Genomic DNA, 126,515 nt, shown 5'->3' with positions numbered 1-126,515 from the left:
TTCCTTCCTTCCTTCCTTCCTTCCTTCCTTCCTTCCTTCCTTCCTTCCTTCCTTCCTTTCTTCCTTCCTTTCTTCCTTCCTTCTTTCCTTCCTCCCTCCCTTCCTTCCTTGTTTCTGTTCCTTGTTCTAAGTCATTTTCCTTTCCACTCTAGTTGAGCAAACCATTCTCTATTACTAGCACTTCATTATCTCTACCTATTGACATTGATCTTTTCTTTAAAGCTTTTGAGCCTAAGTAGTAAAGGATATCATTTTTAAAAAAAGATTTAGAATAAGCTAATGTAAGTTTGAATTTCATTCTTGATAGCTGGTACCTACATAACCATGGATAAGTAACTGAATTTCTTTTAACTAATCTTAGGATTACTGTCCTAATAGGTAAAATGCCATGGTTGCACTAGATGGTTTCCAAAGAACTTTCCAGGTACTTTCTAAGGATCATCACTTTCTCTATAAAGTCTTCCAGATATCACAATTTATAAATAGTCCTATCTTTCAATTTCTCTCATATCTTTGTTAATATTCTAATATGTAAGAGAAACTTTGCACAGAAGGGGCTTTTGGAATGTTGCAGAGAAAGAGCGACTGGAAGGACAGGAAAGGCAGTTGAAAGGAACAGAAGAGGTTTCTGGGAAAGGAACTGTAATGGGGGAGTTCATTCTTGGACCCTGAACTGGATGGAGCTCATACCTCATCTCAGGATTCAAATCCCTTGAATACCTGAGGTTTTCCCAACCTTTTCCTTGTACCTTAAACAATTGTGATTGTGCCTGTTCTCCTGGACAACAAACTTAAGAAGTTCTCTCTCTGTGCCAACTATATAAAGACATTGCCATCTATCATTTCTAGATTAAGTTAGCAGCAGACCAGAGCCTTTTGGCTTTGGCTTAGGCCAAAAGAGACTCCACACCTGTTCTTAGATTAAGGCATTCCTGTTTCCACTCTCCAAATCCATTCCTTGATCTGTTCATTAAACCACCCTTTTGATTTGAAGACTTAACACAGTCAGATAATCCTTTGAGAGGGAAAAGGGTTTGAAGGGTGAGGGGTTTTTCTTATGGGGAAGAACTTTCTTAAGCTTCAAGTTCTGTCAAATCTTGGGGTGCCCATCATTTGCTCTTCGTCTAGCAGGGGTTGGCCAGGAGGGACATTTAGGGAAGGTCAGACATAAAGCAAAGTCCTGACCAAAAGCCAAATCCAAATTTCTTCAGTGTCTTTACCTTGGTACAGACTCCTACTTGCCCTTTTATATCCACCACATCCTACCTTCATTGTCATAGTGCAGCCATTGTATCTCTGTCAAGAAGGAGGGGGTTTTCCCTTGAGGTCAGCTAGTCAATCCATCTCGACTAGGGCCAAACAATATCTACTAGGGGACCTCCCTTTCAGTCCCTTTAATACTTGTATACTTCCATTAGAAATCCAATCTTGGAGAAAGAGAAATCATCAGCACTCTGCCCAGATGGGAAGGGAGTTTCCCTGGAGACGTTTGTTCATTAGTCACTCAAACCAACCTACAAACCCATGACTTCAGGGATTCCCTTCAATTCTTTTAACAAATATTTATTGATCATATCCAAAAATCTGTACAAAAACATATTTGTAATGTGACCTTGGATGTTCCCACCTCAGATGTGATCAAGAAAATCATTATACTGGAGAAGTATGTGCCCTTATATGCCTTCTTTGACCCTCCTTCTTTTGGAAGCTTGCCCTGATCTTGGGACTGCTGGAAAATCTGACTTTGAAAAACGTTCCCCTCTCCTTATCCTTTAAGTTTAAAGGATAGAGAAAAGGTTTACAAAGCTTGGAAAATGAATATTGCCAGAGGTGGGCAACCACTATGTGATCACCAGTGCTAGACTCCAGAATGGAGGTTGTTTAGATGAATCACACATAAAGCTTGTGAAAATTCTTTTGGCCTGCGGCTGAAAATTAGTGATTTCTTTCATTTCTTTCTTCCTTTCTGTTTCCTTTCTCTTCCTAGGTCAGTCCATGCTTCAGAGCCTAAGGCCTCTTTCCTTATCTTTGTTATTACAAGCTTGTTTACCTTTATATGTTTAAACAAATTTTGCCTCTTAAGATAGCATATGTGATAAAGGCTATTAAACACATATTGCTGAACTGTGTTGATGATACAAGGTTGGCAAGAAAGGCAATGGTGCAATTGTGAGGGCAGAGGGAGAAAGATTGAAAGTTGTAGTGTTTTTTTTTTTCAGAACATGCCCATTGGTTAAAGGCTTGAACTAGGAAAGGAGTTTTTACTCATGTCTACAACTTTCCAGTACAAAGTGAATATCTTTACTAGGACAGTGATGGTAAAAACTTTTAGAGATCAAGTGCCCAAACTGCAACCCCTACAACACATGTGAGCCTCCCGCCTTACTCCAGATAGGGGAGTGTAACAATAGAGAGAGCCTGTTACCGATGTTTGATAGAGGGAAAATTGAGAGAGGGTTCATGTGGTGAGTCTCTCCTCCAGCACTCCCCTGGGGCCAAATATACTCTGGGAGATTTTGAGGGGGTGTCACCCTGAAACTGGGTGACCTGGATGGTCATGCTGTTCCACAGGAGTTGGGGGTTGAGGCTTCCCTATAAGAAGAGCTATGTGGTACCTCAACCCGATTCTGAATGAGGGTGGGGTTCACACAAGCCTCCCCCAAGGTCAGTCAACTTCATAGCGAGTGGTCTGGCTTCAAGATGGAGGCAGCCAGACCAAGTTGTGGTTCTCATCTCCCTTGCTGTCTCTCAGGCACTCTGGAACTCTATCTGACTAATGAATGGCTTTTATTATTCATAATTCAGGGATTGGGGAAAGGGGTGAAGGGCAGAGGGATTTGGGGTGCCCTCTTCTCTATTTCTATGGGGTCTCTCACTCAGAAGGGAACCTTTGGGGTTCCCACTCCCAAAATTCTTCCCCCACCCCTTCTCCTTCTGTTTCTATATTTTTTCTATAATTGTAAGTTTTGACTGAAAGGGTGTCTCTCAGCAAAGTCAGGTAATGGGAGAAGGAGACTAAGAGATTGCTCCCAAAATGAAGTCCAAAAACTTAGCTCACTCGATGGTTGAAGTCTTGATGGGTGAGATGTGAAGGAATGGCTTTGATTAGGGAATCAGGGTTTCAATTTCCAAACAAAAGGTCTTCAGGAAGCCCCAAGGACTGTATCCGAGCAAGGATGTCCTCCTCCTTTCTCCACCCAGGCCTTTGCCTGAAGCCCTCTCTTATCCTTCCTCCTCGGAGAGAATCTCAGAATTCTCTCTGGTTTCAACTGTCAGTAACTGTCACCAACTGCCTTCTTCTGGCTCCTTTTGTCCCATCTCCCTTGCACAAATCCCATCCTTACAGGAGGGAGGAAGTGCTCTCATTAGGCTGCTGGGCATAGGGGTGGGTGATGTGAGAAATGTTCTCAGGTGCACATGGAGAAGGGGGAGGGAGAAGCTTCTTCTGGCATGAATGCTACATATTTGCCAACACAGTACTAGGATCTTAACTAGGTAGGTTGGCACTGAGATGAGTAAATGTCATATTTACTCCTATGGTTCGATTTGAAATAAAAAAACATTTCTCCAAAGAGGAGGCCCAATGGGAGAAGTGGAAGAAAAAGTCCCACTTCAAGGAAAGGTAGATAGGTGGGAGTCTGGGTGATTAATTGACATCTCAATAGCACCAGCATGGAACTGAACAATTCATCCTCAGTCACTTTATTACCTACTAGACTGCTGGCTCCTTTTCATCTTTATATTTCTAACATCTAGCACAGTGCTCTGTATAGAGAAAACAATTAATATTTATCCCACCCTCATTCTTGTAAGGGTTACCACAAGAATACAATTTGTAGGAAATTCCATTATTTGAGCAGATATTTTTATACATTTTTCCAAACATTTATGACATTGAACTTGAATAGACTTCTACAAAGGAAATTGATCATCTGGAATGATGAGGCAGTAAAAAATGGATGGCAGAGATACAAGAAAGGATGGGAATCTAACCAGACTGGGGACTATAATCTAGGCCACCCAAACAAGGAGCTAAGTGAATTGCGGGTGGTCAACTACAAGCATTTAAAAAGGTAATTGAAATGCTACAGAAATCCAGGATTATGATCTTAAAAGAATCCATTACCTCATAAACTCCTTGAGGGTAGGGACTATATTTTTTTTTGCCTCTTCTTAAATTCCCTGCATTTAGCACAGTGTCTGGCACATAGTTAATAAAGTTTATTGATTGATTAACGATTGATTGGTGATCAAGAAGTTACTATTTTTAGTCAAGCAATAAACATTTATTAAACTCATACTCTGTGCCAGGCACTGCTTCAAGCACTGGGGATTTGTATTTTGGAAACAGAGACTTCATAGTCAGAGTATGACTATATTAGGCCTTTAAAAAGGCATGTTAGGGAAATACAATTATTATTAAGCTTATTTGTGTCTTAGATTCCTCAGAGAAATAATAGTTATAAATGTCATCTCACTTGATCATCATAATAGTCTTGTAAGTTAGATACTATTATTATCCCCATTTTACGGAAAAAAATTGACAGTGAGAAAGGTTAAATGACTTGTTCAAGGACATACAGATAAGAAGTATCTGAGAAAAAAATTTATTAATTTTAAATTGACTGAATACAAAGGAGCACATGAACATTAAAGGTAGTTTATTAGGATAATTGCTAGAAATGGATATAACAGCACAACAGGTCAGATTACATTCAGGAAGCACAGTAGATTACTCTTATCTTCTCATAGAAAGCTCTCATGACATCAAATGCATTGGTGGTAAACAAGCAGTATTGAGGTAAGTTCTTGCTTTAATTCTACAGAGCACATAGAGTAAACATAGGGTGTTCACAAATTAAATTGAAGGGCAACAGCACAAATGGCAGGCATGAATATAGTTCTCATGATTATGGTCTACTAGGTTACTTATTATTCAAGATAGGCATCTCAGTGTTATGCATATTGACATTTAAGCTCTAAAATAATATTCATATATATGACTACTTATCATATGTTTTTTCTTAGAGTTTGCTCACTCAAATAATAAGAGAATATATTTTGAGTTGAAGATATCAACAGGGACAAATTTTAAAAAATTGAACGAATGAAACATGCCAGGGAAATTTGTTTAATTTTTATATAAATTTCAAGAACATAATAATTACTCCTAGAGTTAGAAGCATAGCTCTGACTCTTCTTCTTCCCTCCTGTTCCTCACAAATGGAAGTTAGATAGGATAAAAAATAAAATTTCCAAATGAATCTAGTCAATGAGGGCAGCAAATGAAAAAGAACAGAGAGCTAGTTGTGGGATATTAAACATAATTTCTTTTTTGCTTTCACTGCTTTTAGCACACTGTGCCATTTGCTATTTCTCTCTAATTGTTGTTTCCTAAATTTTTGTTGAAATGAAAAATTATTGTCTTCATCCTCTGCTTCAGAGATAATCTCCATCTTCTGAATGATAAGTCTGACGAGCTCATGCTGTTTTTCCAGAAGTAAAGCAAGATCCTTCAGCCTAAATAGGTACATTTAATTCATGAATTATTTTTCAGTTTAATTCTTTTTTTCAGCATAATACCTGAGCTACAGTATGGCTTGGGACTTCTCTCAAATCTGCCCAAAAGTTCATCTCCCAGTTATCCCTCATCAAGTGCTTATTTCGAAAGGCAAGGAATCTGAGCAAAAGGTAACATATATGACCTGAGGCATCTGAGCATTGGGAAAGGTATGCTAAGCAAAAGTGGATCATTCAAACAAAATTATTTCTGTCTAAATGTTTACACCCAGGAGAGCAAGCTGGGAAGCTGGGTGATTCTTCTTGAGTCATATTTCCAAGCAGCAATTTTTTTTTTATTTGAGTATTCTCAGAAGAGAGATTTATTACACTTTGCCTCTCTTCATGTGGTCAGTTTGAAGTTGTGAGGTTTACAAAGAAGAGACATATAATGCACTTTTGGACCTCCAAAACATGTTTCCTAGAGAAATCACATCACCATGGCATGTGCACCTAAATAAAATGCGGGTGTAAACAACAACTTTTCCTAGGTAATTTCAAGAGAATTCCTTATAATAAGTATAGAAAGTTTGTGTATAGATGAGATCAAAACACTGCTATCAAATACCCAGAAGAGCACTTTTTACTTCCATTTACTATCACACTACTAATATCAATCAATTAAGTGTGACAATAGGATTAACTCTCCCCTTGCCTATTTTTAGCTAATCAAATCAAGAATTCAAAGCACCCCTACTTAACACTAAGTAAGAGAATTCAGAGTCACTTACTAGAGTAAGCTCACACCTCCAAAGGCTACTATCCCCCCAATCCCAGGGCAGTGATAGGCAAATTGAAAGACTGTGATTGATTCCTGTAAAATGGGGAAGGGACAGGAAGTGATGTGGAAAAAGGACTATAAAAAGTCCTGAATTTCCTGTCCAAGGGATTTGTCCTTTCAACTCTCCTTCAGAGTTCCTTTTCTTACACTCTGTGTTGGTGAGCTAGACTGAAGGAGGAGACTCTTTCCCTGGATCCTGCTTTGGCTTGCTAAGTGAGTAGCTGGCCATTCTTTCCTGGCTCCAGGAGAGATTGGTTCCAGAGATTTCTGCCTTGGCTTTGGAGAAGGCTGCTTTGGTGGAACTTTGGCTGAAGATACCACCAGGACCCATGTCTGAAGATTATTGAGCCCTGCTGGGGCTGAGCCAGACACTGGAGCAGTACTTACGGTGGTGGGCTAGACAATTCTCTACCTTCTACTTACATTTTTCCACCTCTTTGTAAATAAAGCTGCTAAAAGTCATTTTGACTTAAGCTATAATATTTTTAAATCAGCAATCTCAATATTACCTTAGAACTTTCACATTTAGCATAAAAACCTAAATTTTAAATTCTTATATAAGCAACACACTTCCTGATACTAATTCACAATAACCCATGAAGTTATTTGACACAGAAGGAGAAATAAAAATAATACCTGTATTTCTGCTTTAAAAGTTCCAATTCTAAAGGGGTATCAGCGCTCTGTATTTCTGGCTTTGTATATCGAGGACAAAAGTAGAATTGAAATATATTCTGTGGGATAAAATATGGCAGTTAAATGATCATTTGCTTAGATCAGGATTTTTTTAAATCTCAGATAATAAATATGTTGGCACTATTTGCCAGTTACTAATTTTCTAAAATTACCTTTACATAATTCTCTTTGGCCTATGGTAAATAGTTTTAGGAAATTGCTCCATAAATGACTATCTGCACTTTCTCGATCAGGTTTAAATAGTGGCAAGAGTGTTGGTTGTTGGGAATTTTTATTGTAAAGGCAGGAAGTGGTTTTTCATTTTGTATGTAAGATGAATGTGCACTGAGAGTAATAAAAAAAATGGTAAAGAATCTGTTATCCTTTATATATTTTAGAGCAGAGTATACAAGGTAGATTTTCTTCAAGTCTTATATAAACTATCAAATTAAGTGAGATAAGTGTATGCGGCTACAGTCTGATATAATTCCAGGGAAAAGTAAACAAGAACTTACTAATTATGGTTCTGTCTGCACTTGTATTTTCAAACCTGTTAATTATTGGAACTTATTTCTTCTACAACCATCACTGATCACCAATGAACTCGACTTAAAAAGATCTCATTATATATAATCTCTAGTGTTTTGCTTTTTTTTTTTTTTTTGCATTAAGGCAGAGGCTTTGATCAAAATCACAAGTTTTTAGTAACAAAGCTGACATTAGAAGCCAGGTCTTGACTCCAGTTTAATATTTATTCAGAGCCAACACTTTTCCCTGTGTGATGCTATACATATTAATATTGACTAACAAATATATGGAAATTACACATTGACAAGTATACTAATTTAAATACTAACTATGTGGATTATTTGCCCTCTCACCTTAAAGTTCATAGTTGTTATATCTGGATGAATGAGCAAGCTCGGAAAGTCATTTGCATTTAGATGATAAAAAAGACCTTTTTTTATCACCTTAGGTTACATTTTTCAGCTATGCTGCAATGACTACTCACTATTATAGGGATAGTGTGAAAATTAATATATTCAGCCCTATCATGCAGAAGGAAGTAAATAACTGAGTTTGGATAGGTTCTTTTAGATTTATTTAAATCACCTCTACTTATCCATTTCATATTATCCTTATGATGAGTTAATGCCTCTTTTTTAAATGGTAATTGTTTCCCACAGACAGGATCAGTCTCAAAGTCCAAAAAATATGTCCTGTGAGATAATACATAACATATAAATGAAAGATTTTATAACTTTAATGTGGTAGCATGCATTTACCATTAATCCAAAGTTCTTCCTCCTGTTAGGATATACAATGACCGTTTCCTGGTCCACCTTATTAAGGAACCAAAATGGAAGTTTTTTCTCTAGACTGGTATGAAGTTTCACCTAACACGCAATACAGCAAAAATATACTCATTAGTGTGAATGTCTTAAAAAAATCTTGCATATAGATTAATGATAAAATTATCTGGATTTCATTATATTATACTATTACTAAAAATCACTTAGGAATATATTCCCTCTTTTTTCTCAGCTCTACTTTATCCCTACGGTGTATGGGTATTTAAGGAGAATTGTTATCTCTGGTGTAAAGGCTTGACATGCCATTTTCCCAGTTGCTCATCCACTTTTGGTGCCCACCTGGATTCAGCTCTTTCATCTGTGGCTCCAAGAAGCTGTAGCATGAACAGCAGCCACACCCTTGTAAACCATCTCAAGAAATGGGCTAACCAGGATGAGGGTAACCAGTGGACCACAAATCCATTGGTGAGTTGAAGGAGGTTGTCTATAGCCAGCATATGAAGAAATGACAGAATGGGTACATGAGAACAATTAGTTTGAATGTCCATAAAGGCAGCTGAAGCAGGTGCTATGAAGCATTTAGAATTTGGTCAGACACTGAAGATGGCGTGGTCACCTACTGCAAGCTGGACCATCACCAGTTGTCCTGACCTTTGTTTTTACCTTGGATTTTAATGACTCTGAAAGAGAGAGTGAGGCTAAAGAATTTGTGCAACTCTGCCTCACTTAAATCCAATCTATATATGTCATGATATCATCTCATGATATCACTGGCCCTCTTCAGAAGCAAAGGACAAATAAGAACAGTTTTACTCTTGCTTCTCTGTTGGGTACCAATCCCACTCTTTTACTTCATCCCATAGTCCCCATAGAGTACCCACCCTCTAGCAGAAATATGGGCTAATAAGGGAGAATAGATGTAGCAGGAAAAATTTACTGTCTCTTTTCCCTCTATACCTCCTCCCTTGAAGGATTCATTCAGTGCTTTAAATATTTTGTCTAAGACAATGATTCCCATGTCTCTCCTTTTCCAAAGTCAGTGGGTCCTTGCTATCTGCTCTGCTACTTTCCCTCCTGAAGTTCTCTGTCTTTTCCACCTGTCATAAATTGGATAAGCACACGAACCCTCATTTATGTGCGACTTTTCCAATTAGAACATGAGCTCCATAAGAAACGAAACTACCTTGATATATCCTTGGCACTTAGAAGAGTTCTTTGCACACAGTAAGCATTTAACAATGCTTTTCCATCTTATTCCCTCTCATGCTGCCCTTTCTTCAGTGCTCCATTGCAGTCACCATAGGACTGCCTACTTATGTATCCCATCATCAACAAAATTTAGCAAGAAACACTAAACTTACCATCTTCCCACCAAACTATCTCAGTAAGATTCAGTGATGGTATAAAAATGACAACAACAACCACCACCAAGGGCCCTGGCCAAAATTACCTCCAATTTTAATGGAAGAGACTACGTGAGGAAAAATAGGTACAATTGAGATATATGGTGTAAATCAGTGGTTCCCAAACTTTTTTGGTCTACTGCCCCCTTTCCAGAAAAAAATATTACTTAGCCCCCTCTTAATAGCAATTAATAGGAAAGATAAATGCACCTGTGGCTATTGCCGCCTCCCTGGATCACTGCAGCACCCACAAGGGGGCGGTGGCGCCCACTTTGGGAATCACTGGTGTAAATGAAAGGTAACCATATAGAGAATGGACTGACATAGTGGAGGATGGAGGAGAAGGATGGGGCATGATAAGCTCCAGCAGAAGGTGGGTCTGGAACTGAAGGAAGACAGAATATGGAAGGGAAGATTCTGGGGATTATCCATCAGCTTCTTTGTTTCCCTCTCAGCATCCCTCCTCCAGACTAATCAGCTGAAATCTCATCATTGGGAAGAATAACTCAGGTTTAGATACTCTATACCTCTTCAATTCACCCTTAGTTGCCTTTCCTATCTAAATGGAAAGCTAGAAAGTGCAACCCTCAAGTCTCCTAAAGCCTCCACGGCTCACAGCCTTCCATTCTTTCAGCCTACACAGCCTTCCATCAGCAGCTCTAATAGGCTTCCACTCCCTATGCTTTCCTCTCCAGCTTCCAACCTCTTTCTTTTTGTTCCTAGCCTTTTCCCAAGTTAGACTGTAAATTCCTTTGAGGGCAGGGATTGTCTCTTTTTTTCTTATTTGTATCCCCAGGGCTTAGCACAGTGCCAGGAATGTAATGGGTGCTCACTAGATGTTTATTGAATTTTATTGAATTGAAGAGGGAGAGAATTCTAAAGATGGGAACAGTCAGTAAAAAGGTATGTTGAATGATTATGAATCATCTAACCATGGAAAAATATTCTAGATAAATAAATAATTTTTTTAGTTACTTTGTAGGAATACAGCTGGATAACTCAGTGGATTGAGAGCCAGGCTTAGGGACTGGAGATCCTAGGTTCAGATCTGGTCTCAGACACTTCCCAGCTGTGTGACCCTGGGCAAGTCACTTAACCCTCATTGTGTAGCCCTTACTGCTCTTCTGCCTTGGAACCAAGACACAGTATTAATTCTAAGGTGGAAGGTAAGGTTTTTTTTTTTTGTTTTTTTTTTTTGTTTTGTTTTTAAAAGTACTTTGCTGAGAGATGGAGTATCCTGTAAGATAAACAGCTAAAAGGCCAGTGTTGCTACATATGTTAGAGGTTAGTAAAAATTAGAAAAGTAGGAAAGGGCTCCCATTTTACTTTCTAATTGCATTTCTATAAGCAGATTCCTAGAGATTTCCTTTCTTTCTCTGCTCTGTATCAGTAAGGTCTAAAAAAAAACAAAAAACATTATGAGGCAGGATGGCTGGATGGCCCAGTAGATAAAGACAGTGGTGGAGACAGGACTTTCTTGGTTCAAATATAATCTCAGACACATCTTAGCTGTGAGACCTTGGGCAAGTCACTGAACACTGAACTCCAATTGCCTAGCCCTTACTATTCCTTCTTTAAAACTGACTCCTAGTATTGATTCTAAGACAGAAGGTAAGGATTTAAAAAAGACATTATGATATTAATCTTTCTTAAAGACCATTTTCAATATTCCATTTCTTTTCACAAGAGCTTAAAATGTCCTACTACTATGTAGTAAGTCAACTTCAGTGTCCTAACGTTAGAATACAAGGTCTTCCATAACCTAGGCTCAATTAAAATTCATGAGCATGAACCTTTTCCTCCTATTAGGATTAAAATAGATTTGGGAGACAGAGTGATGAGACTGCCAGATCACATGGCCTTAAGCCCAGCTTGGAATCTTGGAGAAAGGTTCCTGGCAGAGAATTTTGAGGCCTGCAGGGAATCTTGAGGAGGAGAAGTTGGTTGGTTTTCCAACTGAAACTCACTCCTGGCTTGGAGAAAGCTGAAACTTGGCTCTCTGGAAAACCAGGAAAACCTGAGTGACAGTTTAGAGAAAGGAAGAATTGAAGAGTTTGGAATAGCTGGTGAAGAAGACCAGAAGATATGAAGGAAAGAGAAACTGTTTATCATCTTTGTGGCTCCAGAGCAGAGGCAGGCTCTGAGGCCTACCTAGGCCCAGAAACTTGACTAGGCCCAGAAAGTTGGAGAAGTGAGCCAACAGAATCAAAGGAGAGAGTAACTATATATATATATATATATATATATATATATATATATATATATATAAAGGATAATAACTAGCATAGAGTATTTAGCATAGATTTTGGTGGTTAGTGATAGTTTTAAGGAGTTCAGAGTAAGCTTGGGACTCCGGTCAGAAGTAACCTCAAGAGAGGTCCTAGATTGGAGATTGGGATAAGTTAATATCCTCTTAGAATTAGGGAACCTCTCCTTTACTGTTTTATCTATTCCTACATTTCATAAACCTTATTAATTAGAGGTTTTGTTTGTAAAGTTGTCTCCCAGCATCTGTTACCGTCAACCATTTTTTTGTTAGTCTAAAGCCTGTTACATAGGCCTAAGCGCCACCATAGCTGGCAGCCAACTGCTTCAGCAATAGCAAACAGATACCATAAAGAAGATACAATATAATACCTACCAAAATACTCTCAACACTACAGTTAAGTAGACATTCTCACTGTTCAGGAAACAGAAAATACTAATCTCCACTTTTCTGCCTTTGCTAATTTTTTTGCCTCTATCTAAAATACTGTCTTTCTACCCTTTAAATTCCATTCAACCTTCAAAGTCCAGTTCAAGTACCTTCTCCTCTGTTAAGTCTTTCCTTTCTTCCAGATTTGTCATTTATTATATATTGTTCATTCACTCATCCCATGTATGTTAGTCTTTTCTTTCCAATAAGTTTCAAAATCACTGCAGACCCATGAAGTATAATTTTTGCCCCTCTAATGGCTTCTACTTTCATGTGAGACACATAGTTCTTTCTAGTTGATGAGAGAATTATTGTTTAACTCTCCCCTCTATTAGATTTTTTGAGAGAGAGTGGTGTGTGTGTGTGTGTGTGTGTGTGTGTGTGTGTGTGTGTGTGTGTGTGTATCTGCCAGGCTGGAAGTACAAAAGGTGTTCATAATACTGATCAACCCAGGAACTTTAATGTGTTCCATTTTGCCAACTTGGATTTATTCACTCCCCCTTGGGCAGCCTGATGGTTCTCTGCCTTAAGTATCCTCAAGTAGTTTTTAAGCAATTCAAGGTCCTGCAGAGACCAAGATTTTTATCAACTTTATGACCTCAGAATAACTAATACATTGTTGTATCCATAGCAGATCTTAAAATGAACATTAAAAGACAAAATAATTATGAAAGATTAGAGTCAAGAAGGTCAAATCATATCAAAACTTATTAAACCATAAACATCCATTCTAATATTTAAAGTATGGAACTATCTAGATACAAATGACTAAATATTCAATTCTTTGACCAGGTTTACAACTCATTTTTGAGGAAAAAATACCCATTCTATGTACTGGAACTCCTGCACTCAACCCACATCTCCATGGAAGTGACCCTCTGGCTGGGCAAAACTAAAAATTAGGGTCCTAATAATTTAAAGCAGGATATCAACTCTGTTTCTAGCCCACTCAAAATCTTAAGAATAAAGATCCTTCTTGAATTCATAATTTTGAATATCAGCATTTTAGGTGGTTGGCAGAGAACTCCTGAATTGATGACAATCTGATAGCTTCCAAAGTAAGGCTATCTTGAATAACCAATAGTGTGACAACTTCTTGGGGGAAGGGACCTTTCTCCCCCTCTTTTGTGTCCCCAGAACCTAGCATAGGATCTGGTATAGGTAGATGCTAAATAATTGCTTGCTGAAATGAACTGAAATGCAATAGATATTTGGTAAAGCAAGCTGAAGATATAGTAAATTAGGTTTTCTTCTAGTTCTCTAAATTCCATCCTATATTGATTTAGATAATCACAAAGTAACACACCTGGACCTTATTATCTTAAACTAATAGGAGAAATGATTTCACTGAATTAAGCTTTTTTGTTGTCATTTTTATAGGGGAGCATAAAAAGGTAAATGTGAAAAACATTAGTGTCTTCTGCAAAGCCATATGCATTTGTTACCCAATGTCATTTATATGAGAATATATCTGATAATTTTTTCTTGGAATTCATTGCTAGGAGGATAAGTTTTATTTCTAAATGAGCCAGATAATCAGAATTGTGAAATTCTCTGTCTCCGTCTGTCTCTCCTTGTGTCTTTGTGTCTGTGTCTTTCCATCTCTATCTCTCTGTCTCTCTGTCCCTGTTTGTCTCTTTCCACTGTGACAAATTCACAGGCTCAGGACTGAAAGCTAAAATTCACATCTACAACACAGCCTGAATCCCCTTGTGTCCCCTAGCTGTTTTTTTTTCCTGCTTCAAAGTGAATATAATGAGCAGCTGTCTAGAATGAGAATTATATACCCAATTGAACATGCACCCCTGGATTTAATAACTAGCAGAGTGGTTATATACCAGTGATTTCCAAAGTGGGTACCACCTCCCCCTGGATGGTGCTGCAGTGATCCAGGGGAGCGGTGATGGCCACCGGTGCATTTATCTTTCCTATTAATTGCTATTAAAATAAAAATTAATTTCCAGGGAGCTAAGTAATATTTTTTCTGGGAAGGGGGAGGTAGGCCAAAAAAGTTTGGGGACCATTGTTATATACTGAAAAGTACAGAAAGGTAAGAAAACTCCCTGATATGAATATCTCTTCTAGGTGTTTTTGGGTTTTTTTTTCTGGCTATGGCAAAGAGACCAGACAATGGGAAACTTTAGTCAAGATGTGACTATAATGAAACAATTCCTGGGAATCATTTAAATAATTCTTTTAAAAATACTTTTTAAATAATGGCCTAATAACTCGTTTTCAGTAAATCAACTAGTTGCAAAAAAAAATCATCATTCTAGGTTTAGTCCTAATGTTTTTCTATACATGGTACTTACCTGCATGGCAATCCTTTTCAGAGATGCATTCTTCTGTACCTCGGCAATGTCACCAACTGCCAAACCAATCTATAATGTATTAGCAAATTATTATGAACTTTCTAAGGTTAATTTGTTAATTCTAGCTTAATGTTCTAGACTCTTAATTAATTGTACACATACCTCTTTAGGGGCTAAGATATCCCATTCTATTTTAGCAAGACTATTAGCATCAAAAGGCATTTAGGATATACAAGAACAAACAGGACACTCTGCTAATCACTTTGGGGGAAGTGATCTACATAGGCAAAGATTGTGTCCTATTGTCATGATTGACTGCAATGATCTCAGATAACATCATGAAATCCTCAAACTTGTGACTTAATCTTACTTCAAAAATCTGTGATATTAGTGGAGTGGGTCCCCACTTTCCACCAACACACCATCATTAAATCATTACACTACTTTTTATAGGAAACAGTGTATGCAATTAGACTGAACTGAAGAATTTATCTTCCTTCAGTAAACTTGCTGATGAGCCACTCCAAATTTAGATGGGCTGATCCTCTGAAATTATAGGCCTGGTCTCTTATTTTGGGCCGATATAGCCATCTTGTTTGGTAAAACCTACAGTATACTGGCATAACCTTCAAGGACTAGGATCACACCTTCCAATGGACCATCAGAGTAGAGCTTCATTTAAAAATAAATACAAGCCACATCAATACCATGGGGAGGCCATGAGATTTTAAGAAATTAAAGAAGTAATTACTTACAAGTAAATTCATTAGAACAATTGGAATATACAAGGTGAAGATAATAAGGAATATAAATGATACAAGGGGATATGGCAAATTTTTATCCAGATATGGTCCAAGAAAAGCATCATGATAATTAATATCTCCCAGCATCATGCTAAAGGTCTGAATTATAGAGAGCGTTGGAGTGGAGAATGCACTCTAGAGAGAAAAAAAACAGCAACAATAAAAATAAAGTTCACAAACAATATGTAAGATTACCCTGACTCCAAAAGAAAATTATGAAGAAAAGATACACATGAAAGAAAAAGATGGCATTGAATCTATGAAAACATACAAGAGTTAAAAATGTCTTAAGTGATGATCTTTTGTTTTGAAAATCATAAATACTGGTCAAATCTCTTTCATTCACATCCATTAAACAAGGATTTACCAGGTTAAAAAAGTGCTAAATATGAATTTCAATAGATGATGAATGAAAGACACATACTTATTTTCATTGTTTAGAATACTAATGATAATATAGATGGGCATCATACCTGTGAACCCAGGAGAACATGGAATCCAAGGCCAAAAGCCAGGATTAGGAAAAAAAACACAAAAGTAGTCTTCAGCAAGGTTTTAGTAATTTCTAACAACATTACAACATAGATCCCATAATTTTCAAATCTAGGAAGAAACACAAAAACAAACAAAAATTTTAATTGCAATATTTTAAATTCTATGTTTTGTTCTTCAGATTACTTTGATCCATGCACAGTACTTAGTGTATAGTATGCACTACATTAGTGCTTTTTCATTCATTCATTTGATCTTTATCTAGAATCAATTCATTTTTTTCCAACTCATTAAACCACAAGCTAGCCTCTGCTTGTCAGAGTGTTGAAGTACATTTTAAATAAGGGCAGTAGTGGGTTACCAGATGTGAAGGTAGAAGTGATTTTGTGTATAGACTCTTTTTCTTCTAAAGTCAGTTAACCAATTTGTAGGTTACATGGAAATTTTGTCTTGCCAATTAATAATATCGTGACTGACAATGAAAAGAGAGGCAGTGTGGGGCATTAGCTAGAGGTCTGGCCTTGAAGTGGATCTTCTTATATCTTGCATTTGTGGACAAATAGGCACAAAGAAAAAGCTGGAATTTTCTTCCTTAAAATATGAAGCTATTCACTTTTCTTTGGTTTCTCACACTCCAACAAAACTTCAATGACACAAATGTCTTAAGGGGGCAGCCCCAAGGGAAGCTAGGTGTCTCAGTGGATTGAGAGCCAGACCTAGAGATGGGAGATCCAGGGTCTCAGATACTTCCTAGTTGTGTAGCAGCAAGTCACTTAACCCTGATTGCCTAGCCCTTACCACTCTCCTGTCTTAGAAAAATACACAGCATTGGTTCTGAGATGGAAGGTAAAGGTTTTAAAAAAAGAGTTTAGCCTGTGACCAAGTGGGTGAACAACAGGTTGCTGGAGAACAGCTCTGTCTGCCATTGTCAACTGTCTTCACCTGAAATAATGCTTTAGTTTGACTTTGATCCCTGAAATGATTAACTGGGTGATATTAAGATATTATGAAGGAAATGCCTTGATATAGTTCCAAAAGTTTTCAAGGAATTTTCAAAGACAATTGGCCTGTATTCCTAAAATAAATACAGGTCATCTCAGAGAAGTATATTAGTATTTATAAAAAATGTGAACATACACATGTATTACTATATCTAGTACTATATGTAACAGTAAATATAAACAGCATATGTAAAGGTCAATGCATTTTAAAAATCTATGAAAAAATTAAATATCTCCAAAATATAAAATTTGGTTGTATTTTGGAGTTTTGTTGTTGTTGTTGTTGTTGTTTAAGAATAAGTAGTAACTTGGGGGCAACCAGGTGGCTCAGTGTAGTGAGAGCAAGGCCTAGAGATAAGAGATCCTGGATTCAAACCTAGCCTCAGATACTTCAAAGATGTGTGATTCTGGAAAGCCACTTAGCCCCTATTGTCTAACCCTTACCACATTCTTCTGCCTCAGATCTAATACATGGTATTGATTCTAAGATAGAAGTTAAAGGCTGAGAAAGAAAGATAGAGAGACCAAATAAAAAAGCTTTACCTCTGAAGATACAATAAGAAGTTCATCCAGAACAAGAAAACAGAAATTGCTCCACATTGCAGCTGGATATCAACTGGTATACTGACAAATAAAGGTGACACAAAAACGATGCTAGTTGTATAGATTATCCATTCTATTAGATTAGTGTGATCCAAAAAGTAATTTGTTCTCTGGGATTTAAAAGAAAGGGAAGATTACCATGATATATGAATATGACATGATATTATTGTACTCTCATGAAGAAAGTCAGCCTACACTCCCATGCCATGTAGTTAATATCAATTTTTTCAGATTCTAAAGATCAAGGGGTTCAGAAATGAAAGTGACAACTGATATTATTAAGTATAATTTTTGTCTATTTTCCACCTGAGGAAGTACACAAGGTTGACTTCTCCAAGGTCCAATGCTCAATTCAGGAAGCTTCCTGGGCGTGATTACAATGTGAAATTAGAACTTCGCAGAATATATGTCTGTAACATAAGCATATTCCAAACAAAATTTGGATTCTTAAGGATCTGAACAGATTTCCAAGACCCGACTAACTTTCTAAAAAGAAATTTAATGGTTAGAATTGGCATTTTATTCTCAGCATTTGAATGGAATTTTAGGTCATGGTATCTTAATCAACCATTCCTTGAAACCTTTGAAATTTGTTCTCTAAAAATCTAGATTTTAATTTAGACTATGCCAGGCTTTCCTCTCCTCTACCACAAATACAGATTTCAGGGGTTATGCCCCTTTATGGATATCTCTATTCTTGAAGAATGAAATTACCATTAAGGGACGTCAATAAATTATTAACTTCTCTGCTTCTGGAAGAGAAAGATGTGTAGATAATTGACAATCCCCATGACTACACTGTCATGCCTTCGTGACAAGATTGTGATCTATTTCCGGATTTGTCAACTATTTTCCATTTTGGTTTCAGTGGTTATCTGTTCAAGTGACAATATCACTACTAATAGCCCTCTTCTGATCTTCACTAAAGTACTTTTAACTATGCTTATCTTCCCCAATACTAAGCTTTTTCTCAAATAGAGCTCCTTAATACACGATGCTACTTACTTTCCCTAAATTATTATTTCTTTTCCTTTCAAACCAACTACTATCTGCCAGGGCCTAATGCCAATCATGGGACCCATCACAGGCCTTTCTTATTTCCTTCAATTATTAATGCTTTCCCATGTGTTCTTGCTATTCTTCCCTTCTAACTCCCACAGAAGATTTGCTATTTAAGGGCAGGGGCCTTTTTTTTTCTTTCTTCCTATCCAGAGAGCTCAGCACAATAAGGGAACACAGTGTGTGCTTGACTCACAGTTCTCTCCATTCTAATCTATCTTCCACATAGTCACTACAATAATTTTTTTTATAAACCCTTACCTTCCGTCTTAGAGTCAATATTGTGTATTGACTCCAAGGCAGAAGAGGGGTAAGGGTAGGTAATGGGGATCAAGTGACTTGCCCAGGGTCACACGGCTGGGAAGTGTGAGGCCAACTACAATAATTTTTGTAAAGCACAACTATGACCACATCAAATCAACAAACATTTATTAAATACCTTCTTTGTGCCCAGCACTATCTTACATGGTAGAGATTCAAAGATAGGCAAAAACCGTTTTGTCCCCAAGGAGCTCACAACCTAAATGTTATTCTCCTGCTTGTAGGTGATTTCTTATTTGTTATGTTTTCATGTCATCTCTAGAGCAGGCTTAAGTCTTTGGTTATAGTTGGAAACACTATGAGAGTTCAGTATACACTTGATTTAGCCCAAAATGATTGAGGAATTATATATTTTGTGAAGACAGAATTAACTGGCCCTCTGTCTATTTTTAGTTAATTAAATCAAGAACCTAAAGTACCCCTACTTAGTAGCTAGCTAACCATTAGGTAAGAGAGCTCACAAGTCATTTACTAGTTCATACCCCAAAGGCCACAAGCATTGATCCCTTTGGGCAGCGCTAGGCAAATTGAAAGACTGTAATTGGTTCCTGTGAAGAGGGGGAGAGACAGGAAATGATGTGGAAAAAAGGAGTATAAAAGAAGAGATCAACATGGTCTGGTCTCTTTGCTTTCTTGGTTTTGGAGAGGCTGTTTCCTTGAAGAAATTCTTCCTTTGGATTCTGCATCAGTAAATATAGCTGAAGAGACATGCTTTTCCTTGGAGTCATTCTGCTTTGGTGAAACTCTGGCTGAAGACACCACCTGGACTTCTGGCTGAGGACTACTGGGAAATCCACATGGAGGTCTGGTCTTGGGGAAGCCCCTGCTGGGTGCTAAGTCAGACTTCACTGAACCAGCACTTAGGGATGGTAGGCTAGACCAGGCTTTGTCTCCTTCCTATATTTCCCACTTTCACTAACTCTATCTTCTTGTAAATAAAAGCTGCTTATAGTCATTTTGACTTAGGGGTTGATATTTTAGAAACGATAACCACTTTTATAATTTTCATATTGAGTCAAAACCTAATTTAAATCTTATAAGGTCTTCCTTAGAGGCAAGCTCAACCCAGGGAGTTTCCTGGGAAGGATTGTAATGAGGATTAGAACTTCCTAGAGTGTATCTGTAATATAAGCATATTCCAAGAAAAAACTGGATTCCTGAAGACCTGGACATCCTCTGGAATCATTTAAAGTTTTTTACAATCCAACTTCATAATTTTCAAGTCTCCTTATACATTTGTTTAGGCAATTCAGTCAGTGTCCAATTCCTTCTGACCCCATTTGGGGTTTTCTTGGCAAAGATACTGGAATGGTTTATTATTTCTTTCTCCAGGTCTTTTTGAAGATAACGAAACTGAAGCAAACAGGGTTAATTGACTTGCCCAAAGTCACACAGCTAGGAAGTGTTAAGACTGGGTTTGAGCTCAAGAAGATGAGTCTTCCTGACTCTAGGTCTGATTCTTAATCTGCTGTGCCATGTAGCAGCTGCCTCACAACTCAATGGTCCAGGCAAATTGGCTTACTTGATGTTTCTTGTATAGGGGCATTCATCTCTTTTCCATATGTCTATCCACCTAGTCTAGAATGTTCTCCCTCTTTGACTGTAATGGATAGAGTGCCAGGCCTGGAGTTAGAAAAACTTATCTTCCTGAGATCAAATCAAATCAGATATTTACTAGTTGTGTGACCCTGGACAAGCCACATAACTTTATCTCCATTTCCTTATCTGTAAAGTATCTGCCAAGAAAACCTTAAATGGGGTCACAAAGAGTCAGACATAACTGAACAACAAATATAAAGGCAGAGATTTTATTACTTATTCCTTTATGTCTTTTAAAGGCACAATAGTTGGAAACACAGCTGGACCAGGAACTGAGTGCATGCTGACCAGATTGCATTATATATAGTAAAAGTTTTATTAACAAAATTATTCTCTCAATAATAGCATATGAGTAAAATTTATGGAATGTGATCATTTTGGAAGAACTAAAATGAAAGATTAACACAACGATGCAGTAGTATGTAACCAATGATAATGTGTAAGTAGCATTACTGATGATGAAAAATTAACAAGTGAGGAAAAGAAACAATAATTAGACTGGTCAAATAATATGTAGCCCAGAGAAAATAATGGCTTTATAGAAAAGCCAGTTCATCGGATCCTTTCTAGGGGGAATAAGAAAAAAAACAGAGATACAAGAATCAAGAATCACAAGGGAAAAAGAGAGATACTCAGAAAAGATGGAGGCTTGCAGGACTACCTGTGCAAAAAAAATCATGCCTTTATCAAAGTCACATTCAATACTGTATCATGATAATTTACTTTTCATGAGATTAGAATGAACTTGATTTGAATTTAAAAAGCAAACTAGTTCATGTCAAGGAGAAGATAGTGACAGAACTTAAAGGAGAAGAATGCTCTAATATGATAACTTTTATACCAATAAAATAGTCCATAAGTATTATGTGTTAATTTTTATTAACTTATTTTTTATTTTTTTAATTTTTATATTTTAATTTTAATAATTTTTATTATAATAATTTTTGTTAATTTGATTAATGAAGTGATAATTGAAATAGGCTTGGAAAACAAGATTAAAGTCAAAATATTCACAATTTAATGTGTCTCCCATGCCTAAAAAAAACCCCATCCAAACAGACATAAGGAGAATCATATAGTACCCATTAATTAAGCAATCTAGATTTCTTTGACTCAGATTCATACTGCATAAAACAAATCACATAGAATCCGTTTCTGACCCAATAGAGGAACCAGCAATAAGTACAATTCTTTCCTACAATATTTTAATGTACATGTTGTGAGTTCTAATTAAGAAAGTCATGTTAGCTGCTTCTACCAAAATAAAAATTTTACAATAAGGGTCTTCAGTAGGCAAAATCAATGTCCTTCTTTTTGTCATAGGTGCAATTATAAAGATGGAGAAAATATATTGATTACCTGTTGGTAGATTTGGATCATTTCTTTGCAAAATCCAAATACACTTGACAGAAAAACTAAAATCATGCAAACTTTTGTGAGATATGAATTCTGAAACAGAAAAGCACATAAGATAAGTAGCTTAAAGAAGTGTCAGTGCAAAAGAAGATAATTTGATGTGTTCACACTTATTTGGGGCTAATTTTTTATTTTTATTTTGCTTTCTTTTTATTTTATATTCCTCACTTCTGATTCAAACACAGAGGCCACTCTGAAGACAATGTATTAATTTTATGGAAATGAAGAAATGATGGCAAAAATTATATTTCCTTTTTTCAGAGTTATAGAAAAATATAGCTCTGTACCTCAACGAGAAAGTAAAAACAAGATACACAGTAAGAACAACAAATAGACAAGAAGACCAAATAGCTTCAAATTCTATGCCACTATTTATTGCTCCACTTGTCAAAATGAAACACCAGAGACCATGCCTGAGAGGAGAAAAAAAGTAGGTGACTGTACTGTATTCTCTGAGATCTCATTTCCTCATTCCCTCCCTGCCCCCATCTATTTTCAGTCCTGTCACTATAGTCAACTCTCCTTACATCTTTTTTTTTCTTCTGGGAACTGTAATCAAAGAGCCACTCTATTACCTCTGGAAAAGATATATTGCTGGAATGCTCAGTTCTTACACTCATCATTTCTATGATGACTCACATCATGGCCCTTCCCTGCCAACCTTTCCAATATATGTGCTGTCTCTCGCCCCCAAATCTGTGTCAGGGACTGTTTCAATTTTACATCTGCTTATGGAAGGAAAATATTTAGCACATAGTAACCACTTAAATGCTTTTCATTGAATCATTCATACCATTCTATAAATTAACTATGTTATTTCATACACTACAATTTCAGAATTAATACTCATAGTGCTACCTCACATTGACATAATGTGCTCAAGTTTATAAGGTTTATAAAGTCTTTTTTCAAGACAATTTTGAGAAGCAATTTTAATGTGTTATCTTCCCATTTTGAAGGAAAGGGAACTAGGGCTCAAGGAGGTTAAATGACTTGCCTAAGACAGTATAACTAATAATAATGTTAAAGGCTGGGCTTCAAATCTGTTTTTTCCCACTTCAAATTCTCTTTTACTTTATTTCCTCTTTCTTACTATGAATGAGTAAAAAAAGCATTTATCAAAAATTTACCATGGACCAGACACTGAACTAAGTGCTAGAAATATTAAAGGAGATATATTTTCTGCCCTCAGGGGGCTTCCAAGATGGGTAGATGGAATATAAAGTTCAAGCATGATTTAGTGTCAGGAGTAAAGCCAACAAATAGACTAAGTAGGCTAGTTTTCATTCAGTCATCTACCTATTGGTTTAGAGCAGTGATTCCCAAAGTGAGTGCCACCACCCCCTGGTGGGTGCTTCAGTGATCCAGGGGAGCAGTGATAGCCACAGGTGCATTTGGGGGCGGTGAATAAATGTAAGGGAATGGTGATAGTATGTGACAGAGTGCTCTAAGTAATATTTTTTTTCTGGAAAGGGGGCGGTAGGCCAAAAAAGTTTGGGAACCCCTGGTTTAGAGTCCTAGTTAGGACTATTCAAATGGATGATCATCTAATCATTCATTTCAAAAATAATATCAAAGTTAAGTCAAAGAATGGAAATAAAATGAATATAATACCTGAGGATCTAAGGAGTTTGATCCACCATTGGTACTATTGATGTTTCCCGTTGAATTAAAAGCCACACTTGGCTTCATATTAGAAATGAGAATGGTCATAGGGATAAGGCCAAGACAGTATAATCCAAGGTTCACCATATGGGCTCTAAACCCATAAGCCATCCTAAAAAAAACAACAAAATGTGTAAACAAAATTTATATATTATCAATAAAAGTTTTTTTCCCTTTTGCCATAGAAAGCTTAATATCTACATAAAATAAAATCAATATCTCAGGAATCTAGTCCATTGTCTACCTACAGGTCCTTAGAGGTAAGAATAAATTAGTTATGTCTTCACTGATGTAACATTCTTTGATATGAGGATTTATTTCAGAACTGATCTAACATTCCTTTAGGGAGCCCAAACTAGATAGTATCAAAATTTCCTATGATGACATGGTAGTAATTAAGCAGGTATCTAGGTTAGATTCTAAAATTTTACATGACAAAGGAATTGTTTCTCTTTAGTAATGATATACAAACATACTGTTTGGAAATCAGAATTTAGCAGAAGAAAATAAATACAAATGTCAATAAGAACTAAGCTAGCATGCTTTGACCATTTAAATCTTACCATTTCATAAGTAAATATTCTCTGCAAACAGGATGGTCAAGAAGGTCTCTACGATTATGTAATACCATTGCCTGCAACATATAGTAAAGTAAGAAAAAATTTAAATATTTAAAAAATTCAGTATAAAAGCTCAAAGCTCTATAAATATGTTATGTAATAAAAACACAAAATCTAGCAGTAAACTAATAGTTTAAATAGTAACAGTAAAGTTACAACTTTATAAACTATTACAAAGCAGTTATTGTCAAAAAAACCCACTGATAATAGCTAAGAAATAGAGTAGTGGATCAGTGGAATAAATCAGGTATACAATACCTAGTAATAATTGATTATAGTAACTTAGTGTTTAATAAACCAAAAGATCCAAACTTTTGGCACAAAAACTCACTATTTGACAAAAATTGTTGTGAAAATTGGAAAATGGCAAGGCAGACACTGGAAGTAAACCAACATAATTTAGACATAAAGGTTGAGATAATAAGCAAATTAGAGGTGTATGGAATAACTTATTGCTGAGATCTATGGATAAGGAAAAAATATACCCAAATAAGAGGTAGAGAACAATATAAGCTATAAATGAACCATTTTTATTACATAAAATTAAAAGATCTTTTGCAAAGAAAACCAATGCAGTAGAAAGAAAGTAGAAAGATGGGATTTTTTTTACAGCAAATATTTCTGATAAAAGTCTCATTTTTCAAATATAGAAAGAGCTAAGTCAAATTTATAAAAATGTGTTTCTCCATTTGATAAATGGTCAAAGCATATGAACAGGTAGTTTTCAAATGAAAAAATCAAAGCCATATATAGTCATATTAAAATACTCAAAATCACTCTTGATTAGAAAAATATAAATTAAAAAAAATTCTGAGGTACCAACTCATACTTATCAGATTAGCTAATAGGATGAAAAAAGGCAAATGATCAATGTTAGTGGGGATACAATTGCAATCTGATCCAACCATTCTGAAGAGCAATTTGGAACAACACCCAAAGGGCTCTCAAACTGTGTAAACTCTTTGATCTAGTGATACCACTACTAGGTCTGTTCCTAAAGAGATTTATAAAAAAGAAAAATGGACATATTTTCACAAAAATTTTTTTTAGTTCTTTTTGTGGTAGCAAAGAATTTAAAAGTGGGGATTGTCTATCAATTCTGGAATGGCTTAATTAATTGTAGCATATAGAACATATATTATATACATACTACATAAAATGGAATTGTGCCATAAAAAATGACAAGCAGGATAATTTCAGAAAAATATGGAAACACTTACATAAAACTGATGGAAAGTGAAATGAATAGAATTAGAAAAACACTGAACATAGCTTTGATGAACAATTGTGAATGACCTAAATATTCTCAGCATTGTGGTTATTTAATACAAACCCAGAGACTCATAATAAAAAATGCCATCTGTCCTCCATGAAAGAACTGATGGGGTCTGAATGCAGACTGAAACATATTATATTTCCTCCTTCTCCTCTGCTTCCTCCTCTTCTTTCTCCTCCATGCCTAATTTTTTGTGACCTTTATTTTGGGTTTTCTTGGCAAAGAAATTAGAATAGCCATTTTTTTCTGCAGCTCATTTTACATATGAGGAAACTGAGGCAAGCAGAGTTAAGTGATTTGCCTAGAGTCACACAGCTAGTAAGTGTCTGAGGCTAGATTTGAACCCCAATCTTCCTGACTCAAGACCCAACACTGTACCACTTAACTGCTCATTGATAATAATAGGGAAGTTCAGAATAGAATTGACTGTGGTTTTTTTTTGGGGGGGGGAGATGGATAATGTGTTTTGTTTTGGATATATTGAGTTTGTGACACCTGTAGAATACCAAGTTTGGATAAGCTAATAGGCAATTGGTAAGGCAGGTCTAGCACTCAGGAGAAAGAGCAGAACTGACTGGATATATAGTTTGGGGAGATACCTGAGAGAGATCATCATTGAACATAGTTAGGGGGAGTGAAATGGATAATGATCAATAAAAAGAATGATAGGCAAGGCAGCTAGGAAGAGAATCTACCTACACATTCTCTATAGGTTTTCCAGGGCTATGTACCTAGGTGGTACCCAGAAGTCAGGAAGACACAACTTCCTAAGTTCAAATCTGTTCTCAGACAGTTATCAGCTATGTGACCCTTGGCAAGTAACTTACTGAGTTTTGTCTGTAAAATATGTTTCAGAAGGAAATGGCAAACCGCTCCAGTATCTTTGCTGAGAAAAACCCAAAAAGAATCACAAGGGCAAGGCTGAAAAATGACTGAACAAAAATAATAGGCTCTCCACTAAAAAGTGTTAAGAAAACTCAAAGAGAAAAAGAGTATTTAAAGGAGAAATTGGTCAATAGTACCAAAAGCTGAAAAAATATAAAGGAAAATGGATCCATTCGATTTTACAGATAAAAGATCATTGGGAACTTTTCAGCAAATTCATTTAATTTGACTCATAAGGTTGGAAGCAGATGGGAGGAAGTTAAGAAGAGCCTTGGAGGAAAGGAGTGGTGGCCCTGAGTGTGAGTAGTTTGTAGGGAAAAAGGGAGAAATCAATAGCTAAAGAGAGACAGAAGATTTAGAGGAATGATAATGGGTCAGTTCATTAGGAAAAGTGAGAAGAGATGAAAATGCTTGAAAAATGAAATTTCTTTACCAATACAAATCAGCAACTGTTATTCAATTTGTCAAATTAGAAAGTTATCTATAACAGAATTGTGAGGCAACCTGCTTGGAGTCCCAGAACTGCTATATATCAAAGGTAGGGCATGAACTCAGAATTTCTTGACAGAAACCAGCTCTCTCTTCATAATAATAATCACAACATTTATACAGCTCTTACTATGTGCCGGGTATTGTGCTAAGCATTTTACAATTGTTATCTCATCTGTGCTTCATAACAACACAGGAAGATAGATGCTATTATTATCTCCATTTTATAGAGAGGGAAAGGGAGGCAAACATAGGTTGAGTGACTTTCCCAAGGCCACATAACTATTAAGATTTGAATTTAGCTCTTTGTGACTCCAGAATGGGTGCTCCTTCCATTGTACTACCCAGCTATTCCATTATGCCACAATGCCTTTCATATTCTTTCTCGAGCTTTTAAAAAGTCCCTTCTACTGGGACGATTAGGCCCAGCATCACTTAGCCAGCAGATCTGAAGCTCATTTTTGTGATGGGCCAGATTTTTATCCTCAACTTTTTTTTTCCATTTAAGATATTTCAATAAAAACTTTGTATGAGGAGAAACTTAGAGAAATTTTGTAAACTTAGAAGCAACATATTCATAGGAGCTACTTTATTATTATTTTCAGGTCAAAACAGTGTTGTTTTTAAGCTTCCAGAGGAAATTCATGTGCTCTCTTCAGAAACATATTTTGTCTAGGATTGTACATCATTTAGAGACCAGATAATTTTAATGCTAAGCTGTTGTCATAGCCCAGATATAACTGACCAAAGTCATGTATGTTTGATAATCAATTACACTAGATTGCTTCTCATGCCAGTTTGAGACAAAAAATCTATTTAAAGATAATTTCTGACCATTTTAGTTAAATAAATCTAACAAATATTAGCAAATATTATCTGTGTAAACTAACCACCTGTTAGATTATCTTGGCTTTCCATTCGATAATGTCAGATATGAATAGGATCTATAAATTAACCTTCCACATGATTTATTTAGAATAATATGCTCAACACATATAAATTAGTCAACAATATGCTCTCTTCCTATTATGGTTTAGCAATGACATATGGCTTGATACCCCTAGAACCTTCTGCACTAGAAAGCCTGGTTATGAAAAAAACAATATAGATAAAACATTGGCTGATATGATTTTTAAAAACAGTGAAGAAAACCAAATCACTATTATCAAAAATGAAGTTACTTTATGACTAATGAAGATGAAATCAAAGCAATCAATAGGAGTTATTTTACCCAATTATATGCCAACTAACAATAATTTAAGTGAAATGGATGAATAGTTATAAAAATATAAATTATCTATACTTCCAAAGTAGAAAACAGAATATCTTAATAAGCCTACTTCAGAAAAGGAAATTAAACAGGCAATAAATGAACTCCTAAGGGAAAAAAATCAAACCAGATAGAATTGCAAGTGAATTCTACCCAATATTTAAAGATTAAATAATTACAATATTAAATAATTTTTACAATAGTTGGTAAAAGAGCCCTGCCAAACTCTTTTTGTGAAACAATATGGTGCTGATACCTAAACCAGAAGGAGCAAAAACAGAGAAAGTAAATACAGAACAATTTAATTAATGTATATAGATGCAAAAATCTCAAATAAAATACTAGCCAGGAGACTACAAAAATAATTCACAAAGATTATACATTATGACCAAACAGGATTTACACCAGCTATTTAGGGATAGTTTAGTATAAGGAAAACTTTTAACATATTACATCAATAACCAATGCAGCAAAATCATATGATCATATCAATAAGTACAGAAAATCTTTAGATAAAAACACTTAAAAGCAGAGGTATAAATGGGTTTTTCCTCAGAATAATAAGAACCATATACCTAAAACTACCAACAACCATTATTCCTAAAGGAGATAATTTAGAAACCTTTCCTATAAGATCAGGAGTAAAACAAAAATGCCCATTTTCACCAGTATTGTTTAATATTGTATTAGAAATGTTAACAATAGCAATAAGAGAAGAAAAAGAAATTGAAAAAATCAAAATGAGCAAAGAAATTAAACTATTTCTTTTCACAAATGAGGGTATATATATATGTATATATATATACATATATATATATTATATATATATATATTAAATTCTAGAAATTCAATTAAAAACTAGTTGAAATTGTCAATAATTTTAGCAAAGTAGCAGGATATAAAGTAAACCCACATGATTCATCAGCCTTTCTTTATATCACTAACAAAGCCATGAAAGAAGAGATAGTAAGAGATAGCCATTTAATATAGCCATAGACAGAACAAATTACGTGGGAGTATACCTGCCAAAAACAAACCCAGGAACTATATAAACATAATTATAAAATACTTTTTATACAAAAAAAGTCAAACTTTAATAAATGGAGAAATATTAATTGTTCATGGGTGGGCAGAGCAAATACAATTAAAATCACAGACTTACCTAAACTTATCTACTTATTAAATGCTATCCCAATTAAATTACCAAAAATATGTTATTGAACTAGAACAAACAATAACAAAATCCATCTGGATGAGCAAAAGGTCACAAATATCAAAGGAATTAATGAAAAAATTTAAAGGCAAAAGATGAAGCAATACTAGATTTTAAACTGTGCTATAAAAAAGTAACTATCAAAACTTATCTGTTACTGGCTAAGAAATAGAAAAATATATCATTTGAGTAGAATGGTGTAAAACAAACAATAATAAAAGATTATAGCTACTTTGTGTTTGACAAAAGTAAAGATTCAAGCTTTGGAGATAAGAATTTACTATGTAGTAAAAAAATGTTTGAAAAACTGAGAAGCAGTTCGGCAGGAGATAGACATAGATCAATGTCTATACCTTTTACCAAGATAAAGTCAAAATGGATTCATGATCTAAAATTCATGCAAAGATTCATGCAAAAAGATTTATGCAAATAATATTCATGCAAAAAGCAAAATATCAGAAGCAAATTAGAAAGGCTAGCACTTTTTGTACTTCCTTGAAGCAGGACAGAAAGCTGCTAAATGAGCTCTAAAGAAAAAATATGATATATAAGATGGGATATGTATATTATGCAATATAAATTAATATAGCCATTCTCTGGATTACCAAACTACCAAAGATTATTTATAAAAATAAGAAAAAATAATAAATGGAACTCATATGGAGGAAAAAGGTCAAGAACCTGAAGAGAAGTGAAAAAAAGAAATGGGACCAAAGAAGGCCTAGCAGTACCAGATCTCAAAATACAATACAAAGCAATTTGGTGCTGTTTAAAAAATCGATAGATTTGGCATATAAACATACAGAAGTAAATTCATCAAATACTCTGCTATTTTATAAACATAGTCGTCAGCTGATGACATAAGGCCTCATCATTTTGTATAGTAGAAACAAGATCTGGATTAACACTTCACAATGTTTACCAAGACAAGCTTCAAAAGAATATATAAGATTTAGATATAAATTAGAGAAATAAAGAAAAACTGACCTGGTAGATCTGTAGATAAAAGAACAGTTCATAACCAAAGAAATAATACAAAGGACCAGAGAATATAATAATAAACAATTTTGATTACATAAAATGCAAGTTTTCACACAAACAACTATTAAACATAGGCTAAAGAGAAAACATCTGGGAAAAACATTAGTGGAAAATTTCTCTAAAAAAGTTTAATATTCAAGATATATAAGGAAGTTATTCAAAATTTTGAGAAAAAAGAGCCATTCCCCAGTGGATAAAACACAATACTTGATAGTAAAAAAATCAAGACACTTATAAACATGTGAAACAATACTCTAAATTGCCAATTAGAGAAATAAAAAACTTAAATCAATTATGATATTTCATCTTACTCCTATTAGACTTGCACAAATGACAAAAAATAAAAGTTATAAATGTTAGAGGGGCTGTGGGAAAATGGGTATATTGAAAGGTTATCAATGGGCCTACGAATGGGTACAACCATCGTAGACGCAATTTGTAATTATAGGCAAAAAGATATTTTACAAGTATGTCCTTAAACTCAGATAAATCATTGTTAGGCTTGTATCCAAAAATGATCAAAGAAAGAGGAAAAGGTTAATATAAAAATACTTATTGGGGCAGCTGGGTAGCTTAGTGGATTGAGAGTCAGACCTAGAAACTGGAGGTCCTGGGTTCAAATCCGGCCTCAGGCGCTTCCCAGCTGTGTGACCCTTGGCAAGTCTCTTGACCCCCATTGCCCACCCTTACCACTCTTCCACCAAGGAGCCAATTCACAGAAGTTAAGGGTTTAAAAAAAGTTAGAACAAAAACAGTAAGAATGAGAGTTTCACATACAAACTTGTTGAAATAAATACAGAAGACCTAGACTTAAAAAAAAATACTTATTGCAAGTATTTTTAGTGGTAAAAAATTATCTTGAAAGTATGTTCATTAATGGAGAAATAGATGTGTAAGTTGGATATAGATATGACAGAGTACTACTGCACAATAAGAAATAAGGAAACAGATTTCAAAAAGACATGGAGAGACTTGTATGAAACATTCCAGAATGAAATAAGAACCAGAAGAACAACTTAACTAAACATCAATATTTTAAAAATGAACAATTTCAAAGACTTTCCTAAACTCATGAAGAATGAAATGAGTAGAACTAGGAAAATATAAAGATTAAAAACAACTACTACAACAACTTTGAAACTATGATCTATAGGGCAGCGGGATGGCACAGTGGATAGAACCTTAGGTCTGAAGTCAGGAAGACCTGAATTCAAATCCAACCTCAGATGCTTACTAGCTGATCAATTCACCTTTCTGACTCGGTGTCCTCAACTGCAAAATGGGGATAATCACAGGGTTTTTAATGAGGTTCAAACAAGATAAAAAAATTTAAGTGCTTGACAAACTTCCCAAACTAGGTTCTTAATAAATACTTTTTCCTCTCTCCCCCTATGCAATATAATGACAGTTCATGATTACAAAGACCCAGTGATAATGCATTTTATCTATGACAAAAAGGTGATAGATTCATAGTGTCAAATGATATAAACACACATAACCACTGAGGTAATTTATTTTGCATGACAGTGCATATTTCTTAAAAGAAATATATTTTTCTTTTTTTTAAATGGAATGAGAGAAGGAACTAGATTTCTGTCCATTTTAAAATTTTTTTTAAAATATTCTATGCCTTTTCAGATGAGGTCACTGCATTTTTATTTTATATGATGGTTTTTCTTTGTTACAAAAGACAATTGGTGTGATCTGTAAATGCTTGTAACATAAACACAAAACACATCAATAAAACCTAAAGTTAAAAAAAAAAGAGGGAGGATATCTTTGATCTCTAAAGTTGTGTAGAATAAGTGGGGACATAACTTGAATGATATGCCACAAACCATTCATTTAAAAATATCATATAAAATAATAATAAATTGTTTTAACATGGGATTTCTATCTGTTTGGTATTCAAAAGTTTCGTACTCTCTGAGCATCTGAAGATAAAGAAGCAAAGTAAATTGTATGAAATTTACTCAGCACTTGAAGAATCTGAAAAATCTGCCATTGAAATCTATGACATTGGGAAAGTTCTGCCACTTTATTTACAAACACAAATATCGGCTGGTAGTATAAATGCCAGCAGACTGAAGTATAGGCATCAGGTACACATTGGTTTCAAAATTATATTCAATTTATGCACCATGGTAGTATATTTTTTCAAGTGAACTCCATATCAATGTGCACCAGAAAGGAAATGATGACTCTCTAATTCTATCACTCCCAGTTCCACATTGGTCTGTGTTGGATTTTGTCCAGATGTTTATATTTCTAAAATCGGTAGGGCTATTTCACAGATGCCTTGATATTCTTAAACAAACTCGCCTAACTCAGCTACGGGCATGACAACTTTAAGTTAGATTCTATTAGCTTATTTAAATTGTTTGGAAATGTAAGAGAACACGGTGTGTCTGTGGGAATGGAGGTGGGCAGGGAGGTAGTAGATGAGGGAGAATCCTTGAGATTCTGTGTTGACTTGGTACAAATCCCTAATGATAGACTCTGAGTTGCATGAGTATGATGTTTCTTGTATTCAACTTTTTAGGTTTACTAGGGATATCTAAAGTTTTGAAACCACCCCACGTTCAGGATATTGGCTGATTGCCTGAGTTACTATGAATCCTCACATTTATTGCACAGAACTTTAAAATTCTTCATGCAGATGTCATGAGATACAAAGTGTAAATCTGTGCAACTTAAAATGTCCTCTGAATACATAGTGATTTCTAGGTCGAGGAAAGACATATTAGATACATTGAGAACTACAGTAACTGAGAATAAAAATTCAAAGGTATGAAGCATAGAGGAAAGGATTAATCGATTAATTTCTTCATCTATAATCAAGTATTCTTAATCTTTTATGCATGTGCCATGGGCCCTTTACCAGTCTGGTAAAGCCAGAGGTCTTCTCAAGCCCATTTTTAAATACATAAAATAAAATATAGTGCATTAAAAAATCAATTATCTTGAAATAGCTATTTCTTTTTTAAAATTCATCTGTTTTAAAGACCAAGGTCTTCTAAGACTAAGAAGCTCTGGTTAAATAGTTTTTTGAAGTAATTTCAGTTATAACATCATGGCATGTACCACTGAAAAATAATACTTACATTGAGTGTGGTAAGTGGCCCATAAACTGTGGCATTGACCTCTTTCTCTCTTAGTTCTACTGGACTTTGAAGATACTTAAAATTATACTCAACCTGTAGAATGAATATTAAAATAAAAATAATTCACGACAATAACATTCTCTAGATAAATAAATGAATGAAAATAGGAAAGCCCATAATAAGCAATAATTCAAGTGCATTAATTTATATATTTTATCCTTAATACATAAATATCCTGAAAAACATTATCAGTAAAATAATTGCCATTGTACTTTTAGAACTATTTAGTATTTCAGATGATAGCTAAATATAATCCTTTTTGTTAGGCAGAAACATATTTTCCTAAGAAAATAAAATTCTAAGTGATACAAAGTAATACCAAAATCTAAAAATATCAAAAACAAAAAATAATCTAAAAATCATGCTATCCAGATCTGAACCAGAGAAACAAACAAAAAACCCTTATTAGAAACTAAAAACTTACTGCTGGGTCAAATTTTAAAATAACATATTTTACTAAAATTACAAAAATAAATTAAAATTTTAAAATTTTAATTATCATTTCTACACAAAAATCCACTTGAACATTAATTTATAGATCAATATTCTTTGTTTTGTGAGTACAGGAACTCAACCCACCAAGACTGATTACAATTAATCTATCACTTAGTAGGTAAGACAGCATGGAATTGAGGAAAGAACACTGCCCCTGGAGTCAAAGGACATAAGTTCAAATCTCAATCTCGATACATGCTACTCATGAAACCTGAGACAACTGATCTAACCATCATTTGTCTCAATTTCTTCAGCTGCAAATTGAGGTTAGCTGAACTAGTTGTCATCTATAGCTTTTCTTGGCTCTACATCTATATATCTAGGACAAAATATGAAATAGTTTAATGAGAATTGAGGGCAAGTGACTTGCCTCTGGCAACACAGTCACTAAGTGTAAGAGCCTGGATTTGAAATCTTGCCTTCCTAACCCAGATCCATCACACTATCTTCTATATTCGTGATGGTAAACCTATGGCACAGAGGCCAAAGACGGCATGCAGAGACCTCTTTGTGAGCACTCATGCCATCAGCCACCAGAGTTTAGTTACTGGAAAGGCAGAGGGACTCAGGTGGAGCTGCTACCCTCCCCCTCTTCACGACCTCCCTGCTCCTTTGTCAGTAGTCCAATGGAAGCGCTTATTCCCTCCCCTGAGTGGAGCACTTGAGCCACTCCCCTTCCTTTCTACCTTTCCTGTCTGGGGTAAAGTGGGGCAGCACTTGGTGGGGGGGGGGAGCAGCATGGCATGTGGTCTCTAAAAGGTTCACCATAACTGTTCTAAATTATGCTGCTTCTCCTTTTCACATTACTAAAAAATAGAGATTTAAAAAAAAATTACTTACATGGAAATTTTGGCATGACCTTTCTTCTGAAGACTCCACAATGCAGATATCTAAAAGAGTCTTTGATAGAGAAGAATCAGTTATAATTTTGTTTTATTAGGATCATAAAGGTAAATATACTGCAAGACATAAAAGTACTATTAAAATTAAAGCCTGAAAGATTTTTATTCCTATCATTTTTCTGCTCATTTAGAAAAGTAATTATAATGAAAGAAAAAAGGACATAAGAATCATACTGAAGATCTTAAGTAAGAAATATTCCTTTACTCCTACCAGATTCCTACAGATATTCCTAACAGGGTATTCCAAAAGTCTCAGTGCAGTTTTAAGCTATTGGGATACACTAAATTTCAGGTATGCCTTTCTGGGGTCTCACCTATATAGTTTTGCTGGGAAAAATCATTGAAGAATACATACTTCTGCTCAATAATATAGTCATTCCTTATTGTCTATCATAAAAAATAGCCTATTCCTCTTTGCTTTCAGTCATAATTTGTGATATAGCCAATTTGATCAACTCATCATTTGAGTAAATGAACTGGTAAATCTTTTTTAGGGATCATCTTCTTCCTTAAGGAAGCTTCTACTTTCCTCTCCTTTAATACACATATTATATCTAAAAATGACCAAGTCATCTCCTTCAAAAAACATTTAAAAATTTTTCTACATCCTTTATGAAAATTTCTTCCACCTCCCTTCATATCATCCTTTTGTGCACTATTTTCTCCTATTAAATTGGTTGTCTTTTATTATTATTATCATTTCTACCCCCACTGGCAGTGGCTCAGTAATCATATGTGAAAGCTTTCAATACCAGGGGATATAGTAGACTTGTGTTCCTCTTCCTGACCTTGCTTTCAGAGTCCACCCATTTCTTTTGTAAAGCAAACAACTGCCCTTTTCCTATTTGTGGCAAACATTTTTCTGTCTCTTCAGAATTTCCTTCTTCAAATCTTATCCTTCTCAAGGTGACATTTCCCATAGAAATTTTAGTCATTGGGACTTTATCCTTTCTCTCCTTTTGGAATGTGTCTCCTATGGTATGGATGCACATCGCATCATGAGAAGCTTTTCTCTAATCACAAATTTGAAAAGGAAGTTGTCACTCCCTCCTGACCCCCAAGATTCCCATCATTTCTGTTATTTATGGGTACCACACACCCATTCTCGATGACATTTCTGAGGTCAGATTTGTCTCCTTACATTAGGATTTCTAGTTGACTCTGCTTGCAACCTTTATTTTGTGCGTTTGTATGCAAATGTATTATTTGAGAGATGAGGAAATTAAGGCCTTGAGAAATTAAGTGACTTCCTTAAGCTGACTCAAACCCATATCTATTGATTTAAGAACCAGAATTTTTTTCTAATTCAAAGCTGAATTTCTCACTCATGCTACTTGCCTAGAATTCTTTATTGGTATACTATATTTATCTTCTGAGAGTAGGGGGAAGGAGAATGAATCTTTATTTGAAGTTAAGAATTGTGTTTGGATAAGACTGTGTTATTATATTAAACCAGCCCTGCAGAACGTACTTTCATACAATCAGGGAGGTATTCCACCATCTCCAGCACAGCACATTTATTGGTTACAGAAAGAACATTGAATACTGTCAAACATTCATTCCATCTGTTGAAAAGAAAAATGAAAGCAAACAATTATTTATCATTCTGATTTGATAAGAGCAAAAATACTAGATTAAAACTTGAAATGAGATCTTCCTGCTCAATTATGATTTACAATACTATTGACTTGGTGAAAGTCAGGCTGAATAATGGAAAAAAAATAGTATTTATAGAGTGCCTTAAGTTTGGCAAATCATTTTAAAAATAGTATCTCATGTTATCCCTATAATATCCCTGAGAGGTAAGTTGTACTATGATTCCCATTTTATTGATGAGGAAATTGAGGCAAACAGAGGTTAAGGTTCTTGCCCAGAGTTACACAGGTACTGTCTGAGGCTGGATTTTAACCTTCTGGTCTTTCTGACATCTGATTGGATGGTCTATCCACTGTACCACCTAAGTGAACCAGACTGATTCTCTGGAAGTGATAGGGCCATATTGACAAGTGCTACCAAGATCAATGGAAGGTCACAATGTATCTTGTAGGTGTGGCAACACTGGTTATGATAATCACCTTGCATTTCACAAGGAGCCATTTCTTTTGCTGTTGCCTATTCTAGGTTCAAGTGGCTTTCATAATTTGTCTTTTCCTCTTCCTAAAGATGGATTATGCATGGCAAGAAATTGATGGGTTTGATAACAGTGACAATATCCAATCGGCAATAGCAGAGTGTTGGCTCATAACAGATTAAAAATTTTAAATATTAATTAAGCTATTAATTAAATTATTAATACAATCCAACAGATTTCTTTTTTTGTTCCAACAGATTTCTTAACTATCTTTTATGCACAAGGAAGTAACAGAGACAGAATAGTTCTTTGCCCTTGAACAGCTAAGAAACATTCAAAAGTAGTAAATACAGTGGAACTCAGAGTAATTTCAAGAGAGAACACAGACAATCAAAGGCCTTAAGTAGAAAATTGGTGCCTGAGTTGCTCTAGAAGTTCTGAGGCCAAGAGAAGGTAATGTATCATAGATATAAAAATTAGTACCAATGCAAAGAAATATGGATGGATTCAGAACAGTTACCTGCCCATTTTAGAAGAAATGTAAAATACATGAAAGGATCTAATAGGATAATGAACAGATTGTAGCCATATTGTGGAAGTTTATAAATGCTAGGCTTGACTTTATGTGTTGTATCTCAGAAGATATATGGAGCCACTCATTTTTGTTTTAATTAAAAAAGGATGAAAAGTCATTTATGGATGTCAGGAAATGAAATACAAAGCTCTGTGAAGAAAGGAGCAACTTGGAGGCTATTTTACCTTTAAAATACAATACAAATTCCTTATTTTAGATTTTAAATCCCTGCATAGTCCACTTCTAGCCTAACTTTCTGAGATTATCATATATTACTTTCTTTCACAAAGATGAGAAAATAATTTTCGTATAGCACAATTCTACTCCTTTGTTCTGTAAATTCTAATGGCTTCCTATTACATTTTACATCAAATATAAATTATTTGGTTGTTGTTTAAAGCCCTTTACAATCCTACCTTAAAATGCCTTTGGTACTCTATTATAGATCATGAACCTTCATGTTTCCAGTGACTGAGCCAAACCTACATTTTTACTGTTCCTCACACATAACTATTATCTCCATGAATTTTCACTGGCTATCACCAATACCTAGAAATGTTTCCCCTCCTTATTTTCACCTTTTAGATGTCCTACAAGAAATATTTTCTCATTCCTCCTATTCTTCCCCATTCTCAATCACCTTTTATCTATTTTGTTTATCTATATATGTACACGTATTGTCTCTTTCAATTAAATTGCATCATCTTTGAAGCAAGGTACTATTTCACTTTTGTCTTTGCATCCTCAGCATCAAACATACTACCCCTGACCACTTAGTAAGTGCTACATGATTCAATCATATATTGTATTCCACCAAGACTGCCCTAATTTGTTATTCTCTATACATGAGCAAGATTCAAAAGTTAAGGTCGGATGGAAATACCTAAAGGGTAGAGGGTACAGAGCTAGGACAAATAGTAAAGTCTAGAAGACATAGTGGCAGAGATAATGAAACATTTTAAAATCTTTAGGATGCAATCAAAACAGTCCATCAGGGTAATTTTTATCTGTCTAAACACTTTAATTGACAAAATAAAGAACAGATTAATTAATTGAGCATGCCATTAAATTTTTTAAATTTACAAATTAAAAAACCTCAGTTGTACCCAGTGGCAAGCCATATAGTAAAACCAAGTAATCCTCCATCTCATCTAAATGATTAGAGGTAAAAAGGCCCATCTCATCCAAAACAGGAAGCCAATTCTTGGATATTGTTCTTGTAAGTAACTAACAGTATATTATCTTGTATGTACAATCGCTATACTATTACTACACCATTTCTTAGCTCTCTCCATACCATACCTTCTCTTTCATTCCTTTTTTATTTTTGGAGGTATTTTCCATGTGTTTTGGGAGTGACTGGAAGGACTGAAGTACCCTTAACAGCAATAGGGAAGTTAAGAAGTGAGTTTGAGGGAGGAAATGAGTTTTGCTTCAGATATGATGAGCTTAAGATTTCTACAGGATATCCAGCTTGAGATTAAAAAAAGAAAAGGTTTTTTTTTCTTCTTCCATCTGTAAATTGTATTGTGTATCCTTTATTGAATGTGTCTCAAGTTGTATATATCTGACTGTGACTATTTCAAAATGAAATTATATAATAGGCACAGAGAAAATAGAAGCAAATCCCCCCAAAATTAGTTGGACTGACAAAAATAATGATGGGTCTAACTCAACACTATTTACAGGTACTCTCAAATCCCACAGTTTCTCTAGTAATAGGGCAAGTTCCATTCCATTGAATTAAAATACTTTTAAAGTTAGAATGAACAATATTTATGTTAAGAGAAACTTTACTAAAAACTACATGGAGAGACAGGAGTTTCTAGGTTCAAATCTAACTCCAGACACTTCCTAGTTGTCTGACCTGGGCAAGTCTCTTAACCCCATCTGTATACTCTAACCAGTCTTCTGCCTTGAACCAATATTTTGCATTTATTCTAAAATGGAAGATAAGAGTTAAAAAATATGGACACAATAAAGACTCAAAATCTATATGGAGTTAGAATGAACCCTAAGAAGAAAATACTATTCTTTCATTTTACACATTAGAAAACTGAGGCCCAAGCAAGATAATTAACTGTCCAAAGTCACTAGGATAATGTAGTAGATACGAAATTTGAATCCTGGTCTTCTATCTTCATAGCAATGCTTTTTCTACTATACTATTAAACATCTTGAGTAACCTTTTATTTATCAGCACTCCAATCCTATAACACAATCGGAGGCTCTTTCTGTATAAGATATAATACATGAAGGGGCAGCTAGGTGGTGCAGTGGATGGAGTGCCACTCCAAATCCAGGCTTAGATAGTCCCTAGCATTGAAGCCCTGGCCAAGTAATTTAACTTTTCTGCCTTATTTTCCTCATCTATAAAATGAGCTGGAAAAGGAAATGGCAAATAGCTCTAGTGTCTTTGCAGAGAAAATCCCAAATGGGGTCTTGAAGAGTCAAACACAACCGAAATGATTTAACAATAAAAATAATATGTGAAAGGAATTTGGGGACAATTATAAAGAGTAAAAAATTCATATTTACATTTATGAATCACTGTTTAGTGCCTCATTATGAGGCATGTTGTTCTACGGGTAAGAATTTTACCTTTTGCTTCTAATGGTAGTAATAACCACCTCCTTTCTCCTATTATGAATGGCATCATGCAAAAAGGTAGCTGATTGCTTGTTCATGAGAATTTGAGCATCATAATCCAAAAGTAGGGCAACTGCCTTGGCATGTCCTTCCCGTGCAGCATAGTGAAGGGCAGTGTTCTTTAGAGGAAAAGAGGACATACGTTACAGTCAACTAAAAATAATTAAACATCAAGTAGTTGTTTGCTTATCTTGCTTTTTAATTAAATTGCTTAGTAGCATTAAATTAACAAATGAGAGCTATCAAATATATCAAAATCTATAAATCTAAAACCAGGAAGAGAAATATAATTGGAAATCCAAGCCCTATTTTTTCCTGAACTTCAAGATATTCTGAATATTTTCTTGCTGGCATTAGTGAGCAGTAAGGGGAGGTTAAGAAAGAAAGAGAGATTTCACTTGGAAAACTGTGGCTCATCTTAAAGAATATTCTGTACAGAACCATTTTCCTAAGCTCATTCTTTCTTGTCTAGTTATATCATTTAAACTTCTCCTCTTCCATTATTTCTTTTTTCCTCATCCCCAGATCCCATATTTGACTTTATTTTTTAAAGGAAGAAACCTTGATACAAGCAGCACATATATACAAACCCCTTCTTCATCTACATGATCTGTACATTTCACATTAGTATCAAGAATGATCTTCATGGTCTGAGTGTATCCTCCCATGGAAGCATGATGAAGTGCGGTCCAACCATTGTAATCGCTGTTAAAAAGAATAATATATACATATAAGGACATGAGATTATACATGAATGTGTGTTATGTGTTAATACATATTTCTATGTACGTGAACATATATGTGCTATTACAAAACAAATATTAAAAGTCTTAGAAGGTATCTTACATGTTATACAGATCTTTTATGAAAAAAATTTATGAACTAATTTTGTTTAAAATTATATACGATGAGAAGGCACAGACAGATTGTAATCTTCATCAAGAGGCATACTTGAAATCAATATGATCATGGATCCATTAAAAAAATCCAGCCTCAAATACCAGCTATGTGGTATGGGATAGTCAGAGTCACTTAACCTCTCAGTCTCAGTTTTTTCACTGGCAAGTACAGATAATAGCATCCATTTCCCAGTAATGTAGTGTAAATAAAATGAGGTATCTTGTAACAAGGCATATTGTTGTTGTTAAGTACTGAATTAAACAAATTATTCCCTACAACAAAGTCTTTCTTTACTACCTCATTACTATATGGTAATGGTATGGGTTCCCTAAGTCCTTTCTAGTGGAATGAGAGCTTTGATAGACCCTACTAACTAGATATGCTTTAACTATGATCTTGGAGATTATATGTCTATAGTCTGACCTCCAGCCCAGGAAAATTTGGTGGAATTCATTTTTCCAAAATCAGCCACTAGATAAATGAATTATTTTTCAGCCAAAGAAACTTAATAAGACTGTTTTGTAAGGGATGAAGTATTTGACTTGGTGCAATCTGATGAGATTATAGATTCATTCTGCTAAGCAGAATAATCCATGTACTAGAAAAGGTAGGAAAAACATTAAGAAAAAGGAACTGAAACCAAAGATAAATAAGGAAATAGAAAGGAAAAAAAACTATTTCAGCATGAATGCAAGTAGCTAGATCCAGAAAAACTGTTTCAGATACTTAATAACATTACAAATGTGACCACAGATTCACCATCAGAGTTCTCAGAAAGATCAAAAGTAGAGAAAAAATGTCCCAATTCTCAAAAAAAAAAAAAAAAGAACAACTAAAGATGAAGCCACTAAATGAAAGAAAAATTAGATTGGCTCCAGTACTTATCAAAACGGTCATAGTCTTGTTGTACTCTGTCCTGTTCAGGCCATAATCATGATATGTTCAATTCTGGGCACCACATTTTAGAAAAGATTTTAATGAACGGGAGGGATTCTCCAAAAGAATATCTGGGATGGGGCTGTTGTTCAGTCTTTTAGGTTGGGTCTTCATTACCCCATGGACCATACCAAGCCATGGGTTGTTTTTGTTTGTTTGTTTGTTTTTTTGCTTTTTTGGGGGGGGGGGTTTGGTTTTTTTTTGGCAAGGATACTGTATCAGTTTGCCATTTCCTTCTCCAGTGAATCAAGCAGATCCTTTTGCCAGGAAATCAGAGCTTCAATGACTTGCCCAGGGTCACTCAGCTAGGAATTGTCTGAGGCTAGATTTTAACTTGTGCCTTTCTAACTCCAAGCCCAATATTCTATGCATTAACTAGATATAAGGTCATAGCTAATATGTTGGTAGTCTAACCTCCAGCCCAGAAAAACTTCGTGGAATTCATTATTCCATGTGTGAGTCTGGAATTGAATTCAGATATGACTCCAAGCCTAGTGCTTTAATCACAGAGCCTCAGCTGTCTCCTTCAAGATGGGGAGGTAATAATTTATTATTCCATATGAAAAAACTGGGGACACTTAGCTTGAAGAAAATAAGACTTGAGTGAAATAGGACAACTATCTCTAAAAATCTGGAAGACTGACTTGTGGAAGAATTAGAATAATTTCCATTATCTAGGAAGAATGTATAGACATAAAACAGAGGTAGATTTCAACTTGATCTGTTATTCTGTATTTTCTATTAGGAAATTTATTCAAAAAGTGGAATGAATTGTCTCAAGAAGTAGTAGGTTCTTCTCCCTGGAGGTCTTCAAGTGGAGATCAGCTGACCCCTTGTACAGATACCATAGAGTAGGGATTTTGTATCTGAAGTCTACTTTTAAATGGGTTTTTTTTCAAAAGTGTGTATCAGTATAATTGGTGTCCTTTATATTCCCTTGGATTTGACTTTATGTGCTTAAAAACATTATTCTGAGGAGCTCATGGATTTCACCCAATTGACAAGACGATCCATAAAAAAGAAAAAGTTTAAGAAACCTTGCTCTAGAGGGAATTCACAGGCAGGTGGGCATTTATTGACTTAGCTTCTGAGGTTCCTGGTAGTGCTGTGATTCTGTGAATTTACAAATGAACAATGAGAGACTCACACAGATTATGTACCTTTTTCATGGTCCCACAATCAGTATGTAATGAAGATAACATTTGAATCCTTGCCTTCAAAGGCAGCACTGTTTCCCTAAGCCATGTTTGTTGATTCTTCTAATAGCATTAACAAGATATCTTTTCCCTATTTTCAAGTAAATATGCACCTACATGGAAATTAATTTAAATATTAGACTGAGTGAATATAAGCAGGGTTCTTACATAATTATATAGTAACATAAATCAGTTGATTTTATTGCATTAGTTTTGTGAATTAGTGAGTAAAATGAATCTGTGAAGGGCTCCACCCCTATATTTTTGTTGAACACAGGAAAAAGAGTGAAATGAAAGATTAGTCTAAACCGAGAAAACAGCCCAACAGAGGAAGCTACCATACTATTCTTTAGCCTATGGACTGCAGAACAATTCCTGACTGAAAATGGCAGAGAAAACCAAGATGCACATAAAGTTTTGTTTGTTTTTTTTTCCACAATGTTGGAGGAAAAGGAAAATAAAAGAAGTAGGATAGGATTGCTACCATAATTTGAAGAGTGATAATAACTGATGACAAGGAAAAAAAACAGAAGTACTGTATTATTTTGCTTCTATTTTATTCTCCTAGAGTGAACTTCGCACTGAAAATAGCAGGATAGAACTGACCACTGAGGACTTGATACTCAAGATAAATAAGCTTTCTTAACAGGACCTCATTGTAGGATGTACATCCTCAGGTACTAAAAAACAGGAATCTGTTGAGTCATTGTCAGGGATCTCTGAATGCCTGGAAAGGGTACCTAAGATTGGAAAAGGGCAAATATCACAATTTTTTTAAAAAGGAAAGAGAATGTAGATTAAGTCAGTGGCAGCAACTTTTTATTGCTTGGAAAAGATCTTGAACAGACCAGTGAAGAGCTGGTTTTTGACTATTTAGAAAAATTAGTGGTGATCACCAAGACATAACATACTATGTTAAGAACTAGTCATGCTACCTACGTAGTGCAGTGGAAAGAGTACCAGGCCTGGAGCCAAAATGACCCAATTTCAAATCCATCCTGGGAAAATCAGCTAACTTTTGCTTTCTTCTTTTTCCTCATCTTCAAAATGGAGATAAAAAGAACATCTAACTCCCAGGGTTGTTGTGAGGACCAAATGAGATAATATTCATAAAATGTTTAGCACAGAATCTAGCACATTTTAAGCTTTATTATAAATGTTAGCTATTATTATGGTGTCATACTAAACTTTATTATCTTTTTTTTTGAGAAGTTTAAAGTAAGTCACTAGATCAGGGAAATGTATTGGCAAATATCTGATATGGACTTATGCTATTTTTGTGGAAAAGATAGAGAGATAGAGACTAGAGTTTTATCACTAGACAATCATGTTCATAGATGGCTTCCACTAATTGATTGGCCAGACTCAAAGAGTTTCCACTAATGGTTCAATGTCATTTTGAAATGTGTCCACAACAATGACTCAAGCATCTGTGGACCCTGTGATAACTAACATTCTACTAATCAACATGGCATGTTCATTAGTTTTGAAGATGAGGGGGAGAGCTAAACTGGGAGAGGTAGCTACAACAATATCATATACAGGAATGAAAATGAAGTCAATATGTCAACAAATATTTATTAAGCAATTACTATGTTTCAGGAACTAGGCTAAGAGCTGAGGATATTTTTTTATTTAAAAAAGTCAAAAGAGTCCATTCTTTCAAGGAATTCATTGTCTAGTTGGGGAGATAGCTTGCAAGCCACTATGTACAAAGAAGTCATGTGTAGGTTAAATTGGAAATTATCAACCAAGGAAAGGCATGAGGAATTGAGGAAAGCTTTCCTATAGATCATTCAAAAAATGAACTTCCCAAATGCAGGATAGATGGTAGTTTGAAAAATAGCTGAGTGATTTAGTTGACTCAATATGAGTCAGCAATATACTATGGCAATCAAAATGAAAATGAAAATTCATACTATGGTAAGAGAAGCAAAGTTTCTAGAAAAAAAGAGGTTATGCAAACCACATCTGGAGCACTGTGTTCAGCTTAGATCACCACAGTTTAAGAAGAACATTAACAAATTGAATAGAATCCAAAGAAGGGCAGTCATGATGGAAAGGGGACTTGAGTCTATTTTGTAGGAGGTTAAATTGATGGAACTTGGGGTATTTTAGCCTGAGCAGAGAAGACTCAAGGAGTTTATGACATCCATCTTCAAGTATATGAAGAGCTACCATATAACACAATTAGTGTTGTTCTGCTTGACCCTAGAAACTCTAATCTGATCAATGGGGAAATTGTTGCTTAGTCATTTTCAGTTTTGTCAGACTCTGTGACCCCTGTTGAGGTTTTCTTGGTAGAGATATTGGAATAGTTTGCCATTTTCTTTTCCATATAATTTAATGGATGAAAAAACTGAGTCAAACAGATTAAAGTGATTTGCTCAGGGTCACATAGCTATTACATGTCTGAGATCAGATTTGAACTTAAGTCTTCCTTATTACAGGCGTGGCACTATGACATCTAGCCGGGGAAAATTACAAAAAGATAAATTTAATAATTAGAGCTATTGAAAAGTAAAATGGGCATCCTTGGGTGGTAGTAAATTTCTTCTTTGAAAATCTTGTAGCAAAGTTTGAATGAACACTTCTCAAGTATGTTACAGTGGATATATAATTTAGCTGTAAGTTGGACTACCCATACATTGAGGTTCTTTCTAATTCTGTGATTACAATATATAGTTGTAAATTTAAAGACATACTTAAAAAGGGCAATGCACTAGAATAGAAAGATTACTGGGCTGGAAGTCAAAATACCCAAGTTCTGTTAAGAGCAGCTAAGGGACTCAATGGATAGAGTGCTGGGCCTGGAATCAGGGATACCTGAGTTCAAATCCAGCCTCAAGCACTTATTAGCTATGTTAATTCTGGAAAGTTTCAACTTTATTTGCTTCAATTTCCTTATCTGTAAAATGAAATAGAGAAGGAAATAATAAGCCACTTCAGTATCTTTGCCAAGAAAACACCAGATGGGGTCATGTAGTGTTGGATATGACTGAAAGGACTGAATAACAACATCAAAAGTGCTGTTAAACTGATTCTGTGATCCTAGGAAAGTAAGTGAACTTCAGATTTCCACTCTATAAAACTAGAGACAGTAGTAAATAATGCAACTCTCTCCGTTGTGAGATTAAAAAAAAAAATAAAATATACTATGCCCTAAAGTCATAAGCTCTAAATTACTTTAAATGTCAGCTTTTTGGATAAAGAATACAATTTGTTATCTGGAAAATGCTTTGTTGGTAAGCCAAAAAGAACATTTAAAATTTTCTATTAACATGTTCTGACCTGAGAAATAGGGCACCTTTTTTCAAGAGAAACTTGACTACTTTATCATGTCCATTTTTTGCTGCCAAGTGTAATGGAGTCATTCCATTCTGGTCACCTTCATTCAAAAGTCTTGTATCAGTCATGTCACGAATGAGTCTTTGACAGGTGTTTATACGGCCAAAACTTAAAGGAAAAAAATAATTATTTAGCATAGCTCTTTAGAGGTAAATAGATCATTTAAAGAAAGAAAGAGAAAGAGAGAGAGAGAGAAAGAGAGAGAGAGAAAGAGAGAGAGAGAGAGAGAGAGAAATAGAGAGAGATTAAGATCACAGATTCACACATGTATAAAGACATATCTCAACTGCACATATAAATGTATAAACAAATGTGGGCAGATATGTATATATGCACATATGCTATAACTTACTTGGCTGCAAAATGCAAGGGTGACTTGTTATCTTTGCTTTTGCTACCAATGGAAACATTCAAACAAAGCAAGTTATTTACAGAAAGAGCTACACCTTGTCTGCATGCATAATGGAGAGGAGTACACCCATCAATGTCTTCATCCATTACAAGATTTTCAATATGTTTCATCTGTTGGAAAAGAAATATTTTAAATATCACAACAAAAATTTTTTTACCAATGTTTTTACCTCAAAAAGATGGCAAATCAAAACTGAATCCACTATTTCTTCCTATGTAATTTAAAATACTGAACTTATAATATGTTTTGAAATATTATACTATACCACATTCTCATTTACATATTTCCTTTGAGAAAAGATTTACATTTATTTTCTTGTTTATTATTTCTGAGAATGGGTCTCCCTATGTTACTCAGGTTGGAATTTCAGTGGTCAGTCAGAAATCTGATCCCACTGCTGATCAACACAAAAGCTTGACCTGATCTACTTCGAACCTCGGTCAGTTCATTAGTTTATAATAAACTTAAAGACAACTCAGAGCTCCTCCATCCCCACCTCAAGGACTGAGGATCGATTTAATGTGAATATCCAACTAGCTTAATATATTGCAACTCAGGCGGCAGCTGGGTAGCTCAGTGGAATGAGAGTCAGGCCTAGAGATGGGAGGTCCTAGGTTCAAATCTGGCCTCAGCCACTTCCCAGCTGTGTGACCCTGGGCAAGTCACTTGACCCCCCATTGCCTACCCTTACCACTCTTCTGCCTTGGAGTCAATACACAGTATTGACTCTAAGATGGAAGGTAAGGGTTTATATATATATTTCAGCTCAGCACACCAGAATTCAAGGGCTCCATCAGTTTCAGAACACTCAGTATCAGGGATTGTAGTCAGGTTCCACTATATCCAGTAAAAAATGTGTGTGTGTGTATGTGTGTGTGTGTGTGTGTGTGTGTTGTTGTTGTTGTTGTTGTTGTTGTTGTGAGGAAGGCTATTATTTAGTTATTAGCTTAGTATTAGTATTAGACTTGGCAGGAATGGCTGGAGAATTCCACATGGAATGGGGAAGCAGGAAGTGGCTTGCACTCTCTGTGTAGGACTCCACGGTGGTTGGGACAAGTAGTAACTGATTCCCTGGAAGACCCCAGAACTAGTGGAGTTGCACCCTGACTCCCTGGGATCCTGGAGTGTGGTGAAGGTTGGAAGCAGAGGACATCTATCCTACACAACAGCACTGAGTAGGGAGTGATCTGCGATCTAGTGGACAGCTTGCAGGCTCCTCTCCCTACTGGGCTACTTTGGACCATCAGTTCTGGAGGAGCTGGTTCCTAGCATCCTGAAAACATCTCTGGACTCTACTGTGAGGATTCCCACTCCAGGACTGTTATTCTCTGGGCCCTGCCCGGCTAAGGTCTTAGTTTAGTGTAGATAAATCCCTCCTTTGACCTTGTGGTTTGCCCTTAGCTTGTAAGTATAGAATCCCTTATTCTGATCCTTTATTATTGTTTCTCTCAATTAAACTGTTATAAACCTTGCCTTTACTTGCTGGCTTCCATAGGCCTAGTCTTGATACTGCATAGTGGCAGTTGGGCCCAACTGCCACCTCAGTAGTAGTCACCTCCTTGGCAGTAAAACCTGGTCTCCCTACCTTGTTTTGGTCCTGTCATCTGTCATCTGTCATTCCTGTCTCTCTCACCCCAGTGTGAACCCACAAATAATAATAGTTAACATCCCTGGTAACCCTCCATTACAGTTTGTGTGTTTGTATAAAATAATGATGTGTTGAATTTCACATATAATGATAGGCTATAGATTCCTGAAAGACTATAATCTAAGCTGTTTTTTTTTCTAGTATAATTGATAGATTTGTGCTAATATCCTTGCTGGTTATGTTGATATGTTCATTTTATAACACTTTGCAACAGTTCTATGTGATTACATACAAAAATAAATAAATAAAAGCTTTTGCTATGTACCTGCAGAAACTCTTGTTTCAAATTTTTTAGTCCATAAGGCTGTAAGACAGTTAAATGTAAAAAGTTTCGCCCATAAAGATCCTTTATTTCTACATTTGCTCCTGGATAAACATGAATAAAAACACAAATTATGTTCATTAATTTTAAAATGTAGCAATACTAAAGAAATATCAAAGCACAGTCTTTGCAATTTACCTATATTTATGCAAAGCTAAAAAAAACATTATGGAAAATCCCCAACATGCTGAAAATGCTATGCCATCATCCCCACTCACCTTCCTACTACCCAATAGAGAATATAGGAACACATGTACAAGAATAACCAAGGTAAGAAGACATGGCTATTGTTGATCTACACTGGAAGAAACCAAAAAGTCATCAAAAAGGCTTCAGGTTGATTTCAGAATTATAGGTAGTAAAACTTTTTTTCTTTTCTACTAATAGTTTATCTTTCCAATCTTTATCTTTTTAGAAGGCTCAACCAAACAGATTTAAATAAGATTTACTTGGCATCACATTTGAAAAAAAAGAAAAACAAACAGATCAGGGTAGTTCAAAAGAACCAACCTTGAGAATTTCCTCACTTTACCTTTAGAAAGTAATAAATTCACTACGTTCCATGATGCAGAACTAGTTGCTAGTAGAAGTGGAGAACGACCTTCCAAATCAATACTGTCAATATTTGCTCCCTAAAGCAAAATTTATAGAAATCAACATGTAGTTTACCAATGAAATAATTTACTCTTAAAATATGTAAATAGTAAAGAAGAGTCAGATATATTTAGGAAAAAAAAAGAAAAAGTAGAACAATATAAAACTGTTGGCACTGCAAAAAATTAGTTTCTAAATATGTCCCTTTGTTTTTATGGTAGCAGATGAAACACCAAATCATTATTTCAAAAATTCAGTCAAATAAAATTGCTCTATTTTTTTCTCCTTGAGTTCTGAGCAGATTGCTATTTGTCACTGTTATCCCATATTCTCTATGAGTTTAGCATCAATTTTAATTTCACTTTTCTGAGTCAATCATATCTTGATTAATTATTGATTATAATAATAGCAATGACATTAAATTTTTTTTGTCTTAAAAAGTGCTTTTTCCTCACAAGAATCCTGTGAGGTAAGACAAAATATTATTTTTCCACTTTAATAGATGAAGAGCTTAAAATTAAAAAGTTTAAAAAATTGCTTATAATTAATATCCTTAGTAGCATCCAGGATTCCAACCCAGTATGAGTTGAAATCTAACATACTTTATACTATGCCATGTTTCCTTGCATACGAAAAATGAAATTTTTCTTGACATCTATCTCTAAGGCCAGAGAACACTCACATGAATTTTAGTCATTCTTATACACAGTCTATGGTGGCCATCTTGCTAATTCTCTTACCCCATTCTGTCTCTCATCTTGGTGCCTTTACATAGACTGACTCCTCTGCATTCTTTTCACCCCTTCACTTCTGAGGGTCTAATTTCCATCACAATTTAGCTCAAATAGTATCTATTTTCCTGATACCTCTAGATGTCAGTGCAATTTCTCTGAATTTTTTTTGTATTTCTTGCATAGTTAGTTGTATATATGTTATTTCCTCCAAAAATATATACATTTCTTGAATTCAGAAACTTTTAATTTCATCTCTGGATCTTTCATGCTAAGCTCAATGCCAGGTATATAGCAAGTGTTTAAAGCAGTGATTCCCAAAGTGGGCCCCTGGTGGGTGCTGCAGCAATCCAGGGAGGGGGAGCGGTGATGGCCACAGGTGCATTTATCTTTTCTATTAATTGCTATTAAAATTTAAAAAATAATTTCCAGGGGGCTAAGTAATATTTTTTTCTGTAAAGGGGGTGGTAGGCCAAAAAAGCTTGGGAACCACTGGTTTAAAATCAATATTTTCTATTCTACACTGTGGACACAACATTTGGGATAACAAGATACTGAAGTTCACATTAAAAGTGATACATTTCTGAGTGGTCAAGTATACATTAAATTGCTTGAAATATGGTTATGAATATTTTAATTTCATTTTGACCCAATTTCTTCTTACTCTATCCCCATCTGTTCTCATTCCATTCCCCAGATAGTAAGAAATAGTTGTGCACACAGAGAATGGCAACACTGTCTACCAGAAAAAAGAAACTAGGGGGCAGCTGGGTAGCTCAGTGGAGTGAGAGCCAGGCCTAGAGACGGGAGGTCCTAGGTTCAAAGCTGGCCTCAGCCACTTCCCAGCTGTGTGACCCTGGGCAAGTCACTTGACCCCCATTGCCCACCCTTACCAATCTTCTACCTATGAGACAATACACCGAAGTGCAAGGGTTTAAAAAACAAAAACAAACAAACAAACAAAAAAACAAAAAAGAAACTAATTGAGAAAATTCGTAGGGCCTGAAACTTAAAGATATGAAAGAATTTAAAGACAGTGGCAGTAAGAGTACCATGCCTGGAGTCAGGAAGACTCATTTTCATGAATTCATATACAGCCAAAGACATTTACTAGTTTTATAACACTGGGAAAGTCATTTAATCATGTTTGCCTCAGTTTCCTCATTTGTAAAATGAGCTAGAAAAGAAAATAGCAAACCACTCCAGTACCTTCACCAAGAAAACCCCAAATGGGGACACAAAGAGTTGAACACAACCAAAAAATTATTGAACCACAATTGTGGTGAGGAAAACCTGAGAGAACCCAAGAACTAAGCTCTGGCAGAATTCTCCCAATAAGGATGGAGGGCACCTGAGAGACGCAGAGCATCAATCAACATTTATTAAACACTATGTTCCAGATACTTATGTTAAGCCCTAAGGGTTCAAATAATATGCAACCACAAGTCAATATGTTCAAGATTACATTCTAAAGGAGAAGACAGTGTTAAATATATGGCACATATAAGATGTGAATGAAAAGATGAAAAGCAACCTAAGTGGAGAAGATACTTTAAGCTGAAAGGGCCACCAAAGGCTTCTATCACAGCTATCATCAAACAGTATCAACTCAAGGGGAAATGTCACTGATACAATTCTTCCTCAGAGGGCTCTTGATTTCTGCTTCCAGGCAAGCTTAGTTTTGGATGTACCATTCTTTAAGCCTTATCTGATCTTGGCATAGCTCACCAAACCACTGCTTCATCTGTACCCTTGCTCCCTACTATTCAAAAATTTAATAAGGAACTTGCACCAGATCTGATTTCCCTCTCTTGGTACTAATACACAACTATATGATCAAACAGTCTAAAATTACCTGCCATCAAAAAGCCTATTTCCATTTTTCTTGCACTTGAATGTATGTGTGAATCAAAATTACTACTACCTGTTACTCTAACCGTTCCTTCACTTTAAATGTATTGGAAATTCCTAGGATTTCTACTCATTTAAGCCAAGGTTAACATAAGTCTTTCTTCGAATAAGTTCCTAGTTCAATCCACTCGACAAACATTTGTTAAATATCTACCATGTGCCAGCCATTGTGAGAAGCTACAGGATACAAAGGCAAAAATTAAACAGACTATGTCCTCATGACCTTTCATTCTAGTTGAGAGATATGATGTATGATTGTAGAACTGAACTAAAACAAAGTAAATTACATATACAGCTTAGCTTCAGGAAAGTAACATGGGAACCAATCTTCTAAGGTCAGAGTAGACAAAGGAAAATTATCATATGCAGGAACATCAGGAATATTTGCCTGAAAAATTTCAGCGAGTTTTCTACAAAAATTAGAGCCCTTAAATGTAGCATTTTAGTCTGATAAAAGTAGATACCTTCTAAAAATACTGAGTAAATACATAATAGTTTCTTACCTTTTCTACCATATATGAAAAGCAATGCCAGTTACCTGAAGCTTACTGAAATTTCTTTCTTTGGGAAATTGAAAATAATGTTAAATATATTATTACTGTTGTAATTTGAAATTTAGATGTTTATCTGTAAGTGAATGATAACTATGTAATTTCAATTATTACAAGTAATGATGTACAAACTCAGCAGTTGCATGCTTACCATCGAAATTAAATATTCAGCCAGTTCATGGTGATCAAATAATGCCACTCTATAAAAAGTGAAAAAAAATCATATAGATTATTTTGAAATGCTTAAATTGAATCCTCCATGAAATGGAATTAATTTATCCTCTTGAAGTTTCTAACAAAAATCTTTTTTTTAAACTGTTTCCTTACATTGAAAATGCAGGTTGCAAAAGGAGTAACCACTCAAAGATTCCATTCTAATGCTGCTCATAACAGAAGATTTGATCTGCTCTGTTTTTCTGACCTATTCTAGTTATTCATTCCTCCTTAGGTAGCTTAGCTGGCCTCCATTTCTAGTTGCTCACCAAATTGGCACCAAATTTAGTCTCATCAACCTATTGATTTTAGTCAGATCCACTGAAACCCAGAACTCTCAAAATCACATGGCCCATCAACCTCAGACTCCCTAGGAGTAAGGATTACAAACAAAATCTTATGAAATTAATACATATTGTATAATGTACCCTGTGTGTTAAGGCTTTGGTAAAGGGATTATACTATTTTCATCCTGATTTTAGCCTCATCTAGACACTTTCCAGCTTATCAATATCTTTCTTAAAATATGGTGCCTGAACTGAATACATTAATGGGTATATGATATGACCACAGTAAAGTGGGAATATCAGCTCCTTAGTCTTGGACACCACCTCTTTTTCAGAAAAACTGTTCTCTAGCCACATATATTTCCCATATTATACTTGTGAAATCACTTTTTAAAACCATATCATGGGGAAGTTAGGTGCCTCAGTGGATAGAGAACCAGACCTGGAGATAGAACATCCTGAGTTCAGATCTAGAGTCAGACACTGCCTAGTTGTGTGACTCTGACAAAGTCACTTTAACCCTAATTACCTCGCCCTTACTGCTCTTCTGCCTTGGAACCAATACTTTGTATTGATTCCAAGATGAAAGGTAAAGGTTAAAAAAAAGTATTATACCCTCATATCCCTTATCAACTCCCAATTTGCTAATGAGAACTACAAATTCCCCATTAACCATTTTTGGTTTGTCTTTGCATTTTGAAGACACTCTCCTTTACAGAGTAGACAGAACCTAAATCAGAGTTGTCTTTCTCCACATTCTGAAGCTCAGAAAGGTTATGTTTTATGTTTATGTTCCCCTCAGCTCAGGAGTCTTCTCTCTGAAGTCACCTACAATTTACATATTTCCTGTACATATTTTCTATGTACATAGAGAGAAGGGAGGGAGAGGTGCATTTAGATAGCAGATACTGTGCTAAGTGCTCCATAAGTATAAAATCATTTGACCCTCACAATAATCTTGAGAGGTAAGGGCTATAATTATCCCCATTTTACAGATGAAGAAACTGAGTACAATATAGGTTAAGTGACTTGCCCAGGAGCACATTGCTATTAAGTATCTGAGGCCAGGTTTGTAACTCTAGACCAGTGATTCCCAAAGTGGGCGCCACTGCCCCCATGGGTGCCACAGCGATCCAGGGGTGAGGTGATGGCCACAGGTGCTTTTGGGGGCAGTGAATAACTGTAAGGGGGCAGTGATAGTATGTGACAGGGGGCGCTAAGTAATATTTTTTTCTGGAAAGGGGGCAGTAGGCCAAAAAAGTTTGGGAACCACTGCTCTAGACCCAGTACTTTATCCACTGTGTCACTTAGCTTCCATTGCTGAATATACAGGTATCCCTTCCACATTGAAGGCTGGGTTGTAGCACCCAACAATCTGAAAAATATGTGCAAATATTTTTGGCCCTCCCTTTGTACCAGAGAAGAAGTCTGATTTTTTTTCTCTCTTTTTAAAATGTTTTTGTGAATTACAAAACTTTTTAACTTATCTCTACATGTGTATCCTTTATCATCTGCTAGCTCTCAAATTCTTTTTGCAAATTTTAACTTTTTATGTATTTTAAATTTAAAAACAAAACTGTATATTAATGATATTAAAAGATAAAAATTTTTTACATTATACAATGCTCTACACATATTTATGCATTTTTGAGTTTCTAAACTTTTTCTATGACATCTGCTGGCATTTGCATGTCATCCATAACTACCACAAAACTCCCACAAAATACTCATTTAATTTCTTGTAACAACCCATAGTATATCAAAACTCTGCAATGGGGAAAATCATGATGTGGAAGGAATACTTGTATATTGTCTTCCCCAATGGAAAATAAACCCCCTTAGGAGCAGGTACTATTTTTGCTTTTCTTTGAATGCACAGTGATTAACAAATAAACCACACTTAATAAATGTTTGCTAACTTGACTTAAATAAATTTTCCCACGGCCACATATCACTGAACAGTGTTAGAGGAGAGATTTAAATCCTTGCCTTCCCATCAGGTCCAACTCTCTAACCACTAAGCCATTTTGTCTCTCAACATTACATTTTGTACCATGAAAAATTTAAAAACAAGCACCTAAAGTCATTTATAATGGAAAAGACAAAGGGTCTAGTTTGCTATCAGTAAATGTTAAGTATATCTATACTATCAGGTAGAAAGAAAATAAACACTTATTCAATTTACTTACAATGATCCCCATGATTACCATTTCTGCCATTGAATGTGGGGAAAATTCCCATGAAAGAAAGATCTCCATTATGTGAATGGTTTTAAATTAATAAAGACATTGGGAGATCTGTTAATATTTTATAGTTAAAGAGATGGTACAGGTTAATGGTTGCCTTCTTTTGTGTCTAAGGAATATATAGTTCACCTGAATGCACTCACTAGTGTCAAAATCTCTATGGTTTTTGCCACTAGACTGTCACTAGACTCTTCTCTCTTGTGAAAACCTATTTAACATCCTGCTTTGATTCCAGAGAGAAATAGTAGCTTTAATTGGGTAATTAGGAAGAACCTCAATTCTCCATAGAACTGTTGAACACATGCTGCTTTTGCATAATCTTTTTTGTAATAAGGTGAACCTGAAAAAGCAAAAGTACAAAGACTATGGAACAATAACTCATAGAAGAGGAAAAAATTCTTCTCACCTGTGAAGTAATGTCTCATTATTTCCATCTACTGAATTAATAATGTCATTATTGCCAGAATAAGAGGATATCATCAGTTTAACAATCTCTATTGCTCCTTGAGTGGCAGCAAAATGAAGAGCAGTGCATTTCCCAGTCTATGAACAGGAATGTAAAAAAAAATAAAAGTTTGTTGTAGAAGGCAAGACAATGATTCAAGACCAGTTCAGTGGCCTCCATTTCTAGATCACAACAAGAAATTCATTTGGGCTTAAATCTTAGCTGTGGTTTTTGAGGCACTTGTCCTCAAAGTTGAGGAATTTGCTTTGTGTGGAATGGCCTCAAACTCTCATGAACTGAGACTGTAAAAATTAGAATCTTAGAAAGAAAGGTATAATTCATATCTAGGTTCCCACACAATATAATGGTATTTATTAACATATCCTGCATGATAATCATCCAGAATATACTCAAAAACTTCCATGAGGAGGGACTTCTTATTTAATCAGATAATCCATTCCACTACTGGACATTCCTAATTGGAAACCATTTAATATTGGACTGATATCTGACTCAATATCATCTGCCTACTTTGCTTATCTCTATCTTCAGGATCAAAAGAAAAAAATCTTTTTTTTACATTATGGCAATTGAAATGTTGGAATATCACTATTATATAATTATATTATCATATTTGGATTCTCTTAGTCTTCTATTCTTTAAACTAAACATCCATAGTTCCTTCAAAGATCTCTTTTTTGAAATGTTTTTCAAACCCATCCTAATTCATCTGTCTTTGCATCCACTATTATTTTTCCCCAGATCTGTCATTTTGGTATTGTGTGGATTTCCTGGTGAAAAACATCCTTCCTTCCCTCTTTTCCACCCTCTCAACTTTTCTTATTACCTCAATTACTGTAGATCAGCAACTCTTCTTCCATTTAATCTCAGAACACTCGTCAAGGCACTAGAACATTAAGTAACTGGCCTAAAATGATCTAGTCAGTATTTATCATAGGTAAGACTTGAGCCCAGGCAGTTCTAATTCCAAAGTAAACATTCTATCCATTATACCAGTGATGGCAAACTACAGCCTGAGGGCCAGATGTGGCCCCGGAAATGTTCTATCAGGCTGCAGGACATTATTCCTAATCTGACAAATACAATGAGTAGGATACAATATAATGAAATTTTGAAAGAGTTGCCTTAGAAACAGACTGACAGATGAGCATTTCCTTTCCTTTGGCCCCCTCTTTAACAAGTTTGCCCATCACTGTATTATTATACCATACTATTTCCATTTAAAACCTTCTTAAATTGAGATATCTAGAATAGTACTCGGTACTGTAATTTGGTTTGATTTTGTTTCGAATATTATTTCCCTTGATCTACACATAAAGCTTCAATTAGCACATTCTAAGACATAATTTTTAAAATTATAACAAATATCTTCATTATTCACAATGAAAACAGATTGAACTGACAAGTTTGCTAGAGCCAATTAATTTTGAAATCTCTTTCTACTTTTCTTTGCCACATAACATCATGTCATCCCAACTGTTATATTTCTTCTACTATACCCATTATTTAGAAGCTATTATGTATTTCAAGTGTGTGTTTTTATTATACAAGATAAAAGCTCAACTTTTGACTTTGTTCTGCTTTGCTTATTATCTGTTTAGTGCTGTATCAATTTATTCTTTATTCAATGGTCACGGAGCCATTAAAAACACTTGGGAAAACAATTTATAAATGTATACATATATAAACACACACATACATACATGCATGCACATAAACACACACAACAAACAAATACAACCATGACAAAAAGTATGAAAAATTACCTCCTCTAGATTAATCTCTGCTCCATTATCCAAGCATATTTTAATCATTTCTAAATCACCACTTTGAACAGCAAAATGGAGAGGACTTGAATTTTTATTATTGATGAAATTCATTTGAAATTGCCTGGAAATTCCTTGTTCTTCACCTTCAAAAAAAAGTAAAATGAATATTACTTAAAAGTAGTCTGTAATGTCACAGAACAAGAAACCTGAGAATTAACTCTCACCTAACTGTACCAATAAGTATTGTCAACAAATAATAAGAGTTGAAAAATCCATTAAAGGAAACATAAGTTACTGGTGTCTACTACATAAATGCCTTTACTTACCAAACTTTAAAAGTAATTCTAGGCATTTCTTGGCACCTGAAAATGTAGCTATGTGCACTGGATAACATCCAAATTTGTTTTTTCTACATACTTTTGCCCCATGATGCATCTGAAAAAAATCCAGAATGAGGTCAAATAAGATAATGCCTACTAGGAAAGTAGTGGCAATAGAAGATAATTTTTGCCTGTCCTCTCACAGTGCTTGGTACTTTAGGTTCAAGTGCAATAGCTAGATTCAATGCTAAATGAAAAACATATTAGAAAAATTTCAGGAGACCATATAAAAACAATTAAAGAGATAATTATTAAGGGAAGACATAGTTAGTTGACTCAGTGGATTGAGAGCCAGGCCTAGAGATGCTCCGGAGGTCCTGTGTTCAAATCTGGCCTCAGATATTTGTTACCTGTGTGACCTTGGGCAAATCACTTAATATCCATTGCCTAACCCTAAACATTTTTTCTGCCATAGAACCAATACACACTAAGATGGATAGTAGGGTTTTTTAAAAAAAGACAATTCTGGGAACTAGAGTGGGATCTGGCAGCATTATAATCAATAATCAGAAGAAATAAATAAGATAAAGATAAGAATATCAATTCAGACTTGGAGGGAATAGATCTTGACACTAGCAAAATAAAGTCAACTTCTAATAAAATCATTATTCTGTTTTTTGAAAAAATAAAAACTCTTACCTCAACTCTAAATCTTTCTCATTTTTATACAAAAGAATATTATTCTCAAAGAAGGTCCTAATTCAACATATTTATTAAAAAAATAGAACATTCTAGTCAATAGGCTAGAGTTGTTGACAAGTTACAGAAGTCCTTTCATGGAGAAATCTAACATTTATGCAATCATTTTCATTTACCCCTTTTCCACAATATATTTAACATAGATTATTAGCAAATTAATTTTTTCAATATTATTAACTTCATTTCATAATTTCACTCACCAGTGAGGAAGAATTAATTAGTTTAAAAGTGGTCTTCAGGAGAAAGGAAGAAAGAAACCCTGAGACTAGATTATCCATAGAGTGGCTTTTGTGACCCTGAATATGAAATCAGTCATATCCCAGGCAAGGTAAAGGTAATTTATCAATTTAGGAATTTGTCAATATTTCTTTTAAAATATGACATCTACAAATTTACAAGAATAAGAAACATTCTCCAAAATGAAAAAATATTAAAGAATATGACCATTAATAATTAGAGATATGAAATTCTCACAACTCTGTGGTACCATTTCCTACATATCAGATTGATTTAGATGACAAAAAGGAAAAATGACAATTGTTGAGGTGAAGAATATGGGAAAATAGATTATAATATGACCTAGTCCAACCACTCTGGAAAGCAATTTGGAGCTATTCTTGAAAATCTATTATCTGGTGATAATACCACTAAGTCTTTACCCTAATGAGATCAAAGAAAGAGAGAAAGGACCTAAATGTATAAAATACTTATAGCATCTCTTTTTGTGGTGGCAAAAAAAATGGAAATTAAGGGGATGCCCATCAATTAGGGAATGGCTGGAAAAGTTATGACATTTGGATATAAAAGAATATAATTGTGCTGAAAACAATGATAAAAGATAAAGTCTCAGGAAAACCTGGGAAAACTTGTATTAACTGATGGTAACATGAAGAGAACCAAAACAATGTCTACAATAACAGCAATAGTGTAAAGATAATCAACACTGAGGATTCTGGGAAGATGGAGGCTTAGATAGAGCAAAACCTCAGACCTCCATACCCTTCCTCACCCAGCTAGAAAACAAAGTGGTGCTGTGAGAGGAAAGAAAACCATATCTAACAATAGGATAGAGCTGGGGGATACTACTGCTGGATAGCTCAAGAGGTACACCAAGAAAAAAAGGCCTGAATTCCTGACTGTTGGGTTCAAGGGTAGGGAAGAAGGAGAATCTCAAGACCCCTCCTTAACATATTGTGAGGAGTCTCCAGTGGCTCCTGGAATCTCTGGGTGGGCAAACCCACTAGTCTGGAGAGAAAGCCTTGCTGGCGCTGGGGTCAGGGCATTGAATATAGAAACAGGGAGGCAGCTAGAGGAAAAATGCAGAGAGGCCACCCAAGATGCAGAGAAAACTCTCCATATTGCCTCCCCCCCCCCACCCTTCTCTTGAGGTTTTAGCCTCAGGACACATCAAGCCAAACATATCAATCCCACCCTGGCTTAATCCCATCAGTAAGATAGATAAGAAGTCTATATAAGGCTGGGAAAATCCAACCCCCTCCCCCATAGATTGCAGAAAATATAGATACAAACTACTATTACCAGCTGGGGAAGATCTTACATCAAAACACATTAAAACCATCTGCTTAATTTAATCAGCCAGCAGAGCAGAGAAGGCACAAGAGGGAAAGAAGGAAGAGATATGAGTAAACAACATAAAAAGAAAAAAAGAAATTACAATTGACAGCTTCCTTCCAGGAAATGAACTAACAGCAAATGAAATAGAAGAAGAACAAGGAACCCCAAGGAAAACCAAAGAAACTCCAACAAACTGGACACAGGCTTTGGAAGATCTCAAAATTCGATTAACTCAAGAACTCAAAAAACAATGAAGAGAGGCTGAAGTCAATTGGAAAAAGGAAATACATGAACTAAAACAGGAAAATAGTATCTTGAAATCCAAAACTGACCAGCTTGAAAACAAAACAAAGAAGGTGAAAGATGAACTACAAAGAAAATCAGAGCAGAAGGAGAAGGATGACCAAAAAGCAAGGGATGAAATTCAGTCTTTCAAAAGGAGAATCCAGCAACTAGAAGCAAATGACTTCACAAGGCAGCAAGAATATATAAAGCAAAATAAAAAGAATAAAAGAATTAATGGAAATATGAAACACTTCATTGACACAACCACAGATCTGGAAAACAGATCTTGAAGAAACAATTTAAGAATTATTGGTCTACTGGAACATCATGACAAAAGCAAAATCCTGGACATCATCCTAAAGGAAATTAACCAAGAAAACTTCCCGAACATTCTCGAACAAGAGGGAATAGTGGAAATTGAAAGAATCCACAGATCACCTTCTACATTTAATCCACAATTGACAACTCCCAGGAACATTATACCCAAATTCAAAAATTACCAAACCAAGGAAAAAATATTACAAGTTGCTAAGAAGTGATTCAGATACCAGGGAACTCCAGTTAGGATAACACAGGATCTGGCTGCATCTACATTGAAGGACCAGAAGGCATGGAATATAATATTCCAGAAAGCAAGAAAGCTGGGTCTACAAACAAGAATCAACTATCCAGCAAAACTGACTATATTCTTGCAGAGGAAAATATAGTCATTCAACAAAACTGAAGACTTCCAAGCATTCATAAAGAAAAAATCAGACTTAAACAAAGAATTTGCTGCCCTAACACAGAACTCAAGAGAATCACCAAAAGGTAATTAAGAGAGGGGAAATAAAAACAAAAAACCATAACCTTTTCTTTAAGGGACCGAATAAGTTGAAATGATTTGTATACCTATGAGAAACTCTTAAACTTAAACTCTTAACTCTGACCTAAGAGGTAACTCTTAAAAATTGTTATTATCATCAAGGTAGCTAGAAGAAGTATACTCAGAGGGAACAGTGATAAACAGTATAGGATGAAATGTCAAGATATATATACGTACACTTATAGATATATGTATATGTATATGTACATATATAGAGATATATAGATATATATCTCTATATACGTTTATGTATGTATAAATATATATAAAGCTAGAGGTAAAAAAAAGATAATATTAAGAGAAATGGGAAAAGAGACAAAATGGAGTAAATTTATATTCCATAAATAAACATGTGGGGGGAAACATGGGAGAGGACCAAAAACACTGGAAGGGTAAAGAGCTTGGAGAGAAGAAATAATTACTTCATATGTGCATTATAATCTAAGATCCTGGGCCACCTTCATTAGGCCCATCTTATTCAAGCACCATACCACCCTGTATAACAGCATTGAAATTAACTTAAAGAGGGAAGAACAATCAGATCCATTGGGGCAGAGAATTGATTTGCTATAGAGAAGTAGATTCCAATAGAGAAGTAGAAATGTAAGAAAAAACTGGTGGGGAGGGAAGCAATACTAGGGAGGGAGAGTGTGGGGGTAGTTTTAAAAAGACCCCAAAGAATAATAAGAGAGGAATAAGAAGGGAGAGGGGAGAAAGGGAAGTACAATAAGGGAGAGTACTAGGGGACTGATTAAAAACAAAACATTGGTATAGAAGGAAATAGTGAAAGAAGAAAAGGCAGGACAAGGAGAAAGAATCAAAATGTCTGGGAATACCCAGTTGATAATTGTAACTCTGAATGTGAATGGGATGAACTCACCCATAAAAAGGAAGCAAATAGCAAAGTGCATTAGAAACCAAAATCCTAGGATATGCTATCTACAAGAAACACATAAAGCAGGTAGACATACACAGAGTAAAAATAAAAGGCTGGAGCAAAATCTATTGGGCTTCAACTGAGAAAAAGAAGGCAGGAGTTGCAATCATGATTTGACTTTTAAAAAGCTATAACCACTATGAGATCTCAAAAGTATCTTTCAGTAGTTGGGGAAATGTTAAATTCTGGTCATTACAAGAATTAAAAACATAGTTCTTGCTAAGATGTATACTTTCAAGAAGATTTGGTCACAGCATATATGTATAGTGATAAGGATCAACAGCATACATTAAAATTAAAATGAAGGCCAGTGAAAAAATGAAATCCTTATACAAACCAGGAGTTTTAGTGCTTCACTGTTATCTTTGGAGCAGGCCAGCAACACAGGTGTGCTTCCATTTTCTCCTTTCAAATTGACATCAGTACTACTATGCTCAACCAAAACCTATGTGGAGAAGGGGAAAATAAAAGAGTACAGAATCTAAATTATAACTTAACTAATAAAAGGAAAATTATTAAAAACATTCTAAAAAGATTTATTTAAAAAACAAAGAAGATTTAGAAAGGATTTTTTTCTTACACTTGTGGAGTATCAACCTTTTCTATGGATATCACAGAATCAAAGATACTCAAGTTAGGCAAAGACCTTATAGGTGAGCTGGTCCAAGCATCCTTTCATTAGGAGAGTTTTGAATCAGGAGAAAGGAACAAGTGGCTATGTCATCTTCTCTTCCCAACCTGACTAATTTTTGATCTATTAATAAGAGTCTAAAAGTATAGAGGTAAAATGGGACTAAGATCATGAATCAGCTACTATGTGATCAGTTCTATGATCACAATAAGGATTTGTACCCAGCTGAGAATGTTCCAAGGGTTGTGCTTTAATATGGATCCCTTGGATATGTTTTGGGGTGGATCTAAACATATACTTCCTAGAAATTTGTCTAGCCTCTACCTCTCCTAACTTACAGTCACACATCTCCAAATACCTATTGTACATCTCAAACTAGATATCTCAGACATTTTAAATTCAATATGTCTCAAACACAATTTATTATCTTACCTCCAAAGCTCTCCTTTTTCTTAACTTCTCCATTACTCTCAAAATTACCTCTATGTTCCTAGCCACCCAAAGTTAAAACATAAAGCAGTGATGGCGAACCTATGGCAAGAGGCCAAAGATGGTGTGCAGAATGCTCTCTGTGGGCACTCGGCCACCCTACCCCTGGCCCCCAAGTTTGTTACCAGAAAGGCAGAGAGACTCAAGGGCAGTTGCTCCCTTCCCCCTCTCCACTGTTCCTGGAGACATTTTTTCATATGCCCTGCCCTTCTTCTCAGCAGCCAGATGAGAGTGCACAGGGGGCAAGGTGGATAGCTCACAGGCAGCAGAGCTGGAGAGAACCAGAGTATTCAGGCCACTCCCTTCCCCCTCTCTACACTCATTGATGACATTACTCACTTCACCTGCCCCTCAGCCCAGCAGTCCAATGGGAGCACTTTCTGCCTCCTCTGTGCAGAATGGAGGAGTGGGGGAGGGATACCCAGCATGTAGAGAAGTGGGGCATGGCACTCAGTCTGTGGGATAGGGTGGGGGGGTGGGACCCAGCATTGTATCTCTAAAAGGTTTTGCCATTACTGCCCTAGAGGTACATATTATTCCTAGAGGTTTACAAAGTTCTTCTGTTATGGCAACTTCAAGAGGAAAGTAGTTAAATTTATTATTTTCTTAATTTTAGAAGAAATGAGGCAGGGAGAGAGACAGTATTTTGCCCAGGTTCAGAGTTAGTCATTTCAGACTTGGTACTTGAATGAAGGTTTCTCCTCATTCTATAGCCAGCACTCTTTCATATATAGGACTTTGATATCTGAGATATGGTTAGTGGAGAATGGCAAAGAATGCAATCTTTCCATATTTCTTTTGGAGTAATTTTTGTGCTCATTTTTAAAAAATCCTATGTAGAGGATGCATTTAATGTTGGAGGTCTTCTTGTTCACCTAACATGTCAAGGTACAAAGACATAAGTTCTAATATCCCTCCCTTTGACTATATGACCAATTCATCTTCTTTCCATTATCTCCAAGATCAATTATAAAATCATCTATTTGGCATTCAGAGACATTTATAATCTTTTTTTAATTTGTAATTTGTAAGCTTTTTTGTAATTTTTAAGTTTTTCCTACATCTCATATCTTATCCTTCTACCCAACATACATTACAATTCAGTGAAACTGGCCTGTTTTCCAATCCTTGAATACTGGCACTCCATTTTCCAACTCTGATCTTTTTCACTGGTTGTCTCTCTTCCTGAAATTCTCTCATTTTTCATCTCCATCCCCAACTTTCTTTAATTCCCAGATAAAATTCCAGATTCTATAAGAAGGCACCTACTTTCATGTTATAGCCTTCTCTCAAATGATTAACACCAACTTATCCAGTATATATCTTATTTGTACAAAATTGATTACATATTGTTTTCCCCCATAGACTGAGAAGGTGGACTTTTTTGCCTTGCCTTTTATCCTAAGTGATTTACATAGTGGCTGGCACATAGTAAGCACTTAAATGGTTATTGACTTGGCATGGCTCTTTTAAACTCATGATAAAAGGTACCCATGAAAAAGAAATATATGTCCTATATTCCATGTAATCTTTTCTGTTTTCATGATGATGGTTTGATGCTCTCAAGAGTTGCAGAAAAAAATCTATAACTGCTAAGTTCCAAGAGCATAGAAAACAGTGGCTAATTTCTTTATTATTCAGAGGGTGATAGCTTTAAGTTGTTCAGAAATGATGCTAGTCACACAATTTCTGTTTATTGTTTGTAGGTCAACCTGATTCATCTGCAGACAATCACATTTTGAGAGGAATCCACAAATTGTACATATCCACTCTTCACACAAACTTATACACACAAATATGCAGACTTATTATGGTAACCTTACCTTCACTATTTCGTTATAACAACTTTGAATCGCTAGATGAAGGGGTGCCATCAAGTTGTTGTTGCAAAGGTTTGGATCAGCTCCTCTGCTAAGAAGTAACTTTACATTTTCAACCTGATTTTTTTCAGTGGCCCAGTGCAAAGGAGTATTTCCTGAAATATCCATTATGTTCAGTCCTAGGAGGGAAAAAAGGCAGCATGAAATGCAGGCAATACATTTTCTTCTGGCTATACTGATTTAATAAAAACACAACCAGCTTCAGCCCTCTACCAAGAAATCAACAAGTAGGAGACAGCTGGGTGGCTCAGTGGATTGAGAGCCAGGTCCAGAGATGGGAGGTCCTGGGTTCAAATGTGGCCTCAGACACTTCCTAGCTGTGTGACCCTGGGCAAGTCACTTAACTCTCATTGCCTAGCCCTTACCACTCTTTTGCCTTAGAACCAATACCCAGTATTGATTCTAAGACAGAAGGTAAAGGTTTAAAAAAATAAATCAACAAGTACCTTCTAAATAAGATATTAAACTAAAGAGAGTGACAAACACAAAGGAAAACAAGACCTAGCCCCTGCCAAAGGTAGAAGGACACCTTACTGTTTCCCTGGGAAGTACTTGGATTTTAAATTTTGGATAAACCTTCTCCTTAGAAAACAAATATCTTTATTCACAAAGCTTTCATAAAGTATATTTCACAAAGAAATGTATCTATATATTTTCTATAATTTGTGCATTGTTAATACATGTGTATATCTACATAGAAAGATGGATATAGAGAGAGAAATGATATAATTGGCTGCTGAAAAGATCTGTCATTTTATGGGTGTCTGGATTGCTTAGAGAGTCAGTCTCTTTACCAATACAGACTGGCATTTGCTCTGCATATTATGTTCTTACGCAGTTGACTAAAACAATGACAAGTTAACTGCCTTGCCCATGGCCACCTTGTCAATGTGTTGTCAGAAAAACGATCCGAACTCAAGTTTTCTGAGACCAACTCTGGACATCCTATATATTACTGCCTCCCAACTCATAACATGCACGTATGCAGATATGTTTATATGTGCATGTTACATATATTTAGATACAACAAATATGTGGATCCCTATATGTGTGCATATATGTATGCATGTACATGTACACATATATAATTTATATAATGCATCAATGTGTATAATGAATAGTCTTTCATGTAGGATTCTTTTCAATGTGACTATGACTCCACTGACACTTTAGAACCTAGTAAACCACCAAATCTGGGATTGGATTTGCTCTTCACAATCTATTTACACACATCATGAGTATGCTTAATACCTTTGGTCCATATACATTGCCAAAATGGGTTTATTCCTCCATTCACTCTCTTCGTATTCCTATGTTTGTGCTGTCCTGGGGGGAAATCTGCTTATATGGAATATGAACTGGCTAACATTAAGGTATATCCATGTCATAACCTTGAGTTAGTTACCTTCCGAAGAAGAGTCATCAATAATCATCTCTAGCAATTCAACTTGATCTTGGGCAGCTGCATGATGCAGGGGAGTAGCATTCAGTTCATCATATGTGCATAAACCATCATGGTTCTTCATCATGAAGCTTTGCAATCCCTTTACATTTCCTTCGTGAATCACCTAGTTTTACGTTCAAAAGATTATTTGTGATATACATAAATATTTATTTAAGCATAGTGTTTAAGACAAACATATTAAAAATCTATCCTCTAATTACATCCTAAAGTATATTACTTATTCTCTACATCCTGTAAGAGATAATCATTTTCAACCAAATTATTTATTGTACATTTGGCAATATGATAGGTATATACAATGCAAAGTAATAAGTACAGTTCTAATCTTGCAGTGGTATGAATTACAAATGTATTGGAAATGAAGACAAATAACTAAAAGCTAACGAAAATATTAAATTGATGTTTTAAATTTTGGAAGGATACAGATGTGATTTTATCAGTGTGGGGAAAGATCCCTCTACCATTTAACAGTTGATCTGGGAAGCTGAGAGATTGACTTGCTATAATCATAGGGCTACTGTATAATCAACTCACACATTACTGTAAAGTTAATGGGATAATTTTTTTTTCATTCTACTATTCACTGACTTAATAGCCTAAGAAGGCTCCCCAAAGACTCCTGGACTAAATTCAAATTATTTTGCCTAGCTTTTAAGGCCTTAAATAATATGTTTACATATTACCTTTTCAACCTCATTTCTTGATATTCAACAACATGCAGTCTTTTCTTTTTTCAGACTGCTTTTCTTACTTCCCTTTGAATACAACATATTCACTCTTGCCTCTGTACCTCCATCTTTCCAGTCTATGAACACTCTTTTTACTCCCCAGTTTCTGTCCAAAAGTTAATGATATTGCAAGACTATTTCATACAAAGATGAAACTGATTAATCCATGAAATGTCTCTTGACTACTAGAGATTCAATAAACTATGTTTGTAGCACAAATTTAGCGTTTCTCATTTTAAAAGTCAGTCACAAAACAAAGTAAACTGAAGTACTTCACCATACCATTCTGCTAGTTTCAACATATTCCTATCTGAAAGCTAAAGAAAAGGAAATGAGTTCAATTGATTTCTCAAGTACCTTTCCTTTCTATAAGCACAAATCAATAAATGAAATGAAGTTTTTACGTGCTTAGGATATTACTGTATATATTATAAACATGTGAGTTCTTTTTCCATTCTTCAAAAATCAGATTAAATATTTAAAAAAAATCTTCCTCCCCAAATTATTTCATTTATCTCATAATAACATAAGGAAATTCTTTCACAATGTTTGATTTTACAAAAGGAATATTACATAGTAATTATTCTTAAAACTTATGCCTGTACCAGGCCTATGGACAGGAAGTCCTAGGTTCAAATATGACTTCTTAGTTTTTCAGACATTTCTTAGTTGTGTTTTCTTGGGCAAGTCACTTATCTCCATTCGGTTAACCCCTAACCCTTTTCTGCCTTGGAATTAATCATTATTATTATTAACAATACCAAGCAGGAGGTAACAGTTTTTAAAAAAATATTCTGTAGCATATATTTTCTTTTTTTTTAATTTTTTCAGGCATTTTCAAAATTGACATGTATATAATAATGGACTAATTATGAGATGATATACTTATTATTATATTTTTCTCAATATTTGTCACTCCCAACAAAAATATCACCTCTATCCCCTTTTTGGCTAAATACATTTGGAATTTTTGGCTGTCCTTTTATGTTCTATCACATTTTGTATTCTCTCTGGACAATAGGGAAACCATATCACATCTCATGGAGCAGGAAAAGCAGTTTGTAGAGCCATTCAGTGACCTGATGTCAATAGAAACTTGATTATAGTCTATTAAATGTGAACTGAAATCAGGTGTTAATGGAAATTCTTTGGTAATTCATTAACCAAGAAAAAAAATTCAATGTATAGAGTACTGTGGAACTAAAAGTTCTTATTGGATTACAAATGAAACATCTGTTCATGTAATTCAGTTATGACCTCTTGAAAAAATTACATTGGAGTTGAAAAGGTAATTTGTTTTATTTTTATCTAACATTTTATTTTAGAAAATTAACAAACATTTTATATAAGTTTTTCAATCTTTACTGGTTATTTTCAGGCTCTTCTCTTCTACTCTGGCTCTAATGATAACAAAAGCATAGGGATAATAAAATTACCTTTAAAGAATCATTTTCAAAATCAGGTTCAGTAATGATGGAGTTTGAGTCATGCCTTGGATATTTATTAACTGTGTGAACCTGGATAAGTTATTTAACATTTCAGCTTTAATTTTCTCATCTATAAAACGGGGGTAACAAAAGCACCTACCTTAAATGGTCATGATATAACATTTGTAAAATTCTTTGCAAATCTTAATGTGCTATGTAAAAGTATCCATCACCATTATCATTATTAACAGCATCATCACCATATTATCAAGTATTTCTAATAATTCTTTATGCTCCTTTAGTGTAAGCAAGGAAGGAAAGGAAAATAAAGGATACAATAAGAAGGAAAACTTATTATCAATGAATTAATCAACAAGCTTTTATTAAGAGCCTAGTGGTTGCCAGGCATTATGCCAAACAATGAGGAAAGCCTGACCAAAAAATGAATGAAATAATGAGGAAAAGATAACAATTCTCTCTTTCTTTCTCTCTCTCTCTTTTTCTCTTTCCCCTTCCTTTCTGTCTTAGACTTGATACTAAGTATTGGTTGTAAGGCAGAAAAGTAGTAAAGGCTAGTCAATTAGGGTTAAGTGATTTGTCCAAGGTCACACAGTTAGGCAGCATCTAAGATTTGAATCTAGGTTCTTCCAACTCCAGGCCTGCCTCTCTATCTATTGATCTACCTAGCTATACCACAAATGGAAGTGGGTAAAAATATCATAGGTGAATAAGATTTAAATGAGTCTGTTTTTTAAAAATTTTAAATCACATGGTTTAGTCCTTTGTATTTATTATTAGAGAATATCAAAGTTGTTAGGGACTGTATTGTAAATGGAATTTACAACTTTTTCATGAAGATATCTAGAGTGGGGAAGCTTATTTCTTAAGGGAGCATAATCTATTTTTGTATAGTTTTGTTTAAAAAAGAAATCTTAATCCCAACCCTATAATTAATTATCCTTCTTATGGTCTTCCCCTACTAATCCTAGTTCTAGCCTTTGGGGCTAAACAAAATAAATCTACCCTCTTCTACACAAACAGCCCTAGAAGTATTTATAAACCTTTTTAAAGATAGATGTCATGAACTCAGGTATTCCTTGTTCCATATTTAGTTCTATATCCACTGTGCACCTAGCTGCCAGTTGCTATAAAGGTCAAACAAAATATTATATTTTTACTTACTTTACAACCTCAAAAGAGTAATGTAAATTTCTAGCTTTAGCTATTTTCTACTTGCATAGTACATCAGACTATTGTAAGATGTTCTTTATATATCTAAGATATATCTATCTTTTTATATATATATATATATATATATATATATATATAATGCTGCCTTGGTCCATCAGTCTAGTTATTCCATCAGAAGGAAATGAGTTTAAGGTAGCATGAGTTGCTCTTGAAGAAGCAATACCAGCTTCTTTTAATTACCGTTTCCTTTTCCAAATGTACAATAACTATTCCATATTCAGTGCTCATAGTATGAGTGATAACACCAGCATAAATTCATTATGACTCAGAGCTAACCTGGAAGTTCCTAAAGTTTGGAAATCTGAAGAATTCCTTCATACTTTTTGTCACTGAGAATCTACTAAAAATGGGACAAAATTACTGGTATTTATTTTAGTCTTGGAAAGGTTATTTTGCCATATCAACATATTAATTTCTAGCTTTTAAAAAATGTGAGAAATCAAAAGGCTTCAATTATATTTTTACATATCCACTGGAGCTTATTCCAGTTATACTGTACTGTGTATGGGAGGCAGCTTACTGGATAGAGAGCCAAACCCTGGAGATTGAAGTCTTAGGTTTAAATCTGGCCTCAGACACTTCCTAGCTGTGTGACCATGTGCAAGTCACTCAACCCTAATTATCATCTAATTCTTACCCCTCTTCTACCTTGGCATCAATACTTGGTAATAATTTTAATACAAAAGGTAATGGTTTTATTTTTTAATATTGTGCTACATCGTCAATTTTTTTTTCAGAAAGTATCTGAAAGGGAGAAAATGGCACTATCTTCTACTTATTGCAGAAATAAATTTAATGTAAAAAGGGATGAAAGCTAGTCTTATTGGTAAGCAAAGGAAGTATGATTTTAGGTCAAAACTAATGTTGAAAGCCCCCCAACAAAAATATTGCTTTCATTGGCCTTTCTCCAGTGTCTACAGTTTTTTACATTATTTCTTCCATTAGGCTAAAGAAAAGAAAGTTCCCTTTAAAACACAATATTTTGGAGTTCAAGAGAATTACTCTCTGCTTGCCTTTCTTCTTTCAACAAATATTTATAGCACACCTCCTGTTCAAATGGTATCATGCTAGAGTCTAGGAACTATTCAAAAGTGAATAGGACAAAGCTTCTGCTCTCAAAGAACTTATGTCCTAATAGGACACACAAGTTGGTAGATAGAAAAATATAAAACAGTTCAGGTTTTGACACCTAACAAAACTTTTAGCAAACAGAATATAAGATTTCCTAAACAATTGGAGGGAAGGGAAGGAATTTTTGTCAACTGAGGAAGTTCTTTGGAGGAGACTTGTTCTATGTACTTGACCAAAATAAGAACAGAATTTTGCTCTTTGAGGATGAGATGAGCTAAAGAAAGAAAAGGGAGGAGAGAGACAGACATATAGACAGAGAGAGAGAGAGAGAGAGAGAGAGAGAGAGAGAGAGAGACAGACAGACAGACAGACAGACAGACAGACAGACAGACAGACAGAAAGAAAGAAAGAAAGAGAGACTCCTCAGCACCACATAAAGACAACTTTGCTCATGTGGCATCCAGAAGGCTGTAAGTTACCTTCACATTATATATTTCAAATATTTTAAACACTTTCAGAAGACTTTGCCTAATTTCCAAAACAAAAACAAACAAAAAAGAAAACTGTTTTCTAATGCCTTAGAGTGTTAAAGTTGGAGTCAAGAGGGATCTTCTTTGCAATGCTTCCTGATACTTCCTAATTGTGCGAACAAAACAATTCACTTAATCTGTCATGAAGATTTGAATTCAAGTCTGACATATTTTGACTATGTAATCATGGGCCAGTCCCTTAACCTCTTAGTGTTGTTGGCAACTCTTTAAGTTTCAGAGTAGATGCCCTATATTAGACCTGTGTTCAAATTCTACCTCAATCACTTCTTAGCTATGTGACCTTCAGAAAGTTGTTTCCCTTATCTGTACTTCAGTTTCCTCATCTGCCAAGATATTAGTAGAAGGTGTTTCTTCCTTTGGGAGTTCATTAAACAAATGTGTGCTATAGGAACTGTAATCCCTGTCCCCTACTCTCTCACCTAAATACCATATACTTATTGATACTTCCAAAATAAAGAAAAGCAGATTATTTTTATTTTTGAAAATAGAGTTGAAACTTTTGGAAAAGATCATTGAGTCATTTTTTTTCTCTATTAAAGTCTTATATATCCCTTCTTTTCATCAAACCAATGCCAATTCTCATTATTATATCCCCTTAAAAATATCCAAAGGATTTACCCGATAGAAAGTTTCACTGGAAAAAAGGAAAAAAAGGAGGTTGGCAAACAAGAGTTTTAAAGCATGCAAAGATTCTATGCCATTTTCTGGTCAAGATGCTGTCAGGTTTTACTAACATACTGCTACCACATCCCTCTACTAAGTCAGTTAACACTCATTTATTCCCTTATTCATCATTAGGAGAAAAAAAAAACTGTTCAGGGCAAAGACCTGACTATTCTCCAGACCAGATGAAAAAAAGGGGAATGTGTTGAAAAAGATTTATTTTTAATCCCTGGAGCCTGTGATAAGGGAAATGATTGAAAAAGGGGTGACAAACTCAGATTAGCCTGTCACTGACCCCCTCTTTATATCAGTAACAGGAATCTCTACTGGGATGCTGCATGACACAGTCCACAGAACTCAGAGCCTAGTGTCAGAAATACTCATTTTCCTGAGTTCAAATCAGACCTCATACAGTTACTAGCTATATGACCCTGGGCAAATCACTTAACTTTGCCTCAGTTTCTTCTTTTGTAAAAATGAGCTAGAGAAGGAAATGGAAAATCACTCCTGGATCTTGACAAGAAAACCCTAAATGTCTTAAGGAAGGATCAGACAAGACTGAAATGACAGAAAAAGTGTCATTACATACATACAAAAGATGTAGACTTATACATTTGAAACTATTCTGTATTAGGAATATCGTTTCCTCCACGTCAATCCCTGCCAAAAAACAGTTCCCAGGAGTTTCTGAAATGGACTTCTAATTAAATTGTTTCAGGCAAGAGCTCAATATAGTACTGCCTCCCCTCAATCATACATTTAGAAGCACAAGCTTACATACATAAAAGAAACTTTTGTTTTACCCACAAAGCCACGTATGCATTATGTATTGATGTAAATCCAAAGGAGGTCATAGGATATGGTTTTATAAACTAACAAGCTCGAGTCCTTTCCCTGTTTCTCTATTCAAGTCAGTTTGGGTTGCCAGGGTCTGAGTCCTTGTTTGGATCTTTCCCATTTCTCCCATCCTCAAAAGGCAACACAGAACCTGGGACCTCTGGACTAGGGAGATGGAGGAAAGAACTCGAAAAAGGCCCAGAAATAAAAGCTCTGCTCCTTTCTCCGCGTCCTACCCTTGTATTTTCCAGTTTTGCTGACTAGAGACAGTCAGTGACTAGTGACAGGGGCGCACACGCAGCACCCCTTCCCACCATGCTCAGGCTTCTAAGTTACCTATGAAAACCTCTGAAGGGCCTCGTGGAAGTTTGGTGCAGGTGAGGGAGGAGACCCAAATTTCAAAGCACTTCCCAGCCGCCCCCAGTCCCCTTTACCTTAAACACATTTTCCTCTGAGGCATCCATTTCGTGCTCCACTCCCTCGTAGAGAGCGTCCTGGGGCTCCTTGTTCTCCCCGGAGATGATCAGTACTTTCTTCTTATTGCGCTTCATTGACCCCGCCCCAGGAGCTACCTCCTGGCGTCTGGAGTCTCGAGACGATGTGGGGACCCAAGCGAGAACAGAGTCTGCCCTGGTGAGGTACCTGGGGACCCGGAAGAGAAGAAAGTCAACCCTGAGTAGGGACTTGGGGATTCAAGGACAAGTTAGGGAAAGAGCGCCAAAGGTTTTGCTGAAAGGCGGGAGTCACACCGGGCTCGGAACTTCAACCCTCCTCCCTGAGCTAAGCTCACGTTTGCTGGATTTTAGCAGCTATAGAGATGTTGGCCTGGGAGGAGAAGCCAAATTGGGAGTGGAAGGTTAAGTGGAGCTTTCTAGTTCAGGACACTTATATATAAAAGGCATTGCTATCCTTCTCCTCCCTCTCTTGGCAGAGGAGGAGGAGGAGTTTTCAGGAAATCAGACCCTATTCAGTTTCCAGGAATCAGGCTCTGGACTGCACCAGATATACCTCTTAGCCCACTCTTTGTGTGTATATGTGTATGTGTGTGTGTGTGTGTGTGTGTGTGTATGTATGTGTATGTGTCTGTGTCTGTGTCTGTGTATGTGTGTGTCTGTGTGTATCTATATTTGGGTTTGTATACAATTGCTATCTTTCAGAAAGTTCATGGAGAAATGAAAGTTTGTAACCTTCAGAGAAATCTTTGGGCAGTGCATTGTCATTTCTTCTGTGCCTAATATCTTTGGGTAGGTCCCCAATTTGCTCAGCAATAAAAACGAATATGCTTTTGAATGGAGAGTGCTTCTAAAATCTTGGGAGAAATGATAACTTTATCAATGATGTGAGGGAAAGGTGGAGAGAAAAATTGATGGGGAAACCCTCACTTCCAAATTCTTTACCACTACAAAAAAACTCCTGAAAATATTTTTGTACATAAAGTTCCTTTTCCTCTTTTTCTTTTTTCTTTTTAAATCTCTCTGGGATACAGACCAAATAATGTTATTGCTGGTTCAAAGAGTATAACTTTTTTTTAAAACTCTTTGAGCATAGTTCCAAACTGTTTTCTAGAATGATTGGATCAGTTCACAATTCCTCCAACAGTGCTTTGGTGTTTCAATTTTCCCACATCCCCTCCAATTTTTGTTGTTTTTTTTTCCTTTTCTGTAAAAATAGTCAATTTGATAGATATGGAGTAATATCTCAGAGTTGTTGAATTTCTCTAATAGTAAATTAGAACATTTTTGAATGACTATAGCTATCTTTAATTACTTTATCTGAGAGTTGCCCGTTCATATATTCATAACAAGATATTTGTAAAAAATATTTCCACCATTCCAATTACTGTTACCCTCCATCCTATTTCTGTTCTCTCTCCTTTCATCCTCAAAAGTGTTTTGCTCCTGACCACTCCCTACCTGAATTTGCCCTCTCTTCATTCAACCTCCGCACTCTCTTATCCCCTTCCCCTCCTACTTTCCTGTAGTGTAAGATAGATTTCTATAACCAATTAAATGCATATATTCTTCCCTCTTTGAGCCAAAATTGATTAGAATCAAATGCTGCCCTCCCCAGCTCCATATCCTCCCCTCCACTGTAAAGGATCTTTCATTATTCTTTTATGTGAGATAATTTACCCCATTATAGTTGTCCCTTCTCCTTTCTCCCAAAGCATTCTTCTTTCTCACTCCTTAATTTTTTCAATACCATCCCATCATATGTTATTCATACCATTGCTCTCTGACTATATATACTCCCTCAAACTACCCTAATAGTAATAAAGTTCTTAGGAGTTATAAGAATCATCTTCTCCTGTAGCTATAGAAACAGTTTAACCTTATTGAATGTCTTTTGATTTCTCTTTCCTGTTCCCCTTTTTAATGCTTCCTGAGTCTTATATTTGGGAGTCAGATTTTTCCATACAACTCTAGTCCTTTATCAGGAATGCCTGAAAATCCTCTATGTCATTGAATATCCATTTTTCTCCTGAAATATTATACCCAGTTTTACTGAGTAGGTGGTTCTTGGTTGGAATCCTAGCTCTTTTGCCTTCTGGAATATCATATTCCATAACATATCCTCTGATTCTTTCATGTAGAAGCTGCTAAACTTTGTGTCATCTTGACTGTAGCTTTACAATATTTGAATTTATTTCTTTTTTGCTGCTGGCAATATTTTCTCCTTGATCTGGGAGTTTGGGAATTTGGCTGTGAAATTCTTGAGAGTTTGCATGGGATCTCTTTCAAGAAGTGATGAAAAGATTATTTCAATTTCTATTTTACCCTCTGGTTCTTAAATAGCAGGGCAGTTTTCCTTGATAATTTCTTGAAAGATGATGTTTAAGCTCTTTTCTTGTTTAAATAGAAAGCATCAACAATTTGTTGTCAATTATTTTCCAAGAATTTGCATCTCACAATATCATTTCCCTATTCAACAATTTCTAACAGCTCCCTATTGTTTATAAGTTCCTCTGTTTAATACCTAAAGACCTTTATAGGTGTTTAATATAAAGAACTTTATATATTATATTATATAAAGGCCTGACTCTAACCTACAATTTCAACCTTATTATGCAGTCTCCCTTTGCAATCTCTATTCCCCAGCAAAACTTAGCCTCTTGCTATTCTCCTCATGTGATAATCCATCTCCTATATCCAAGCCTTGAAGTGTGGAATGTACTATATGCTTGGAATATAGCCCTACCACACCTTTGTATCTTAGAATCCTTTTTTGCCTTCAAACTCTTCACAAAAGAGAATTCTTACATGAATTCTTTCCTGGTCTCTCCAGGTTCTAGTGCCCTTCTCTTCATGACATGGCCAAAATATATCTTGTATTTATATTATGTATGTTATTTCTGAACATGCTATTTTCTCAATACAATGTAACTTCCATGAAGGCAAAAAAAATTTGTTTCATTTTTTGCTTTTTTATCCCTAGTTTCTAGCAGAGTTAATGGCATAGAATTGCCATTTAGTACATGCTTGATGTACTTATTGTATTACCTGATTTCCTATCACTCAAGAGCCTTCTGCCATTCCTCCTCCTTTACCCCCTCTGTTTGTTCACATGATCTTTTTCTATCCTGGCTTCTTCAACAGATTGCTCCCTTTGTCACAATGAGAGAGTGTCAACCACTTCATATCTATTGGCTCATTTCCTATTTACTACAAACATAACCACGTCTCTCCCATCCTGAAAAAATCTCTGACTTGACCCTTTTATCTCCATTATCATCCCATATTTCTTTTGTCTTTTTGGCTAAATTACCTAAAAAGGTCACCACCAATACGTGTTGCACTTTCTCTCCTCTCACTCTCCTTTTAAACTTTTATTGTCTAGCTTCTGACCTTACTGGTCCACTGAAACTGCTCACTCCATAATTACTAATTAATTCTTATTTACTCAAAACAATCCTCATTCTTATTGACCTTTCCATAGACTTTGACACTGTCAATCACCCTCTCTTCCTTGATGTTTTCTTTCTTCTAAATTTTTAGGATACCGCACTCACCTGGTTTTCCTTCTACTTTATTTGATCCTTCTTCATCTCCTTAGTCTTCTGGTATGTCTGCCTGTTCTCTAGCCTCTCCTCACTCTAATCCATCTTCAATTCATCCACTTAAATGATTTTCCTAAAGTCCAGGTTTGATCCTGTTGCACATGCACACAAACACACACACACACACACACACACACACACAATAACACTCCTTCTCAATAAACTCTAATGGTTTCCTATTGCCTTTAGTAGCAAATACAAAATATCTTGCTAGGCATTCAAAGCCCTTCAAAACATAGTCCCCTTCTATCTTTCCAGTCTTCTCATACTTTACTTCCTGGTGGATATTCTTCAATCTAGTAACACTGGTTTCCTAACAGTTCAATGATCATGACACTTCATCTCTGTGACCAAGACAGTCACTCTGACTACCACCCATGCCTAGAATGCTCCCCTTCCACCTCCCCAACTACTAACCTCCCTGGCTTCCTTTAAATCCCAACTAAATCCCAACTTCTACAGAAAACCAGCCCCTCTTAATTCTAGTTCCTTCCCTCCACTAAGTATTTACTATTTTTCATGTATATAGCTTGATTTGGTAAATAATAATTTGCATGTTATCTTCCCCATTAGACTATAAGATCCTGGAGGACAGGGGCTCTTTTTGTCCCTTTTTGTATCCTCTAGGCTTAGTGTAGTGCTTGGCACATAGTAGACCCATAATAAGTTTTTATTTATTGATTTATTGAATGAAGCCCTTATATATTACAGACTCTCCTAAAAGACATCTGTAATCACTCAGGTTTTGAACTCTCCAGCCATAAAAAAACACTCAATAGATTAAATGTATATATCTCAGATGTCAGATAAGATTAAAATAAATCAAAGAGATTTATAAAACATATATAAGAAATATAAACAGGAATAAACATAGGATTCAAATTTACCATATGAAACAAAAATAAAAACAATGGTATATAAACTTAATAGCATAACAGTTAAGTTCTTAAAGGCAAAAGTAAATTAAAGTGAAAAGGGGGAAGGGAATAAAACCTTGATAATAAAAAAGCAATAGTAGGTGATGCAAGTACTCATATCTCAGAACTAGACAAATCTAATAAAAAGATAACAAGAATGTATGCAGTTGAATTAATTGTGAGACTATTTTTTTTAATTTGGCTGACTTTATTGACAATTGAATGGGATTATTAAAAGCATGCATATTGCTTTACAGTCAGCCTGTGTCACTTCTGCAATCACCACAACAAAAAATTAGACTTCTGAATTTCAAGATGATAAAGGAATCATATAAATCAGTTGATGCAAAAAAACAGAAATAATAAATGTATCTTTTACATAATAAAGTGAGTAAAGGAAATATTAACTATATATATGATTAAAAACAGTATCTTAAATTAAATAGAGGTTAAAATAAATCATAGAAACAATAACTAATTATGTCAGATAATGATAACAATGATCCAACAGACCAAATTATATGGAATTTATCTAAATAAGTCTTCAGAAAAAACTTTATTTCTCTGAAAATTATGCTCTCAAAATAGAAAAAAAAGACAATTAATAGATACAATTAAAATATTAAAAAAAGAATTAGCAAACTGAAAACAATTTTAGAAGCAAACTATTTGTAAATTTAAAAAACAATTCAGCTTACTCATCAAGCAAAAGAGTAACTCAAATTACTGTTAAAAAGATAACAAAGCATATTCATAAGAAACATAAAATAACTAAGCAAGAAACAGCTATCATGAGATTTCAGAAAAAGTAATTAATAAATCATAAATGAATAGGCAAATGAAAAAGGCCAGACATATTTGCAAGTATATTCTATCATTTATCTAGAGATAAATTAATATCTGTGCTACAAAAACAAAAAGTTCTAAAAATCAAACTGAAGATACACTGTTGAATTATTTCATGACACTAATATATGACCAGGATTTCCAAACTAGAAAAGATAAAGCAATAATAAAAAAAATTTCACTGATAAATTGATTTAAAATGAACATATATACATACATATACATATGCATGTGCATATATATACATATATATATATATACATACACATATATACATAATGATGACCTTAAAAACTAAAGATGAATAACTAGAATATAATCTGGCAATCCTTATGCTTTATTTAATGAAATTACTTTCTTTAAGATAGTCTCAAACAAAAAATGAGAATTCTGAAGGAGAAAGAGATTGAGGCACTTTTCAAATTATGTTTGAAATTATGCCTTCATAAATTTTTGATTGTTCACCATAGTCTGAAGTGATTTAGAATTCTTATAAACCATTTCAATGTCAACAGAATTACATTTAATTCTAGATGAGATAAATGTAACTGATAAATGTAACAACTGGCTCTCTGGGTGAATAAAAAAGTATGCACAATGCATTTTAAATTTTAATCAATATTATTGGCATTTTTACTATCATTATCAAGTGAAAACAAACAGGATAATAAGTTTAGTCCTAATTTATAGCATTTGCTCACAATAAAAATTTAACAACCTCCTCACAATTATCCTAAGCAAGAATCAGTTAGTAAACTTGGAAAACTGCTATTACTTCGAAGTGAGTAGCCATCCAAGTTCAGTATAATAATTACTTTAATGATAATTTAGGGAGTGTATGCATGCAAAATAGGGCAACTTATTTTTTGTAAACAATATCAAGAAAAACATCTTTTAAAAAACTGTTGAACACATAGCATACAAATTAAGTTTTGAGTAGCTCAGCTTCAAAGAAAACTATTGTTACTTGTCTTCTCATGTAAGCTAGAAAGAATTACAAACCAAGCTTCATATAAATATTTCTTCTGCATACAAAAAGAGACTTCCAAAATGGAAGTTGCATTTGTAGCTTTCATAGATAAGTAATAAATGTAATGTTGGTCCAATACTCAGTTTCATCTATACATGTAAAAATTCTTCTATCAATAACACATTAAAACAATGCCCAGTGCCCAAGAGAAATGCCCTCACTTCTGGACTGATCATCTGGCGATCTCTTCTTTGTCTATGTTAATAGGAAAATGAGAAAATGATTCTCAGTGTTCAACTCCCACCAATTCTGCATAGTGGTGGAGTAGTGAGAAAGGGGGCAAAAGATACTAAAATATATTTTTAGACCATCTACAGGTACAAAGTTGTTGGTACTCTAAATGTGAGATTATTTATCCAATGAACAGTTACTGGAGTTACTGAATCATGTCAATCTTTATTTTCTCTCTAGAAATGAAACCATAAGACAAAAGTAAAGTGCAGCTAAATGGAAGAATTACTCAGTCTCCTTGGGGAGAAAAAAAGAAAAGAGTTGACAGAATTGCCAGTGTCATGCATCCAGAAGCAAATAGAAATATCCATAATGGAACACAGGGTCATTTAGGCTGCAATGTTAATGGTCAGCCTTTACAAAAAGACTATTCAGAAAATAATTACATACCAACATCAATTGAAGCAAGTAAGGAACTGGAGAACTTCCAAAAAGAAAAGTCCATCAAAATAAAACGTTTTCCTACATATAAAATTTCTTCCATGTAAACATTGGCCCAAAAGAAGATGAAAGTAATGGGAAAAATGAAAATATAGTTAAGTAGGAAGGAGAAAGGAGAAAGAATTGAACTGGAGACCATACTAAAATCCTTACTAATGTATAATTAGTACTTCTGGGAAAAAATCATGTTATTTGCTGGGGTAAGCATCAAATAAATTATAAAAACATAAAGTGGATTGTATTTTAAATACTAAGAAGTACTTCTTAATCTTATGGTAGTAATTCCTGAGTTATCTTTGTAATTAGTCAAATGAGTTATTAGACCAAAGCTCATAAAAATAATGTACAATAAAAATAAATACAACATACAATAATATGATTGTAGAAATAATAAAAAAGAAAATAAAAGAAAGTAAAAGTGATTAAAAAGATATTATATAATTAAAACAATTCTAATTTCACTTATCTATATAAATCAATAATGAAAAAATATTTGGAATTTGGGAGTGGAAAATTCACAGGTACAAAATACAATAATTTCATATAGAAATTTAAGAGATGTGATTCAAATGCCATAATGCTAAGATAGGCATGATGTCAGCCATAACGCACTTCATTTCCTTACCATGGAAGGACCTATTATGTGCCAGAAATTATGATAAACAATTTAAAAGTTTTACCTCATTTAATCTTCACAATAATCCTGGGAGGTAGGTGGTGTTGTTACTTTCATTTTACAAGTGAAGAAACCGAAAAGGAAGTTAAATGATTTGCCAAGGGTCATATACTTACTGTCTGAGGTCATATTTGGAGGAATGTTGTCCTGACTCCAGGCTCATCTCTCTATCCATTGCACCATCTAGCATTTGCTGTCAAGTGGAGAGAGATTAAAATTTTTTAAAAGATTACTTGAAAATAGTAATAAGTTATATTGTTACAAATGCCTATTTTGGCAATCTGGCGAGATCCATGGAACTCTTCTGAGAATAATGTTCTTAAACACTTAAAAGACATTATTAAAAAGGAAACAAAATATTTTATAATATCTACCTACCTACTTCTCTCTCTGTCTCTGTTTGTCTCTAACTCTGTCTCTCTTTCTCTCTCTCTGTCTCTGTCTCTCTCTGTCTGTCTGTCTCTCTGTCTCTGTCTCTCTCACACACACATGCATGCACATGCACACACACACACACACACACACACACACACACACACACACACAGAGCTGATAGACCTCAGGTTAGAGAGAAGGATTATGAGAAATTTTACTTAACAAATCAAGAAGCAAGAAAATATTTGTGAAGTGCTTAGAACAGTGCGTGGAACATACTATGAACTTAGTAAATGCTAGTTGTCTCCCTCTGACCCAAGAAAATAAATATAAAGAAAGTTTGGCAAAGGCCCATTGAAACAAAGTCATTACAAGGGCAATTATGGGTGAACCTGGAATGTGATAAGTGAAAAAGGAAAAGTGAAGATTTCTAAAACACTCTTTTTCACCACAAGGAATAGTGAATTGTGTATTCAATCACAACTATCCTGGTTATGCTGCTAGAAAAAATGGAAATGAAATGTAAGAAAACAAAGGCAAGAAAAGTATTTTTTCTTAATCAAGAATACATAGAAGTTCTGTGTTGGAGGCAATTTAGGGATTCATTCTCAATGCATATGAAATAAAAGATGCCAAGACCATCTTAGAAAGATCATACCTAAGAGCACATTAATAAATATCTACTCACAAATAACTTTTCTCATCTATACAATTTTGCATGTAAGAATAATATGCACCTATATTGAGAATGTCTATATTTTGACTACCTCAGCCTGAACCACAATAGAAGACAAGGCCAGACAGATTCTATAGAAAATGAAACCTCTTGTTACTGTTCTCTCTGCTGTTCAGTCTTTTTTTTTTCCAGTTGTGTCCAACTCTTCATGACCCCATTTAGGGTTTTCTTTTTTTTCCACTTAAGGTTTCCTTGGCAGAGATACTGGATTGGTTTGCCATAACATTCCTCCAACTCATTTTACAGATGAAGAACTGAGGCAAACATGGGTAAGTAACTTGCTTGGGATCAGAGCTAGTATCTAAGGCCATATTTGAACGCAGATCTTCCTGACTTTAGGGCTATCACTCTATCCACTGCACCATGGAGCTGCTCCAAATATTTGTCACTTGGCATCAGTGGGTTTCAAACTCATGCCTCTAAAGAGACCAAGGTCTTAATCCAGCACCTTAGGCCATTTGGCCACTGTACTGAAGCTAAAGAATACAGGATGAAGCAAGGACTGCCCGCAGCATGAAGCATGAGAACAAGTGCTGATTCCAAGATTAAACCTGGACACATGAGTCAACAAAAGAAAATGCCAAATACATAAAGAAATATGTTGGACTGAGAGAAGCCCAAGAGGTAAACCCAGAAGGGCAGAGTAATTCTACAATAAATCCAAGTAAAACCTAAAAAATAGAACACCATGGGCACAAGGATTATAAGAGAACTTACAAAATAAAATAAATGATATAAAATAGAATGGCTGAAGAGACATAGAGAGAATGCCAAGAAAACTTGTCTCTCAGGACAAAAAGTGGTAAAACTTAGCCAAGAATTCCCTGAAATCTAGAATGAATTAAATAGAAAATAAAATTCAAATAAGGTACAATAAATATTGTAACAATTTTTTTAAACCCTTAACTTCTGTGTATTGGCTCCTAGATGGAAGAGTAGTAAGGGTGGGCAGTTGGGGTCAAGTGACTTTCCCAGGGTCACACAGCTGAGAAGTGTTAGAGGCCTGATTTTAACCTAGGACCTCCAGTCTCTAGGCCTGACTCTCAATCCACTCTACATATTATTCTTCACAACTGAGCTGGAAAATAGTGTGATGATGGGATTAATACTACCCTTCCTATTTTTAGATTTAATCACCAAAAGTGTAAACACCCCACTTACCCTTGAGTGGGGGCAGGTCTGTGACCCATGTGTGCAAAGGTGGATGATGAATCATGAAGCCTGCCTCCTGAGCAGTCCTAAGCAAAGCCTTTGTTGTGAGTGGTACACGTAAAGTAGAGGAAGGCACAGGAAATGATGCAAAAGAAGTGCTTTTAAAAGGGAATTAAAACTTCCTGTGATACAGTTCTTCATTCTTCAGAGTTGGAGTTCAAGTTAGAGACTCTGCTTACTGGAACTGAGACTTTGGGCTTGGGGAGACTGTTCTTAAATGTCTCCTTTTGAACTACCATGTGGTAAGTGAAAAAGATTTATTTTTGTGGTTCCTTCCTGGATTTTTTTCTGAAGATACTCTCCTCTTGAGAGAAAGTTTCATGACTGAAGCCTTGCTTTATTCATCCTTTGGCCGTTGGCCCTCGGCCCTCAGCCCTAGGCTCAAGGCTGAGGCCCCTCTAGCTGAGGACTAATTAGCCCAGCTTGAGTTGAGCTAGGGGCAGGAGCAATTTACTTAGTGTGCTAGGTTAGATATCTTACCTTATCCTTTCTCTGATTTTCTTACTTTCACTCTTTCCCTCTATTTTATAAATAAATTGCTAAAAAAATCATTTGGAATTGATATTTATTCAATTCCTGGTGACCTTATCTTGAATATTCAGTCCAACCATATTTTTCCCCTTAACAATAGATTAAGGAAAAATATTCAGAATCACCAGAATACTAAAAGTAATTAAGTCATACTAGATAAGCATGATGTCTTATAAGTTTAATATTTTAATTAATCTTTCTCAAACTTTCCAACTTATAACATCTTTAACAACATAAAAAATAGTAGGCTCTAATTCTCATGAATGTTTAATTTCTATTATTTCCTACTGATATTAAACATTTTTGGTCAAAAAAATGTTTCCTATAAAATAAATGGAATCTTTAACAATAAAACACACATTTCAAGATGAAACCAAAATCTAAATGAATTATTATGGAGCCATTAAGAGCATATAATTCAGAGCCTAGCTTTCCTCAATCCTCAATTATTAATGAATGGTTTTGAAGATGATTCCACTAAGTAGAAAACATAATCCTTATTTAGTACATTTAATGAATATGAAGTAATACTTGCAATAACCTCTTTTTGTAAAGATATATTGAATTCCAGGACAAGGAATAATCTTTAAAGAATTTTTTGAATATGAATTATTATTCCCTTTCAAATCACTTTCATGGGCAAATGTTAAGTATTGAAAAACTCTAGAAAATAATTAGGTTTGTTTTCTCAGAGAACGTAGAGAAAAACATCTTTCCATTTTATGATTTTATAAGAAATACTAGAATATTTAATATTATCATAGATATATTGCCTAAAGTAAATTTTCTTCTTGTTTTCTGGTACATTAATATAATGCAAAGAAAAAGCATATAATGATAAAAACCAAGGAAGTCACTACTAAAATAATGAGAAAGAAATGAATCATGAAGAGAAAATTTTATTTAACATATTACAAGTGAAATTTTAAAAAATTCAACGGAACAAAGTTAAGTTATATCATAGTTATGTGTATATGTATATATACACATATAAAACAATTGATATTTAGGTGAAATGTTATATTTTAATTGACAAAGTAATATCCCTGAATAAAATAATATTTATAAGATTACCTTTGTACTATATTATCTTTGTTTCGAAGACTGTACTTTTAAAACATACATTTTAAATATCACTGAAATTTTATATTCTTACATTATCCTTTCTTAAACTGATCATAGCAAGTAATTTTATGACACCTTACTGATGGTTTCTTGTTTTTGGTTCATACAATCTCTTTTACTATAAATGTTTGCCAAAGAGCTCCATGGTCTAGAAGAATTAGCAGAGGTTTTTTTAGAGCATATGAGTATAATAGGAATTAGCAGAGGACCACTTCAATTAAATTTGAACATAAACACACACATAATATACATACCCACACATATGCAAAGTACACATACAAATATGCATATGCAACATACTCATATATAAAATAAATAAACACAGATACATTTTTATTTACCTTGTTTAAAAAGTACATTTTTCTTAATATTTCTGAAATAGAGCTAAATGTGATAGTTGATTTTTAAAAAGTCCTCTTTCTTCATCTTGGAGCCTTGCCCTACAGAGACATAAATAATTGGATGCATTGTGCCTTGGATTTGGTAGTCTTGTCATTGACAGTATGAAAAGTTAAAACTTTTGCCTTGCATAATCCAATAATTCCAGTGGGAATGGGGAATGGAAAAATGAGAGGAGAAACTTCTCTTCCTTAGCCCTCAATTTAAAAAAAAAATATATATATATATGTACATATATATATATATATATGTATATAGCTGAGAAGCAGTTCCATTGGGTTATATGTGTATCATTATTCAAAACCTATTTCCATGTTATTCAAATTTACAGCAGAGTGATGTTTCTCATCAAAATCCTAATGATATCCATATCGAACTATGTGATCAATCATGTTTTTCTTTTGCATTTCTGTTTCCACAGTTCTTTCTCTGGATGTGGACAGTGTTCTTTTTCCTAAGTTCCTCTGGATTGTCTGGGGTCTTTGCATTGCTTCTAGTAGAAAAGTCTATTACATTTAACTATGTCATAATGTATCATTCTCTATGTACAATCTTCTCCTGATTCTGCTCCTTTCACTCTGCATCAATTCCTGAAGATCTTTCCAGTTCACATAGAAATCCTCTTGTTCATTATTTCATTCAGCACAATAATATTCCATAACCATCAGATACAACAATTGGTTCAGCCATTCTCCAATCAATGGAAACGCCCTTATTTTCCAGTTTTTTTGCCACCACAAAAAGCGTGGCTGTAAATATTTTTGTATGAGTATTTTTCCCTATTACTTTTTGGGGGTACAAACCCAGCAGTGGTATGGCTGGACAAAAGGGCAGGAAATATTTTAAAGCCCTTTGCACATAATTCCAAATTGTCCTACAGAATGGTTAGATTAATTTGCAACTCTACCAACAGTATATTAGTGTCCCAATTTTGCCACATCCCCTCCAAAACATTTATCACTTTCCTTTGCTGGCATATTGGCCAGCCTGATAGGTATATGGTGGTACCTCAGAGTTGTTTTGATTTTCATTTCTCTAATTAAGAGGGATTTAGAACACATTTTCATGTGATTATTGATAGTTTTGACTTCTTCATCTGAGAACTACCTATTCATATTCCTTAACAATTAGTCAATTAGGGAATGACTCGATTTTTTGTAAATTTGACTTAGTTCCTTATATATTTCAGGAAAAAAAAAACAAAAAACTTTGTCATAGAGTTTTGTTATAAAGATTTTTTCCCAGTTTGTTGCTTTCCTTTGAATTCTGGTTACATTGATTTTGTTTGTATAAAACTTTTTTAATTTGATGTAATCAAAATCATTTATTTTACATTTTGTTATATTCTCTATCTCTTCTTTGTCCTTAAATTCCTTCCTTATCCACAGATCTGACAGGTATACTATTCTATGTTCACTTAATTTATTCATGATTTAATTCCCCATATTTAAATAATTTACCCATTTTGAATTTATCTTGGTAAAGGGTGTGAGATGTTGATCTGGACCTAATTTTTCCCATACTGTTTTACAATTTTCCCAGCAGTTTTTGACAAACAGAAGGTTCTTGTCCCAAAAGCCAGGATCTTTGGGTTTATCATATACTATCTTGCTGAGGGCATTTACCTAAAGTATATTCCATTGATCTTCCCTTCTGTCTTTTAGCCAGTACTATATTGTTTTGATGATCACTGCTTAATATACAGATCTGGTACTGCTAGGCACCCATTTTTCATACTTTTTCCATTATTTCCCTATTCTTGATCTTTTATTCTTCCAGATGAATTATGTTATAATTTTTTCTAATTCTATAAAACAGTTTTTTGGTAGTTTAATAGGTATGGCACTGAATAAGTATATTAATTAGGGTAGGATTGACATTTTTATTATATTAGCTCATCCTACCCATGAGCAATTAATATTTTTCCAATTATTTAGATCCAGTTTTGTGTGGGAAGTGTTTTGTAGTTGTGTTCATATAATTGCTGTGTTTGTTTTGGTATATATATTCCTAAATATTTTCTATTATCTGGGGTGATTTTAAATGGAGTTTCTCTCTCTAACTCCTGCTGTTGAATTTTGTTGGAAATATATAGAAATGCTGATGATTTGTGTGGGTTTATTTTGTACCCTGCAACTAGCCTTTTAGTCAATTTTCAAGGATTCTATAGTATACTATCATATCATCTGCAGAGTGATAGTTTAGTTTTCTCATTGCCTACTTTAATCCCTTCAATTTCTTTTCTTCTCTAATTGCTACTGCTAGTATTGCTAGTACAGTATTAAATAATATAGGCGATAATGGGCATCCTTGCTTCACTCTTGATCTTATTGGGAAGGCTTATAATTTAATCCCAATGCAGATGAAACTTGCTAATGGTTTTAGATATATGTTGTTTGTTATTTTAAGGAAGGGTGTTCTATCATATACTTTCTAGTTTTTTTCAGTAAGAATGGGTGTTGTATTTTGTCAAAGGCCTTTTCTGCATCTATTGAGATAATCATGTGATTTCTATTGGTTTGATTATTGATATGATCAATTATATGGATAGTTTTCCTAATATTAAACCATCCTTGCATTCCTGATATAAAACATACCTGGTCATAATGAATAATCCTTGTGATACGCTGAAGTCTTTTTGCTAGTATTTTATTTAAGATTTTTGCATCTTTGTTCATTAAGGAGATTGGTCTGTAGTTTTCTTTCTCTGTTTTTGGTCTACTTGGATTTGGAATCAGTACCATATTTGTGTCATAAAAAGAATTTGGTAAGATTACTTCTTTGCTTATTTTGTCAAATAGTTTGTATAATATTGGGATTAATTGTTCTTTAAATGTCTGATAGAATTCACTTGTGAATCCATTTGGCCCTGGGAATTTTTTTCTTGTGAATTACTTGATGCTTTGTTCAATGTATTTTTCTGAGATAAGATTGTTTAAGTATTCTATTTCCTCTTTTGTTAACCTAGGCAATTTTTATTTTTGTAAATACTCACCTATTTCACCTAAATAGTCATATTTATTGCCATATAATTGGACAAAATAGTTCTTATTTATTACCTTAATTTCTTCTTCATTAGAGGTGAGATCACTTTTTCATCTTTGATACTGTTTATTTGATTCTCTTTCTTTTTTATTAGATTAAACAGAACTTTTATCTATTTTATTTGTTTTTCAAAGTACCTGCTCTTATTTATTAGTTCAATAGTTTTTTACATTCAATTTTATTAATTTCTCCTTTAATTTTTTGGATTTCCAATTTAGTTTTTAACTGGAGATTTTTAATTTGTTCTTTTTCTGATTTTTTTAAAGTTGCAAGTCCAATTCATTGACCTCCTCCCTCTCTATTCGGTTGATATATGCATTCCGGGATATACATTTTTCCCTGAGTATGGCTTTGGCTGTATCCCATAGATTTTGATATGTTGTCTCCTCATTGTATTTCTCTTTAATGAAGTCCATAATTTTTTTTCTATGATTTCTGTTTTTATCCACCAGTTTTGAAGAATTAGATTACTTACTTCCAATTATTTTTAAATTTGCCTTTCCATGGACCCTTTTAATTATAATCTTTATTACATTACAATCTGAAAAATTTGCATTTATTATTTCTGCTTTTTTTATATTTTTCCTAATATTTTATGCCCTAATGTATGGTCAATCTTTGTCTCTGTGCCATGTACTACTGAGAAGAATGTATATTCCTTTTTATCCCTTTTCAATTTCCTCCAGATATCTATTAACTTTAATTTTTCTAACATTTCTTTCACTTTCCCTCTTTCATATTTATTTTTGGTCCAATTTATCTAGTTCTGAAAAGGGAATGCTGAGATCCCCCACTAATATGGTCTTACTATCTGTTTTCGCCTTAAACCTCTTTTAATTTTTCCTCTAGAAATGCAGATGCTATACCATTTGGTGGATAAATGTTTAGTAATGATATTACTTCATTGTTTATAGTACCTTTTAGCAAAATGTAATTTATTTTCATATCTCTTTTAATCAAATTAGTTTCTACTTTAGCTTTGTCTGGTATCATGATTGCTACTGCAGTTTTTTGTTTTTGTTTTTGTTTTTACTTTAGATGAAAGAATATACTCAGGTCATTCTGGGTTGAAAATCCAAATTTTTTGCCTTCCTGACTGTCATATTCAATACCTTTGGATTCTTTCAAGTAGAAGTTGCAAGTCCTGTGTGATCCTGATTATAGCTCCATGGTATTTGAATGGTTTCTTTCTGGCTGTTTGAAGAATTTTCTCCTTAGCTTAGTGACTTTTGAATTTAGCTATTATATTCGTGGAAGTCATCTTTTGAGGATTGCTTTCTGGAGGTGATCTGTGAATTCTTTTAATTACAATTTTGTTTTCTTGTTTGAGGATCTCTGAGCAGTTATCTTTGATAATTTCTCATAATATGATGTCCAAGATTTTTTTCTTGATCATGTTTTTCAGGTAGTCTAATAACTCTCAGATTGTCTCTCCTAAATCTATTTTCTAGGTCAGTTATTTTTTTTGTCAGTTATTTTTTTCAATAATATATTTCATATTTTCCTCTTTTTTTATTCCTTTGATTCTAAAGGGTTTCAGTAAATAACAAATGGAAAATATTAAAGATGTATTCAAAAGCTGACTTGAATGAGCAAAGTGCTAATGGACTAGACTTATGGATGTATTTCTAATATTTCATATGATTGATTTCTGAATCCTTAAATTGGATTGGGTTTGAATTTTGTTGAACTTAAAAATTAAACCTCTATTTTATCTGCAATTTGAAAGCTAGAAGATAAGTTGTAAAGATCTTTTGAAATGTCAAAGACTTATACTTAACATCTGAAAAAGTGGTTAGACTCTAAAAAAGATTTTGACAAGGGTTCTGGGAAGACAAAAGTTTTTTTCATTAGTCAGGATAGACTTGCAAAATACTCTTCCTGAATACCTGGCTGTACAATTGTGCTACTACTAATTTCTTAATCTCTGTAATTGGATGCTAATATTATGCTAAAACTGTTGCTGTTTCCTTTGTTTTATTGACACCACAAAAACACCCAATGCTAAAAGTGTATAATAAATTGTTCAGTGAGCAATGAATCTCCCTCTGTGAGCTGCTTTGCTGACACCATGCTAATGATCACTCTCTGTGTCTTTTGTGTGTTGTTTAATCGATGTCCCTCCTTCCTAGTCCTTAAACCTTTCATCTATTTTTCCTCAGTCATTGGTGCCCCTTCATAGGTGACTAGGACCTATGCTTCAATTTTTGGAGAAGCTGAAACTCTTCAGATTCTGCTTTATTATTTCTTGATTTCTCATGAAATCATTAGTTTCTAGATGGTCAATTATGATTTTTAAGACCTGATTTTCCTCTTTCAGTTTTTGGTTCTCCTTTTTTCAGTTGGCCCATTTCTCCTTCCATCAGTTTCATTTCTCCTTGCATCACTTTCCTTACTTCTTGCATCACTTTCATTTCTCTTCTCTACTTTTCCTCTACCTCTCTTAATTTTTTTTTATCTTTTTTGAGCTCTTTGAGAATTTGTGTCAAGTCTACATTTTTCTTTTGATCTTTGCATGTGTTTCCTTTGCTTTCGCTGTCTTCTTCTATGTTTGTACCTTGCTCTTTGTCACCATAAATATTCTTTAGAGTTAGATGCTTTTTTGGTTGTTTGCTCATTTTTTCCTATCTAATTAGAGGTAAGCTCTATTTTCTGGGAAGTTGGGGTACCCTCTTAAACTTAAGTCCTTGTTTGATATTATTCTCAGCTTATTTTCTGGTTCTGAGGGCTGAGAGCTCTGTGATCCCTCTCCTCCTGCTGATTCAATTGACCCTTGAGATGCTGTTTGCTTAAGGATTTGCCTCAGGCTTGGGCATAAGCTTTTGATTTCACTCTGATCTTAATCAGGTCATGGGATGATCAAATTCTAGCCCCAGGCTTAGGATCAAGTTTTTGGTTTTGCTGTGTACTTGATCCAGTTAGGCACACCCTTGATTGCCCTGTCTTAGAGCTCTACCCTGAGCTTTAGGCAGAAAGCTTAGTACTTAGTACTTAGTACTATCAGCCACCCCAAACTGTGTACTATGTCCTTATCCCAAGCCCAGACAGGAAAGCCTGGCTTCACTTTGGGTCCACATGATTTCAGCCCTCTTCAGCCCAGACTGCTCTGTACTGGGATTCCTGACTTCTCCACATGTTTGAAATTTCAAGGGGTATGAGTTGGCTTGTACCATTATTTGCCCAGGCAGGATCTCAGAATCTGAATGTTAACTTGAGATTAGGTTCTAAACCTGGAAAGGCAAATGTGGGGTAGGGTGTGTGTAGGGAGGGGGAGGGGGTGGTTTGCTCTTGACTTGCTCTTCCATCCTTTCTACAGACTTTTGCTAGCTCTGCTTTCTTCTCAATCTTTTTCCCTAGATGATTTCTGCCTACCTTTCCTGTTTTTCTTTTCTTGAAAGTTGTTTCACTTGGTCTCCTTGTTGATTCTTTCTCTCCTGTATTCATTTTGTGACAATATTTTGATCTTTGTCAGAGAGGATTCTTGTGGTAACATGGAGCAGCTCTGGTACACTGCTCTATCTTGGCATTAGCCCCCAACTTTAAAAAAAAATTATATGTCGATAACTTTGGGGGGAGTATGGGAGAGATTTGTTTTCTTCATAAAAAAGTCTTAAACTTGGCTTCCTTTATAGCAGTGTGACTGTCTGCACTGTCACATTTCCCTCAAAAATACACATTGGGACTATCTTGATATTAAACAAATAAAGGACAAGTCAAGCAAGAATAAAACCTAACTCAGAAATAACCCCAGGCCTACCCTAAATGGTTTAGTGGAAGAAACACTGTGTCTTGATACCAGATATCCTGCATTCTAATCTGAGTTTTGCTACCACTATCCCATATGACCTTGGCCATGTCATTTCTTAATGTGGGTCTTAGTATTTCCTCCTCTGTAAAATGAGTGGTAGGGATTCAATCTTGAAGATCTCTTTCAACCATAAATCTATGACCTTTATGGTATCTTTAGGTCCTAATTAGCATTCCCCCAATTCTGGAAAGCTTAAAATTCATATGCTACCTCTTAGTATCTGTGGTAAATATGTAATTTTCTGTCCATTTTAAAACTTTTTTTTTAAATTCTGGACCACAGGAGAATAAACCTTACTATTTCTATTTTATACCAGTAAAGTGACATATCTGCATTAACATTAATATTTGTTTTTTTTTTAAATACAATTATTCTCCAGGCTTCACTTCAGTGTGTGAATGAGGACACTAGAAATTTCTTTTCAGTAGTCCCTCAATGCTACTTCTGCCTCTTCCCTTTCTCTAATGATCTCCTAGCACTTCTCTCTCTCTCTATCTCCCTCTCTCTCTCTCCCTCTCTCTCTCTCTCTCTCTCTCTCTCTCTGACTGTCTCTCAATCTCTCTCTCTCAGAACAAGAACTCAACTTGAAAATTAATTACTAAGCACCATAAAATTTTCAATTAAATTTAACAAGCTTTAAAATATTAGATTATAAGTCAAAAATAATTACCAGGAGCAGAGTCTTCTCACTTCCAAGAATACCCTATTATCAAAATGCCAGGCATTTAAAAAACAGAACTATTTTATCAAAGAAGGGATTCTTTCCAATGGATATTAGGCTGGCTATGCAGACATACATTAGAAATTGAATGTTGAAAAGATTAAAAATATTAGTCAAGAAATTTATTCTCGCAAAAGTAAATAATGTCATGCTAACTAGATTTATTTAAATGTAAACTAAAATGAAAAAAGAAGCCTGTTATCATTATTCCACTTTGAGAATCCATATAAATTTATTCTAAAATATGTACTTCTTAAACAGATAAAAGAATGGGAATTTTATTGTATATTTTATGCTTTATATTATTATGACAACTCTCCAGACAACAAAATTAAATAGGTTTAGACGGATGTGCATATACTAATATGCAGCTTTCAAAAAAAAACCCTTATATCTTCTATTTTATTTTGTTATCATAAAAACCCTGAGATAATCAGTCTATTATTTTTATCATCACCACAATCTGAAACTCAAAATCAGTGAGATTGAGGAACATTTTGTCCAAAGTCAAACAAAAGGCAAACAGGATTCAAACTTGGATTTTCTTCCCTAGAAATTGAAAGCTTTTTTCTACTATATCCAAAAAAACAGCAAAGGCTCAATATTAGTATACATATATATATGCATTTACATATATATAATTTTAAATTTTTAAATTTAAATTTTTAATTTTAATATTTAAATTTTAAAATTTAATTTAAATATTAATTTAATATTTTAATATTTAATATAAAATTTTAAATGCTGAACATATGAAATGCACTTTGGAATTAAATTACAGAAGATATAATTTATACATTTAATAATAAAATTTGTTTTAAATTATTAATCTAATAGTAAATGACTATAGGTTGACACATATGAACAATTTGGATTTAAGGTTCTTTACTAATTTTTTATCTTTTATTTTTTAATTCAATGATATTTTTATTTTCACTTTATTTCCAGCTTTGCCCAACATTTATCTGGCACAACATATTGTGGCAACTATTATATATTTAAGTGATTTCAATAAATGTACATGTTGATTAAGAGTGATTTTAGAATTCCCAATAGCATGTGGTTACTCTCTTTAGTTCTTACTTCTCTCTAATGTCTGTAATTAAATAACTACAGTTACAAATAGTAAAAAGACTTTTCAAATTGAAATTTTAAAACTCCTATGCAATTAAGTTTTATATCACATATTTTCACTTTACCTGAAATGTATGTTTTAAACTCTTAGTCTTTATGATATGAGAAAAAACTTTTGCTTCCATTCTTTAAGAATTTTATCATTTCTCCTAACATCTTCAGATGAAAAAGTTTACTGAAAATTCTAACTCACATGAAGCTTCATTTTATAAGATAATACAATTTTTTCAGGAGAATATTGAAGCTTAAAATAAATTTGATGAAACTAGGCATAATTAAACTTCTACCTGATGGTTGTAAATGAATAACAATTTTTAAAAATGCTTCACATGTCAAAATACATTTTAAATGTGGCATTATTTGCTAGTTTCATTCCTGATTGTTGAAACTTTAACTGGTGTTTAAAATTATTTACTTTTTTCATATTTAAAAAACTACTTAAAATCATCTCTATCTTAGATTCAGTTACTTAAATTAGACAATTATATTTTTTAATCAACAGAGCTATATAGTATTTTTTAGGAACAATATATTATGCTTACCTTTATTTACAGAAATGGAGATCCTATTTCTGAAATAACAGAGGCTTAAAGAATGAAGCATGGAACTGCTCTGCTCTAACAATGTCAACAGATGGTTCTATTTTATAGCTCCATGCAATTATATTGAGGGGTGGTTCATCCCATGTGTCAATATTATATCTTGTTTTCATTAGACATCTTTATGTAGCTGACAAGTGTGAGCAACAATCACTTATGAATTGAAATATGAACATTGATAAACCACCTGTTTTTATTACTAGCTGCACTTACCCTGTTCTGTCATATATCTTATAATTCAATTTTGTTTACAGTGATAGTCCTACCAAAATTAACTATTTTTAAGAGAAAGCTAATTACTATGTTTTTACTGAATAATTACTATGTTTTTACTGAATAATTTTACTGAATAATTTACTGAAGATATTACCAAGAAATTATTTATTTATCTATGGCCAACCTATCACACTCTGGACTCTAAAAAGAATGAACTTAAAATCAAATACTGTATGACAAATGCCTTCTCTAATAAGCATGCTTCTAAATGGCATATCTAAAATGACAATACTTTGGAGATAATGACACCAAATCTGATGGGCCAGTGGTGTACACTACTAATAGAAATATCATTTATAAATCCTGAGAAAGGGAAAGTGGAGATCCTGAAGTGTAAAAAGTACAAATCATACCAGATAAAACTCATTTCATTTTTTTACAGTTACTAAATGAGTTAAACAGAGGAATGCTATAGACATAACCTTCTTCCTCATATATCTATCTTCCCACTCCAGCTCATCTTCATTTAAATATCAAATTGACATTGATCTTCCTTTAATTCAATTCTGACTATGTCTCTTCTACTCCTCTGCACATCTTGCTCCCCCATTTAATCAAATCAGTGGTTCTTTCCAAGAAGAAAATCTTATATCTAAAATGTATCAAGAACCTATTCAAATTTGTAAGAATATGAGCCATTACCCAAAATGGTCAAAAGACATAAAGAGACAGTTTTTGGATGAAAAAAATCAAAGCTATATCTAATTATATGAAAAAATCCTCTTAGTCATCATTAATTAGAGAAATGTAAATCAGTACAACTCAACTATCATTTCACAACTATTAGATTGGCTAAAATGATAAAATATAAAATTTTAAATCTTTACTTTAACATATAAAGTCCTTCATAACTTAATCCCCTTCTCTCATTCCAGTTTTCTTATACCTTACTTCTTCTATCCACCTCCACCAATTCTGCAATCCAAATACATTGGTTTCCTTGTTATTCCTTGAATAAGACATTCCATCTCCAGATTGCAGGAATTTTTCCTATCATCATAGCTGGGGTTTTTTCTTTCCTCATCTCCATCTTCTGGTGTCCTTCAAGCCTCAGCCAAAATTTAATCTTCTTCAAGAAGCTTTTCCAAATTCCCCTTAGTATTAGTTTCTGCCTTTTCTCCATCATCTCCAAATTTGGTCTCTCTATATCCTGTTCGTGCACAATTCTTTGCATGTTGTTTCAGTCATTTGATTGTGAGCTCTTTGAAAGTAAAGAATGTTTTTGTTTTTCCTTTCCATTGTATTCCAGCATTTAACACACTGCCTGGGAATTAACACTTCACAATTTCTTATTGATATAATGAAACTGGACTTCAGAAAATTATTTGGCAGTATCTCTCACAATAGAGGCCTGTTGGAGGAGTGTGGATACTCCTACTCTGAATCTGCTGCTTTACTTGGTTTTAGTTTCATAGAAGATGCTAGGGTTCCCTGATCCCTTATCTCTCCCATTAGATCATGAGTTCCTTGAGGGTAGGGAATGTCTTCCTTTTTATTAGTTACATCCCCAGCACTTAACATATTGCCTGGCACATGGTAATTGCTTAATAAATATTCATTGGTTTGGGAGATGATAGTAGATAGACCCACATGATTGCTAACTCATGGAATGTTCTGGCATAAAGAGTATTAATGGATCAGTGTCAGTACAGAGTACTGATGGATCACTGTCAACTTGGAAGCATATCTTTATGCACCTTCTCTGGGACTGTTGTTTTTTTTTTTATTACTGACTTGGAGATTATATAAATTACATGTTTCTCAAATATGAAGTAGAGAGGAATAGCTAATAACTGGGCTACAGAATGGAGATCAAGATTATTTTGACAAGTAAGAATCATAGGCTGAGGTTTACAAGATGAAATTTTAAAAAGATGAATAAAAACACAGGTTTTAATGATCAGTTGAATAAGGTTAGGATGTGGAAAATATGCTTAACAGATATATATATATATATATATACATATATATATATATATATATGAAAAAATACCTGTGGAGAATGTTGAATTGACTAGGAAATAAGTATGAGTCACCCATATCATGTGACTGCCCATTAAGTTCAATTAATATTACAATGTTCAATCTTGATCAGGAACATTTGCTAAATAAAGCACAGTGATAAACAACAGGGATACAGAAATACCATATAAACCCAGATATCAACAAGTTTATAGTATTACTAAACACAAGCATACAAATTGCCAAGACTCAAAAGAGTATAATAACTACAGAGAAGAGATCCAGACAAAATGGCAGGATAATTTTGAGTTGAATAGATCACTTTTAGCTAGAGAATGAGATTTCATGAAGAGGCCAATATCTAAATTCAGATGAGGTGGGAAAGAACATCAACATAACTGAAATATTCAAGCCTGGATTGAAATGGGAGACCTCATTCAAATCATGGGGAACACAACCATTATGGGGTCAGGAAAAGTTGAAAAGATAAATGGATATCCAGTTTGTCCTGAATATATGAAATAAAAATAATGTAGTAAACAGGAGCCATTCATCTAAGAGCTCTGAATGCCAGGATCAAAAATTTGCATTTCAGAAGGGAACCACTGTATTTTTAAAAACAATTAACATTATCACAATGGCGACTTATCAAGATTTTTGGATCAGTATTATAGATTATGGATTGGAAAGGTGACAGACTGTTGATAAAAACTCAATGATCATTGTGATAGTTTAGGCAGTAGTCACTTGAGAGACATAAAAAGTAATTTTTTTTTCTGTATACTATCCCAACCTAAAGACAATGCCCCCCTCAAAAAAATGTGAACAGAAAATACACATCAAATCTATAGTGATCAAAAACAGAATCCTCAAGATTAGAAGACAGAAATACAGGATAACAGAAAAAATAAGTCAACTGGAGAGGTAGGTGGTTAAGTGGACAGGGCACTGGGCCTAGACTCAGTAAGACCTGAGTTTGAATCCATCCTCAGACATTTACTAGCTATGTGACTCTGGGAAAGTCACTTAAACTCTATTTGCCTCAGTTTCCTCATCTATAAAATGGATATAATAATAGCACCTACCTTCCAGCGCTGCTGTGAGGATCAAAGGAGCTCAGATTTGTAATGTATTTTTCTATTCACCTGGCAAAAAATAAGCACTATATAAATATTAAGTAGTATTCATCATCATGCTTGTAGTCATAGAAGTGGTAATTAGTATTTATTTAAAAACTAAAAGAAAGGAAGATACAATTACTGCCTTTAAGGAGTTCTAATGGGAGTGAAGAGGATAACATAAAAACAAGTATATTCAAAAAGATATATACAATATAAAGTGAAGGTGGTCTCAGAGGGAAGACACTAATATAAAAGAGTACAAGGAAAGGATTTTTGTAGAAGACAAGTCACTAAGATCCAAAAGAATCCAGAGAAGCAAGGAAATAGAGATAGGGAAGGAGAGATACCCAGACATTATATAAAGCCACTGAAAATGCTCAGAACTGGTAGAAGGTTATTTATAAGGAATAGGATGCAATCAAGTGCTACTAGATTGTAGAATATGCAGAAGGAATAAGGTGTAAGATTGGACAAGTAGGAAGGGGCCAGGTTATGATGTGATTTAAAAGCCAAAGAGAGAATGGTCCCTAAATGTAATACAAAGCTCCTAGAGCTTATTGAATGTGGGAAAGATTAAATTTTAAGATTCACATTTTGGAAGATCAGTTTAATAGCTTAATAGAGAATGGAGTAGAGTTGGACAGAGACTTGTAGCAGTAAGTCCAACTAGCAGGCAATGGCCATAGTCCAAGCATGATGAGGATCTGTACCAGGGTGGTAACTGTATCAGAGAAGAGAATGGGATGTACTTGAGAGATGTTGCCACCACTGCTTGAATATACTAGGTAAGAAAGGGTGAGAAGTTGAGGAGGAAATCTATGTTTTAAGCCTGGGTGAGTGGGAAGAAAGTGATACTCTCAACAAAAATAAGGAATTTAGAAAGAGGGGAGGGCATGGGATGAAGGATAAGTTCAGTTTTGGACATAATGTGTATAAGAAGTTTATAGAATATTCAGTTTGAAAAACATGAAATAACATAAAGAAGGTCTCATGAAATAACATAAAAAAGGTCTCATTCACCAAAGCTACTCACAGAGCACTGTTCTCACTAGGTACAATAAACACAAACAACCAGCTTCCTTGAGCTTCAGAATAAGAATCTGGTTTTCTTTGACTGCTTCACCCCTTCCCATATTCCATTGCTTCCACAATTTTGACTAATTCTATATCCCAACCTGTCTCTTCACAGTTTCTTGCCCCTACCCATTCCACAGCAAGAAGAAGGGAATTGATTCTTCCAACCACATGAAGAAAAGAGATTTGGTATCAATGGGAGGTTGGGTGGAAAAGGAGGGAGTTGGTGAAGAACTGGCTGATTGAAAAAGCTGACTAGGGAGGAAGAGATTTCCATTCCTCATTAAAATAAACTTGAAACCTAGCTCAGGGTGTGACCATCTCACCACAGAGTTTATGCTTGACAGCGAACTGTCAAATCCAAGCATCCCTTAAGTCAAAGCATCAGGGTTCTGTGTAACAATGGAGAGGGAAACCAAAGAATGGAGTATAAGAACGGAAGTCACTGTGAATAAAAAACAGGACTGAAAAAACAAAAAAACCTAAATATAAAGTTTGTCTGTAAGCCTAGCCCCTAAGGAGATAAACTATACTATAAAATTTATGAAGACAAATAAAATGATTAAAAATTATCACCAGAAAGAAAAAAAGCCAAATATTTTGAATGAGTATTATAATATTAAGGGACATGAACCAATATTTCCCTCTCAAAAAAAGAATCTTTTGACTCCTCAGAAAAAAAAGATGAAACAAAGGAAAGAAACTTTATAATGCTTCAAAAGATCAGTAAATTTTAAAAGAAGATATTAGATTGGAAATTAAGCTCTAGACCTAAATAATTACTGAGATATTAATTGCTCATGGGTAGTTTGTGCCAATATAATAAAAATGATAACATTATTTATTAATTTACTTTTTCATTAAAAATAGTCTATTTTATGGAGCTAGAAAAATAATAAAATTAATCTAGAGCAATAAAAGATAAAAAGTAGAAATAATAATAAAAGAGAGGCAAGGAACAGAATAACAGTACTAGATGTGCAGAAATACAAGTAATTGTGGCAGGGCATTTTTAAAAATATTGTTGTTAAATTTGGAAATTTGTCCAGCAGAAATTAGCATTAGATCAATAATTTCACACATGTCAAAGATTCATGGCTTAATTTTTAAGGGTCACATTATAAACAAATTAAAAGACCAGAGGAAAAAGGATAGCTTTCACAACAATTAATAGAAGAAAAGTTCTTGGAAAAATAGGAATAGAATGAATTGGAGGAGATAGGAATTTTTTTATTAAAGTTGAAAAGATTTTACACATTCACAAAATCAACGCAATCAGAAATTAAACAATTTGCCAGATAAAAAAGGTGTTTGTAGCTATTTCTCTGAGAAAAATGGACTATCCAAAGTATGTAAAGAACACATTCAAAACAATACAAATATTAGCCATTCCTCAATGTATAAATGGTCAAAAGTAGTTCTCAAAAGAGGAAAATCAATATATGGAAAAGATATGGAAAATACTCAAAAATCATTAATAATAAGAGAAATGAAAATTAAATCAATTCTGAAGTTTCACCTCATATCTATGATATTAGCAATGACTAAAAAGGAAAATGACAATTTTTGGAGAGATTAGGGAACACTAGTACTTTGGGGCATTGCTGCTGAAAGCTGTTGGTCCGGACTTTTGGAAAGCAATTTGGAAATGTACCATAAAAGAGACTGAACTGAACAGAACTTTTGAGACAGAGCTGGCAACATTAGGCATATGCTTCAGAAAAAAATGAAAATTATTCATATGTACAAAAATATTCTTAACAGCAATTGTTGTACAAAGAACTGCAAATCATTTCCCATATATTGAGAAATTGCTGAATAAATTATCATTTTCATTGCCTACAATTTAATGGCATATAATCACATTATAAAAATTATGGAAGGAACAGATTCAGAGAAACATGGGGAGAATTTTACAATGTAATTCAGTGTGAAGTGAGAGCAAACCGTAGTTCCTTCTTCTAATGGATGTCTTTCTCAAGTCTCCTTAAGTCTAATGCCTTCTTTCTTTTAATTTCCTATTTATCTTGTACATAGCCTGTTTCTATATGTTTTGTTTATTTGTCGTCTGCACCATTAGATTGTTAGCTCTTTGAGGGCAGGGATTCTCTTTTGCCTCTTTTCATATCCTTAGTGCTTAGAATAGTGCCTGGCATATTGTAAGTGTTTAATAGCTATTTATTAACAGACTAAATAAATGAATTTGATAGGATCACAGAAACTTTGGACTATTGAATAAAACAGATGATGTTATACTGAAAGTATCTTGTGACTAAGAAAAATGAGACACACCTCTTGGCATACATGAAAACGTAGCCCTCAATTAAGAATCATGAGTTACAACATCAGACCAGTCTCCTGTTGTTTGCATATAATAGTGAAGAGCTACTGAGAAAGAACTGCCCATGTAGGGAGAATACAGAGTTGTCTCTCCCTCTTCTTCCCCCTTGTCCTTATTGACAAGAAATTGTCAATTTGTCAAAATGTCAAAACTGAATTTCTTGAGTTTGGAAGACCTAGAGATTTCATAAGGATCTGTAATTGTATCCCCAAAGTAAGAATGGCTGACAACAGTATTTGAATTGTTAATTTAGAAATACTTTGAGAAAAAAGGCAATATCCCGAGGAAAGATCTCAGAGGAAGTAAAGGACTTCCAGTTGCCAGTAGCTATGAATTTACTTTATAGCCACATGTGCTAAGTTTGAATCCACTCTCCAGGAAAATTTATGTTTGCAAAGGGAAAGAGTATGTCCCCAGTAATTGTGAAGGCAAGAGAGGTTGGGAGTGTGGATTCTATAACAGGGCCAAATCTCCTTTATAAAAGCACAGCAGTGAGGGGTCTTTGTCAACAATACTAGGAAGCAACTGACCTTTCTGAGGGTCCCCTAGAACCATGAAGAATGGTGTTGGCTGCCCTCTTAGGACCTGGCCTGACACTGCATGAAGAAATTGGGAAAGTAGCTCTGAACGTTTAATACTACTCAAACATATCCAGGAAAATTCTGGTTCCTTTACGGGGACTCACCAGATAAAATTTCCATCTTGGATTCTCATTCTTGGACTCCCTACTTTTATCTTCAGGATTTACTAGAGTAAAATTAGATATTTTTCCTGTTTAGATTATAATTTAATAGGTTATTTCCTAATTTGTTTCCTTTAGAAGCTGTCCAGTTGTTTTCAAGAAAACTTTTGCTCATTTGAATGTTTAAACACTAATATCTCATATTTCTATATTCATTTCTTCAGACTTACCCTAATACATGGTTATACATTTTAGTTTCTATCAGCAATATTAACTTTTCATTATGGATTATTTCATTCCTCAAATATTGATGTCAAACAATTTACTCAGAGCATATTATGATACCTCATAAATGACCTTTTTTCTTTTAATTTTAAACAGACCTAGACTGCTTTATTGTGACAAGAATCTTGACAAATTGAGATACAATGGAATATTAGTTTTTATGATAAAGTTTGACAGTTGAAACCATGAGTAATCAATCCCAAATGCTTAATCTCATTTTGGGGTCCCTTCAACTTTTAGGGAATTTTTTGAATTTTTTTCTTTTAAGTTAACCAATTTGTGAGAGTTGGGTTAGAACCTCCATTTGGATTTCTCTGTGCTTTGGTAGGGAACTTTTCTGAAAATGGAGGGTATTTTCTGGTAAATTTACTCATGGGAAATTGTATCCACATTCCACACAATTGTCTTGCAAGCAAAAAGTTCCTCTGGAAACATTCTGGTGTGTCCTATATGAAAAGCAACACCTAGAGACATTTTGTCCAAAGTTCCCTTTCAATGGCTCTTTGTATTGAAGGGATCATGGAAGAATTTTCTTTGAGGAAAGCTTGGTTAATCACATAAAGAAGAGAAGGTGATTTGAAGTTGAACCCAGGTTCCTCATATTTGTGAAGATAACTAAAGGTACATTGTAAAGCCCAAACTTTCCCTCTGTGGGGCAGAAACTTATGTTTTGTGTACTTTTAGTGTTCTTCATTTTGGGGGGACTAGGTAAAATTTTACAAATTATCGAGACTGGCTGTAACCTATGAGGGTTTTATAAAATGATACTTTTTAATAATTATCATTACAATTCAAAGTGTGGTTATTAATTTACCAATTGTTAATTCTGCTAATTCTGAGATATTTAAAAAACAACCCTGTGTGACTTTGGGTAAGTTATTTCCCTTCTTTCTACCTTAATTTGTTCATTTATGAAAGGAAGAGATAGGACTACATTTTATCTAAGATTACTTCCAGGTCTGAGATTCTAGTGATAAGAACTAGGTCCAATGGTGGGAAGCTAACAAAAGTCACATTTCAGTTATATACAAAGAAGTGATATCTAAAAATTTTGGATCATCCAAGAATGGGCTGCTTTATGAAGAAGTGAGTTCTCTCAGTGAAAATTCAAATAAAAGTTAACATAATCATTTGTTGGGGACTTTGTAGAGGGAACTTATATCACAAATCAGAGGTTAAACCAGGTGATTCTTCCCTAGATTTTAAATGATCTTCCTTTTTCTTAATCTATCGCTATCTTATTCATCTTCCACAGCTATCTTGAATAATATGTCCTCTTTGGAGTCTTCTCTAATTATCTTTCTGGAAGCAAAGTTTCACAAATTGTAAACTTCATATTCTAATGGATATTGCATTTATTTATATACATTTCATCACTTCTACATACATTTTTGTAAGCTCTTTAAGGAGAGGGATTATATTACTATATCCTCATTTTTCTAACTCCGCCAAGGATGGTCCCAAGCCCGGCTGAAAAAGGAGGAGGGTTGGGCGTGAGGCTAGCAACCTCACCCTGTAAAAATTTCATTTGCTACAGAAACTGCAACCTCATTAAACCAACAAAACCTATGATCGCCTAGTCTGGAAGATTGCTCTCCAATAGAGTCCACGACGCGTGCTGGCAAAAACCAACAAACTCCAGGTCTTTGTTAACAGATGCCTACGTCAAATCTTGAACATCAGATGGCCTGAAAAGATCTCCAATACCAGACTCTGGGAAAGAACAATTCAGTATCCCATCAGTCAGGACGCTATGAAAAAAAAATATGGAACCCACCAGGGAGGAGGAAAGTCGGAAGGCCAAAACAGACCTGGTAAAGATATGCCCAGTTGGGGGAAGTTGCCCAGAACAGAGTCCATTGTCGTGAGATGGTTGCGGCCCTATGCTCCTCTGGGAGTCAATAGGATTAATAATAATAATCCTCATTTTTCTACAACGTCTAGCAAAATGCATTTACTATACCAAAAAGGTACAAGTAATATTTGTTTGAAAAAGGAATGAATGACTTTCAATTCCCTTCTAATAATACTCTAAGTTGGTTTATTCAGTTAAGTATCATAAGATACATCTGACAAGTTTTGGTACATAAATTAGTGTCATAATGCAGGATTCTGTTATGAAAACATTATATTCTCATCTGATATTTTCAGCAAGAATGAAAAATAAATTGTAAATACTATAATTGAGGTCATATTTCTAAGAACTATATGAGAGTAGTGAATAAGGAAAGAACACCTGCATTCAAATATTTTCTTTGACAGTTGGCTAGTTTTGTGATCCTGATTAAGTCACTTAGTTTCTTATACAGACAATTCTGTAGGCTTTATTAAGTGACAACTTGGTTACATATTCAAATAAGGAATTGAAAAAAGACAGATATTATATAGGTGATATTTTCTATCAGGAAAATTAATTGACTATGTTTTTATTAACTTTGAGAAATGAAGTAGCATCCATTTTTTATTTTCTGGATTGTGTGCAGTGTATGTTTGTATTGAGTTATAAAAGACTATTCTCTATATTTTCTTTATTATAAATATTATCTGATATGATATATTTGAATTTGTTTACAAGTTTTAAAACAAAACTATAATGAAATTACTTATTAATTTTGTAGACTTTATTTTCTTTAAAGGAAAAAAGCACAGAGTATCAAAAACACTTGTGCTTGAGTGAGGGCACATAGAGACATGTTTTGGCTCTGCAACTATCACCTGAGAGGTCTTTTTTTTTTAAATCCTTACCTTCCATCTTAGAATCAATATTGTGTATTGGTTCCAAGGCAGAAGAGTGGTAAGGGTAGGCAATGGTGATTAAATACTTGCCCAGGATCACACAGCTAGGAAGTGTCTGAAGCCAGATTTGAATCCAGAAATTACCGTTTCTAGGACTGAATCTCAATTCACTAAGCCACCTACCTATCAGTGCCACTGCTCATCATTTCTAATAGTACAATAGTATTCCATCAAATGTAGGGATTATTTTCTTAGGCTGCTTCTGTATCAGCAGCTGGACAGCATTTTCCCTCAGGGGGAGGGTCAGTAGGCAGACACTGAGAAAATTCTTAACAGACAACAGGTCAAGATCACTATTTCCTTGATGATATATAACTCAGCATCTTCCTGATGTAATTTATAAGCTGTAATAACCTGACTGCAGATAATATCTATGATCTTGAGTTTGCGAATTAATCACAGGCAAGAATTGATAATTAGCCTATGAAACCCCTCACAGCCAGGGAATTAATCCCAACTGTCTGGTTTGACAGTGAGAATCTTCTTGAAGATGATGGACTAGGCCAGTAAACAGATTTCAAATAATAGGTAACGAATTTAATCAATTGATATAGGAATATCTTGATTTAGGGATTGAGGAAAAATGAGTGAGGATAGAGATTTTAAGGTCAAACTAAAACTAAAAACTAATTGATAGTCAGGCAGTTCCCCTTGGGAAAAAGCCTCAGACGGAATTCTGCCACTGGCTGGTTTTGCAGCCTCAGCCTAGTTCAGCTGCTGGATATCAAAGCTGGCTAAACTTGAGTGATAATAAATAACTGATGTTTCTTCTGAGATGAATTTGTTGATTATATTGGTGATGATTTTCGTTTAGATGATGATAAACTATACTGCCAATTGCAGGATTTGACAGTAGTATCTAAGTTGCTGGACTCTAATGTAGGTCAGCTAACACAAATCTTTGGTGAAGTTTCTGCGTTCAAATGGAGAGTTTTTCCCCTTCCACCCTTTCTACCACCTACCTGACAACTGAGTCCATTTGCTTGGGGGTGATCTCCTATTTATAGGGGCACTCCGAAGGTCTTTCCACTGTCTCATGCCTGCTCTGGGATTCTAAAATCTGAATCCCCATGTTGCTGCAATTTGCACAAGATGGCTACTTGCAAAACTATGTACATAAATACTACAACTTGTTCAGCCATTCCCTAGTTGGCAATTTCCCTCTAGTTACCAGTTTTTTGCCACCACCAAAAAAGCTGCAACAAATATATTTATACCTATATGTCTTTCCTGCCAGTCTTTTATCTTTTGGGGGATACAGACCTAGTAGTGTTATTCCTGAGTTTGATGGCATGTTTGGGCATGGTTCTGCTGCTCTTTAGAGTGATTGGATTGGTTCACAGTTCCACCGCCAGTGAATTAATGTATCAATTTTCCATATCCCCTCCACCATTTATCATTTAGCTTTCTTGTTATATTAGCTAATGTGATAGGTGTGAGGTAGAACCTCAGACTTGTTTTAATTTGCATTTTGTAACAGTGATTCGAGTCATTTTTTTCAAATGACTAAAGATAGTTAATTTCTTTTAAATTCATTTATTTGTTTGTTACATTAAAATACCCAGTTAACTCCCTCCTTTCCTCCTCCATTCATATCCTTTGACCATTTTCAGTTGGGGAATGTTTTATATTCTTCTAGAGTAAAAAGCTATTCTCCTTCCCAATAAAGATATTAAAAAAAAAACCTGGATCTATGGTTACATTGGTATGGGTAGCCCCTGGTGAAGAATTTGTTCTATCAATAAAGATGGTACCTTCTCTGTCACTTATAGTCTCAGAAAGTTTCCTAGACCTTACAAATTGCCACAGGTACAAAATTTTTCTATATTCTCATAATTAAAACTGAAATATTTGTCCTGAGAAGTCAGTAATTCTTTCTTTTCTGCCATACAAACTTATACTGTGAACATTATAGCAAAAGTAGCCCACATTTATGTTGCAGCTTAAAAATTACTTTCCCCAGAACCTCATGGCTATTTGGCATCATCTGTCTTTTAGAGTGAAGGAAATTTAGGACAATCCTTATGTTTTCAATGCAGTAACACTGTTGCCTCAATAATGACTCATCACTCAAATAAATTAACAGAATGTACATTACCACACTACAAATTCATCTTGACATCATAAGAATGCCACTGCTCTAAACATCCCGTGAGGGAGACTCCCTATAATTCCTCTATGTAAATATTCAAACCACAGTCATAAACATGGCCAGATATATTATTTTTATGGTCCCATTAATTCCTCTAAGTTTCCATTGCACAGGATGACTTTGCTGTTTTTAGCATCTGAATTATGAGACGTTTCATAATGAATTGTGGAATTTTATCAAAAAATTTTAAAAAGGAATTTTTAAAAGACCATCATTCAACATAAGGCACTCTAAAATTAATACCTGAAGTCATAATGCAAAACAAAATTAGAGGGGAAACATGCCATATGGAAATTGTACAAAAGTAAAATGCCAGGGTGATCAATTAGGTAATTCACTGGATTGAGAGCCAGGTCAAGAGATGGGAGGTTCTGGATTCAAATCTGGCCTCAGACACTTCCTACCTGTGTGACCCTGGGCAAGTCACTTAACTTCTATTGCCTAGCCCTTACCACTCTCTGCCTTGGAACCAATGCAATGGTAAAAGGTAAAGGTTTAAAAAAAAAGGAGAATGTCTGGAATGTATAACCCCCATACCACTCTTTCTCAAAATCTCTACTTTCTTTCATGTCTCAGTGGAGACTTTGCCTCCAAAACTTTTCTATTTTACCATGCATACATGTATTTGTCTATGTTATCTTTTCCTACAAGACTATAAGCCCCTTTTGTTCCTTTTTATTTTTGTATCTCTAGGATATAGCACAATGCTTGGCACATAATAAGGGTTTAATAATTGTTTACTGAATGATTAATCATGTTGCTAAGATAAGTGTTTTTATTCTATCTAGTAAACTTAATGTATAAATACAAATGTCTATAGGCTGAAGTATTAAAGAAAATATTGCAGATAGAAACTAGACCCTTTTGTCTTGTTTATGTAGAAGGGACTCCCTGCATGGCAAACAAAAGCTCTCAAAATATAGAAATACTTCACCACCAAGTACAAAAATATTTATACATACAATCTGGTCTACAAAAATATATGCCAAATATATTTCCATTTTTACATTAGTATCAGTTATACATCAGAATTTGTTTCAATGGGCTAAAATTTCTCAACTTTTCACTGAAGTAAATTTATTCATTTGTTGGCAGTTTTGTTATGCTACCTATCCCAGTTCCGACAATATCTAGAATAGAGTGCCAACAAATGCTTAGTAACTTATTTTTCTAGGTAAACTAATTTCTTTCCTTTTAAAAAAATCTTTACTCTCCATCTTATAATTGATACTGTGTCAGTTCCAAGGCTGAAGAGTGTTAAAAGCTGGGCAATTATGGTTAAGTGACTTCCCTAGGACCTCATAACTAGAAAATATCTAAGGCAAGATTTGAACCCAGGACCTCCCATTGCTAGGCCTGCCTCTCAGCTAATTTATTCCCAAGAAATATCAATTTTAATTTTTTTCTGGTTTGAACATGTAGAAGTATATATCAGTTCTTTTCAGCCCCCAAGTTTTCTTCCTACCTATAGGAAATCTTTGTTTTCTTGTACCAACACAGGAATAAGTTCCATTTGTTCGGATTTCTTTAAATCTTGCTAACCAAAAGAGAAAAAAGAAACTTATTGTAAGTCATACCCAGGAAATAAGTATATAAACTTCATAGTAATTCTGCCTCTTTTTGTTATTGCTAGTGTTTGACAGATTGCATCACTTGGCTTTTTTTTTTCTTTGATTTCCCTTTCAAGAAGCGTGGGTTTTTAAAATGTTTACTGCTCTCATTTCAACTCTTCCAAAGACATGTTCCTCCTAAACAACTGCTGGTATCTTGCCATGTTGTTGAAAGTTCCTGGACGCCACCTTAGAAAAAAAAAAGCCAGCTGTCTAATACTCTTAACAAGTGTTGATTAAATGCCATAAAACACTTTTCTCTAAATGTCCAAGGAAGTAGTTCCAGTGTGTTTTGATGATTCACTTTGCTTTACTCTTGTTCCCCAATGAATTTTTCTATCCTTGTTCCCTTTAAAGCTGTTCTCTTTATAAGCAAGGGATCAGATGACTGACATGTGGCATGAATATACCAGAGTATGTGTTCAACCAACTGGTGCATGACTATTCTAAGCCTTTGACCTAGCTTTGTTCCTATAATTTTTTTAACCTCATTTTGTTCTTGACTCTTTGTATGGTACCACACTCAAAAGTCAGAGTCAGAATTGCCATGTCAATGATTTATAGTGATAGCAATCATTCTGAATTCTTCACTAACGGTGTCTAAAACAAGACCAGCAGGCTTCCTTGAGGCACACAACCTTCCTAAGTGGGGTCCTGACTAGATCAAAACATAATTGGAAAAGATAAAAAAATAAAATATATAATAGAACACTAATAATGGTAAAATGTAGTCTTCTAACTTACTATACTCCATGCCTTTGTCTGGTTTTGAGGCCCTTTTCCATTTCACTTTGACACCCCTAGTTCAGTTGCATCCTTAGAAACTGCAAATTCATATTATTTATGTTGTATTTTGTTAAACATTTCCCAATTACATTTTAATCTAATTGGGCCAAACTTAGTAGTTTTATTTAACATGCCTTGCCTATACCACCCTCTCCATTTCTGAAACAGATAAAATCAAAGAGTCAAAAATGTTCCTGGCTGGTGTGTACTAGATGACTCAGTCTACTGATGTCATAAAGTCAGTCACCTCTGTACAACTGCTTTATGGTAGATTAAGATAGCTTTAAAGATTTCTTCCTGGGTGATTTTGCTCATATGTCTCTGTATTGCCCTATATTCTGTATGTCTTTGGGGATATCTTGGGTGCCAGATTGAATTACAAACATCACTAAGTCCTGATAATAAAGATAATAAAGAAGTTTTTTCAAGAATGACTTTTATGTCAGGAGATGACTGACAGATGTGTCCATTCTTAGAAAGACCTTTGAGCTCTTCCCTATTCCCTGGTGACTTATCTCTTGGTGTGAAAAATCATGGGACCCTTTTAGTGCGAAGTTAAAAATCTCTTATGGAATATTTCTTGTCTCTTCTGCCACACATAGTTGTTTCAACCTATATTTATCATTTCCCATAACTTTACTTCAGCCATGCCCTCTAGATTAGAATTTTTCTTCACAAGTCCTGATTATGAACTTTGTTTAAGACTGACATTTCATCTTTTCCTGACCCCCATATCCCAGAATTCAAATAATTACCATGTCCAAATCTATTCAACCTGACTGCTGCTGGTTTCAAAACTTTGGTTTGTGTTTATTTGGTGCACCTTTTTAAAAATTATAATAATAATTCAGAGAGAGACAGAATTGTGTAATAAATAAAGAGCTGGCCTCAAGATAATGAATACCTCAGTTCAAATCCTGCCTTAGACACATACTGGTTATTAATTTATCAGTGCTCTACGTAACTCTCTAAGACTATAAGTTGCAGAAAACATACCAATTTTTACTGGTAAAATTGATTTCTATCATAGGAGTTCCCCACACCAATGGAATCATAATTCTAGTCACTACCCTGATGTCTAATGGATTAAACTGTTGAGTTTGTGTCTTATTTCTGACACAATGTATTTTGGCTCCCTCGTTTATAAAATCAGAATAGAAATATTTTCATTGCCTAACATACTGTGCTATTTCAAATAAAGCACTTGGTAAAACTTAAATCTAGACATAAATGTCAATAATGATGTGCATGAGTTTTGGTGAATTATCTAATTCTCCTGGGTCTTAATTTCATCCATAAAATGAAGGATACTGTTATTTCGAAGTATTCTTTCAACTTAAACATATTTTGATATTATGAAAATGTGTTGAGAAGCAATGAAAGATTAGGTCAAAAAGATGGGATGAAACTATATTGTATAGGGCTTTGAGCTTGTCCTCAGGTCTATTAACAATCTGAGTTATTTAATTGTTGAACATCCTATATATTTTATGATACTTTATAATAAAGATTTTAATAGATTTTAGTGATGTTTGTTTTCATTTAAAAATTGTTTCTTTTCATCTTTTAGGAAAAGATTTCCCACTAGTCATGAAGAGGAAGGAGACAGAAGAAACAAAGCTGAAATGGGTGGTAAATTACACACTTTCTGCCTATTACTTTTTTTCTTTTTCCATAATCCAACAAATAATCCAAGTCCTTTTCTTAGTAGACCAATTAATCAACAAATATTTGCAGCCTTTACAACCTCTTTTTACAACCCCTTCACCAGAGAAAAAAGGACTTTGTCCTGCCTTGAGTTTTAATATTTAAAGAGAACTAGGCACTTTAAATGACACATGAGCCTTTGACATTGGGCCAGGTTTGTCCAAAGAGTCACTTTGGTGGCAGAGATGGTTTGTGAAATCTGAGTGCAAAGGGCAGAATTATGTTAAATGACTTAGAGGCATTCTGTCTTTTGATCTATCTAAAAATACTATTAATATGTCAAATAGCACAGAAGATTTGAAGACCAGAAATAATATATGTAGACAGAAGTGATAGAAGGGGTAGCAGAGGAAATAAAAAAGATTTCACTGTAGCCAGAATAACAACACAGAGAGAAGCAATGGAACATTTAGGAAAGAGAAAGACTTGAGACAGAAGTTGGAGAAATGGAGCTAAATGGATCCATAGTGGCAACATGAAACAGAACAGGATCAGAAGAGAAAGAGAACAGGGAACCATGTGCATGTGCAAAAACAAGAGGATAGGCTGGCCTGAGGAAAATGAAATACAGAACCTAACATGGACTTGAAATCTAAATGCTGACCTTTCCTTGGTGACCCTTCCAAACTGGTACTTGAACTCACATGAACTCTATAAGCACTTGCATTTGACAGTCTATTAAATTATACCTTGATTTCTTTCCAAGTAATAGATACTCACCCAGGGCACAACTTTAAGTAGAAAATATCTGTAGATGTCTCTAGAAAAAGTGGAAAGTGTGGGGTTGAGGAGGAGAGACAGAGACAAAGACAGAGATGAAGAGAGGGGGAGAGAACAAGAAACTGTCCCATGTCCTGAGGATAGAAATTTAACAAATGAAATACCTGTTTTCTATGAACTTACATTTTAATAAGGTCAACAAGGACATCTTTATGAATGTGTGTATGAAGAGAAAGAGAAAAAAATAAAAATAAGAGAATAACCAAGTAATACTTGAGTAGAAGAGAGTTTGTGATAAAGGGTACTAGCAGTTGAGGGGAAGGCAACACTTGAATTGAATTTTTTGTGGGAAAAAATCTCAACAGATTTTAATTTTTGAACATAAATAGGAACTAGAAAATATGCTTTCTCCAACAGATTAGTTGTGGTTTTCTCTTGGAAACCAACACAACTTAAATAAAATATAGTCTTATTCTTTATTTTTTATTTTTAAATTTTAAATATTTTTCCATGTTTATGTGATTCATTTTCTTTCTCTCCCCTCAATCCTCTGCCCTCCTGGAACTGACATGTGATTCCACTGGGTTATACAAGTGTTACCACTTGATACCTATTCCATATTATTCTTTTTTTATAGCTTCTTTTTTTTTTAATTTTAAACCCTTAACTTCTGTGTATTGACTTATAGGTGGAAGAGTGGTAAGGGTAGGCAGTGGGGGTCAAGTGACTTGCCCAGGGTCACACAGCTGGGAAGTGTCTGAGGCCGGATTTGAATATTCTTTTTTAATAGAGTAATTTTTAAAATCAAAACCTCAAATCATAAATCCAAATAAACAAGTCATATGTCATATGCTTTTCTCAACTTTTCTATTCCCACAGTTCTTTCTCTCGATGTGGATAGCTTTCTTTCTCTTGATGTGGATAGCATTCTTTCTCATAAGTCCCTCTATAAATGGCCTTGTTTGCTGATGCCAGGGATTCAGGGACACTTCTCAGAGCTGCCTCAACTGACTCACTTCTGTGGAGTGTATGTTCATTTTTTTAAAGGGCTAGAAAATTAGAGTTGATCCTTGACAAGATAATGGTTAATTGATCTCTAATTCTATTAATGAAAACTTTGTCATATTCTATAAAAGAATAACAACTAGAAAACTTTCTTGACTCTTTGTTTAATATATCATACATTGTTGTCTCTGTTGTTTGCCCCTTCATCAACTTGGCTGGGAAAATAAACTTATTAGAGATGTACATTTCAATTCCCCTACCTGACACCAGAAGTATTTTACTGAAAAAAATAAATTACTATAATTTTACTGGAAGAAATCAAGTAAAATATTACAGATGAAGAAATAAGTACCAAAAACACAATAGAATTACTATCCTATGATCTAATTTGGTGCCTTTGCATTGACTGTTCCTCACACTTGGAATCTTTTCCATCCTCAGCTTTGTCTCAAAGAATATTTTCCTTCAAAATACAATTCAATAAAAAAATCTTCAGTTAAAGACCAAATTGGAAATCCTTAAAATCAAAGGAGAAATTAATAAAATTGAAAGAAGAAGAACTATTGAATTAATAAATAAGACTAAGAGCTGGTATGTTAAAAAACAAATAAAGTATTGGTTAATCTAATTTTAAAAAGAAAGAAGAGAATCAATTAACGGTATCATGACTGAAAAGGGTGATCTCCCCTCTAATGAAGAAGAAATTAGGATAATTATTAAGAACTATTTTGCCCAATTATATGGCAATAAATATGACAATATAAGTGAAATGGGTGAATATTTACAAAAATATAAATTGCCTCAAATAACAAAAGAGGTAATAGAATACTTAAATAATCCCATATCAGAAAAAGAAATTGAACAAGCCATAACAGAACTCCCTAAGAAAAAAATCTCCAGGGCCAGATGGATTCACAAGTGAATTCTATCAAACATTTAAAGAATAAACTAATCTCAGTATTATACAAACTATTTGACAAAATAAGCAAAGAATGAGTCTTACCAAATCCTTTTTGATGACATAAATATGGTACTGATTCTGAAGCCAAGAAGCCCAAAAAGATAGAAATAAAACTAAACCAATCTCATTAATAAACATAGATGTCAAAATCTTAAATAAAATACTAGCAAAAAGACAAAAGCAAGTTATCACAAGGATTATTTACTCTGCCCAGGTGGGATTTATACTAGGAATGCAAGGATGGTTCAATATTAGGAAAACCATCCACATAATCGACCATACCAACAACCAAACTAATAGAAATGACATGTTTATCTCAACAGATTCAGAAAAAGCCTTTGACAAACTACAACACCCATTCCTATTGAAAACACTAGAAAATAAAGGAAAAGAAGGGCCATTCCTCAAAATAATAAACAGTATATATTTAAAACCATCAGCAAGTATCATCTGCAGTGAAGATAAGTTAGAAGCAGTCCCAATAATCAGGAATAAAACAAGGATGCCCATTATCACCTCTACTATTCAATATAATACTAGAAAGGCTAGCAGTAGCAATTAGAGAAGAAAAAGAAATTGAAGGGATTAAAATAGGCAATGAGGAAACTAAACTATTACTCTTTGCAGATGATGTGATGGTATACTTAAAGAATCCTAGAAAATCAACTAAAAGACTAGTGGAAATAATTAATAACTATAACAAAGTTGCAGGTTACAAGATAAACACACATAAATAATTAGCATTTCTATATATTTCCAACAAAACCCAGCAGGAGGAATTAGAACGAGAAACTCCACTTAAAATCACTCTAGACAATATAAAATATTTAGTAGTGATTCTCCCTTTCATCAATGTCCTCCTTTCAGTCTTAGCTTATGACTTCTTTTGTATTGCCTCACCTAGTTGTCTCTTGCTCATCTTCTACTCTCCTCTCCCTTACTGCTTATGAATGAGAGGAGATAATAGTTTTGTGGTTCTCTAGAGAGTCAAGTGGATAAATTGGTATATTTGTTTACATACAGACAACTTGTCTCCAATTTCCTACTATGCCAACTTACCATAAGTCATTGTATGCCTTTTTTTGGAATTACTTATCTTCCCCACAGAAGAATCCTTTCTAGCCACCCCAATTTCTTTTTACCATTGTGAATTGGTGGCCAAAGTCCATAGATCTGTATCTAATAGAATTTGAAAATAAATGAAAAGAAAAACATTGATGTTGTAATGTTAGTCATTACATATTCCTGGTCTAAAGGAAATTACCTTGAAAAAGACTGATTTTATATTACATGACTAATCATAATTCTATTTTGTCCCATAACTCAAAATTATATTAATTTGATGAGTTTAGCAACTCATTAGTTAGAAGAAAAATCTTCATGATGATTTAATTTTATAATCCTCAATGAATCAACATGGTACTAGAGAAACATGGCATCAAAGAAAAAGCACTTAATTTTGGAGTCAGAGGGCTTGAATTTGAGTCCTTAGCTCTATAGTTTTCCACTTGTAGAAACTTGATAGACTCATTTCACTTAGCCAGGTCTCAGTTTCCTGATTAGTAAAATGTAACAGAAAGAGACTACAAGATTCTAAGGTTCCTCTAAGATACACTCCAATACACATACAAAATCCTGTTATAGTCTGTTAAATATTCAATGGGGATTCATTATTTTAAAAAGTTTAACAAATATTTATTATACATCATCCAGTGTAGTTTTTGAGCCAGACTTTAAGAATTACAGATTCAGAACATACTCTAGTTTACTCTCAGGTATTTTTCATTATTACTAGTGTTAAGATAATTCAGGTAATGATAAAAGAATTTACTCTCCAACATGTAATCTCTCTTTTCTAGTCTCGGCTGGTCCCAAAGAAGATTGTCTTTTAAGTTTAACATATCTCTGCTAAATAAAATGAATGTTTTATCCCTCTCTAGTATATTATCTTTCTCTTTATTCAGATGATCCATATCAAATTTATTCAGCAAAGTGAAATTAATCATCCATTTCCTGAAATAGATACTTAAATTAGGAAAGTCTTAATTCCATTTAAAACTGAGTACTCAATGAGTACTTTTTAAAAACAGTATAAAATTCATGGATTTTCACTAAAAGGAGATTATCATCCTTTTAAAATCCATTAACTTGAAATATATTTCCTCTCTCTCCTCTCTCTCTCTCTCTCTCTCTCTCTCTCTCTCTCTCTCTCTCTCTCTCTCTCTCTCTCTCTCACACACACACACACACACACACACACACACACACACACACATTCAGCTCATTTTCCCGTTGCTCTGTAAGTCAGACAGTGGATTTCAACAGATAAATCAGTTCTTGGCCACTTCAAAGTTAACATAAATAAAGCTCATTAGCAACAAAATAACTTCCAGTTAGAAATCCTACTTTTGTGCTCTGTTGTTTTCAGGTTCAGAATTGCATGGAATTCTTATATTCAAGCTATTCTCAGATATATTTCAGATAATCTATTTGAAAAGGTATCACATTTAGACTTTAGGCTTTTATACAGACATTGAGATGAATAACTAATATAATCATAGCACTTCAAAATTGGATGATACCTCAAAGGTCATCTGGTCTAATCTATACCTGACCTTGAATCATATTATCCTGCATCTCAGTGACATGAACCTCACTATTTCAAGAGGCAGACTATTCCATTTAGCAATTCATTTTAATTTCCTTCTTTCTGGAAACACAAAAAGTAACAATTTCGTTGAGAAATTCCTTCCCTCAATCTCCAATTGAGCAAGTTTCCAGAACAGCCAGGCTTCTCATTCTATTGGCTTTACTCCTGATGCTCCAGACGTTTCCACAATGACTACACCTGGATAACTTTCTCCACGTCCCCTGCTTTTCAAATTGCTTTTATGTGTTTTTTTACTCTCTCCTTAAAATATAAATTCCTTGAAAGAAAAGTGTATTATTGCTTGTATACTTATTCCAATGCTTAGCACAGTGCCTAAAACACAATCACAACTCTTTCTCTTTCTGTACCTATCTACCTAAATGCTTATCTATCTATCTATCTATCTATCTATCTATCTATCTATCTATCTATCTATCTATCTATCTATCTATCTATCTATCTATGAAACAGAGGGAGCTGTATGAAAAGAGCAATGGGAATGCACAGGGAATCAATTAACTAACTAGTATTTTAAATGGATAAATACAGAAGATGGAAACAAGGGCAAGTCAAAAGAGAGGTACAAAATTATGGCATCATGATATAAGAATATTTTTAAGGATGCTAAAGCTCAATATAAGCTAGTGTATGTAGCATAGTGAATAGAGAGGTGACCTTGAATTCAGGAAAACCTGGGCTTAAGTAATGCCTTAGAGAAGCCACTTACCCTTTCAGTGTCCTAGGCAAATTCTGTAAGACTCTAAGTTGCAGTGCAAGTGCTACTCTGTTTTGTAGGAAAAATTCCTCCTTTGAAAGGAAGAAGGGAGGAAGGGAGCGAGAGAGGGAAGAAGGAATGAAGGAAGATAGGAAGGGATGGGGCCTTAAGGAGGGAGGGAAAGTGGGAGAGAGGTTATTTTACCTAACTATGGCTAGAGAGAGAATCTTTAGCTGCAGAGGTGAATATGTTTAAAAAATAGAAAAGTTTGTTTATAAAAATCTAAAAGCTTTTTAAAAAATGAATTAATCTAGAATAGGAAGTATAACAATTAAGAGAGGAAAATTCTATTCATCATATACTACAGAAAAAGAATTTCCTTTCAAATTAGATGTCCCATATATAACACAAACTCAAAACAGAAGAAATAAAACTGATACCTTTAACTCAAAATTTCTATTTCTTATCACCCAGATTTGTAATATTAGTATCATCTTCCACTCCTTACTTTCATTCTCCTCACCTATCCAATCAGTTACTGAATCTTATTTCTGTTTCTATATCATCTCTCTATATATTATTCTATTTATTCACATAGCTGTTAGTTCTATGTATGTAGAATGTAGATAGATAGATAGATACATACATACATACATACATACATGCATAGATAAATAGATAGATACATAGATAAAAATAGACTAGTTCAAGACTTCAGCTTGATGAATACCTGGATGATTTTAATGGTTTACAATTTGTCTCCCTTAAGCCTATCTAAATACATAGTAACCAAACTGACGTTCCTAAAATATAGATCAGCCCGATCATATCATACATCAGTTTTATTCAGTGAACTCCAATGACTCCCTACTAAATCTAAAGTAAAATATTATCTCTTCTGATATTTAAATCTCATCACACTCTGATCTCTTCTCATCTTCCGTTTTATTAAACATTATTGCCTTCTGCAAACTGTCAGTATCTTTGTACTGACTGTTCTCTATGCCTAGGATATATTTCGTCTTGTAATCTCTGATTTCCTTCAAGACTCAGGTCAAGCATCACTTTCTGCATGAAACTTTTCTTGGTCCTTCCTTCTGCTAGTGTATTCCCTCCCCAAAGTATCTCATATCTACTTAATATGAATTATGTTGTTATTTATATATGAATTCTCTCCAATTATAATATAAGTTCTTGATGATTGTGGGAAGCCGTTCTATGTATTAAAGCCTTTGGAGAAATAGGATCAAATTTAGGGCCTGTTATCTGGATTCCCTATGTGACCAATCCAGGCTGAGGCAGTCTTTGTGTTTGGTCCTGGTCACCTGAGCCCCAAAAGGCTCTGGTACCAGCAGGTAGGTTAATCCAAAATCAACTTGATCCCTCCAAGAGACTATTAGGAGTCATTTAGAGAAACAGAGTCTGTAACAGATATTTTATCTGGATCCCATTACAAAATCATCGGCAAGTAAAACAGTGTGTATGATTTTTCTGCACTGCATGTCAGGAATGCAGACAGAATGGGCCATCTAAGATAAAAATCTGAGGCTCCTCTTTTGACTCAGTTTTGATCCCCACCTTTCTTAGAACTCCTATTGGAAAACTTTGAAGTGGCAGACCAGCATCTACTGAGTTAATGATTCCTCTCCTTGATAATTAAGAAGCCTGAACCCTAACAAACATTACTTAAGATAAGTCTGCATACTTAGATAAGTATGGCGCTTTTAGTCTTGACTTTATTTGTCCAGGTGCCTATAATCCTGGAAGATAGAACTCAATAAGTGAGCATCTCCATAAAAATATTTCCTCTCCCAGAATTATCCCTACTAATTGATGGTTGGAATTTGGCCATTGTCTTGGTACTTATACCTTTACTCTTTAGACTTTAATGGGTTATATATGATCTGTTACCACTTCATAGCTGTGTTCTTTGTTTGAAACCAGTATATAATAAACTCCCAAGCCCACAGACTTTGGAACAGCATGGGCTAACCACTAGTCTAGTTGTTCTCATTTTCTTTCTCCTGCCTTAACCATCCTATGCCACCACGCCGCTCAGGACCCCAAAAAAATCATATAGAGGCATGGCCCCCTATAGATGATAGAGACTATTTTAATCTTCAGTACACAGCACAGTGTCTGGCACATAATGAATATTTAGCAAATTTAACTAATATATTGACCGAATATATCCAAGGTACACCATGACTTAATACAAATGTGAAAGACCATTCTAGGTATATTGGTCAAAATATGTAAATGTATTTCCAAAAGAGGAATTGGGAATTATGAAGGATCACATGAAAGGTAGCTCTGAAAAGATACTGATGAATTTAAATGTCTTTGAAAGTCATTGAGTGACATATAGTAAAATTATACAATGAGGAAAATTATTTATATATATATATGTGATTTCTAATATTAATCTATAACATTACTTTTGTGTCCAAACCTCCTCACACTCCTTAAGCTCAGAAAGAACTTTCCATGACATCCCTAGAAATGTCTTTGAAATTCTTGCCCTAAAGCATTTTCTAAATTAAAATGGGCCCTAGCCAGATTGAAAATTTGAGGTTTATTTTCTCTGTAAACAGAGCAGAATTGAGCCAGATATTTTCCAGGCTCTCCTCCCACCCCTCAAATTGAAATGTAAGGCTAACTCTGGATGTCAATTCTTAACCTGACCAAACTCAAACTTCCCATATAGGTCATCAAGGACTTTTAGAAAATAATGACCAGGTCTTACTCCTCATTTTATTATTTCCACCACCATGAAGTTATTTTGGAACAGTGGAGGGTTTTCAAACCCACTTCCTCATCACATGTCCACCAATTATAGCTATCTTTTGCTGTCCAGTAGAGGGCTGAATAATGAGCTGTCAGAAAGACAGCTATTGTATTTAAGATGGAAAAGGTTCAGCATGGGGCCTTTGGTTACCAAGAGAAACCCTAGACCAATAAAATAATTTATTGATTATTTGTCAATTGACTCAAAACTCAAAAATTTTCATTCATTACAACAGGATATATGCATGAATTGATTTAGGACCTATAGGTCTTCTATAAAATAGCAGATTGTAACCATGAGTAAAACCAATTTGTCATTATGTATGTTTACAAGGGCTAATGGGACATCAATAGAACTTGGAATCATCAATGCATTCGATCAAACTTTATATTAACTATTCAGTAATAGAAAGATCAAGTCTTCTAGGAACAAAATGCCACTGTAATTCCTAGAGATCCTTACAAGCTGGTTTCATATTAGTAGGCAAAAATGTTCCTCTCTGCCCCATCCAAGGTAGTATGTAACAATTTGAGGTCACATTCTGGCAATTCTCTATTTACCTGAACTTTGTTTAAATAAACATGGAATGCTCATCTTTCCAACATTAGGTAATACATAAGTGTATCCTAGTCACAACTCAGGAACAGTATGGTTTCTATAATCTTCATTGGACTTATATGTTTCTGGCAAAGAGTATTTGTAAATGACATCTATATTTTTGTGGATAATTGATCACTTAAGCTTATAATACATTAAAACTATTCATCAAAGACTTTTGTTTTTTTAATGTCGTTAGCAAGTGTTTATCAGTTATTTAAAATACATGAGGGAATACATACATCATTAATAATTGTTTACCAAATCTAAGAAATCATCATCAATACCTTTTTTTACTATATTTTATGGGTTGTTTTTTATATTTGTATAGTAATTTGGGGTACATATATATACCGTTTTCAAACTATGTCATTCAAGTACTTCTTAGAGAAAAAAAAACTTTAAATAGCAGCTGCTTTATTAAAAAATGGAGGTCTAAAACAAAATGGATTTGCTGATTCTAAGTTAACAAATATTTATTTTTATTACAGTTACTCAAAACACTTCAAGTAAATGGATCATTGGCTTAACCACAGAGATGCCATAGGATTAATTAGAGATAAGTATAAATGAAAGATTACTTAGAGGCCAACTTCTACCAAAGTATTAGAATTTTCCCAATTGGAGACTGGAAATGATTATTGGACTTTTCACCTAAAACAAATTTCCTAAAACCCAAAAGGAGGTAATTGAATGGATTTTAGCAACCATGTTTTTGTCACACTTAAAAATATTTTTTGGATCCTCTAATTTCTAATACAGTACCCTTTCCATTTTGGTGTGGTATATTAACGTAATTGAAGAGTATAATTATATTCCAACAAATTTGAAGAGTACTAAAAAAAATGAAGAATTTGAAATGGAATATTGTGAAGAAGGAGGAAGAAGAGGGGGGAAAGAGAAGGAAAAGGAGGAGGAGAAGGAGGAAGAGGAGGAAAAAAAGCTACCAAAACTATATAGGAGAAAAAATGAAAGCAATGAATTGATTAAGAATCTTCACGGGAGCTTAAAGTATTAACTTTTATGATCAGTTAGGGATTGCAATTAATTTAAATGTCAATAGTTATTAAGCAAGTTTAGTTGATTGTATTGATGTGCAATATTGATATTTAAAAAATAATTTTTAAAAGACGCTTTTTCTTCATGTATTTTAGACAACAAAATCTTTCCTCCATTGACTTCCAAATTGATTCTCTGTATCTCTTCATACTTAATTCTTTTTATATAAAGAGATGGAGATTAATGAGCATAGGCAATTAGAGAGAGGAATAAATATAATAAGCTGTACAAAGAATGATAATGAGTTGATTTGTAACAGTGTGAAATAAGCAGAAATCCTTGGGGAAATTAAATCACATAAGCACATGCATTACTGCAGATAATGCCCTGACAAATTAACAAATAACAATGAACCCTTCTCATTAATGTTCAATCTCCCCATCAAATGGCCAAAAAATACTTCTTAGGGCAATAAGGAGATATTCTAGAAACTCTAGCTAAGCTTTAAGCTTGAAAAGTCATAGTATTGTGCCCCAATGCATTCAAATAGTGATTTTTCATTTATTATTCCTGGGATAAAATTTAAAGATCCCAGCCAAGAAAAAAAGAAGCAAAAACAAAACCAAAAAATTTCAGAAAGGCCTATGATCTCATACCGCTGTGGGAAAAAAAAGAAAAAAGAAAGAAATGAATGTTACTCATCAGCCCTAGCCTTTTAAGATCAGCTGGGCTATCTTACTGGTTTTTTAAAAACTTGCATATAACTAAATGTGTTTGCTGGACCAGGCATTCCTAACTCACCTGGGACAAAAGAAGGAATAGTTCTGGTGAGACTTCTTTATGGCATTAAACACATCACTTCCCCAGATGTGTTTGTAGAAATTTTGTTGCATCTGTTTGGTGATTTCTTCTCTTGGCAAATAAATATCTTTCACATTTAAACAAGCCTTATTACTCCCTCCAAGCAACAGAAGAAATAACAAAAAAAAAAGTTAAATTTTTGCTGAGCAGCTGGGCAGTTTCCCTTTCATAATTTTCTGTCCAAATTCTCTAGTCACTCATAGTAGTTCTTCACATGATAATTGTTAGACATCTGAGGCCCTAAAATGTGGTGGAGGAAACATAGCTTTTTAATAAATATATTTATTTGGATTATATTTCTTTACTTGCAGGGAAATAATTTCAAAAAAATTTCTTAGGCATTTATGAGAGTCCTCATAATAAAACGGGATTAATTCTGTTTAAAGAGGTGAATGTTTCAAACAAGAATCCTCTGAGAATTGAAAATCAAGTCAATCATACTGTTTGATGACAAAATGTAAAACCTTAATTTTTAACATGAATAATTTAGTTCAAAAAATTTTCCTCATTAAAAAAATCATCCTTTCATGTTCATATTCAGTGAAAAATCATGTACTTGAATCTGATTTCTTCTTCCATCCCTTGATAGCAACTTAATAAATCAACAAATGAACAAGCATTTACTATTTATTAGGTATAGCACTTCTCCTTTCAGGGCTTCTGCTTACCACTGAGTAAATAAGTCTTTAAGGAAAACAACAACAACAACAACAACAACAACAACAACAAACTTCACCTTCCATCTTAGAATCAATAGTGTGTATTGGTGCCTAGGCAGAAGAATGATAAGGGCTAGGAATGGGAGTTGAGACTTGCCCAGCGTCACACAGCTAGGAAGCGGCTCTCAATCCACTGAGCCACCTTGCTGCCCCCCCCATCCCTACAATTTACTCATAAATCCATCATATCCAGCCCTTGCTCTGATCCAAATTCTAGAACAATATCTCCCATTGACTCTTAGATAGCTTCACCAATATGAACATGCTTCTTTGAAACTGATTTTACCAACTATCACAACCTGCTCCTATGGAGAGCAGATCATAATGGAAAAAGCCATGGGTTTAGAATAAATTCCAACTATGCTATTTATTTTCTGGGTAAGGTAAACATTTAATTCCCTATTCTTCTCTGGCTAGAGCACACTCCATGAAGTGTTGAGCCTACATCCTATCCAGTACCCTGGAAATATGTGACTCAAAGGTGAAAAGGTTGTTGTTTCGAGATAATGCTATGAACTTCACATTTCTCATTTTTGCTTTGTCCTGATGTATCCAAATATATGCAGCTGTACTATATACATGGGCAACAGTCATGGAATCTATGAAGAACTGAAAACTATGAACTCAATTTTCCAAAATCAGTGCTCCAGTTATGCCCATACCTAGAGGCTATTTGGCATGTTAGAAGTTTTCAATCGTCTTGTTAGAAAAGAGGAAAAAAAGGAAATGGGGAGAACACTTTCCTCTACCTAAGTAGGAATAGAAAATGTCTCAACTACTTCCATATGTAAGCCAGCCATGTGCATGCAGGTCAAAATGAACTTGAGGTGATTTCATGGTACTAGCTTCTTCTGATTTGTATTTCTTTCCTAAACATAGATGTCTGAAAACTTGAAAGTCAGATGTGAAAAAAGCATGCTCCTCTTTTTTGGGGGGGGTGGGAGTGGGGGGTCAGAGTATCCCAGGACTGAATTCTGTTCACCAACATGCCTCCAGAGGTGAGAGGATCCCAGGGTGAGAGTCTAGAGAAGAGACAAAAGAATCTAGATGAGATAAAAGTAGTGATGAGGGGAAGTGTGTGGTCAAGGAATCAGTTTTGCTCTGTTTCAGAGAAATCACATCATCTCTCTAGGTCTTTGTCTCCCCATCCATAAAATTAAAGAGCTAGTCAATGTTCTTCAATGTCCCTTCCAGCTTTATCAATCTAAACAAATTAATGTCTCCCTAGTTCTTTTTGTCAATGGCATCACCACTTTTCTAGGTACCAAAGTGAAACTCTGGGGTTGTTTGATTTTTCTTTCTTACTTTCTTCTTCTTTCTTCAGGTCTTGTTATATCTCCTTTTTTTATATTCCTTTTTGTCACTACCAAAGGTCAGGCTCTAACCTCTCCCAATTTCAATAAGATAGAAAGCCCATCTCAAATTATTGAAATCAAAGTAGAGTTCAACAGAAGGTAATGTTATTATTAACATTAAAAATAGAGCCTAAGGGAGCAATATGGTTTGAAATTCATTTATTAAGGAATCCCTTAATCTGGTGATTTTTAAAGACCTTAGAATATGGTTACAGGAGACAAATAGTAAGGAATAGTTGTGAGAAATTAGATAAAGGAAAGGACTAAGTAACTAGGAGTTAGTTGAATTCCTGTGGAATGTATTATATGCAGCAGTGGACAGCAGTAATTATGAGAAATAGGGTGTTCGCATAACTCTATTAACTGTTGACCAAACATCATTTGGCCCATAGGATCAGATTTTTTTTAAAAAAAGACAGTCCACTATTGTGGAAAGGGTCCTGGTTTTGGAATCAAAAGACATAGATTTGAATCCTGACTTTATATGTATGATTTTATGTATTATTTCCATTTTAATCACCAAATATTTATTAGGTATTTACCATATGCCACATACTAGGCTAATATCCTACACTAAATCCTTAATCCTAAAGTATTAGGTTAAAATAAATAAATGCAATACTTGCCCTCAAATACCTTACATTCTAATAGAGAAGACATCATGTAAATAAAAAGACTCATATATAATATATCTATAATAATTGAAGGTAACCTTAGAAAGTCAATAAACAAGAAATAAATGGATTCTGTATTGTAATATATGATCATTTTAAGACTTTTATGGATTCATGATGCCATGAACCAACATAATATATATGATAAAGGTTTTGCAATGTGATGGATAGAGTTTTTGACATAGA

General features: G+C 34.4%; 1 protein-coding gene across 1 annotated transcript; it reads right to left on the bottom strand.

Moving 5' to 3' along the window:
• Window positions 1–5,303: 5,303 nt before the first annotated feature.
• On the bottom strand, window positions 5,304–74,161 carry TRPA1 (transient receptor potential cation channel subfamily A member 1). Its single transcript, XM_044657954.1, has 27 exons — window positions 74,045–74,161; window positions 67,023–67,185; window positions 65,561–65,736; window positions 62,955–63,062; window positions 58,203–58,311; window positions 57,874–58,019; window positions 56,048–56,184; window positions 53,047–53,095; window positions 49,641–49,740; window positions 49,052–49,152; window positions 47,079–47,248; window positions 46,670–46,834; window positions 40,937–41,051; window positions 40,299–40,465; window positions 36,524–36,617; window positions 34,991–35,050; window positions 33,596–33,688; window positions 24,261–24,331; window positions 23,647–23,809; window positions 21,976–22,065; window positions 17,578–17,747; window positions 16,015–16,144; window positions 15,494–15,676; window positions 14,739–14,807; window positions 8,302–8,412; window positions 6,977–7,074; window positions 5,304–5,520 (listed from the first exon to the last, which is right to left on the bottom strand). The coding sequence occupies exons 1-27, from the start codon at window positions 74,159–74,161 to the stop codon at window positions 5,304–5,306; spliced, it is 3,372 nt and encodes a 1,123-aa protein (XP_044513889.1).
• Window positions 74,162–126,515: the final 52,354 nt, after the last annotated feature.

The sequence above is a fragment of the Gracilinanus agilis genome, chromosome 1 (genome assembly GCF_016433145.1).
Source record: "Gracilinanus agilis isolate LMUSP501 chromosome 1, AgileGrace, whole genome shotgun sequence".
NCBI classification, from domain to species: domain Eukaryota; kingdom Metazoa; phylum Chordata; class Mammalia; order Didelphimorphia; family Didelphidae; genus Gracilinanus; species Gracilinanus agilis.
The sequence above is the reverse complement of the archived record's forward strand: the minus strand, read 5'-3'. Positions and strand labels throughout refer to the sequence as shown.

Coding starts and splice junctions, on each gene's coding strand:
- TRPA1 (XM_044657954.1), bottom strand. CDS start 74,161: ATGAAGCGCAATAAGAAGAAAGTACTGATCATCTCCGGGGAGAACAAG. Junction 56,185..57,873: donor CAGAGATTAATCTAGAGGAG/GTAATTTTTCAT, acceptor TCCTGTTCATAG/ACTGGGAAATGCACTGCTCT. Junction 17,748..21,975: donor TGATCCAAATCTACCAACAG/GTAATCAATATA, acceptor TTTAAATCCCAG/AGAACAAATTACTTTTTGGA.